At 45.2% G+C, this 123,921-nt stretch overlaps 2 protein-coding genes across 8 annotated transcripts; both read right to left on the reverse strand.

The window, feature by feature from the left end:
- Window positions 1–22,998: 22,998 nt before the first annotated feature.
- KCNJ8 (potassium inwardly rectifying channel subfamily J member 8) lies at window positions 22,999–28,743 on the reverse strand. Of its 2 annotated transcripts, XM_033162932.1 has the most exons (3): window positions 28,266–28,743; window positions 25,036–25,505; window positions 23,034–23,934 (listed from the first exon to the last, which is right to left on the reverse strand). In XM_033162932.1, exons 2-3 carry the CDS (start codon window positions 25,398–25,400, stop codon window positions 23,034–23,036), a joined length of 1,266 nt encoding a protein of 421 aa, XP_033018823.1. In that variant the 5' UTR covers window positions 25,401–25,505; window positions 28,266–28,743. The 2 variants fall into 2 exon arrangements, with proteins under 2 accessions (XP_033018825.1, XP_033018823.1); XM_033162934.1 differs by lacking the exon at window positions 28,266–28,743 and having other exon boundaries at window positions 22,999–23,934; window positions 25,036–25,400.
- A 5,498-nt stretch (window positions 28,744–34,241) lies between these two features.
- Window positions 34,242–118,973, reverse strand: ABCC9 (ATP binding cassette subfamily C member 9). Of its 6 annotated transcripts, none has more exons than XM_033162101.1 (40): window positions 118,785–118,973; window positions 116,017–116,179; window positions 114,986–115,127; window positions 113,054–113,175; window positions 111,891–112,057; window positions 109,108–109,350; window positions 105,261–105,509; window positions 104,488–104,646; window positions 100,657–100,812; window positions 98,189–98,323; window positions 97,085–97,247; window positions 94,791–94,831; window positions 92,139–92,281; window positions 88,218–88,326; window positions 86,360–86,470; window positions 85,365–85,437; window positions 83,909–84,014; window positions 78,797–78,835; window positions 75,826–75,924; window positions 74,876–74,960; window positions 73,087–73,167; window positions 72,368–72,505; window positions 69,581–69,706; window positions 68,422–68,518; window positions 67,168–67,412; window positions 65,513–65,661; window positions 64,977–65,046; window positions 64,673–64,830; window positions 63,633–63,725; window positions 58,552–58,654; window positions 51,495–51,602; window positions 49,093–49,213; window positions 47,916–48,046; window positions 47,271–47,349; window positions 44,214–44,322; window positions 42,906–43,009; window positions 41,672–41,805; window positions 39,891–39,953; window positions 38,150–38,321; window positions 34,457–34,593 (listed from the first exon to the last, which is right to left on the reverse strand). In XM_033162101.1, the coding sequence occupies exons 2-39, from the start codon at window positions 116,159–116,161 to the stop codon at window positions 38,184–38,186; spliced, it is 4,734 nt and encodes a 1,577-aa protein (XP_033017992.1). In that variant the 5' UTR covers window positions 116,162–116,179; window positions 118,785–118,973; the 3' UTR covers window positions 34,457–34,593; window positions 38,150–38,183. The 6 variants fall into 6 exon arrangements, with proteins under 6 accessions (XP_033017995.1, XP_033017991.1, XP_033017992.1 ...); XM_033162099.1 differs by having other exon boundaries at window positions 67,168–67,415; XM_033162104.1 differs by lacking the exon at window positions 38,150–38,321 and having other exon boundaries at window positions 34,242–34,593.
- Between the last annotated feature and the right edge of the window lie 4,948 nt (window positions 118,974–123,921).

Here is a 123,921-nt window from a genome sequence, read left to right on the forward strand (position 1 = left end):
TTTTGAACTGCTAGGTTGGCGGGAGCAGGGACCGAGCAATGGGAGATCACCCCATTGCAGGGATTTGAACCGCCGACCTTCTGATCGGCAAGCCCTAGGCTCTGTGGTTTAACCCACAGTGCTACCTACATCCCGATGTAACAGTACGTCGAGATAAAAGCTGGCATTCATTATCATGTGTAATTGTGGCATTAAGGAAGGTGAGATCTGGTCTTCTGGAGAGATGTACCTAGGCTCCTTTGTGCCCTTGGCAAGGGGCTGTATTGGTGACCCCCCCCCCCCATCACGGATATAGCTGGAATACTGCCATTGGAAATAATGTCCTGGCAGAAGTGACTAAAAAGGTCAGGGGGAATCCAGAATGTATGGCAATCCATTCATTTTTGGATGCGATTATGCAAAAAAAAAAATATCTCAAAAACATTTTTGTCTGGATTTCTACTTTTTGAAATATGGCAACCCTACTCTCCCCCCCCCCTGGCTAGAATGGCTGAGCCAGAATGGAGAAGTGCCCTTGGTCTTGGGGGGGGCAATCTAACCACCCCCTTGGTACTCCATTGCTGAGACTCAATGGGAAAACTTATCATTCCCCTCAACATCTAGTCAGTAGTCTCTGGCTAGGAGATTACCAATGCATGGACCACTGTAGCAAGTCTATCCTTGTCCAGGAACGTCCTAGCAGAAATGGCAGTGGGAAAGCCCATTTTTAAAACACCCAGAACTATAAATGTCCAATAAACAAAGTCCTTTGGCCTGAGCAATAACTCTGCCACATTCAATCATTTCTCCTAGCACTGCAGCATTCCCATCAAGTTTATTATAATGGGAGCATTCTTTGTGTTGTGATGTCACAACTTATGGGAGCACATCTATAAATGGTCACCATGATTTCATGCCTCGAGTCCAGTGGTTCAGAATTTTCTCCTGAGATGAGTGGGAGGTTTTGAAAAGCCCAAGTCAGAACAGTTTATGGAGGCATGAGGTGTGTCAGTCTTTAATGCATTTAAGTCCGCCGTTAGGAGCAAAGGAACCCAACCAGCAGAAAATAGATGGCAAACTATCCAAAAATAAGGTGGCCGAGTCATAACCCTAACCCATCTCCTGCCCTGCTCCTCCACATGCAACCAGTGTGGTGTAGTGGTTAAGAGCGGTAGACTCGTAATCTGGTGAACCGGGTTCGCGTCTCCGCTCCTCCACATGCAGCTGCTGGGTGACCTTGGGCTTGGGCTAGTCAAACTTCTCTGAAGTCTCTCAGCCCCACTCACCTCACAAAGTGTTTGGAAGGGAAAACGAGGTTGTTAGCTGCTTTGAGGCTCCTTCGGGGAATGATAAAGCGGGATATCAAATCCAAATTCCTCCTCCTCCTCCTCCTCCTCCTCCTCCTCCTCCTCCTCCTCCTCCTCCTCCTCCTCTTCTTCTTCTTCTTCTTCTTCTTCTTCTTCTTCTTCTTCTTCTTCGTGGGTTGGTTTGTCCCCCCTTCCCTCCCACAGAGCTGGCTCCGGGTTTGGGGCAGCCCTATAGCAAAATCCCTCCTGGTACTCCCTCTCCCATATCAACCCTCCTGAGCAGGGGTGCCAACTTGAATAAAATATTGGGGGGGGGGGCAGGAAACTCCCACCCCACATAATCGATCACAAGACATGGCACATACCATTTGAATTGCAATTCCCATAAACATTTTTTTTTGGGGGGGGGAGCCCTTCAGATATTTTATTGGGGAGAGATGAAGGGACCTCGGTCCCTAGCAGTTGGCTCCTATGCTCCCCAGTGTGGGTGAGCCTGGGAAAGCTTACATGGTGTCAGAAGTGGGCTGCTAACCGTATGAACCAATCAGGTCTCCGTCCTGATAAGCACAAGGACACACCTTCACAATGACCAATGAAATTGGTCATTGACCAATGAAATTGGTCACTGTATTCCGCTCTGGTCAGACCTCACCTGGAATACTGTGTCCAGTTCTGGGCACCACAGTTCAAGAAGGATACTGACAAGCTGGAACATGTCCAGAGGAGGGCAACCAAAATGGTCAAAGGCCTGGAAACAATGCCTTATGAGCAACGGCTTAGGGAGCTGGGTATGTTTAGCCTGGAGAAGAGAAGGTTAAGGGGTGATATGATAGCCATGTTCAAATATATAAAAGGATGTCATATAGAGGAGGGTGAAAGGTTGTTTTCTGCTGCTCCAGAGAAGCGGACACGGGGCAATGGATTCAAACTACAAGAAAGAAGATTCCACCTAAACATGAGGAAGAACTTCCTGACAGTAAGAGCTGTCCGACAGTGGAATTTGCTAGCAAGGAGTGTGGTGGAATCTCCTTTTTTGGAGGTCTTTAAGCGGAGGCTTGACAGCCATCTGTCAGGAATGCTTTGATGGTGTTTCCTGCTTGGCAGGGGGTTGGACTGGATGGCCCTTGTGGTCTCTTCCAACTCTATGATTCTATGAAATACAAGGAACCCTAAAAACATTTGCTTGGAAGGATTTCCCATAGTTTTTTGGAATTTCCTTCCAAGTGAGGCTCAGTTCGGCCCTGCATACTGCTGAATAGCTCCTCTTGGAGCAAAACTCAAGGAGATGCTGCTCTCAGATAGCAGACATTGAGAATAATATTTATTTATTTATACATACATACATACATACATACATACATACATACACACATACATACCCCACCCGTCTGGCTGGGTTACCCTAGTCACTCTGGGTGGTTTCCAACACACACAATAATAATAATAAAACATCAAACATTAATAGTAACAATCTGATCCAATATAAAAAGTCACAGTAACTTTAAAATAAACAACTTATATCAAATACAGTGGTACGGTACCTTGGTTTACGAACTTAATCCATTCCAGAAGTCTGTTCTTAAACCAAAGCTGTTCTTAAACCGAGGCGTGCTTTCCCTAATGAGGCCTCCTGCCGCCGGTGCCCTTCCACCGTTCAGCTTCCATTCATAGACACGAGGTAAAGTTCGCAAACCAGGACACTACTTCTAGTTTTGTGGAGTTCATATACCAAATAGTTTGTAAACAAGGCTGTTCTTAAACTGAGGTACCACTGTAAAGCGATATTCAATAATCCATTGCAATCCAATAGTAAACAGTAAATTTAAACATCAGCACATAATAATTAAACAGTTTACACTTATCAACTACAATAAAGAATCACTAATCTGTAATCAGTAAAAATAACAGCAAATTACAATGCATAAGGTAAAGGTAAAGGGACCCCTGACCATTAGGTCCAGTCGTGTCCGACTCTGGAGTTGCGGTGCTCATCTCGCTCTATAGGCTGAGGGAGCCGGCGTACAGCTTCCAGGTCATGTGGCCAGCATGACTAAGCCGCTTCTGGCGGACCAGAGCAGCGCATGGAAACGGCGTTTACCTTCCCGCCAGAGCGGTACCTACTTATTTAACTTGCATTTTGACATGCTTTTGAACTGCTAGGTTGGCAGGAGCAGGGACCGAGCAACGGGAGCTCACCCCGTCACGGGGATTCGAACCGCCGACCTTGTGATCAGCAAGCCCTAGGCTCTGTGGTTTCAAATACCACAAAACATACAAAGCCATGTAAAAGGATCAAATTGAGAAACAATATCCCTGGACTCCTCTCTTCCCAGCTGCTGCTGCTGCTGCTGTTCTCAAAGTCATGGTCTGGGAAATACTCCTGGGGCTGGAGGCTGGGGTGAAGCAGGTGGAAAAGCCATTGCCTGCAAAAAGTCTCTCTCCCATGAACCTTGTTCCTGGCATGAATTAAAGCTTTGCCTGGTCAATTTCTGGCTGTTGTACTGCCATTATGATGATGATGATGATGATGATGATGATGATTATCATTATCATTATCATTATCATTATCATTATCATTATCATTATTATTCATTTTGGGACCTGCTTAATTTTACATAAATGGGACGTTAAGGTAAATTTAATTTTAAATATGTTGTTGTAATAGATTGGGGAATAACAATGAAAGCTTAGAAATACAGTGAATGTGGAGGATAGTTAAAAATGATGAATTAGATTTATAAATTGGAAAAGTATTTTGTAAGAAATATTGGTAAATGTAAGAAAGAGAGGAAATAAGATTGGGTTTAATTGGTAATAACTGTAAATTTGGTTTTTGTATGGAGTCAACGGGTGGGAGCCGGGGAAGTCCACAAGGCTATGATGATACGTACATTGTAAGTGATTAAATTGGCAAAGTATAAGTGTTTACCCCAGTGAGAGGGGGGTCTATTGGGTATGCTCCTCTTGGTGAGAGAAAGGGGGGTTAGAAAAATTCAATCATGTGTTGTAATTTGATTGTAATTTGGTTATAATTGGAAAAAGCCTAATAAATATTATTATTATTTTTTAAAAAAATTTTTTTACATAAATGAAATTTTCATGAGGGCATGTATAAAAATAAGCAAATGTATAGTGTTCTCGAAGCGACTACCATGAGTTTGGCCAAATTGTGGGAGGCAGTGAAAGATAGGCGTGCCTGGCGTGCTCTGGTCCATGGGGTCACGAAGAGTCGGACACGACTGAACGACTGAACAACAACAACAAATATTGAAATGGAGCAAGCTCATTTTAAGACTGGGAAAATTAGAAACCAAGAGACACAAAAAAAATGGCAGTTTCATCTGTTCCCTCCTCTCAGGAGGCAAATTTCAGTGGAGGAAAGTTAGTTTCCAGGTTAGGGTGGGTGTCTTCCTCACCTTCTTCACAGGATCTGTAGAGAAATAGGTCCTGGTTGAAAGGGAAAGGGACAAGGCCAGATTTGGGGGAGGTGGGGGAGGAAACCCACCAAGATTTAAATTATCGTCATCATCAGATGGGAATTTGATTCTTTCCCAATATCTCCTAATCCCTTTCCATAGTCTTTCATTTCCACATTCTTCACATGCACGTCCTTTTAATGAACTGCATAATATTATGACAGATGTCCCGAAGCTCCGAGTAGCAAATTAACAACGTGTCTTGGTTTTCCCAGAAGTCCTTCGCAACTTCATGAAGAATCTGTTTTGTGATAGCTTTGTCCTTCCTGGGAAACAAGGACCCTGGGAAACTAGAGGAAATGGGATTTGTTCCCAGGCGGAAGATAATAAAAAAGGACGCGGCCCTTCTTAGGCTCCGTGATAATGAGGTCTGCGGTCACAGTGGAGGTTGAGGCTGTCTCCACAGGGGCTGAAGGATGCTCTTGAGGTTACCATTGTTGGTCTGAGGGGGATAGCTTCCGCCTCAGATTGCTTCCGCCTCTGCTTATGAACAAAGTGGGTCCCACTTTACAGAGGTCACACAGCTGTTTCAAGGACTCCTCAGTTTACAGGGCTGCCCATTCTAAGTCCTGTGTAAAGGAAATGACCCCTACAAAGGAAGATCAGAATTACTGCTAGGGATGGAGGAATCTATCAATTCCAGCTTAGTTTCTCATTTTTTCTTAAGTTCATTTCACATTTTTGGACTGGAAAAATGTACATTTCAAAATTTGGAGATGTGCACATTTCGTCAGGTGTTTTCCGGTTCACATATCGTTTTGGACACTGTGAGTCAGGTAAAGGTAAAGGGACCCCTGACCATTAGGTCCAGTTGTGTCCGACTCTGGGGTTGTGGTGCTCATCTTGCGTTAATGGCCGAGGGAGCCGGCACACAGCTTCCGGGTCATGTGGCCAGCATGACTGAGCCGCTTCTGGAGAACCAGAGCAGTGCACGGAAACGCTGTTTACCTTCCCGCCGGAGTGGTACCTATTTATCTACTTGCACTTTGACGTGCTTTCGAACTGCTAGGTGGGCAGGAGCTGGGAACGAGCAACGGGAGCTCACCCTGTTGCTGGGATTCGAACCGCTGACCTTCTGATCAGCAAACCCTAGGCTCTGTGGTTTCACCTTTAAATGTGAACGGAATTGAATTTGTGCCCCCATTCCTATGGCTGGAATATATTTGGCACCTGACTTGAAATCTGAAATGACACGGCTGAAAAAGGAAGCCATTATCGTATACCCTCCAACACATAGTATTTATTTTCTGCCTTGAAACTAGAATATAATATCTCCCCCACCCTCTCTTGTTTAATTTTTTTTGTTTTGTAAAAAAAAAACCCTGTTTGAAATCCTTCAACATAAATGCCCCTCAGAGATGTTCACTTATCCCAATCTATTAATCTCATGATTTTTCATAGCATGTGACCTCTCTCCCACACACAGCAGCAGCATGTAGCATCCCACTTTTATTTATTTTGAAGCAGAGATTTTGTGGCTGTTGACATCAGTTGTCCAACTTTTATAATATGAAACATCTGCCAGTCCATCTCACACTGTTGCCTGTAGGTCATGGGAAAGCTTTCTTTATCTTCCTCAACGAAGGTTGTCCCACTGTACAGTCTAGCCCAGATGACCGGGGCCAACCCTTGGTATTGTCCGGCTGTGAGTGCTTCCCACCACGTCTCTGAGGAGATAAGATTTAGCCTTCAATCCTCAAGACATTTGCTCCAGAGCAATCCCACCGAGCTGTCGTCAAAGGGAGTTGGCGACCTGCCCTCTTCTGTGATGGGTGAGAACCTTTCTACCGCAGCCGTACGTCGTTTGATTTATACGCAGACAAAATCCCCCAGAGTACCAGGTCAATGACTCTGAGAAGTGAAATGCTTCAGAGTGCTTAGGAATAATAATAAAAAAGACTAATTGGCTCTCCTCAATTTGCTTCCTTGTTTTCTCTTCAACAGTACTTCCCACCAGTTTTCCTGAGACAGACATTAAGCTAACCGGCCTATGATTAACGGAATCCCCCCGGATCCTCTTTTGAAAATTGGTGCTACATTGACTATTTTCCAGTGCTCAGGTATGGAGGCTGACCTGTGGGACAAGCAACAGATTGTGCCCAGTTATAAAAACCACAGTAAAACATCGAACATTAAAAACTTCCCTATAGAAGGCTGCCTTCAGATGTCTTCTAAAAGTCAGATAGTTGCTTATCTCCTTAACATCTGACGGGAGGGCGTTCCACAGGACGGGCGCCAGTACAAGAAGACCCTCTGCCCCGTTCCCTGTAACCTCACTTCTTGCAGTGAGGGAACCACAAGAAGGTCCTCGGTGCTGGATCTCAACATTATACAATAATCTTATAATTATACAATAAATAATAACTGGGAGTGTATTGCAGATCTCCATGTCTCTACTCTTTTCTATGCACCTACGTGGGCAAATGAGTTGGAGAGCTCCAATATCTTATTTGTGAGGGACTTCAAGTTGTGTTTTCTATGAAGTCCCATTGCATGTAACAGAACTTTTGCACCATTGTTCTGGAACAGAAGCACTTTGTGTTCTCTGTGTTCCCAAGTTCTTAGCTTCGTAGCACACTAGGGCTAAAAAAAAATATTATCCCCTTTTATGTTGGTTTGGCAGCTCTGGGACAATGGGGGCAGTGACCCTGCAGAGATCCTGCTGCAAATATAATGGAGTCTTTGACCTGCCGCAACCCCAGACCATTATACCACTGGCTAGATGTATTGATGGATCAGGATTCCTGCACTTCTAAGAACGTTCATGACCTACAGAGATCGACAACCACAAATGGTTAAGTAACTCCATGCGCTTTCCCTGCACATGATGGGTATTTTGTTCTCGTATGGTAAAAGGAAAGAAGTACACTGGTCCTTCGTGTTGCCATGTTCTAAAATGTCAGCCTTCGGTTCTCTAAATGCTGAGCCTGGGTGGTATTACGCAATTTAACTGTACGTTCTCAGTTTGGATTTCTTGGCTCTGCATCCCCAGTGATGTGAAAAGAAGGTAAGACCGTGTTCTCTATCTCTCAGGGACCTTCCAAATTATCAGTGACACCCAACTGAAGCCTACACAGATGGAGTAGGACATCTATTATGCCTCAGAATCATTGCACACCCTTTAGTAACTGCTCATTACCAGAAGAGAGAATGAGAGCTTTTTAAAACTTGAAGTTTCTATATATTTTTTTTATTCATCTTTGAAATAAAGACCCTGGGGAAGAAAGCCACATTTACGTGATTAGAGAAATGTGGCTTTTTGTGTTAATTCTAGGTGAGTAATTTCCTTAATTTCAGAACTACAGGGTACTTTTCCTCAAAAGAGAGGGGGAGCGTGGAATATCACCAGCTGGCATTGTTACTCTGCTGCTCAACTGGCTGCCCAGTCGGTTGGTCAGTTAACTGGTCAGCTACACTGCTGCTCAGCCAGTCCGCTGCTCACTTGGTCAGTTGCTCCACCCCTCTCTCACTTGCTCTGCAATTCACTTGGCCAGTCAGCCACTTCGTGACTCGGACCTCAGTTTGTCAGTCACTCTGCTGCTCATTCAGCCATCCAGTTGGTCACTCCACTGCCTGGCCAGTCTGATGCTCACTGGGTCAGTCATTCCGCCATTTGCTACACCGCTTGGTTGGTAGTACTTGGTCACTTGGTCATTCGCTCTGTCGTTCTGTCAGCTCATTGCTCACTGGGTGAGTAGCTTTGTTGCTTGGTCAGGCCACTGTTCATTCTCTCAGTTGTCCCACTGCTCAGCAGGTCGGTCTCTCAGTTGGATCACCAGTTGGCCTCTCCTGGTTGGTTGGCGGCCACTCAGTCACTCCCTGCCACTCAGTTGGTAACTGGGCCACTCTCCCTCACTTAGTTACTTCTTCTCACTAAGTAACCGACTCTCCTCAAAAAGCCACTAAAGATGTCTGGTAGTCCTTCAAGAATGGAACGTGCCACAACACAGGCTATGTCACTGTTAGTTTAACAACCGCACCCCAATAGCTTAGTTTTCATGGTCCTTAATCCGTTAAACCTATTGTGTGTTACTTATGTACCTATTTTACAGGTGTTTAATCACCTTTTAAAGCCATCCACGTTGGCAGCCACCATTACATCTTGTGGGAGCAGATTCTGTAGTTTAATTACTATACATGGTGTGAATAAGTACTTTCTTAGATCTCTCCTGAATCTTCTAACAGTCAGTTTCAACAGGACAACCATATGTATGGGGTTGTTTTTTTGAGGGAGGGGGAGATATTTCCAAAGCTCAACAACTTTGTCTTGATTTTCAATTTTGGGAATTATGGCAACCCTAGCTTCAATGGCTTCTAGTATTATGAGAGAAAACTTCTCTCCATCTGCTTTCCCCACACCATGTATAATTCTACACACCTCTATAATATCTCCTCTCACTCATATTTTCTCTAAAGTAAAAATCCCCAAATGTTGCAACCACTCACACACTCCTCTGTCCTCTATCTGTGGCCTTGGAGCCTAATATTTTCCACCCCTGGTCTACACCAAGGCAGAGCAAATCAGCTTATTCTGTTGATTTAATGATATACACACTGCTTAGTGAATTTGAAGGAATTTACTGCTGAAAATGGAGTAGGAAAGTATTTCCTAACATATACAATCACGATGCACTGGAAAAATGAGAACTTCAGTGCAGTCCCTGCTGTTGCCTTACAGATGAGCATGACTTGATTAAATATTCCTTACCCTCCGAGGATGGAAACAGGAGGAGAATGGTTTACCATAACTTACTGAATTTGAGCGGCTGCTATGAGTCTCTCTTTAGACCCTCATTTAGAAACAGTTGTCTGCGACTGAGAAGGACCAGTATTTCATACTATTTATTGAATCATCTCTTGGAAAAGAAACTCTAAATCTAAGAGATGACCACCCAAGCGTGCTGCTGAAAACTGGGCGAGCTAAGCAAGTTTCGGATGCCTTTGTAGTTCTGCTGGTTTTGGCAAAGCTCTTTGAAGTGGAAATGCTGTATCTGTTAAGTGGGGTCAAATCCACTGGACTCAACAGCACACACATAGGATCGCTCTGCACATAGGAGCACTAATTTTCTGAAAAGAGCGGTTTGCTGGATAGCGCATTGCCTGATGTAGATGTGTTGTACAGGGTGCATGGGGAGTTAGGGGAGGGGTAGAACCTATGGCAGGGGACACATCGTGCTCCTTCTGGGGTAGTTTTCCACCTTTGGTCCCCACCCTGCACTCATCTCTCACCTGTGGCTACAAGAAGAAGAAGAGTTTGGATTTAATATCCTGCTTTATCACTACCTGAAGGAGTCTCAAAGCGGCTAACACTCTCTTTTTCCTTCATCCCCCACAACAAACACTCTGTGAGGTGAGTGGGGCTGAGAGACTTCAAAGAAGTGTGACTAGCCCAAGGTCACCCAGCAGCTGCATGTGGAGGAGCGGAGACGCGAACCCAGTTCACCAGATTACGAGTCCACCGCTCTTAACCACTACACCACACTGGGTAGCTAAACTGTGGCATCCCAGATGTTGCTGGAGACTACAACTCTTATAATTCCTGACCATTGGCCATGTATAGTCTAACAGCATCTGAAAGACACCATGTTGACTTACCCCTCTCCAGTATTTCACTCTTCTACAGCCATACCTGGAGCTGCTGGGGATTGGGCCCAACATGCAACATCAAGGCAATTCCAATTCTAAATAGAACCACAATGTTCTTATGCAGACGTGATGCAGTTGAGGCCCATTCAGCCTCTGTTCTCGACCCATTACTAATCTCATTAGCGTTGTCGATTCCGCCATCACAAAGTACCTGAAATTATTCAATTCAACGAGGCGCCCTATTTGTAACTATGCAGATTCCTAATCACCACAATACATCATTTTGGTTATATTCAGAGGCTGGACTGTTTTGAGGCTCAGCTGGAAGTACAAGAAAATTGTACATCTATTCTGATTGTTAGCTGCTGTATTTTCTTTCCAAAGTGCTTTTCAGCTGTTAAAAACACTGGCTGCTCTCAAGGGGGAACTACAGGTTTTCTGAAGAAGAACAAGGAAGTATTGTCTCTTGAATCCACTTTTCTGTATGCTGTTTTGTCATGGGCCACGAGCAGTTTTACTGTAAGTTTGCCGCTCTTGAGATGCTTGTTCTAAAGTAGTTCCATAGTTAAAGTTATTTGAGGACTGAATCTTCACAGCTGTTTGCCAGCTATAAAGAAACTGGCCCCTCCAAACGGAGCAGTTTCCCCACCCCCATGTGCATTCTGAATAGGGATGGGAGAATCTGACTATATCTATCTACTATCTATATAGATATATAGAGAGAGATATATAGAGAGAGATAGATATTCTTCATGAAAATTCATCAGCACTTTAGTGCGAATTTCCTGAATTTCACTTTTGTATGCAACGTTGCAAAACAATTTCCCCTACTACAATTCACTTTTTATTTCTACAGATGCATGCATTTATATGCATACTCTACCTTAGCGTATGCATTTAGCTAGATATTACCTGGCTGGAGAACCGAACTGCAAAATTTGGAGAAATGCGAATTTCTAAGCTTGGCTGAGTTTTAGTTCACGTCCTGTTTCGGAAAGTGCAGATTTGGTAGGTTTGCCTTTCAGTGTGAACTGAATTTCTCCTCCATTCTGAATTCTGCAACAAACCATGGACTCGGCAGTAGTGCATTAGTGGTGGGTTTATACTGGACTGTCAACACACCGTTCCTCTTTGTTGGCTTTGCAATGCTTCCCCAATGTTACCCTGTCTGGAGAGGCTCTCTTGAACTATATCACAGCAAAAATGGGATAACAACAACCCTGGATCTCTCATGGTATAAAAAGTCACAGGATATCAGCAGGAGATTATGGGATATGCACTGATTGGATGCAGGTGCAAGCAGTATTGAAAGGGGATTGAGTACAACTGCTCAGATACCATCATGAGCACAAATCATCATAAATGCACAATAAACACAACATCTGGAGTGGGCCAAAATTTAGCTGCTTTGAAGCTGTTTTTAGGACTCGCATAAAGAAAGAGCAAGCAAAGATGTCCGAAACTACTTGAGATTTGTTATATTTGGCCAAGGGACCAGGCATGCAGAGTGTCACGAGTTTTATGGGCTTGTTTTAATGCAACTGCCCCATTCACATTATGTTCCATTTTAAGCAATGCTGTCTTTTGTCCTATGATACTCCTAACTATGATACTCATCTCTTCCTTTTGATGTATGCCATAGTTCGTAGACAAGCCTCATGGCTGGTCAATGATTAACATTGCCCTAGATGAAAACAAAGGACAACATCACCCTAGTTTTCAGGACCCCCAGAATGGGGAAGGGTGATAAACTCAAGAGTCAATTGCTATGATGAAGAAAAAGCAGAAATACTGGAGCCAACATAGTAGATTTTAGTTTATGCAAGCTTATTCCTCCGTTTCTATGTGTTATGCAATAGTTACAGGGCTGACCCTATTATTAGGTAGAATGAGGCAGCTGCTTCAGGCAGCAAATGCTGTTGGGGTGGCACATGATCTTCCCTGGGCCTCCTAACATGCCCTCATGCACCAGTGTTGAAATAAGATTCAGCTGCCAGTTTGGTAAGCTTTTGTACATGGGAGGGAGGCCACTATCTGGCCAATTGCCTCAAGTAGCAAAATGTCTCGGGACAGCCCTGAGTAAGCAGATCCTGCAAGTTGGAATCATAGAATAATGGAATCTAGTCCAACACTCTGCAATGCAGGGATCTCAGCTAAGGCTTCCATGACATGTGGTAATGTGGAGACTGTATCACATGTACTCCTGTCTTGCCCCTTATATAAAGTGAAAGATACTCGGAGTCGAGTGTGAATTTCATGCTCTTTATTCAGCTCATAGTAGTGAGGAATGTAGTTCCCCCAAAACGTTTGCTTTATATACACTATTTACACAATGGGCCCCACGTGATTGGCTAATTCCGGGATACTCCTGTATGCCAATCAGAGTGTGGATTCACTTCCACCTGGAGCTGGATTGGGTGGCTCCTGCGGACCAATCAGACTGCTGCAATCTCAATCCTATTGTTCTGGGACCAATCAGGCTGCTGCAATCTCAATCCTATTGTTCTGGGACCAGTCAGACTGCTGCAATCTCAATCCTATTGTTCTGGGACCAGTCAGACTGCTGCAATCTCAATCCTATTGTTCTAGGACCAATCAGCCTGCTGCAGTTTGGATCCTATTCAACTCAGTACATAACACCCCTCCCCTCTAAGTTCCAGTCCTGCCTGGGAGGTTGCATCCATAGTCCTCAAGGTACGCTGGTCGCCTACGTGTGCGTTGCGGCCTGGGCTGTTCCCTGGTCAGGGGTTCTGGTTCTGGCTCGTGTTCCGAGGCTGCTGGTTGTGATGGGGCTGTTTGGTCTGGCGCAACCAGCTCGCTCTGTCGTGGCTCTGGTTCCGGTGCCCTTTCGGCCTCGCGTGTCCTCTCAGTATTTACTGATTCTGCCTCCCCTGCCGGCCCCTCCTGCTCTACGGGTCTCAATGCCCCACTGTTCCCTTGGGACTCCTCTGACCTGTCCTCCTCCTGGTTTTCTCCTGGGAATCGTCGCCGTAGCTGGTCGCAGTGGCGGCGCCAGCATTGCCCCCCCTCTGTTAGCACCTCGTATGACACAGGGCCCGTCACCCTGGTGACTGTGGCGGGTACCCATGCTGGGCCTGCCCCAAAATTCTTTGCGTACACTGGATCCTGGGCCACAAAGTTCCGGGGGTTCCTGCCTTCACCCACCACTACCTCATCCTGAGCTCTGTCAGGGTGGAGGCGGTCCAGTCTGATTGCAAGGCGCCGGCCCATTAGTAGTTCAGCGGGGCTCCGGCCAGTCGTTGAGCTGGGGGTGCTGTGCTGTGCTAGAAGGAATGTGGCAAGGCGGTACTCCCAGTCCCCTTGCGTCATGCGGCGTAGGGTGTCCTTGGTGGTCCGCACCATGCGCTCTGCTTGGCCATTGGTGGCAGGGTGGAATGGTGCTGAGCGGATGTGGCGGATGGCATTCTGCGTTGTGAAGGTCAGGAATTCTTCTGACGTAAATGCGGTTCCGTTGTCTGAGACGAGAGTGTCAGGGAGTCCATGGGTTGCAAACAGCCTGCGTAGTACCTTGATGGCTGCGGACGTAGAAGTGGATGGTACCAGTGCGACTTCCAGCCATTTGGTGTAGGAGTCCACCACTATGAAGAATGTTTTCCCCTGGAAGGGGCCCGCGAAGTCCATGTGCAGGCGTGACCATGGTGCTCGGGCGGACTCCCAGGACTGCACTGGGGACCTTGGGGGATCTGGGCGGGATTCTTGGCAGGCCTGGCAGTGTTTGACCCAGGTCTCTATCTCTCCGTCAATCCCTGGCCACCATACATAACTCCTGGCGAGGGCCTTCATTCTCACTACCCCTGGGTGTGTCTCGTGAAGGGCTGCAAGGACCCTTTTGCAAAGGGGCTCAGGAACGACGACCCTGCTTCCCCATAACAGGCACCCCTTGTGGGCCGACAGTTCATGTTTACGGGTTGTGTAGCCAGCAAATTCTGGCCCGGGGCTGCTGCTGGGCCATCCCCTCCACACCCAGTCCAGGACCCGGGAGATGACCCTATCTTTCTTGGAATGGTGTGCAACTTCTTGTGCCTGAATAGGGCGGTCGGGAAGCAGCTCCAGGCTCATAACCTCTTGTGCGGGTGCTGGGTCGGGGCCTGTTTCTGGTAGTGGTAGCCTGCTGAGGGCGTCTGCGTGGCCCATCGCTTTCCCAGGGCGGTGAATCAGTATATACTGGTAGCCGGCAAGGAAAATTGACCACCTGAGGACACGAGGAGACAGCACTTGGGGGGTCTGCTTTTCGGGGGCAAACAAACCAAGCAACGGCTTGTGATCAGTCACCACGGTAAAGGGCCGCCCGTACAAGAAATCATTGAATTTTTTTACGCCCTTCACGATTGCCAGACCTTCCTTGTCGATTTGCGAGTAGTTCCGCTCGGCTGCGGTGAGTGTCTGGGAAAAGTATGCCACTGGCACCTCTCTTCCATCTGGGAGTTGGTGTCCAAGGACAGCGCCAATGCCGTAGGGTGAGGCGTCGCATGCTAGCACCACCGGCAGCCTCTCGTCGAAGTGTGCCAAGACCGAGTTTGAGACGAGCAAGTCCTTGACTGCCTGGAATGCGGCCTCCTGGCGCTGGCCCCACACCCAAGGGGCCCGCTTGTCCAGGAGTCTGTGTAGGGGCTCTGCTACTGCTGCCTTATGGGGAAGGAAGGCATGGTAAAAGTTCAATAGCCCCAAGAAGGCCTGAAGTTCAGTCTTGCCCTTGGGCGCTGGGGCATCACAAATGGCCCGTACCTTGTCCCCAGTCGGGTGGACCCCTTCTGCATCCACCATAAATCCCAGGAAGTCCACCTGAGGTACTCCTAGTAGACACTTTTCCCGCTTCACCTTGAGACCCGCCGTCTGGAAACGGTGCAGAACGGTGCGAAGGCGGTCCTCAAACTCCTCTGCCGTGGGGCCGGCAATCAACACATCATCGAAGAAGGGGGTGACGCCAGGAATCCCTTTAAGCAGCGAGTCCATTAGATTCTGGAATATGCCTGGTGCCACGCTGACACCGAATTGCAGCCGCTTTACCTTGAACGCTCCCCTGTGCGTCACAATCGTCTGTGCCTCTGCTGTGGCTTCATCTACTGGCAGCTGTTGATAGGCTTAGGCCAAGTCCAGCTTGCCAAAAAATTTTGACCCAGCCAGGGTGGCGAGGACATGGCTGACCACTGGCACTGGGTATGCATGGGCCATGAGGGCCTTGTTTATGGTACATTTGTAGTCTGCGCAGATGCGGACTGAACCATTAGGCTTGACGGGTGTGACGATCGGGGTTTCCCAGGTGGCATTAGGCACAGGCTCCAGCACTCCTTGCTCCACGAGCCGGTCCAATTCCTCGTCTATACGGGGTTTCAGGGCGAACGGGACCCGGCGGGCCTTGAGCCTGACAGGTCGTACTGTGGGGTCCAGCTGTAGGGCAACAGGGGGGCCCGTATACTGTCCCAATTTCCCATCGAAAACCGCCGGAAACTCCTTGCATATGGCGTCCACATCCATTTGTAAGCTAGTGCGGTTCACCCCGGTGACGGCTAGCCCCAGTGGTCCAAACCATGCCAATCCCAGTAAGCTAACATAGGAGCCCTTGACCACGAGCAAGTCCAGTTGCCGCGTCCGCCCTCGATATTGCACCCTGAAGGTCCCCACCCCCATTGTGGGGACCTTACGTTTCTGGAAGTCCCGGAGGGTGAATGGGGCCGGCCTGAGTTTGGGACCCCCACTAGGGCACAGTTTCCTTAAAGTCCGTGCCGAGATTATGGATAGGGTTGAACCTGTGTCCAGCTCCATGCGGCACGGGGCCCCCTCTATCTGTACCTCTACATAAATTTTCTCTATGTTGGGGTGGGGCAACTGGTATACCTGGTAGTCCGTGGTCTCCGTCGAGTTGCCTTGGTGCGTTGGGCCCCGGGACCTGGGGCTCTTGGGGCGGTCATCTGATGCCTGGCGTCGGGTGGGCCGAGCCCGACACACCCGGGCGATGTGGCCTGATTTTCTGCACTTCCTGCATTCGGCATTGCGGAAACGGCAGGTCCTCCTCTCGTGATTCTCCCTGCAGCTTGCGCAGTTCCCTCCTTCTGGTCGAGGCAGCTGTGGTGTGCGCACGGCTTGAGTGCGCTGCTGTACTCTGTGCACCTCCTCCCTGTCTGATCCTGAATCGTCGATGAGGTCCTCCTGGTGGACCCTTGGTTGGGACGGCACGCTCGGCCGTGCCTCTTGCATCGACCTCTCGGCGGCTTCTGTTGCCAGGGCCTCCTCCAGAACGACCTGGAACGTTAGGTCCTTCTTGGCATAGAGGCGTCGTTGCAGCTTCTCGTCCCTCAGGCCACCGACGAGGCGGTCACGCAGCATGTTCTCCAACTCTGAGAAGTTGCAGAACCGAGCGGCTTGGCGGAGGGAGGTCACAAACCCCGTTATGGTTTCCCCAGGGGCTTGCCGCTTTGCATAGAAGGCATTTCGACGAGCCACCACCGAGGGCTGTGGCGAGAAGTGCCCCTTCAGCCGTTCCACTATTGTTTTGTAAGGAACGGTAGCGACATCATCAGGCGCAAGGAGAGCCCGGGCTATTTCGAATGTCTCCTCTCCGCAGACGCTGAAGAATATCGCCCTCTTCTTGGCATCGTTGGTGACCCCTTTAGCTTCTAGAAGAAAGGTGAAACGGGTGGCATATCCTTCCCAGTCTCCTGATGCTGGGTTGAACGGCGAGAAGCTGCTGTCTGTTGCCATCTTGAGTTCCTTGGGACCCGGAGCTGAAGCCTGGATACACGGTGCGAGGCAGCTGTGCGGCAGGTGGCGTTGCTGCGGTGCTGTGTGTGGCAGTCAGCTCAGCGGGATCCCATCCTCGTCGCCAGTGAAAGATACTCGGAGTCGAGTGTGAATTTCATGCTCTTTATTCAGCTCATAGTAGTGAGGAATGTAGTTCCCCCAAAACGTTTGCTTTATATACACTATTTACACAATGGGCCCCACGTGATTGGCTAATTCCGGGATACTCCTGTATGCCAATCAGAGTGTGGATTCACTTCCACCTGGAGCTGGATTGGGTGGCTCCTGCGGACCAATCAGACTGCTGCAATCTCAATCCTATTGTTCTGGGACCAATCAGGCTGCTGCAATCTCAATCCTATTGTTCTGGGACCAGTCAGACTGCTGCAATCTCAATCCTATTGTTCTGAGACCAGTCAGACTGCTGCAATCTCAATCCTATTGTTCTAGGACCAATCAGCCTGCTGCAGTTTGGATCCTATTCAACTCAGTACATAACATAAAGACTTGAGGGAAGAGATTGTCATGCCGCTTACACTCGCCATTCCAGGCCGCTCGTCCAAGGACATAATGTTTTTCCTCCTGGCAGACCAGAAAACCCAGACAATGGAGAAGGTAGCCAGATTTGTTGAGAGGGCCATGAAATTGAGGGCTGCCAGCTGAATGATAACAGCGCCCCCTCATAATTAAGATCTCATTTATTCTTGTTTTAATTGTGCCGAATCCCGATTCAGCTCATTTTATTGGTTTATATAGGATTTTTTTTATCAGTATCTGTAATATGTGTCTTTTTGATGCAATGGCCTGTAGGCTATGCAAATAAAGCTTGTTGTTGTTCCATTACAGATGACCATCCAACCTCTGCTTAAAAACTTCTAAGGGGAGTCCACAAAATCCCGAGGGAGACTGTTCCACTGTCAAACATTTCTTGTGTGGTTTGCTGGTTGCAATCCACATCGGAAGAGGACAGCCTGGGGTTACAATATTTCAAAAAGTGAAAATCCAGACACAATAGTTGTTGAGCTTTTTTTTTTTTTTTTTTGCAAAATCTTTTAATCCCTGCTATGTCCAGGAAATTCCAGGAGAATGGCAACCTTAGGACAGCCAACGTTCAGGCAATGGGATGTAAGTATCCAATCCAGATATGGAGGGCCAGATACGGAAGCCTGGAGAGCCATATTGAAACCCCGTTCCTGTAATTTCTCCCCTCCACTTTATCCCAATCTAAAGGAAATTCCATCTCCAGGCAATGAGGTTTGTTACTGCATTGTTTTTATATCTCTATGGCTCCAACAGCGTTTGCCATCCAACTGGCAGTGAGAAGGAAGGATAAATAGTGTTGTGCTCCGGGACACCAAGATCCGAGGGACAGCGGGAGTCAGTGCTGCTGGTGTGATTTACAGTCCCCAGAATGTGAGTAAATGAATTAGGCCTCAAGAATCCAGTGTGCACAGCAGAACAGACAGAGAGCAACATCTAAAGAGCCTTTGTCGTTCGTGTATATCTGTAGGGAAACAGGGGCAGCAACAAATATTGCCACTGCACACCCTTCTAATAAAAGCACTCCTGTTCAGGGTTCCAGCCAGCCTGGCCCGTCTTCAAGATACTCCATTCCATCCCTCCTCAAAAAGAAATTTCCCCCCTCCCTAACTGACAAACATTCTGTGGTTACTGAGTATGCTCAGTCCTCATGGGGCTGTTTTGAGGTTGCGGTCCCCCCCCCTTAGATTTTATTTTTAAAAGGTTTCAGATTTCTGCTTCCATATACCTTAGGGTTCCCATAAGCTTGCAGACCCTTCTCTCTTTATCCTAAGAGACCCTCTGCTTGGACTCCATTTTCTTCAGCAACCAGTCACCTGTCTTCACAATGGGAGGGTGTAGCAAGCTCCTTCAGCGACTGGCTATAAATAAATAAGCTAAAAATAAGCTAAGGGAGCCTAAATAAGCTAAGGGAGATCAATCAGTTATTCTGTTTCTTTCAAAACTGGCAAGGCTTTCCTTGGCATGTTTTGGAAAAACAAAGCAAGAACAAAATGCTGATGCAGAGCCACCGCCAGCTCTGCTGAGGAGTCAGAGGAATCATAGAGTTGTAGAGTTGGAAGGGACCCTTTGGGTCATCTAGTCCAACCCCCTGCAATTCAGGAGTCTCAGCTCACAAACCCCTGACAGATGGCCATCCAACCTCTCCAAGGAAGAAACGAGACCAATGGAGAAATGAACAGGGATGCAGGGCCTGCCCATTGGCAGAGCTGAGAAACAACAGCTTTAGGCTCCTCCAATTCTCAACGTTTTCTTCCCCAGCTGGTCATCGGAGGAGCTTAGAACCAATAACTTATATCTTGTATACTTCCTCCTCCCTCCCAACCCATTTTCCTTTTGTGATGTGTCTTCTGTTTGCTTGGTTTTTGAAAGTTTGCCTTGCTTATGGTGTCTAATGGCCTGTAAGCAACACAGGGAGCTTATGTTTTTTTAGCTTAAGGAAGCCATAGGTCAGCAGTAGAGCATCTGCTTTGCAAGCAGAAGGTGCTAGGTTCAATCCTCAGGGAGGACTGGGAATGTCAGTGTAGACAATACTGAGCTAGACTAATGGACTAATGGTCTGATTCAGTAGAAGGCAGCTTCATATGTTCCTATGATAGCTAGATCTATCCATGCACCCCAAATCTCTGAGTAGTGAGAGACTTCAGTGGTTCCAGATCTTACCTGGGGTTCGGTTTCCTTGGAATGAAGGTCAACGGAGACTGTGGTGTCTTTAGGATATATGGTTTTATTTACACATACAGGTGAAACTCGAAAAATTAGAATATCGTGGAAAGGTTCATTTCTTTCAGTAATTCAACTTAAAAGGTGAAACTAACATATGAGATAGACTCATGACATGCAAAGCAAGATATGTCAAGCCTTTATTTGTTATAATTGTGATGATTATGGCGTACAGCTGATGAGAACCCCAAATTAACAATCTCAGCTTTGGGGTTTTCATCAGCTGTACGCCATAATCATCACAATTATAACAAACAAAGGCTTGACGTATCTCGCTTTGCAGGTCATGAGTCTATCTCATATATTAAACTCCAGTAGCTAATGAAAACAATTGCTTACATAAATGAACTTTTGCACGATATTCTAATTTTTTGAGTTTCACCTGTACATACAACCTGAGCCTAGCATGGAGGGGCTCACAGCATTGACCTTTCAACAGACCTTTCCCTCCCTGTTAGGTTTCCAGGGGATCTCAAAGACGTAGCTTTGGGTCCAGCACAGAGCAAGACTGTCCTCTGTGTATCCAGCTTCCAGCATCAGCCAAAACTCTCTCTTTCACACACACACACACACACACACACACACACACACACACACACACACAACTCTGCTTGGCCTATTGTTCCCCATCCTAAGTTGATATTGCATCTAGCCAGATGAAGCCAGGTGGGGAAAATGCCTACACCACTTTCCTGTAGATCACCATAAACTTAGCTGTCGCTGTGGCAACACAACATCTTTAAGATGCTGATGAGAGCACTTAGCTGGCCAGCTAACGTGATTTCCTGATAAGGAGAAATGTCTGACTGGCTCAACAGCTTATTGTACTCGACTCTAAAACTCACTGGGTACAGAATCACCTGAATGGAAGGGGACCCCCATCCCCCAAATGTCATCCGAGTTGGACACCACCCCCATAACAATGGAATTTTGAAAAATCTGTGTTTGAACCAGGCCTAGCGAAATGATGCTGGGATCCTGATACATACATGTTGTTGTTGTTCAGTCGTGTCCGACTCTTTGTGACCCCATGGACCAGAGCACGCCAGACACCCCTATCCTCCACTGCCTCCCACAGTTTGGCCAAACTCATGCTAGTTGCTTCGAGAACACTGTCCAACCATCTCATCCTCTGTTGTCCCCTTCTCCTTGTGCCCTCCATCTTTCCCAACATCAGGGTCTTTTCCAGGGAGTCTTCTCTTCTCATGAGGTGGCCAAAGTACTGGAGCCTCAACTTCAGGATCTGTCCTTCTAGTGAGTACTCAGGGCTGATTTCTTTAAGGATGGATAAGTTTGATCTTCTTGCAGTCCACGGGACTCTCAAGTGTCTCCTCCAGCACCATAATTCAAAAGCATCAATTCTTCGGCGATCAGCCTTCTTTATGGTCCAGCTCTCACTTCCATACATTACTACTGGGAAGACCATAGCTTTAACTATACGGACCTTTGTCCGCAAGATGATGTCTCTGCTTTTTAAGATGCTGTCTAGGTTTGTCATTGCTTTCCTCCCAAGAGGAAGGCGTCTTTTAATTTCGTGACTGCTGTCACCATCTGCAGAGATCATGGAGCCCAAGATGTATACATACATTCTTTTTATTCGACCGTCAGTCAGAAAGAATACATTTGTACAGAATTAAAGAACCTCTGAAGGAACTTTGAAGGGAAAAAAGGGAAAAAAGAAGAAAAAGAAAAGAAGAAGACATAATCCACAATGGAATGGAGCTAAACAGATAGCTGGGGTCCTGGTATTGTTATGATTCAAGGCTATCTCTTGTCACCAGTTGGCTCAATCACAGTTCCAGATCTCACTGATCCAAAGTGAGCATCTAGCTTCCCAGCTGACATGGATGGGTGTAGGCAGGGTTTCAGGACATAAAACCTAAACAGAATTACACATCACAACAAAGAAATTGGGGGAAAACTTTATTTAAAAAGGTATTTTTGAAGTGGACAACTAGTAGATCTACATATGCTGAGGTTCTTAATATAGTTTTCTGATGTGCATTATTATTATTATTATTATTATTTTAATTGATTTGAATGACAATAACCATGGTATTTGTTGGTAAACATGCCCTACACAGAATCTTACTGTACAGTGAGGTAAATTTTACCTCACTTATCTTTCCACCCACTTCTGATCACTTCAGGGGCATGGTAATATTTAAGTTCCTTCTACCTAAGTCCTATTGATTTGAGCATGAATCTAAGGCTGGGTCCAACTCCCTGGTTTGAGAAATACTCTAGGTTGCTTACAGCAATGCCAGAACTTTGAACTTTGCCTGGAGCAAGCTCCCCTCTTTGATGGTCTTCAAGGACCAGGAGGGCATGAAGTGGGAGGAGCAAAGGAAGACATGCTGCCGCAGTCTCAGATTGTTTGGGGGGAAATGGACCTTTAGTCTCTGCAACTGCCTCATAGGGGCAAGGCTTACTGAAGAGGAGTTGCGGTGCTCATTAGGCCTGGCACTCCTGAACAGATCCTGTTTCTTCTAATAAAGAGTTAACTTCACTTACTCTGTGTGATTTATTGCTGGCTCCCTCCTGACACTGGCCTAGTTTCGTCTCTGAGGTGCTTAAAAAAACCTGAAGGGATTCATCGTATTTTTGTATGGAACCATCTTGTCCAACCAGGTGCCCTCCAGATGTTGCTGGACTACAACTCCCATCATCCCTGCCCATCGACCATGCTGACTGAGGCTGATGGGTGCTGAAGTCATGCAATATCTGAAGGACACTGGGCTGAGGAAGGCTAGTCTAGAGGAAAGTTTGATCGTGTCAGCCCCCACCTCCGGTCTAAAATGGTACACACACTGGAAGATGGGCCAGGCTCTTGTAGACCATGTCAGTGACAACTACACTACAATTGCAGTGTTTCTCTCTATTTCAGGGGTGAGGGTCTTGTGGCCCTCCAAATGTTGTGGGGCTCTGGGCTCCCACCAGACCCTGCAAGCATGGCCAAAAGTTAGGAATGATGGGAACTGTAGTCCAACATCATCTGGAGGGCAACACGTCCCCTACCCCTGCTCCGTTTGGTTCGACCTGGTGCTTGCACATAATAAATAGCTCCCAGCTCCATTATCTTTTTACACCAATTTAACACAAATGTCTTAAGAGGTCTTTTTTTATTATTTACAGAATAGTGTGTGGGATTACTTGAGACCTGTCATGTCTCCAGCATGTTCTGGTTTCCTTCCGGTGTCATGAACTGGACTTTGGGCACCACAAAGGATGAATTATTCCTCCTCATGGAGTTGTTCCTCCTTATGGAGTTATTCCTCCGCATGGAATTACGTTTCCTCAGCGAGTTCTGGTGTGACAGCTCGCTCTTCTGGAGTGTCTGGATGAGGATGGAAGGCTTCTCGTCCAGCTCCTTGGCACTGCAACGTGGCGCCGCGACTTTGCTCGTGTTGCCAAACTTGGAGTAGTCGACAGCGTAGGCCCCTTCTTCTTCCGCTACGATGGGCACAAAGCGGTGGCCCCAGAGGATCTCTTCGGATATGTAGGATGTTCTTGCTTGGGTGGTGATTCCAGTGGTTTCCACCACACCTTCAAGTATGACAATGATCTCTAGGTCTTGGTTGGCCAAGTCATTGGCGGAGATATCATAGAGAGGACTCCGCTTGTCAATGATGTGGCAAATAATCAAAGGGGCCACTAGGAAAATATTGTTGCTCTCAATGGGATTGTCTACCGGGACGTCTAGCTGGTGGATCGGGATGACTTCTCCTTCAGGGGTGGTGGTCTTCTTGACCACCTGGATCCGCACCGAGGCACTGATGATCATGCTTTTCCTCAGGTCCCCAACCCGAAACATGAAGCAGAGCTTGCCATTGCGTACGGCAATGACCGCGTTCCGGCTGAAGATCAAGGTCTCAGCTCGCCGGTGTGCCTGTGCCGTCTTCATGAAGATGCAACCCAACATGACCGCGTTGATGATCAAGCCCACAATGTTCTGGAGCATCAGTACGATGATCGCTATGGCACATTCTTCGGTCATCATCCTCCCTCCAAAGCCAATGGTCACCTGGACCTCAATAGAGAAGAGGAAAGCGGAGGTGAAAGACCTAAGGGAAAGAAGAGGGGGGGGGACAATGCACACCATTATCAAATATTGTATGATGGGCGACTTGCGTTATCCATTACTGAAACTTATGTGCCGTCAGGAGCGAGCCAGCAGTAAATCACACCATGCAAGATGGAGTTAACTCTTCATTAGCAAAATCATGATCTGCACAGGAGTGTCGGGCCTAATGAGCAGAGCAACTCATCTCTGGCAGGTCTTGCACCCATGAAGCAGTTGCTGAGACTGAAGGTCCCCACCTCCCCATAGCTAACTAAGTCCCCTCCTCTACAGGGCTTTCCCCAAGCAATCAGAGACTATGCCTGCCTGTCACCTATCTCTCCTTGGCTCTTTTCATGCCTCTTCTGGTTCTGGGAGACCAGTGGGGAGGAGAGCTTTTAGAGAAAAAGCGAGTAAGAGGCAACATGATAGAATATTTTTGTAAAATTATCCATGGCATGGAGAAAGTGGATGGATGCAATCATCAACTGGGGCTCTTCTTCAAGTGCCCTCTCCATGGGAAGTCCAGAGGGTAGCAACACGAGAGCAGGCCTTTTCTGTGGTGGCTCCTCAATTGTGGAATGCTCTCCCCAGGGAGACTCACCTGACGCCAACACTGGATATGGTTAGGTGCCAGGCAAAAACATTCAGCTAGGTCTTTGGATGATAATGATCTATGGTCTTGTAAATCGGTGTGCGTGTGTGGTGTTGTTGTTGTTAAAATTTGTATACTGCCCCTCATCCATAGATCTCAGGGTGGTTCACAACATTTTAAATGTACAGTTGTACCTCGGAAGTTGAACACTTGGCAAGACGTACGTTTTGGCTCCTAAACGCCACAAACCCAGAAGTGATTGTTCCATTTTGTGAACGTTCTTTGGAACCCGAATGTCCGTTGCGGTTTCTGATTGGTTCGTGAACATTTTGGAAGTCAAATGGACTTCTGGAAGGGATTCCGTTTGACTTCTGAGGTACAACTGTATTTAATTTTTCTTGTGTATTTCCCCCTTGGTTTTTAGTAAATGTATGGCTTTCCTTTTGCTTTCCGTAAAGTTGCTTTGAGTTGCTTGCGGCAAGAAATTTAATCAATCGTTGTCGCTATTACCTGACGCAAGTGACGCAGGGCTTCCAAATATCAACATCCTCACTGGTTGTGCACGGCTTGTCCATGTCCCCGTGAGCAAAGGCCACCAGCCACCACATCATGGCGAAGAAGAGCCAGCTGCACAGGAAGGACATGGTGAAGATGACCAGTGTATGGCGCCACTTGAGGTCCACCAGGGTGGTGAAGATGTCCTGCAGAAAGCGCCCTTGCTCACGGATGTTCTTGTGAGCCAAGTTGCAAGCCCCGTTCTTGGCGATGAAGCGGGCTTTCTGGGTCCGGTCCCTGATGCGCGGCTTGCCCAGGTTCTCGGCCGCAATCCGTGCGAGGACATACTCTTCGGGGATGATGCTCTTCCTGGCCAACATCTCCCCGTCACCATAGTCCACCGATCAACTGAAAATGGGCAGAAGTGGAGAGGATGGAAGAACCCTGTAAAGATCTCTCGTGTATTCCGTTTTCTCTATCAGATCCTGGAGAAAGAAAAGAGCGTGCATAAGTCACCCCACCCAGGCCCGTCTTAAGCACATCATGCGCCATTGCGCAACAATCCCTCCAGCGCCCCCTGTGCCCCGGGGGAGCAGCAGGCACCAGTGAGGCAGAGGAGGCCCCTTGGGAGCCGGTCCCAACACCGCTGCTCCCTCCGCTCCCTCAGAAGACAGCAGCTCAGTAGGCGGCGGCTGAGGGGATTCCTCAGAGTCGAGGAGCGGCTCCTCGTCCAACGCAGCCCGCACTGCTGCTGCCGCCAAGCACTTCTGGGAGCCTCCCAGCCAGATGCCGGTTCCTCCATTCCGCTGTGCAGGGGGGAGGGCCGCTTCGGGGCTCCCTGCGTGCAACAGGAGGCGAAAGCGGCCGGCTCGCTGCCCGCCCAGAAGGAGGAGGAGGAGCCGTGCTACCTGCGTGCCCACAGAGGGGAGGCAGGCCGAGGAAAGAGGTGCACACCCATCAGGGAGAGGGAGAGGAGGTGGCGGTGGTGGTGGCGGAGCCATGGGGCATAGTGGCTCGTTGCACCCTGCCAACCATCTGGTGGCATGCGGGGGAGGCCACCAGCAAAGCCACACAGCTCCCCCACTCGCTGGGGCGCCCCTGAGAGCCTGGCGCAATGCACCAGTAACCCCCGTGGGAAGGACGCCTCTAAACCCACCCCACTTTTTTGCTCCATTCCTGCCAATGATTATATGCCTAGCTAGGAAAGGAATTTGGGGGAGATTTGCCAGGAGGGTGGGAATTCTCATCTGAGGATCAACGGTTTCTGTACAAGTTAGGAGATCTTTTGCACTCTCGTGCACACCTATCCAAGAATTATGGATTGCAGCTTCAAAGCATTCGTTTTCATGATTCCATTGGACTTCCTTTTTTAAAAATGCAATACTGTAATTTTTATTAGTTTTGAATTAAAATAACCCCGTAAAAGCCTCATTGCCACAATACCAAATTATAATACAATTAATAATGCCAATTGTTCAGATGCCAAATTATATTATTTTGTAGGACCCCCCCCCATGCTAGAATTTATGATATGATAATTTACTTTAACTCTGTGATTCCGTTAGACTTGCATTCCTTGATAATGAAATCGTCTCCCCCACCCCACCCCCTGCAAAAAGAAATAGTTTGTCAATCTGAAGGGCTGTCACATGGAAAATGGAACAAGCCACTTTCCTTCTGCTCCAGAGGGTAGGACCCAAACTGGTGTATTCAAATTACAAGGAAGGTGATCCTGGCTAAACATTAAAAAGCACTTTCTGCCGGTAAGAGCTGTTCAACATGGAACAGATGGCAGGTAGTGGACTCTCCTTCCTTGGAGGTTTTAAAGGAGAGGTTGGAGGGCCATCTGCCATGGATGCTTGAGTTGAGATTCCTGCATTGCGGGGGGTTGGACTAGATGAGTCTTGGGGGTCCCTCCCAACTCTACAACTCTATGATTCTATGGATGAGTCCCCCAAAGAATATGTGCCCTAGAAAAGCAAAACTCCACACATCCTCCAACTAAACTTATATAAACATCACCCGAATACTTTCTTGGGCAACGTGAAAGGTTAAATGCACTGTTTAAACTCTTCTCCCCATTATACCTGCATGTTTCTAGCAAATGGAATACTGTATATGAATGCATTTGGGGGGTCTTCCCAACAAAGGCTGAGAAACGCTAGGGGATAAGCCAAGCCTTAGCAGCTGCATCAGTTTCACGATACCAGAAAGAGAAAGCATCTTTATCTGGGAACCTGGTGTTTATTTACAATGCAGGAAGCAAGTTTTTGAGCCACACAGGGCTCTTCCTTTATGCATGACACTCAGAAACACAGAAGTTTCTAATTAAGAAATGGCTGGGAAAGGGCAAATATTCAGTATCCCAGGAAAGTGATATCCCATTACCCTGTGGTACGCAAAACAAACAAACAATATCTAGCTTTGTTGAAGAGCCCTGTTTCACTTAAAAGCTTGCTTCTAGCATTTAAAATGCTTGTCCTCCAAATAAAATGCTAGTCCTCCAAATAAAATGCTAGTTCTCCAAAGCACATTTGCAATGTGCTTCATGCTAGGAGAAAAGTTGTACAACAAACCAAGGGCACAGAATGAGCAGCGCTGAACTAATTTTTAAGTCAAAGTAGACCTATTGAAATAAATGGACCAAACTTAGGCATGTTTGTGCATTTCATTGGATGCACTCCTGAGTAAAACTTAGTTGATTGCTGCCTCTTGACTAGTAAATCATGAAATACCTGTAAGTGTTAACATAATATTCAATGGAAATGTCTGCTACGAATAATACTATGAAGCCTGGGAAACGGAAAATAAAAACGAAAGACTATGTTTTTCCTGCAGGACACTTTTTAATCTGAGCAGGGGCAAGCAAGGGCTCTCCTTCCCTCAGTATGGTCCCTGAGCCATGTTAATAAGAGTGCCTCTGAGCATGTCTGAAATCTCTTTTTGTAACCTGTATATTTTTTATGGCCAACCCTGCCTTAGACAAGGGAGAAAAGGATTTCAGGGCAGAGATGTGACTCCCTAAAAGCACAGAGCATCTCTCACTTTCGAAATCTGGCACCAGAACTGTTACTTTGAGAGGAGGGGATATCAGCTTGTTTTAAGTCCCGGGGTGTGGGGATGCCAAGTGAAAACGTCAAGCCACAACAGCTGCAGACACCTGAACTATCTTTTGTTACCATTAACGGAAGGGGACACCGACTAAGGGAGCTCAGACAGACCCAAGAAGGAAAGTGGAAACTTACGGAGGTTCTGCAGCGGCAGAACAGATACAGCCTGGGCGTTCAGCCTGGCCAAATCCTTTGAGCTTCCATGGCAGCTGAATCCCCAGGAGGCAAAAGGCAGTGGCGAAGCTGGCAGGGTTTAAGACGCAGGTATTGCTGGTCTTCCTCGCTCTCTGCTCCCCTCTGGGATTCTTCAGCCGCCTGGCCTGCAGACTGGATGTGATGGTCAGAGAGTTGGCAGAGCCATTCTTTGGTCTGCCTTGGCCCGGGAAATGTTCTTCAGCGGAGAGGAAGAGGGAGGGGCGGAGGAGAGAGAGAGAGAGAGTGGAGGGGATAGAGGAGCTCCGAGTTCAGGGAAGGCTGGCTGAGGCTGTGTATGGCGCTAGGTAGGAGAGAGGAATCTTGACATCAACAGTAGCAGCGACCAGAGCCCTCCCTCTCCTCATCTTCCTCCTCCCTCGACATACAAATCGTTGCAAAGTTTTCAGCATTTCCCCTGACTTTGGGGACGGGACGGAGAGAGCAGGGAGAGGGATGCTGGCCCCAGTCCAAGCACCACTGACGCAGAGAGCGAGAGAGGGAGAATTAGATTCTCTTTTAACCTCTGGCCTGAATAGGGCTCAGTGACATGCTACAGCAAAGAAACTCCGTCTTCGGAGTCTCCATCCCGGCCAGTTGATTCTGTGGTTGGCTGTTTTCCATAAGAAACAGGGGACTGAAATATGTGACCTTTCTGACCTTACAGGGGTCGAGCCTCTCTTGGGAGGCCCAGCAGGCAATATAGTGCTCTCCCTAAGCTGTTGTGCCATGTGATTTAAGAGGAGCGATCTGGGATTCCATGCAATGTCACAGAGGATACTGCAGAAGCCATCCCAATTTCTGATTTGATCTTGGAATGTCCTACATGCACGGAATAGAGATTTCTGATTCAATAATAATAATAATAATAATAATAATAGTAACAATTTTATTATGTATACCCTGTCCATCGGACTGGGTTGCCTCAGCCACTCTGGGCAGCTTCCAATATATATGAAAACTTAATATGGACATACCCAGACCCTGAGATCATCTTCTGAGGCCTTCCTTCATGTGCCTCCTCCTCAAGAGGCCTAGAGGGTGGTAACATGAGAACGGGGCCTTCTATGCAGTGGCTCCCTGTCTGTGAGATGCTCTCCCCAGGGATGTTCACCTGGCGCCTTCATTATACACCTTTGGGCGCCATGCAAAAAAGTTCCTTTTAAACCAGGCCTTTGGTCGGTTTGATTGACACCTCATGCACTTTTAAAATGTGGGGTGGGGTGGGGGGAGTTATTGTTGTTGTTTTGATTGTGTATTTTGTGGTTTTATATTTTGATTTTATTCTGCAAACCATCCTGAGACCTGCGGGTATAGTGTGGTATATAAATTCAATAAATAAAATACATTAAACATTTTAAAAAAAAACATTCCTCAGGTGTCTTCTAAAGGCTGCATAGTTATTTATCCCCTTGGCTCAGTGGCGGGGTGGCGGGGTCACAGAACTCTACACTCCAATGATGAAAGGGACATCCTAAGGAAAAGCGGGACATTCTGGGATCAAATCAGAAACCGGGACGGCTTCTGTAAATCCAAGACTGTCCCTGGAAAATAGGGACACTTGGAGGGTCTGTCCCAGTACTGGACATGGAATTTGAGAAGACACTCTCCTGCTCCCATTTTCTCCTCTGTAGCCCCCATGCCGCCACCGCCACCAATTCTTCCTCCATACATCCCCAGTGGGTTCCCACGAGGCAAGACACAGTGATAACAGCAAGAGCATTTCATGAACTACCTAACTAGCAAACAGGGGCAAAGCAACTGCTTATATACATTCCTGAAAGTCCGGGCCACTCCCACTCCCAACGTGATTGGCTGCCTCAACTCCCAAGCTGCGAATCATGACTCAGAGTTCAAGGGCCAATGGCAGAGGCCCAAATCCTGAAATGTTCTGTGATTGGACATCACGTATCAAATCAGGACACAGGAGCTCAGAATCCTTAGTCCGGACTCAAGATCAGGCAAACACTGACCACTGAATACATAACACCATGCTCCACGGAGATTGCATCTGCTGCCTGAGGCCACTGCCTCATCAAGCCTCATGGGTGGGCCAGCCCTGCAGCCATGGAAGGTTTTGCTAGACCTTGGTTGGGCCTGTGTCCTCCTCTGGAAAACTTAGCCACTCCCTTGACTTCAACGAGGCTTGCTTGTAACTGAGTTTCCCTGGATTGTGCCCAGCTAAGCTTGTCTTCTAAATCATGCAGTGGTTGCCCAAAGGTCAAGGCCCAAAATGGTGTGCATTATTTGCATTTGAAGTGCAACCTGTTGCTGTTTGAACGCCAGCGAATCGTTTCCTCTAAACCTCTGGTCTTCTCATAAAAAGGTCTCCTTGACGTAAATCTCTCTCACACACATACCCTGAGAAATATGCCGTGGAAACTGCAGAAATCATGCAGGCCAAAACCCATTTCAAAACAAAACAAAGCTAATCAGGGCACAGCAGAAGGAGGCCGTGAAGTTTTCCCACTGGTTTGAGCCGGCAGAGTGTATAATTCTGGCACTCAACATCTTCTGTTTAATGGAAACTTGAATTCTTGGAAATCCGATTCCACTCCCCCCACCCACCCCAGCCAACTATTAGGGTTCATAATCAGAAGGATAAACAATGAGGCTGCTTTATAAAACGAAGTTTAGAAAAGTACACGTGACTTTAACTGTCAACCCGAAGCCAATGAGATGCTCCACTGAGACAGTGATCAGATAGGCAGTGTGCTGTGGTTTAGACTTAAGAGTAAGATTGGGGAGACCCAGGTCGCTTCCAGGTGCCCAGTTTATTGAGCATTCATCCCTAATTTGATTCCTGCATCGCAGGGCGTTGGACTAGATGACCCTCGTGGTCCCTTCCAACCCTACAATTCTATGATTCTACAACTCATCTGGGCAGCCATGTCCCACATGGGGCTGCCAATAGCTTGCAACTGAACTTAGCTCCTTTAACACGCAATTGACTTGGACTGAGATATGAGTCTCATGCTTGCTCTTTGTTTGCAAGAGTCAAAGTCCTCTTATCTCACAAGAAACGATAATCTTAATAGACTCCACTCTGGAGAACGACATAGAGAATGCTAGATCTTGGCCAAGGCACTCAGTAACTTGCAGAATTAATTGTGGCAGCCTCTTGGACAGAATGTGGAGGACTTGCTTTCAGGGCAAGTTCTGTGCCGATAATAAACTGGTTTCCCCACCCCAAAAGAAACTCAACAGGCAAGAAGAAATTTAAAAAAACAAAAAGAGTATTATGTATGTACGGAATAACAGCAGCAAGAGTCTTAATAGCTAGAAATTGGAAGAATATAATTTTACCGACCATATCAGATTGCCAAATTTTAATGTTAGAATATTTGCAATTAGCTAAGACAACCGGAAGAATAAGAGGACAAATGATTCAAACAGTGTGGGAAGAATGGAGGATATTTAAAGAATATTTAGTGAGTAATGGTATAAACGGAATCCTAGTGGCAGATGTAGATTGAACCTTCATATAAACAAAAAGAGATAAGAAGAAAAATTTGAGCAACAAATGGAAATGTATAACTGTACATTATATTAATATAATAATATAAAATGCAGTGAGGATAATTGGAAGCTGTTCGAGTATGTGTGTGAGTCTGTGGATAGTAATTAAGTTTGTAAACATTCCTACTAAAGGATGTAAATTGTTTGTGATGAATATGTATGTGGTGTATATGTATATGTTTTTGTGATTTTAACCAATAAAGAATTATATACAAAAAAAGAAACTCAACAATGGTTCATCTTTCCTAGGAGGTAGCTTGTTCCATGCAAGATTATTGCTTTTACCCATAGCCTTTTTCTAGTTCCTAGGCATTTTCTTTTTAGGGGTGTGTGTGTAATTTCCATTCAGTATTTAAATGCATACCTACTTAATTCATGCTTTGCCAAATAACATTTGAACTGAAATGCAGCCTTCAGAATTTGCATTCCTCCAATGCTGTTCTCCAGCCAACTGATATGTTAAAAAACGCATATACCATGGTTATGTGTGCATATGAATGCAAATATCCACAACAAGGGCATACAAAAATGCCTTACTCAACTGCTTCAACTGGTGAATTTGGCACTGCTACAGATGCCACAAAATACCCCTTCTGCATTTGTAAAAACATTGGAACTCCCTGCCTATTGAGATCAAGCAGGTACCTTCACCTTACTCTTTTTGGCACCTGCTAAAAACAGTCTTGTCTAGGCAAGCCTACCCAGAGGCTTAGAAATGCTGGTGTCAATTTTAATCTGCTTTTGTTGTTTTAACCTCTTGTGTTTTAATGCATTGCAAACGTTTCCTGGTTCTATGGTTTTATCTTTTTGCAAACTTCTTTGAGGTTTTCTTTTGTAATCAGGCAGTATATGAATTTTACGAAACAAATAAAGTTAGGAGAAATATGCTTTGCCAAAATTTGCCAAAATATATGGGGGAAATTGCATACAATCATCAGGAGGTGCTGGGCAGTGAACCTCCAGAGGTACATGTTTGCAGGGATAGCCAACACAGTGTCTTCCATAGCCGAGCTACATCTCTGACCTTTAGCCATGCTGACTCAGGCTGATGGGGTTTGGAGTCCAACAGCATGCAGAGACAATGGACTCCTCCATCCCTGCTTTAGGTAGTAAGGGGTTCATAGGTACTGGAATAATTTCATCTACACAGAGACTAGCTGCTGTAAAGACTTCCTGTTCAGGTTGGGACTTTGCCTGAAGGAAAACAGACTTCACTGCAAAAGAGACAGCACATATTTCATTGTTTTATATATATATATATATATATATATATATATATATTGTCAAAACAAAATCGAAAATTCTTTCTAGGAGGTCTCTAAGGTGCTACTAGAAAGAATATATATTAGAATCATAGAGTTGGAAGAGGCCACAAGGGCCATCCAGTCCAACCCCCTGCCAAGCAGGAAACACCATCAAAGCATTCCTGACAGATGGCTGTCAAGCCTCTGCTTAAAGACCTCCAAAGAAGGAGACTCCACCACACTCCTTGGTAGCAAATTCTACTGCCGAACAGCTCTCACTGTCAGAAAGTTCTTCCTAATGTTTAGGTGGAATCTTCTTTCTTGTAGTGGCAATGAAATCCCAGTATACCTGAAGGAGCATCTCCACCACCATCATTCAGCCCAGACATTGAGGTTCAGCTCTGAGGGCCTTCTGGCGGTTCCCTCCCATCAGATGTCAAGGAAATAAACTATCTGACTTTTAGAAGACATCTGAAGGCAGTCCTGTTTAGGGAAGTTTTTAATGTTTATCGTGTTTTTAACATTATGTCAGGAGCCGCCCAGAGTGGCTGGGGAAACCCCGCCAAATGGGTGGGGTATAAGTAATAAATTATTATTATTATTAATTATCATCATCGTCATCATCATCATCACACATGACTATCTGCACCCAGGATCTGCCATTTCCTAGATGGGAAAGGCCTCTTTGTATGGATTTTGATCCCACTCAAAATTCTGGAGTAGTGTCAACTTGGATGCGGTATAAGTAATAAATTATTATTATTATTATTATTATTATTATTATTATTATTATCCATTTAAAAGAGTTGGGTTTGTTAGTACAGATCCTAAGCACATGGCTATACTGAAACATACTTCTGAGGAAGCATGCATGAAATCAGATGACAGATCCCTTCCCTTTGCTTTCAATAGAAGTTAGCAGTAATTGTGTTTATCTGGATTTTACCTATTCCTTCTCTCATCCCCAAGAGGAAAATGATTGGGACCGTTCTCCATCTGCAAAGTCCACCCAGGAATTCAGCTGCCATTCCCAGTGCTGTAAATCCTTTCGCGCACCAAAAAAGGGGAACATTTCGACTCGGAGTACTCCAAGAAATTGCCAACTCTCTCTATGCCAAGGGATCGAATTGCTAAGGAAATACAAGGGAGGATTGCCTAGCGTTTTGTGAAGAAGAATTTATTGCACTGAAGTCAGCGTACATAACAGGTTTCGGTTTTATAAAAATTAGACAGATGCAAAAATCCTTGGCAAAGTCTGCAGTGATGCTACGGTGTATAGAAAATATACATATATGTTCCCCCCCCCCATTCGTTGAAAAGTCAGGCATTAGAAAAAGCCAATGGCATGCATTCCCCCCCCCCCAGCCCTTTCACATGTCGGCGCGAACAAAGGATGCGAAGATGCCATCTTCCTGAGCCAGCAGATTCTCGGGTGTGTCGTATTCCAAGATGACCCCTCGCTTCATCACAATGACCAGGTCTGCAGTCAGGATGGTGTGGACCCGGTGCTACAATTAAAAGACATATCTAAATTATTTCATTTCCCTACCAGGCATCATCTAGATCCGAGTTCGTGCAGTTATTGGACCAGCAGCGTTATTTGCAAGCAGCACGGTGGAGGACCCCACTCGCTGCTCCCCATGCACAGCTAAAACGCACTGGGGCTAGGCCACATATTAAAGATTTAAGAGTGTGCGTAACCAACGGACCAGCAGCAGCCACAATGAGCGTTCCCCACATCAAATGGGGTGCGCATGTTGCGAGGTCGCGAGGAGACCCATTGGATCACGGCGGCAGCTCCTGGCAGTTGGTTGGCTTCACCTTCCCCAGGTTGGGATACCTGTGGACTCCACCTATTCTAGCAGCCGCCCAATCCCAGCTGGGGAGGTGTTGCCAGGGGGATTGGCCAGGTAGGAGGAGGGATTATACAGTACACACAATAGAGCATGAGTCATACCTGGGAAGCGGCCGTTGGATTCAGAGCTTCCCCGCCCTCCACTCCCTCAACTGACATTTGCTTTGCAGGTCTAACCACCTTTTTTCCACAGCCACACAGGCACGCAGGCGCTGCTATGATAAGGTCGCTGTTAAAGGGCCTGAAAGGTTTTGCCTTTCCCGTAGCAATTCGTCACAACTTTGGCGGTTGCAGGCCTTGGGCGGAATCCTTTAGTCATTTACTGGATTGGGGGGGGCGTGGGGCGGTGACTCCCGCCCCCATTGTGGTGGCGATAACAGGGTTCCCGTTAAAGGGGTCTCAGGGGGAGGCATTGACCAAACGCCCAGGGTCATCACTGCCCTCCCCTTCCAGCGGCAGCGAACATAGGGGGGTGGGCTATCTGCTTGAACATATGTTCTCCAGACTAGCCCACTTCCCAATCATGCTGGATAACCCTGAAGTTACCCAGAACCCCGGCTGGGGGGCTGGGAAGGATAAACGCCCAATGCCTGAGCCAAGGTTTTCCTACATCTGAATATTAATAAAGTTGTGGCCAATTTAATCCCATACAACGTTGCCATGAGTCGTTATTTCCCTCAGGGGCTGCCCCGGGGTACGGGGGACTTCGCCTGACCGTGCAACAGCAAAAGATGAGCTGGGGTTTGAAGAGAGGGCTTGCTGCAGACCGAGTCAGAAATTACTGTATTTTTCCGTGTATAAGACTATGAAGCACTGCAAGATAGGTGAGAATAAATGTGTATATGTAAGATGGTTGAAGGTATGAATGTAATGTAATGTAATGTAATGTAATGTATGTATGCTATTATGTGATGTGTGTATGCAATTATGTTGGTTAATGTTTGATGATGGTTGTTTTGCTATGATTTTAAAGAATAAAGAGATACTTAAAAAAAAAGACTATGCTTTTTTGCTTAAAAAAAACCCCCAAAAGGCAAAAATTGGGTGTCATATTATACACCAGGCGGGTGAGCGATTGGTGGAAATGACCACCCCCCAAAAAGCTAAACAACTTAATTTCTTAATTTTGAGTTAAAAAAGATAGGGGTCTTCTTATACATGGGGTGTCTTTTACATGGGAAAATACAAGGGGGGTGGTGGTTAAAGAAAGATGTACACCTAAGGCAACCTATTTCCATATATGACCAGTGGCATCATTCCAAGGGAATGAGTAAAGAGCACATTGTGATTCTCTGGGGATATATAGCTGACAGGTGCAGGGAAATTCCCGACACGTTGACACTGCCTTGTGGAATGCAGGATCCCATCTCCGAGTCCCAAAGGAGAATGCTGGAATACCCTGTAGTGGGAACTGCTACAAAATTGGAAGGGAACACGGGGGTCACCTAGTCTAACCTCCTGCAATGCAGGGAGGGATCTTCCACCCAACATGGGGCTCAAACCCACAACTCTGAGATTGAGAGTCTCATGGTCTACCAACTGAGACATGTCAGTTGCAGAGCAGAGTGTTCCTCTTCAGGGTTCAAGCCAGCCAGCCAACCAACCCTGTTTTGGGATACTCCATTCCAATCCCCCCCCCCTTGTTTTCCACCCCTTCTCTTTGCCATAGATACTTCACAGTCTCTGCTCAGTCGTCTTTGGACTGTTTTGTTTGGGCTTTTCTTCCCGCCCCCTTAAGAGTCTTTCCTCTGAAGTTCCTTTTTAAAATTTCTTTAAATCTTGGGGTTCCCCCAAGCTTGTTGATACACCCCTCCCTGCACCACGATGATCCACTTCTTTTGTTATGTAAGAACCCACACTTGGATGATGAGCTATCTGTTCACACATATAATTAAATAGATAGGTGGCTTTTCTTTAAAAAAAAAATACCCACAAAACACCCACAACCTACCTCAAAGGTATCTAAAATTTGTATGCTACGAATTCAAAATAAAAATAACAAAAAGGCACAAAGCGCTGTTAAAATAAACTGTAATAGACCTAGTTGTAGTACAGCCATTATTCCTCACATGCTCAAAGGAAAAGGACTCTCTTGGCTTGCTTGCTAAAGAATGAAAAAAAGTGAGAAAAGCGAATTGTCTTTGGAGAGCAATTACATAATACATAATACAGTGGTACCTCGACTTACGAATTACTCGACATACGAATTTTTCAACTTACGAATGAATTTTTCGACATCCGAAGGACATCCGTTGGCGGTTTTAGATGGGGTTTACTCGACTTACGAATTTTAGATGCGGTTTACTCGACTTACGAATTTTTCTGAATTTTTCGTTTCCAATGCATTCCTATGAGGAAATCGCTTTTTTCGACTTACGAATTTTTCGACCTACAAATGTGCATTCGGAATGGATTAAATTCGTAAGTCGAGGTACCACTGTAAAAGGTTCTTCTGCTGTGCATGGGTGCCAGACTGGCATTCATAAATGTTGGCAGAAGGGCCTCATTATCTGATCTCAAATTTCAGAATGGTTGCGTAGGTTCTCTGTTGTTCGCTTGTGTTTCTTTGGCAGTGAGAGAGAGGTCGGGATTGGCATAGGGCGTGACTGTTCATTTGTGGTTGGCTGTGGTGATCTTTGGTTTCCTGTGTGAGTGGGGTTGTTGGGTGTTTACGCTGACACCAAACCCTACATATATTAAGGAAAATAGAAACAGTCACCCCACCTCACCCATCCCTCCCAACCCACCCACCTCTTTCCCCCCTTCTCTCCCTAATGTCTCAATAACCAAAACTGTCTTGTAAAAACGTTACATGGAAAAAATACGAGAGAGACATTGCACACACTTATGTAAATCAAGAAAATCTTCAATTAAAAAAAGTAAAAATTTCAGAATAGTGGTGGGGTTAACTTCATGTGGGAGGAAGTGATGTTTCCTAAGTGGGCAGCCCTCACACTATTTAGGGCTTGGTTGTAGCAGCTGTTCAAGAAAATATGCCTGCATCTCTTTTTTGTTGTTGTTTTGGAAGAGTGAGGCAGGCCTCCACGTTTAATACAGGAATAAATTCTGCCCTACTGTAAAAATATTTGGATCTCAAGTGTCAGAATGCCCCAGGCCACATCTGCCCCGCCCCCCGCCAACACTACCATGATTGACTGTTCAGAGACTGAATGAAGAACAGGACCATACAGGACTGAGTGAATTAATACCGAAAATCTTTCAGGAATCCTTGGTCAAGGGTCTCTATTTGTTTGTCTTCACCAAAGTGGTGAAAAGGCCTTCCTCTCTGAGGAGCAGATTGGCTGCCGTGTCACACTCGACGAGATCGCCTTCAGAAAAGACTAAGACGAGGTCTGCATCTAGGATTTGAGAGACTCGGTGCTGGAAGGAAGGAAAGGAAAAGAAAGGAAAGGAAAGGAAGGGGGAAATAACAGAAAGAGAATGCCATGCAAAGAACAAGAAAGCTTAGAATAAATACAAACAGAGGAGATCTTTATTGAGAGGAGAGGAGGATGTAAAGTAAATATGCCAGAACTGAAATCAGCATGGGGATCTATATAAGAACCCACTAAAGCAGTACCTATTCACTCCCACAATTACATCTTTCCATTTACTGGATGGGTATTATTGCCCCGAATATACGCCATAATGCCTCATTTATCAGGTTGTTCCAAATTCAGTGACAAAGAGAAGCCAGAATTCCCCATGAACACCTCCCTTGTTCTCTTATAATGGCAATGGCGCCCACCCAAGAGGGGCTGGGACTGAGTTCTGGTGCGTTCCAGCTGAAGAAAAAAGCCATGTCACAGGTAATTCAAAGTCTTGGTGCTCACCTTTAAAGCCCTAAATGGCCTTGGCCCAGTATACCTGAAGGAGTGTCTCCAACCCCCATCATTCTGCCCGGACACTGAGGTCCAGCTTTGAGGGCCTTCTGGAGGTTCCCTCCCTGAGAGAAGCGAAGTTACAGGGAACCAGGCAGAGGGTCTTCTTGGTAGTGGCGCCCACCCTGTGGAACGCCCTCCCATCAGATGTCAAAGAAATAAGCAACTATCTGACGTTTAGAAGACATCTGAAGGCAGCCCAGTTTAGGGAAGTTTTTAATGGCTGATGTTTTAATGTGTTTTCAATCTCTTGTTGGCAGCCGCCCAGAGTGGCTAGGGAAATTCCCCAGACAGATGGGCAAGGTATAAGTAATAAATTATTAATTATTAATTATTATCATCATCATCATCATCATCACACATGACTATCTGCACCCAGGATCTGTTGCTTCCTAGATGGGAAAGGCCTCCTTGTATGTATTTTGATCCCACTCAAAATTCTGGAGTAGTGTCAACTTGGGATTTTATCTAATACTGGCAATGTTTGAATGTAACACAAAACCATGGTTAAGCACTACACGCATGAACTGGAAAAAGGCCCCCAAAGGGCTTGGGCTCATATGCTTCTCCCTTCCCCTCCTCCTACATGGTTTGGTGAAGGATTCTCAGTGCTTTTCATTTCACATCGTAGTATCCTGTCTTGTCTTTATGTATGAAGCAGAAGTCATGGGGTTTACAACAAACCTTGGTTAGTGAAACAGGCCAGCTTCATAAACCATGGCTTGAAGTCAGCTTGCTTTTTTTTTAATGACCAGAGTTTGTTTTAAACCACTATCTCTTGTTTGGACATAGACACAAGCTAGGATTTTGAGAAAGTACACAAAAGTCTTCAGAAAAGGTGGAGGAGGACTTCTGCAGGGTTTAGTTGTGCTTTCTGAGAAGCCTGGCTTGTCTTTACTGTACATATGAAACAGAGATTGAGGAGGGGTGGGAGAGGTGAATGCAGGCCCATGGTGAGCTTCTTTTTGCTTCTGTATATGGTGTTTCAGGACATTGTTTCCAGCAGACAAAGTTTATCATCTGCTGGAGAAATGCGGAAAGGAGGTCCACTGCGGAACGGCATACTTACAGCTATCGTCACGACTGTGCGATCAGCGAAGGCAGTCATCACAACCTTCTGCAAAATGTTCTCCTAGCAAATGAGAGATGAAACCATCACTTAATGACCACAGGAGTGGAGCTCTGCACAGTAAGCTTTTCGCACGAATGGATTTTGACTACACCTACAGAAGCTCCTGGGTCTGGGTCTTGCATGGCTTGTGGTTAAATATTGAGTAAACCTAAACAGTAAAATTCACCCAGTCACCCATACATTTGCATCACAATCGAGCACCCATGTGGGTCACTCACTGCCTGTATAAATGTGGCCTGGATTGGATGTTGGCAGTGCTTTTTTTCTGGGGGTACGCAGGGGTATGCATGCCCCCTAAACATTTTGTCCATTTACTGTACAGTGGTACCTCCGGTTGCCCACAGGATCCATTCCAGAGCTCCAGTTGGATCCCGAGGTGTGCATATCCAGAGGTGCTGGTTCTGTGCATGCGCGCAGTGCGGTATAGCACTTCTGCACATGCGCATGGTGCGGTATAGTGCTTCTGCGCATGTGTGTGTGGCGAAACCTGGAAAAATACTTCTGGGTTTGCCGTGCACATATCCCGAAGGATATGTAACCGGACGTGAACGTAAGTAGAGATACCACTGTATTTATTTTTCCCAATCTGAACTATAAAGTGGTGGTTTTTCTGAGTCAAAATGAGAGTACCCCTAAACATTTTTTTTAGGAAAAAAAGCACTGGATGTTGGAATCAAAGGTGTGTTGACAAAGATAAAGTCTCCATAACAGTCCCACTTAGAAAAAAAATGCTTAGGAATCACCGATCCTATTGAAACAGTGGCGTGTAAGGAACCCAGTGAGACAATGAAACAATATCTTTTCCCTCCCCACATTTCCTAAAGCAACCGTGTCCAATATCTCCCGTTCAGGGGCTGGACTTTCCCTGACCAAGCTTTTTGGGGGATAAACACTCTAATTGGGTTATGAGGTCATCAGGGCAAAGCACCACTTATGACCTGGAAAGCATTCTGTACAAAGTGATGGTAAGACCTCCACTGTAATGGTTCAGCACCTGACTTGAGCAGATTGGTCTGAGTTTCACATATTAATGTAATGTTCCATGATCTCCCACAACGGGAACAGGGAGGAACAAAAATGTGTCAGTTGTTTGTGGTTTGGGGTAGTGCTGGGCTGGGGTGGGGAACGTAAGGCGTGGGGATCAAATATAGCCCTGCAAGCTTCTCTGCCTGGACCACAGAATGGTCCCCAGGCATGGTCCTCCTCTTCAGCCACACCCTCTTTCCCCAGGTCACACCCCTGGTGTGGCACCCGACTTGAGTGTTTTTGCCTGGCTGCAATGTGTCCTTGAACACTGATCATGAAGATAGAGTGTGAATGTGAAACTAGCCTGGTGTGTGAAGGTACAATGTACATTTGCTTCTCTGCCCACGTTTCCCTCTGGCCTTGTCCACCTCTGGCATGTGGCCCTCAGAAGCTACTTCAGAAAAGAATGTGGTCCTCAAGGTGAAAAGGGCTCCCCACCCCTGATGTAAACCGAAGAAGAAAGTCCTCTGAATGGGTGGAACTAGGTGAACAGGGTCGTCTTCTTCAGTCTTGGCTGAAGATAAAAACAAACAAACAAAAGCATTCCTTGCTCTTCCTACTTTCGTCTAGTGTCACCCACAACTGGCATGTTGGCTGCAGATGTCTGTCGAGAAAGCGATGCAGACCATGGCCTGAAATCGGTTCCACTTTTCTTAAGGAAAATGCAAACAGGAGGGCAGTGGTTTACTCACTGTGGCCATATCGATGGATGCTGTGGCTTCGTCCATGATCAGGATGCTGCTCTTGCGCACAAAGGCTCTAGCCAAGCAGAAGAGCTGCCGCTGGCCTACGCTGAAGTTCTCTCCTCCTTCAGTCACTATTGCATCTGGATGGGAGCATGAGGAGGCAATAATTAGAATTTCTACACCTGTCTCCAGCTGCTATTTATCACCAGGCAAGCCTCTTGCCAGCAGGCTATGGGATTCCACAGGGAGCAGTAAGGAGGAGTTTTGGAGCAATGTGCCATTGGTACATCAATGACATGAAACTCTGTCTCTCCATAATATCTGCCCTAAAGCACCAGGAACACAGCCCTGGGTCCCATTTTGGGCTCACAGCTGTCCATGGAGGCACAGGTTAGTTCTGCACTCAGGACGGCTGTCTACCAGCTCCATCTGGTATGCAGGCTGAGACCCTACCTGCCCACAGACTGTCTCGCCAGAGTGGTGTATGCTCTGGTTATCTTCCGCTTGGACGACTACAATGAGCTCTACATGGGGCAGATTTTTTAAAGTGGTACACCCGCAAAAAGTAACGTGTGAATAGGACAACCAAAAGACTGCAGGCATACGGATCATGCAGAGGGGCAGGATTGGGTGCAGCTCCTTATCAAGTACACACCTGACCACAAACCCAGAGTTGTTGCCAACATAACTTGTGGAACAGCTCTCTGAAACATCAAGCAGCCAGGTGATTCCACTGCAGGCTGGACTCTTGTTTTTAATTGCATGTGTTGATAGGGGCAAACTAGTAGAAGACTGATCGCCGAAGAATTGATGCTTTTGAATTATGGTGCTGGAGGAGACTCTTGAGAGTCCCATGGACTGCAAAAAGATCAAACTTATTCATCCTTAAAGAAATCAGCCCTGAGTGCTCACTGGAAGGACAGATCCTGAAGTTGAGGCTCCAGTACTTTGGCCACCTCATGAGAAGGGAAGACTCCCTGGAAAAGACCCTGATGCTGGGAAAGATGGAGGGCACAAGGAGAAGGGGATGACAGAGAGTGAGATGTTTGGACAGTGTTCTCGAAGCGACTAGCATGAGTTTGGCCAAACTGCGGGAGGCTGCGGAGGATAGGGGTGCCTGGCGTGCTGTGGTCCATGGGGTCACGAAGAGTCGGACACGACTGAACGACTGAACAACAACAACAACAACAACAACAACAACAACAACAAACAGTATTGCATCTGCCCCCAATATACACACCTAGACCTCCTGGCAATGACTTGACCATGTTCTTCAACTGGGCAATCTCCAGAGCTTCCCAAAGCGTATCATCCGTACATTTGCACTCTGGATCCAAATTAAAGCTAAAGAAAGGGAGATGTAGAAATGCTCAGTTTGTTTCCGGATGCTTTGTGCACCCTCATCAAATGCAGTACATTGCCTAGTTAAATCCTGACTGGACTGCTCATCCGTTCAGTGAGCACATGCTTACATTGTTACATTTCTGTCCTGTTGTTATTCCATCATAGATCTGGATGTGTGATAATGTGGTTCCAGACCCAGACCTGCTTAGCTTCAGCAAAGTGGTGGCCTCATGTGACCTCAGACCATATACTAGTTTCCTTTTTATTTGAATCTCCTCATTCACAAGGAACATTCTTCCCAGAGCAAGAGAATTAGCAGAGCGGGAGAGAAAGCAGGGAAGGACACAAGCAAACCTGAAGCCCAACGTAAACATATCCGAAGCCATCAAACATTTCCTGTGGGGTAGCAGTGGGGGGCTAGCCTCTCTTCCTCCTGCCCTGTGCCAGTCTGAGAACATATATCAATGTGGCGAGTATGACACAAGATCATTCCTATTCTCCAACAAAACAAACATATTTTTTGCCCAAAGAACCAAATTCTAACCCCCTCCCAAATAATTTGTATTTGGCACGGATTTTGTTCATTATACATTCATTGCTGCTGTTGTAGTTTTCTTTTTAATAATTTTTTTATTAAAGATTTTCTTAGTTTACAAAAGTACGTGCATTGCCTCTTTTTTCAGGTTGTGAGAACCTGACTTTGGGACGTCCTCTCCCATCTCCATCAACAGCATTTAGGCAGGCATAAATATCTCCAAGACCACCACAACGAATGTTCCATCAGTCTGTTACAGTCTCTGAGGAAAGTGAGTCACAACAGGAGACTCAGAATCTTAGGCGAGTGCATATGGGGAACACTTCCTGATTTAAGGACCACAGTTCCCGTTAATAGGACTGGCCTGAAATAGATGGATAACCTTTGCTTTCTCACTGAGCATCGCCAGGTAGGGGAACTTTTGGGTATTAGGTATCCTGATTCAGGGCATGAGTGGTATGTTCCAAGCAATTCTGAGCTGGTTTGCACCTGTGCTTTGCACATGCCTGTTTGGTGGTCAAATCCACAAGTGAAAGTGGCGAAGACTTAGATGAGTCCCAAATATTGCGCCAACATTCTCTGAAATCCCCACTATGCAGAATTCTGGGCGCACAGCAACACCGCAGCTCACCAGCCAAGGGAGCTGCAAAAGGAGGAGTTTGTGCTTACCGAATGGAACCGCTGAATAATATGGGATCCTGCAGGATTATTGATAGCCTCGAGCGCAACATATCCAGGGGCATCTTTGAAATGTCGATCCCATCGATAACAATCTTGCCTGTTTGGAACATCAGAAAACACAACAGGTGAGGTGCTCAGTGATGTAAATAAAGCCTACAGAAAAACAGAAGGGCACCTGGAAACAACCCAAAATGTCTGTTGGGTCATAGGGCACTGCTTTGGGGGCAGAGGTCTAGGGTCCTACTCAGAGGAATGAGAAGGGGGGGGGCAATGCAGCAGGCTTGGTGTTTTGTTTTGAAGCAATATTTGTTGTTCAGTCATTCAGTCATGTCCGACTCTTCGTGACCCCATGGACCAGAGCACGCTAGGCACCCCTATCCTCCACGGCCTCCCGCAGCTTGGGCAAACTCATGCCAGTCGCTTCAAGAACACTGTCCAACCATCTTGTCCTCTGTCGTCCCCTTCTCCTTGTGCCCTTGAAGCAATATACTTGACCACTAAAGTTATCTTGGGCTAGTCACTACACCTGCATGGCCTCATCTTCTGTTCTGTCTCAGACTACACAGTAGCCTTCCCCGAAATCAGTGCTTTCCAGACATTTTGGACTACAACTCACATCACCCCCAACTGTTTGGCATGCTGGTTGGGGCTCATGGGATTTGGAGTCCAAAGCATTTGGAGAGACACCAAGCTAGGAAAGGGTCAGCTCTAGAGTGAGGGGGTGTTGCTAGCTGGGTTTTACCTAGGCTGAGTTTAGAACACAGATCTTTCCTGATGCCGCTGCTTCATAGATTTATCACTCTCCAGTTCAAACACAATGTTTATTCTCATCTGGCACTCCCAGCTGCACATCCCGGGGACTGCATACACTTTCATCTCCAATCCTTTTGTCCTTTCTGATGTAAGTGCAATAGTTTGAACCCCAAGCCCAAATGACAGGTGTATAAAAGCAGTTGAAATACAAAGCAGCAACTGATTAATTAACCAGTAATAGGGGCACGTAATAGGAGGAGGCAGCAAACATGTTGGCTGGGAATGTGCTGAATACCGCAAGGCACTGAAGTAGCCAAAATGTATTTCGCTGCTTGCACTTGAAAGAGTGTGCTTTCTAGAGTCATAATATCATGACTCATGAGCCTGCAATACAAGGTCTTTTCCGATCAACTAGCTTGCTTCTTAAATCTTCGGCTAAGCTCTACTAGACCAAACACAGCTACCCATCAGCCCTAAACGGGGGCTGGCCCTAAGGAAGAGCAGCAAAATGTGTGGGTCACCTCTGGATCCAGATTCTTGGTCAGCCTATAGAGGCACCTACCCTTTACTGATCCGACCCAGCCTGACGTAGAATTATTGACTAACCCCTGCTCCTTTGCTCACCCCCCTCTTTCTTCCATTCTCTTTTGTTCTTCCCATAAAGGAAATATTTTGATTCCGCGGCGCATGATTAACGACGCTACTGAAGGGATAATTTACGACGTGTTGGACACGGGGGCAGAGAAAAAGCAGCACCTAATGTAACTGTCACTATGGGAGGCTGATTTAACTCAGCCATGAAATAGGATATGGCCCTTTTGCGTTTTGGCTCTTCCTTTTGGATGACTGGCTGCGTAAGCCTGCAGCTGCAAGAAGAGGAGAGAATAGCTCTGAACAAATGCTTAGTGGCAGTAAAGGAGAGGCGTTAAAACAGGCTAGGTTAGGGATGGGGTACCTGAGCTCCTCCGGGTGTTGCTAGATTGCAACTTCCTTCATCCCTAACTATTGGTCATGCTGGCTGGGGCTGATGGGAGTTAAGAATCCAACAACATCTAGAGCATAGCTGTTGACCCTACCTGCTGTTCCCTACTGCTATATACATAGCTGTCAACCCTCCCTGCTGTTTCCCAATGCTACAATGAGGGAATTTCCCACAAAATAAGAGAAAGGTTGACAGCTATGGTCTAGAGTCCCGTTCCCCCTCCCCTTTTGCAGGTTCCCTGCCCTTGGAATAGGCAGGGAGCAATACTGGATTCCCATCCAGGTGATATTTCCTAAGGCAGGAAAATGGTTTATCAAGCCCCTCGTGGGACACTATTAGGGGAGCAGGGAGGAAATCCAGTTTGGTTCACATTTTAATGTGATTCTGTCTAATTCACACTTCCCAGAACGGTGCACAAAGTGAAACCCGTCAAAAAATCCACACTTCCTCAAATTTTGTGGTACGGTTCTCCAACAAAAGAAAACATGTAGGCAAGCACACCTGTTAGGTGGAACTGCACATATGAGTGAAAAGAGCATTCAAAAATGTGTTGTATCAGACAAAATTGCTTGAAAAAATATGACTGGCAGCCATCGAAGTGGCGTTCAGAGTAGACCAACTGTAATCAATAGAATTAAGACAGTTAATGCTACTGGTCTGTGTTTGCCTGTGTTTGTCTGGACTAAGGATTCTGAGCTGAGCCCCTGTGTTCTGATTCAATACATGAAATCCAATCACAGAACATTTCATGATTGGGCCTCTGAAATGTAGTGCACTTTGACCATAAAACTAAGGAACGACAGCTGATGAAGAATAAACGAAACAGGGCCTTGTCCTGGAGTTAAAAATCATTGCAACTGGAATTTGTTTCATACTTTAAACAACAAAAATAGAGGAAACCATTGTTTATTTTCGTCCTGGCCTGAGTCCTTGCAACCTTTCTAATTGATTATACAGATAGCACACACCTGAAGTGCTTTTGCCATCAACAACATCACTACCAAAACTGGCGTCGGCATAGATTTCAAGACCTCCAGAATTTTGGCTAGTAAGCCTTAACCTGTAATGCATAGTGTATCAACAGAAATGTGGGAAATTGGAACTGAGGATTGGGGTAAAAAATGAGAACTTGAAAGAAGCTGAGCTATTTGTCCATCCCTAACTATGGTCCACTGCAGGGGATTGGACTAGATGAACCTCAGGGTCCCTTCCAACTCTACAGTTTTTTGGCTCTATGGCTGCTTAGTTGCATTTGGTTTGGTAATTCACAGGTGGCACAAACCTATACTAAGAAGTGACCAGGTACTCACCATCAAATATGTCTACCATTCTGAAGAAAGCCAAGGACAATGATGATTTTCCACTGCCAGTGCGACCACAAATCCCAACCTGAAAGAGAGGGTTCGTTGTGGCTTAAAAAGTCCACGATGTTTTTTCTTTAACTACCAAAGATGGACAAAAAAAAAAATCCTTCCAGTAGCACCTTAGAGACCAACTAAGTTTGTTCTTGGTATGAGCTGAAGAAGTGTGCATGCACATGAACGCTCATACCATAAACTAACTTAGTTTGTCTCTAAGGTGCTACTGGAAGGATTTTTTTATTTTTATTTTTTGTTTTGACTATGGCAGACCAACATGGCTACCTACCTATTACCAGAGATGGAGAAACACTTCATGCAAATTGAATGAATTATGAACCACACTTGGCCAGTATACAGCAATAGGCCAAGTTAAGTATATTCAAGAAAGGAATTGGTTGGTTGGATTTAGTTCCTTGAGTTAGCTACCAGTAGGGTTTGGGGCCTTTATATCACATCTGTGACAATGGTCATCCTTCATTAACGTTATGGTAAGAAAGAGAGTAAAATTATTTAAGTCTGAATACTGTAAATTGCCCTGAGATCCTTGGGTGAAAGCTGGTATAAAAATTTAATAAATGTATAAATTTATGAAACCTTCTGGCCTGGTTTGATGTAAGCTTTGACGTGCTTGAGAACAGGCTTCAGGTTGTTTTCATATCGGACGCACAGATTTTCAATCTTGATTTCCCCTTCTTGCGGCCAGTCTTTGGGGACCTGAGAAATATCTGGAAAATGAATGAAGTCGTTGACCGTCAGTGCTTGGAAGCCTTATCTATGTGATCAGTTAGCATGCAAGCGCAATATTGTTTTGCTCTCTGGCTTGTATGCATGTACAAGATAAAGACATTCATCTAAATGAAAGATGAGCAAAATATGCAACCAAAGAGCCTCCAGCTGGATTAGAGGCTCTTGACTCAGTTATGTTTCATCTTAAGATAGAACGGCAGTGTTAAGACTGTATACGTTAGGTGATATCCAAGAAAACCAACTAAAATCAATAGACTTCATTTTGCTAGGTCTACCATGATGCTGATTTAGAATCATAGAACTGTAGAGATTAAAGCCCCCCCCCCAGGTCCTCTGGTCCAACCCCTGCAAAGCAGGAATCTCAACTAAAGCATCCATGACAGATGGCCATCCAACCTCTGCTTCAAAACTTCCATGGAAGTAGAGTCCACAACCTCCCTGGGGAGACCATTCCACTGACAAACAGCTCTTACTGTCAGAAAGTTCTGATGTTTAGACGGAATCTCCTTTCTTGTAACTTGAAGCCATTAGTCTGGGTCCTACCCACTGGGGCAGGAGAAAACAAGCTTGTTCCCTCTTCCATGTGACAGCTTTTGAGATATCTGAAGATGGCTCTAATATCTCCTCTCAATCTCCTCTTTTCCAGTCTAAACATACCCAGCTCCCTCAACCATTCCACATAAAGCTTGATTTCCAGACCCTGGGTCATCTTGGTTGCCCTCCTCTGCACACGTTCCAGCTTGTCAATATCCTTAGTTGGGTATCACTTATTTATGGGTAAATCAAGGAATGGGACCACACCGACTGCTCCACCTTCTGAGCATAACCTTTGAAAGAGCCTACAAATGTAGGAAAGAACTGGAAAAGTGCTGGCAATCAACTCAGGTTCCTGATTGCACAAACAGAGCCAGTTCACATAGTTTTTACAGATGTGTGTTCTTTCAGAAGTTATAGTGAATGTATCTATGGGGCAGATGTGGGGTCAGCAGGCATGAATAACAGGACTGTAAGCATTTTGACATACCCATGGTGCCTTCGTAGTTCTCTGACTCCATGTTGAGAAAACTGTTCACTTTCTTTACTGCACCCATTTGCACTTCTAAGTCGGCCAGGTTTCTCACCACCCAGTTCAAATAATTGGTGATCTGAAACAATACAATAGGATAATGGGACCTGGGGTGGGGGGGGGGGTGGGGGGATGAAGATGGTGGCATCTCTTTGTAGCCGTTTCAGGGGATGGAAACAGGCCGCTGGTTGTACAATGTGACGGAATGAGGCTTCATTCATCCACGCATCATTTTCGAAAGTCAGAACAGTACTGACGGAGTCGTCATTTTAAAATGGTAGCCGGATAAGCAGAACCAATGAAACTGCTGGACTTGTGTAGGTTTATATCATTGGGTTTACTCTGACTATTGTTACTAGTTAAATTTGTGTACTGCAGTTCCTCCTAAAGGAGTCCGGGCTAGCAAAGGAGTCCAAATGCTTAAACAATACAATTCAAAACAAAAATTGAAAACCTGTTAAAAGCATGTAAAAACAATTAAAAACCGTGTATTTTATTCTGTGAACCATCCTGAGATCTTGTGGTGTACGTAGCACCCTGCGTACAGTGGCTTGAATCAGGTGTCACCAATGGCCATTCACTGTTGGCGTATTTAAACTGAGTAAATGCGCAACAAAAGGCATTCTGAGGAGACTGCAAAGTATAATTAGGAGTTGTTTTAATTAAAGAAAAATAACAGAAGTTACATTAACTACAAGAACGTTACAGAAACATGACCCCTCCAGTGACCCTCCACCCAGGGTACTGAAAGAGGTATGCAGACCTCCTTATATCCTGTATCCGATTGCTGATATGCCTTAAATCAATACAAACTTAACATCACCTGCTGTACTGCCCCACAGCTGCAAAACTAGGTCATTTCATTTCCTTCTTTCTTTTAAAGAGACACACATTTCTGTGGAACAGTAATGAACCTTAAACTGTAACCACTGAACATTCACAAGCTGTCTGAGCACCATTCTCCAGCATCAAGTTGAACAGAGTCTGCTGCTGCTCCTGGTTCTTGTCACTGCTTGCACACCTAGGTAGGTGTGCAAGGCTATGACAAGAAGCAGGGGCTTGGGGTGGAAGGTTCGCAAGCTATGAAGGACTTGCTCACAAATTTATTGACAGCTGCACGAATTATTATAGCTTGGAAGTGGAAGGGGCAAGCAGGAGATAAAATGGAAGAAGGTATAAAGAGGCGTGGGATGTCACTATTAATGTTAAATTAGCATGTGCCATTAAGGGAATATGCAGGAGAAATGATTTTAAGGAGAAGGTGTTTATAGAGTTTGTACTGTTAAAACGGAGAGGGGTCAAAACATCGCAAGAGGTGTTGAAATTTTGGGAGGTTGGATAGTTACAATGGAATGGTCTCGGTGGTGGCGTGCACATTTTTATTTTTTATTTATTTATGATTATTACTTCATCAAAATAAAAAATAAAATTTGGAGAAGGAGGAGAAGGAGAGGAAGAAGAAGGGGCTACAGGCTTGGGATGGGAGGGGCTGCTCAGGCAGTTTTCAGAAGAGATGGAAGTTATCCCTTCCTCCTCCAACTTTTCCACTCCCTTCCCTCCTATTTCTTCCCTCTGCTGAAATTTAGACTGCAAATTCCTCAGGCTGTGGAGGGACCTGCTTTCCCTTTGCTGTAAGGCATTGCAGGGGGTTGGACTAGAGGACCCTTGGGGTCCCTTCCAACTCTACAATTCTGTGTACAGCAAGGATGAGTGACTGTGCTCCTATGAAAGAGAGGCAAATTTCATTAGTTGATTTTTACCTAAGTATCCAGCCTGCCTTTCAAGCTGAGCTGTCCCGTAAAGGCTCCTTACAACAATTCAGGGGGAAAAAATAGAGATTTTTAGAAAGTGAAATGAGGTTTTGCTTTTGTTTTTGTTTTGCTTTTTAAAAGGACAGTAAAGTGGATCCCCTGTCAAAAGCTGGATTTGGGAAGGCTGAAATCCTTGTGTGCACTTTCGCCTTCCTTTCTTTGGGAGCACTCAGGGCCTGGGAATCTCAGTGACTTTGTTATGGTTATTTCCAATTGGCTCGTAAAGCCAGAAGCTGATCCAAGTCATTCCAAACTCCCTCGGCCCTGGCTTGAGTCCATAACTTGCAAGATTGTTTCTGTCAATATTGAGAGAGTTGGGAAGTGAAGCATGTACGGGTTTTATTTTTTATTCTTTTAACGGTGGCTGTGAACCCAGCGGATTGGTTTTCGAGTGTGCAAGGCACCGGCAGATTCTGCTGTGCAGAGTGCACCAAAACAAGCGGGATCTGTGCAAGATGGCACTACTGGCTCCTGCAAGCTTCTCATTCAGTTTGATGCAGCTTGCATCAAAATGAACTGCGCCCAAGTGCTGTAAACCTCTGTACGTACCGTTAGTGCATAGAGGAGACCCAAGCCCACAAGGCCAGACTTTGGACCATCATATGGAGAAATGGAAGCCACAGCTGCAGTGAGAACAATGAAAGCGCCCAGATAATCCTGCAGAGAGAAAAACAAAACACAAAAGGCGAGGGACAGATTTATGCTACAGTTCAGTTAAATTAAAGTTCACTGAATTAGTTCAAAAATCTCTAACAACACCTGAAAGCAGGCCCCATTGATTTGGGATATAACATACAACTAGAAATGTGGGGGAAACTGTGGAATCACCACATAAAATTTACGGCTTGTACAAGTCTGAAGGAGAACATAATGAAAATGATGTGCTGTTGGTACTTAACACCGGTGAAAATAGCCAAAATGTACAGGAAAGGCAGCAAAAAATGTTGGAAATGCGATCAAAAAGATGGTGATTTCTATCACATGTGGTGGCTGTGTGATAAAGTTAAAGCTTATTGGGAGGTAATATATAATGAGTTAAAGAGGATACTGCAATACACATTCCCAAAAAAACCAGAGGCGTTCTTACTTGGCTTGGTTGGTGAGGAGATTAAAGGGAAAGATCAGAGATTCTTTTTATACGCCACCACAGCGGCCAGAATTTTATTGGCTCAGAATTGGAAATTGAAAAGTATACCAACGGTAGAGGATTGGAGAACAAAATTAATGGAATATTCGGAACTAGCGAGATTGACTGCAAGGATAAGAGACCAGAGAGATCAACAGGTTCAAGCTGATTGGAGTAAATTTTTGAAATATTTAGAAGTCTATAATTATGTAAATCACTAACAGGTGTGACAGAATACTTGCAACCTAGTAGAAAGTATGACCAAAGATGGAGGCATTGTAATAGGGAAAATAAAACCTGAGATTTAAGGGAAAAGCGGACAAATGATGTAAATTGAGAAAACTAAAGTAGAGAAGGAAGGAAGTCAAAACTCGGCGGAGTTCTTGTACTACTGTAAAAATTGTATTTGACAGATGTGTGTTAAGTTTTGTTTACTTTTGGAAAATAAAAACATATTTGCAAAAAGAAAAAAGAAAGCAGGCCCCATAATTGCTGGGTGAACTGTACGTATATCAAGATCATTTAGGGGGTAGAACTTTGAACAACTTTCAGTTCATCTTCAAATTAATTCTCTTCTATGTGGGTTGTGGGTTGTTGTTGTTTTTTTAACACTTTAGACTTAGGCTTTTCAGTTTCATTGGTGGGAAAAACAAATGCTTCCTTAGACATCTTAAGTATGTTTTATACTTCAGCCCAGCGGCTTGTAGCATTTGAATAGCTGACCAATAAATAAATAAATAAATAGCTGATTTGGATGAAATTGAATTGAACTGTGAACTGAATGCAAACCCAACTAGTTCATTTTGTAAAAGAAAAGAACGTGAACTGCAACCAGCTCCTTTTTGGGCACGTTGAACTGGAACAAGAACTAGTTCTTTTAAAAAAATAATTAAAAAAAGAACTTTCCAAGCTCTAAGTGGATCCAGTACATCAATTCCACATTTCTTTGCTTAACATTCACCCTGCCTTACAAAGGACTAGTTAGTGTCCACGTGCAAAAAGAGACAGGGCAACTCCACCTTTACTGATTGTACAGCAGAAGGGATTTCAGCAGGGGGAGCAGGAGTGCGACTGAGGTTTTCAGCGACCGCTGTGCCTTTAAGTGGAGAGGTAGCAAGTGTGGTGCCGCCAGATGTTGCAGGAATACAGCTCCTAGCATTCTGTGGATGCCTGGGCAAAGAATGTGTGTGTTTAGTGTGTGTGTGTGTGTGTGTGTGTGTGTGTGTGTGTGTGTGTGTGCAGGGCCGGCACGTCCATTACGGCGAACTAGGCAATTGCCTAGGGCGCCAAAATGGAGGGGGCGGTGGCCAGGCTTGGGCGGGGGGCGGGACAGGTGAGCAGCAGCTTCTCCGCTACAGTGGAGAAACTGCTGCTTGCCTCTCCACCACCCCCCACCTCCCGCTAAAGCAGGCTTTGGCGGGGGGCGGGCGAGCAGCAGCTTCTCCGCTGTAGCGGAGAGGCGCTGCTTGCTCCCTACACCACCCCCGGCTCCTGCTAAAGCAGGCTTTGGTGGGGGGCGGGGGGCAGGGGGCACCAGAAGGTGGTCTCGCCTAGGGCGCAAGAAACCCTAGCACCGGTCCTGTGTGTGTGTGTGTGTGTGTGTGTGTGTGTGTTACAACCCTCTGGTGGAATCTGTAAGGGATGGGTACAGGACTGATGACCTCCAGATTTGTTGGACTATAACTCTCATCACCCCTGATCAGTGGCCATGCTGGCTGGGGTTGATAGGAGTTGGAGTCCAGCATCTGCAGGAGACGGGGGGTGGGTTCCAAATCTCTTTTCCTGTGCTGTGTTGGTGGGCTGATCTAAATCACCCATAGAAGATGCCACTAGTAACAGAGGAGAAATTCATGGACACAAAAAAACCTGCCGTTTCTCTCCCCTCCCCTCCATGGTTCATAGTGGCAGCGGCAGTGGAGAGGGTTAAGTCAGGAGATGGGCACAATGAGGAAAAGCTAGTACAGGCCTTCGTCCAAATCCTCAGTCCCTTGTGGCTGCTTTTACAAGAAGAAAGTTATGGCTTTTGCTGTTCCAATCACAGAACTCCAATTTAACATATAACAGGGGTCACCAGCATTTCTGAGCTCATGGGAACGTTTGGAATTCTGAGGGCATCCCATCCAATCTTTAGTTGTTATTTTCCCCTGGGTAACTCTCCCCACCCCATCCCCGGCAACATACAGAGAGAAAGCACACATACAGATAATCCTTACTACACAACACACACACGCCATCACAAATTCACAAGGGGTTCTGGTTAAAAGTCAGATCCAGCAGAACTAAAAGGGATCCTCTTTCAACTTGCATGTTTTACACAGTGTCTTCCCCCCCCCCATGGAAAGCACCTGATAGGTGACTTTTTCTTAAGATTTAGTGTCAGGAATATAACATAGTCCTGGACACCGCAGGTTTTCTTGAAGCTTCTGGCTGTAGAGCATTAACTGGACAGCACAACGCAGGAACTCAGCAACTCACTTGGATAACTATATACAGTATTTATTGAAGCAACTAGTTACTATGTACAGACTTTACAAATAAAAGAAACAAAACATAAAACCTCTCCTCTCTGTCTCTCTCTCTCAACCTTCAGTACACCACTAACAACCAAAAACCAGCTCTCACACAGAGCTCATTCTTTAGGAACTCATTGACCAATCACAGGTCGTTGCTAAGGGTCTGGAGAGAGAGCAGATCTTGGCTTTCTGCCAACTGGTAATTGCTACAGAGGTGATAAGCTGACTTTCTGCACGTAGGCACTTTGAAATCTCTAACACTTTTATTTTTCAGTCAGTGGAAGCAATACGTCAGCGGTTTTCAACCAGTGTGCTGTGCCTTGAATGATGGTCACGGGTGCGGCAGGTAACACTGGTCTCCATCCCTCCTTCCTTCCCTCCCTCCTCTGATGCCCTCTCACGTCTCTGCCTCCCAAAGTCTTGAGCAGCTGTTTGCTGCTGCAGCAGCCCTGGCTACAAGCTCCAGAGGCAAAGGGTGCCTCTAGAGCTGGCCAGGGGGTGCTGGTTGCCAGGACCTGAGGCGGCCTTGGAGTAAGCAAGCCAATAGGTGAGGGAGCCCGGAGGACTCCCAAGCATAGGGGAGAGGAGAGGCGGCTGAAGGAACACTCCACAAGGGGAGGGTGTTCGAAAAATGGTGAGGGGCTGCTGGCTCTGCAGGCAAGGGGTGACATAACTGGGCTCCTGAGCCCCACAGGGGTGCCGCAGAAAGAATGTAGTTGGTCAAGGGAGCTGTGGATGCAAAAAGGTCAAACACCTCTGCAATATGTGATCTGTGATTTGACGGTAGTGGTAAACCTGTGAGGAAATTATGCAATTTCATAAGCATCCTTTTTACTGGATCTGACCCGTGACATAGAGATGAAAGAAGAAGCGAGGAAGAGCGCCAGTCCTCTAACTTCTACCTTCAGCTCTATGACCTTTTAGGGGTGGGGAGGAGGTAGCCACCCTCAACACAGGTGCCACATTTGCAAACAGGGGTGTATAGTTTGGTCCTCAGCAGTCCTGTGCCGTTCAATGGCTCTACTCCAGGCATAGGCAAACTCGGCCCTCCAGATGTTTTGGGACTACAACTCCCATCATCCCTAGCTAACAGGACCAGTGGTCAGGGATGATGGGAATTGTAGCCCCAAAACATCTGGAGGGCTGAGTTTGCCCATGCCTGCTCTAACATAATACTCCAGCCTGCAGCAGGTCTTGAACTGGTGACCGAAGGAACTCAGGAGGGCTTTCAGCCTGTGTGCTACCATCCATCCATCTCTGGTCAGATTTGGGAAACCAGCAAAGAAGCCTCTTAAAATCAATAGTTCAGGTGATATTCCTCAACTCAAAGCTCCTGGCTTCCTTTATGGCCTTGTATGTACATCCAGAGGCAGCATAGTTTGGGGGGGTCACCTCACCAGGTGAGCTGGGAGGACACACTCTCATTCTCCTCTGGATAGCTGGATTGGGGGGGGCTGGTGAACAAAGCCGCTTGGCTACCCAGGGCGGAAAACCCAGGGGCACCCCCTGGGGCGGGGGTCAGCAACCTGCGGCTCCGGAGCCGCATGCGGCTCTCTGACAGGTCTCCCGCGGCTCCGGCATGCCCCCTTTCAATGTCCTTTCAATAATAATTGGTTATCGGCAAAAAAGGGCCAAAAAAACCATGAATAATCCGTATCGACGTTGAACAGCTGGGCGGTCTTTCTCAGCCCTCTCGGGGTTCCCGAGGACAGACCCAAGATTGATGTCCACCTTGACCACTCCCAGAGAGAGGAAGCGACTTCTTCACACCAATAAGTGTGTGGGGAGGGCTGAGCTTTTACCACCTCGGCGTGCTGATTGGCAGGACAGATTGCCCGCCTTGGCGCATAGGCTCGGAGCCGGGGCCTTACCGCCGAGGTAGCCACTGAGGATGAAGGCGGGAGGCGGGCACGGGTGAGCGATGCTTCGTCCGGCCAATGAGCCGCCGGGATGCCTGTTCCTGTTTGAGGGGAACATGCCAATGAGGGTGGCGTTAGGGCGGGGAGAAGAAGGAGCTGGGCTTTGCGAGTTATCGAGAGAGAGAGAGAGAAAGAGAAAAGAGTCGGGATAATAAAGGCGGCGGGAGGTGGCGGCCCCTGTTCTGAGCGGCCCCTGTCCTGAGCGGCCCCTGTCGGGCGGAATCCTTTTCAAAGCGGCCGCGCGGAGGGCGGAGCAGGCGGGCCTGGCGTCGCCGTGACGGGAGGGCGGTGATGGTCGCCGACAGGATGAAGTAGAGCTGCTTTGGGGCGGCGGCGGCGAAAACGTCCGGGCTGCTTCTGAAACCTCAGCCAACCGGTGCTTCACCAGCGCTCGCTGCGGGCGGTGTACATGCTCAAGACGGCCCCAAGGGCGGCTCGGGGGCCCGGAGCCCCGAGGCCGGTGCGCTGCAGTGCCTGGCGTGATTTCCCCCCCAAAAAAAACCTGTTTTTTGCTTTTTGGCTTTTTGCCTTGCTCTCCCACCCCCCTCTCTTTTTCTTCCTCCCCTCCTTTTTTAATCCAAGGGGAGAAATCCCATTTTTAAAACAAACGAAAAACAAACAAACACCCCCCACAGCTGCTGCAGCCACTCTATTTGAATTTTTATTATTACCCTTTTCTACCTCTATCCCCCATTTTTCTTTTCTCTTCCCCTTTTGTTTTTGTTTTCAAAAAAAAGGAAAAAGAAGAAAAAGATTTTCCCCCTTTATTTTTATTTTTTAAACTACTACATATTTTTAATAGATATTCACCCCACCCCACCCCCAATTTATATTTTTCCACCCCATTTTTCCATTCCCACCCCCCTTTTTCTTTCTTTATTAGTTTGCTTGCCAACCTATCTTAGAGAGGGAAGCCCTCTCTCCCACCCACCACACCCCCCAAAAAACAACTTTGAGCTGAACCCCAAAAAACGGGGGTAATCACTGCTGAAAGTAGATCACAGTTTCTTGGGAGTTGGCCACCCCTGGTATAAGACATGTAACTAGAACAAAAATTTAAAAAAACCAAGCAAATAATTGTAATAACTACTGTAATAAAGCACTGCTATAATTATATATAATTTCCCTAAAATTTTGGTTTCATTCGCCTTTCTGTGCTGAAATGTCACAACCTGAACGACCATGGCTTGCCCCCCCCCTAGTTTTGATCCTGGGTACGGCCCTGAGTCAATGCAAAAAAGTAATAACTTATTCTTGTTGTTTTTACTAATTATACTTTGCATTGGCTCCTATACGTTATTTATTATTATTGCATTAAGGTAAGAAACAATATATGCAGCGTTATATTTGTTTTAAATGTCGCAATGGTTTTGCGGCTCCCAGTTGTTGTTTTTCCCTTTGGAAACGGGTCCAAGTGGCTCTTTGTGTCTTAAAGGTTGCAGACCCCTGCCCTGGGGTCAGGGTGTCGCTCCGTAGTGCACATGCACAGTGCCACTCCGTAGAGTGCATGTGCAAACCCCCGCGAGCAAGCTGAGGAGCGAGTCTATGGAGCGACGCCCCTCCCTGGGCCACCCCTCGCCTCCACCCCAGCCAGAAAAAGGAAAGCGTGCACCAAGCAGGTTTGCAAGCAAGCCGTCAGTGTGCGCTTTTTACCGGGTGGCGGGGCTCGGCTTGGGCATCGCGGGGGGGGCACCCAGTGTCACCCCCCTCCAGGGTGGCACCCAGGGTGGACCGCCCCCAACGCACCCACCTTGCTCCGCCTCTGATGGGGTGGGAGTATAATCCAGCCCAGCCCAACCCAACTCAGATTCTCTTCTGAATGACAATCACCCCCCAGCAGCAGCAAATGAAGAAGTCTCTTGGCTTCGCAAAGGAAAAAACAGAAATAACAATGAGCTATTTTAAGGACTGGCAAGTATGAAAGTGTGGGTGTTTTGTAGCCAGATGTATTCCAGTTATAATTCTTTGCCCAGCATTTCACATCAAACAAAAGTTAACTGCCGGGTTCTAAGGTTTCAAAACCGTGGCAGGGATGAAGGCGTACGTACCGTCCTGACCTCCAACCATCTGTTGGCAGCCGACAGGAACAAGTATGCGATGTTGTTTGTGTCCGTCAGTTCCAGCATTCGCTGTTTAAATCTGGGTTCGTGCCTGCGAAAGACAAAGGGATTCTTACGTTAGCAGCTTGCAACCCCGATGATACAACGCACAGAGCACAGATTGCAGAATCTCGGGAAGTGGAACCTCAACATTCAGATCAGCTAAATCTGAGTAAGACCTGTGCCAAGTTGCTGCGTGCTTTTTGACGATCAGGAACCAGAATAATTGACCCACTCCTTTTCTCACATTCACCCCCTTTTCTCGGGTTGCCATATTTCTAGAAGTAAAATTCAGGACGCAAAAGTTGTTGAGTTTATTTTAGGGGAAACAATGTTTTGCTGATTTCCCGAAATTCCCTCTAGACACTATTTTTGCCGGTTTAATCCCAAACATATGGCAACCCTACTTTTTCGCTTTTCCCTTCTGTGTTCTCCTCTACATTTCCCTCCCTCTGCCCAACTTCATCTAAATGTTCAACTTGATCCAAATCATAGAGCTAAAAGGAAAAGTGGGATAGAGTGTCATTTTTCTAACTTCCCCCTTTAGCTCTATGCACATACAAGACTGCTTCCTATGCGCTATGCATTAACTCAGTAGTTTGCAAACTTTTTTATTTTGGGATAAAAATTTGCTCATGCCACCCCAGTTTTTTTTCTTGATAAGAAATACATCAGAAAACAAAAAGAGACAACTCTTAGCAGTGCTTGATTTGTAACATGGAACACAACTACTTTATAATATGACCGTGGGACATCCGGGAAGTATAAAACAAAGCAGCTACATAAGAACACGAATCATTCCCAAAATATGATTGTCCTTGAATCTTCCCACCACACTTGCCATTCTCTCCTTTGAGAACCACATGCTTTGAGAACCACTGCACTAACTGGAATCAGTCAAGTAAACGTGCGGAAGAACCTTTGCCTGGTGCCTAATCCAGAAGCACAGGCATCATTGATCTCTTAGGGGAGGGTTGTTAAGAGGCAAGGAGCCACCACACAATAGGCCCAAGGCCCAACTTTTCCCAGTTGCCCAGAGCAGGTACCCTGTTAAAGATCAAAGTCAGGGATGGGGAACCTGTGAACTTTCAGGTGTTATTGGTACATCTAGAAGTCAGGGAAGATGGGATTTGCAGACCAGCCTTGTATGGAGGCCAGTCATTCTGTCCTTGCTTTAAGGAAACATACTGTTCAGTTGCTATAGCATGAGACTCTTAATCTCATGGTCGTGGGTTCGAGCCTCATGTTGGACAAAATATTCCTGCATTGCCGGGGGTTGGAATAGATGGTTCTCATGGTGGCTTCCAACTCTACAATTCTACTATTCAGGTTCACACACGAGAACAGCCCTTCAGAAAGAAGTGCATCAGCTTGTCCTCTCTGTCCTACCTGGCAGGTACTGATAATATGAAATCCCATGAGTGGGAGGAGAAGAATCCAGAAAACACCCCTCCATTTACACATCCTCCCTTGTCCTTATCCCGTCCAACTTACTGGCTATCTGACAAAGACCAGTAACAAAATGCCATTATCCCAGAAGATGGGAGGAGATTGGGTTTTATGCTTTGGTCAACATTTAGTAAGTGATGCTGTAAAGCCAACGGCATGCTTTTGATGCTCTTTTTCGGCTCTGTGTGCTGGCTGGCCATCTTTTAACTCGACCCAGGTGTTTACATAACTACCAAGTCTGTCTCCCTCCCTCCCTCCCAAAAACTAGCTCAGAGACATTTCATCATGATGCATACATTTCTCCATTAGGAGGAAGGAAAGAAACCCAGTATTGCTTCAGCTCGGAGTGCAGCACGCTGCTACAGTGATGTTTAGAAGAAATTGTAAATATTGGCAGGAGGCTGACTGCATTGTATAAACGTTACTGCTGTACTTCTGCTCTGGTAAAAACAGATGAAATGCTCTTCGCTGGTTTATTATAAATTGCAAGAATGCAGCGCTTGTGGTGCATTTTTGTTTAATTTCGTTTTGCTTTTTTGCAAACATGGGAGCCAAGAACTGTTTTACCGAAAGAAAAGCCTGATTAACAATAGCAATTGATCCAGTTTAGGATCCAGTGGAACTCAGAAAGGGGAAGCTGTGCTCTGTTTGAGTAAGCCTTGATTGGTGCCAAGGTGGGTTACAAAAATGCCGCTATGAAAATGTTATGTATTGAAGTTCTCACCCTAGGCCACTAGGGGTGTGTGTATATAGTTCATTCTGCTGCAGTTTTCACTCAGGTCCGCATATGCAAAAGAGGGATTGTAAAGTGACGTTCAGGGATTGGTTAACTGCAGAAAGTTGTTACTGTTGCTTTGTAGCTGAGTTCTATATAAGCAGGCTGCTGAGGCCTTCAGCTCAGTTCTGTTCCAGCCTGAGAATAAACAAGAGCTGTCGTCTGCTGTGTCCACCCACGACTTAACAGAAAATAAGCACAAATTACATTTGCACAATGCAACAAAAAAACAAAACAAAAGCACCCAATGACAAAATAAGAAAACTGGAGCACAGAAAAGCCATGCAGAATATAGGAATACTCCACAAAAGGCCTGGTAATGTGATACATCTTGAGTAACTGATGAACGACATACATTTTGACATGAAGCCTATCCAACACATCGTAAAATCCCCGGATGCACAGCACTGAAATGATTTGAATGATTGCCAGTAGATACTGGCTTAATATGGCAAAGCCGTACTCGGTCTTAGAAAGCTTTCATCTGCATGTTATCCCTGGGGTATCTGAATAAGGGATTGGCCATCTGGCCATTGTAGAAACAGAGCTCCAGATCTCAAGAAGTTGTAAGATACAGCAACATATGTACCTGGAAGCACTTATTTTGCTTTTCCTGCCAGGGTGATTATTGAATTGACGAACCTGCCATGGTCTCCATTATTAATAAGAGTGTAATTCCTAGATGCTGTCGGACTACAACTTCCATCATTCCTAGCCAGCTTGGCCAGTGGTCAGAGATTATGGGAGTTGTGGTCCAAGAAAAGCTGGGCACCCAAGGTTGAGAAAGGCTGGTATAAGGCATCTAAGTTGTTGTTTTGGATAGGGGGGAAAGGGAGAGGGACTTATGTGACTCGAGGGACTCGAGAGTATGCAGCACCGGCACCTATTTTCCACAAGAAAAGCATTGCTCATAACTCATATGAGTAATGTGTGTCTGTACAAGTTCACACTTTACAGCGCTTTTTTCTGGGGGGACGCAGGGGTACACATACCCCTAAACATTTTTTGAATCTAAGTTTGGCCTCATTGAGGGGCAGTATTTCAATATGAATAGGGAAATTAGTGTACCCCTATAAAAAAAATTTTAAGGAAAAAAGCACTGGCTAGGTGTATACTTTAAAACCAGGGTGGGGAAACTCAAGGCCAGACACAGCCCTCCACGTCTCTCTTTCTGGCCCCCCGGACTCTCCAGGTGATACCTCCTTCTTAGCAGGGGTGCTGACTTGGACCCCACACTGTGCGTGCCCAACATCGTTGCGGCGGTGTAATGACGTCGTGATGTGGCATGATATACAGAAGGAAATGTGGCCCCCAGGCTGGAAATGCGGCCCCCAGGCTAGAAAACGTTCCCCAGCACTGTACAGATTGAATCATGTGATGTGCAAACAAATGTTGGCAAGTCTGCAAAGCTTTGTAGGGCTGGAAAGTGGGTAAGAAAGTAATTGCCCAGTTATTAAAATTTCTATGCCCCGCTTCTTCTGAGGATCACAGTGCAGTTCACAAAAATGAAGATTCAAAAATACAAAGAGTAAGAAAGAAAGATCTTGCCGAATCTGTTTCAGCAGTGGGATGAAAGAGCTGTACATCTACAACGAAAGCAGCAATGTCACTATAAGCGAACTACTTTCTCTCTCTCTCTCTCTCTGAAAAGCTATTGTCTGTCTCCCGCTTTGGAGAGCTTCTCTTTGGCAGCCACAACCCCCTTCCCCTCCCCCCCCACACACAATGGAAACTCTGACACACTCAATCTGCATCTTTTCATCTGCCTCCAGCTCCTTCTTCTGCACATTCTTCGACTTTTTATCCTGTTCAGATGACGAACGAAAAGGTCACCCAAATCCCAGTCTAGTTGGCCTGTACAACGTTGCGGTTAAGTAGTCCAGGGAGCTCATGACTGCTTGAGGGGTACATAATGAACTCAGAACAAAGGGAGGCAACTATCAGGCTTATCTTGGGGGGGGGGACTTTGGTTCTGGGTTGGAAGAAAATTGGTTAGCTGCTGGAAGAAAGCATGGGTGGAATGGAATGGTCTTAGGAAATTAAGGTGAGACAGACCCAAGACAGAGGGTTGTTGTTGTTTTTTTAAGTTTGCAGTTCAAGATCTAGCTTCCACACACCGTCTAAAAATATTGGTCAGGATGTGAAGAATTCCATAGCTAAGGATGTAGAAGAAATTTGGTTTGATCTGCATTTTAATGCAAGCCTCCTTAATTCACATTTCCCAAAAACCAAAACACAGCTCCTTAATTCACATTTCCCAAAACCAAAGCACAGCTTGGGGGGGGGGGAAGTGGCGGAGCTTCATGCTCCGGCACTGGGGGGCGGAGAGCAGATGGAGGCAGGGCTGCCATGTGTCCCAGGGGTGTGGTGTGTGTCCTGGGGGCATGCCCTGGGGGCGTGGCATGGTGCCCAGCGTGTGGGGGGGGGAGGCAACCGCGATGGCACTCCACCAGGATTGCACTGCCGGGGGCGGTGCTCTCCCCCCGCACTCCTCTTCCTCCGCCAGTGACCAGGGGAAGCCAACATGCTGCCCTCCAGAAATGACAAGGCTATGAATCCCATCGTTCCTGGCCACTGAGCATCCTGGCTGAGGCTGATGGGAGTTGTAGTCCAGTGGCACCTGCAGGCTGCCATGTTGGCTGCATTAAGTAGACAGGGTGTTCTGCTCTGGCTTCTGTCTGTGCTGCCTACGGATTGCCTTCATCTCTCACTTGGCAGGAGCCTGGCCTGCAAACAGCCAGTTGGCAGCTGAACCAATCAAGCTTCCCAGGGTCCCTACTATAAAGGGAAGTCCTTGTTTACAAACCTGAATGCTCTGATGGTAGTGAGGCCTTCCGCCGTCTCTGAAAAGTGGCAGAGGAGAGGCAGCTGGGTGCTGTCATCAAGTTCCTGAAGGTCCCTGCCACCAGTCAAAAGAAGGTGTGTAAATAGCGAGGAACAGATTGTGGAAATTGAAACGGAAAACACAAAATGAAAGAGCAGCAGCAAAGGGCAAACAACCTCACTCTTTATAAAGCAGGAAGCCTGTTTCAACCTGAGGGCCACAATTTGTCCTGGGCAACCTCCCAGGGGGGCACAAACCAAGGGTGCATATGCCCCAAAATGGGTGTGGCCAGACACATGCCACTCCCCATTCAGGAAAGAGAGATGCTTCCATTCAAGGACACCTGCCAGCCAGGTGAAGTCACTAGAGGGGCACATAGAGCAGGGTCAGTGAATTATGTGGCTGGAAAGGGGGTGTGGTGGGCTGGAAAGGATCCTGACGGTTGGGTAGAAAGGTCAGAAGAAGAAGAAGAAGAAGAAGAAGAAGAAGAAGAAGAAGAAGAAAAAGAGGAGGAGGAGGAGGAGGAGGAGGTGTTTCCTGCTTGGCAGGGGGTTGGACTGGATGGCCCTTGTGGTCTCTTCCAACTCTATGATTCTATGATTCTAGGAGGAGGAGGAGTTTGGATTTGATATCCCGCTTTATCACTACCCGAAGGAGTCTCAAAGCGGCTAACATTCTCCTTTCCCTTCTTCCCCCACAACAAACACTCTGTGAAGTGAGTGGGGCTGAGAGACTTCAAAGAAGTGTGACTAGCCCAAGGTCACCCAGCAGCTGCATGTGGAGGAGCGGAGATGCGAATCCAGTTCCCCAGATTACGAGTCTACTGCTCTTAACCACTACACCACACTGGCTCTCAGAGGGCCACATTCAGTCCTTGGTCCTGTGGTTTTCCACCCTTGATTTAAAATTTGCTTTTGCTTATTTGGTGACAACTAGAAGCATCGGAATTATAATGGAAAACATCAATTGCTATGGACTTAGACTATATTTGGGGTGGTTGTTTGTTTTTGTTTAAAACCTACTTGGATGCAACTCTGAAGTATTTCTGGATGAAATAGAAGGCTATCCCCAGGGGCACGAGAGCGACCACGAACCACGGTGTGGCATAAGAAATTATTCCGATGGCAGACAGGCAGAGCAACGTGGACCGTGAGAGGGACTCCAGAGTCGGGGGAATGTGCTGCACCAAAGATAATTTGCAAGCATTAGATTAGGCAAACCAACATCCTCTTCCTCGCCACTAAAGGTTCGTTTATTCACATATTTTGGCCTGTGGGGGTGGGAGAATAAAGGCTCTGGGCCACCTGATAAGATCAATGAGCTTACCTGATCAATGATATTTGTGTCGGCAGAAAAGCGGTTGAGAATCAGCCCCAAGGGTGTTGTGTCAAAGAATCTATCATATGACAAAAATATATAGGAGGAGGAGGAGGAGGGGAGGAAAAGAAGAAATCAGTGCTTATATTCTTCTGCTTCCTGAATTATACCCACATAAAGTACTAGGCGATCCAAGCTGGACTCTCTGGCAACAGAACTCAAGGCACCTTGACCCAAATAGCATCATGGCAGCTTTGAGGCTGAGGGTGCTTAGGGCCTGATCTCCACTGAGCTGCAGCGCCACCTACTTAATGGCGAGAGTAAGTATTGCAGTTCATCGGCCCAGCCAGACCAGGTGACTTGAGGAGCCAATAGGAGCCTGCCTGGCTCTATATAATTACTGCTCCAGACGCAGTTCTTCAGTCTGAGCAAACACCTTTTTGTGAGGAGTTGCTGAAAAGCCTCACCTCTTTGGCAACTTGATCACAAGCCCTATCTTATCTGCCTATGGGTCCTAAAGGTGACTCGTTTCATTTTCACTGCACCTGATTGGTCCAAGGATGATCTTGTTGAGGAGATCGTGGTGAAGGTTCTTAGCTGCTGTCAGGCCCATCCATTCAACGGTCAAAGACGTGACCAGGCAAAGAACAATCCCTGCGCCACTAAGGATGCTGAACACAGCCACGTAGCAAGTCTATTAAAACAAGGGCAGGAAGAAGACAGGTTTCTCATCCTGAGAAGTAGAGTATGCAATTTGGTATGCATTGAAAGCAGAATCTATCAAATCTATCAAATGCACACTTTCCAAAACAATATGTCAACTGAAAGGGAGCTGTCTTTTGAAATTCACAATGGTCCGAATTTTTCGACGTAGTACACCAACCAAACACAGTTTGCAAGAAAAGCATCAATTAGGGGGAAATTGCTTGCCAAAAAATGTGGACATTATTCAAAACTGCATATAAACATGTTTTATTATTAAAATAATACAATAACATTATACAGTGGTATAATTAAGAACTTAATTCGTTCTGGAGGTCCGTTGTTAACCTGAAACTGTTCTTAACCTGAGGTACTACTGTAGCTAATGGGGCCTCCCACTGCTGCCATGCTGCCGCTGTGCAATTTCTGTTCTCATCCTGAAGCAAAGTTCTTAACCCGAGGTATTATTTCAGCAGAGTCTGTAACCTGAAGCGCCTGTAACCTGAAGCATCTGTAACCCGAGTTACCACTGTAATTATAAATTTGCACTAAAATCCTCATGAATTTTCGGGTAGGCTTGTTTAAAAATAATAATGTGCAAATTGCTGCAAAATACAGAGACATGAAGTTAAGAATGGAGAAATGAGAAGCTAAGAGAATCAACACCGACATAGCCTTCCGCCGCTACTGGGAAACAACTTAATTTTCCTTTTATTTTGAAACACGCTCAAAGACATGCTTAATTTTGCAGTGTAGTCCAGCTGGTGGGTCATAGTTCCAAAGACTTCTGTTTTAGGACTCTGTGCACTTCCTATTCAAATTAATTGAATGTTTTTATAGCACTTTGGGGGAAAGAACGAAGTTTTCTGGTCTCCTGTGTGTGCCTGTGGGAATGCTGCTGAGATACAAAACTAGATCACAATAATCCTGCTGAAATTACCTTAGAAGGAATGTCTCTAAGCAGTGGGGTAATAGAAAGGCACAAAGCAGGACTGGTATACCAGTCCAGCAGTGAGCCCCAAGGGTGTCATTTTGCTCCAGGGATGGGGAACCTTAGTCCTAGGGGCTGAATGTAGCACTGTGTTTTTCTGTCTCGCCCTCAGGACCCTCCATAGGCTGTAACCTCTCTTCAGACACAATCCTTCTCCACAAAATGCTTTGTGCATCCATGTCTAACCTTGCCCCCTTTCTAAAATGCATTTATTGGTGTGTGTTTTTCTTTTTGTAAATCTACCAAAGGAGAAAATAAGGAGTGAGAAATGTCTCTATTTTCATCTCAGGAATTTTGGAGGGTATGCCTCCTTCCCAAATCTGGGAAAGCACTAACTACACTCGGGAGAGAAAAATGGGGGACTCTTGGACCCTGTCGGAGCGCTCCTGTCTCCTTCCCAAAGCCTGGTGCCTCCTTACCCAGCCCTCAGGCCATGCATTGGACCACCCTGCACGTTGTTGCTGTTTATCAACCACAAACCGCTTTAACCTCTGCATGTGGGCCTACCTTTCTGGCTGGCTCCTCTGTGGAACACAATGCCTTGCCGTTGTTAGTCATCGATGTCCACTGTGCCAGCCAGTAATCAATTGCAACGATGACCGAGTGCTTCAGCAGTTTTGAGAAGATCATCAGGGAGAGTAAGAGAAACCCTCCCGAGGTGAGGTACTGCCAGCAGGTTTTCCAGGGCATCTTTGTCCTAAGTCTCATGACGGTTGACATGTTATCATCGTCTTCCTCCTCCTCCTCTTCCTCTGCTAGGTCACAAATTTAACTTAGTCAGTTCATCTGGCATTATGCATCTCAGCTGCAAGCACATTGTATGAGAACAGGCCTGATTCACACCTCCTGGACTAAATACATGGATGATATTGTGACTGCTCTTCAGATTTTGCACTTCCCTGAATTTTAGGATATAGGCTTTGACTGGAAAAAGTACCCAAAATGTGTAACAAATAAATAAATTACACATTTTAGGGTAGAATACGTTTAGAAACATAGAAACTGAGGTGAAATAAGTATTTAAATATGTATTTTGTGAACAAATGCATAATTAAATACATATTTTCATGGAGTTATATGTGTGTGTGTGTGTAAAAATAACAGATTTATATTAATCGTATTGTTTATTGCTGTTATTCCAACCATCCCAGCATCAACCAAAATATATCTTTACATTAAAATATACCAGAAATAGTAATGTACAAAAGGTTAAAAGAAGAAGTGAATATTAGAATACATAAGGTTAACTGGACTAATACAATTAAATCATCCAACTAAAATTTTGCAGTTCACTCAATTCAAGATTTCTCAGCTTTTGGGCAGCCAAAAATCTCACATATCTGTCAAAAATGTGCCAGAATCAGACAACGAATATGTGGTTTTTCACTTGATCATGACCATCAGGTATCTTACTTAACAAATTCAGAATGAACTTTGCCCTTGGTTCAGAATGCAAAGAGCAGTATAAAAATATTTTACTGCTCAAGCACCATATATACAGAGAAGCTATACTACTGATATATTGCTATAACGTCCCTCTAAATATATTGAAGGCACAGTCTGGAATCGCAAAGCCAGAAATGCTTTTCTAAACAAACTAACTATTAAATTATGTAGATAATTCTCAACTCCATGTGTTAATTTAAGGAAACGCAAATGTGGAGAGAGAAATTATTAATTGAATTCATTCACTGAATTCTCCTCTCTCTCTCTCTCTCTTTAAGCAAAGGAACAATCAATAAATACAGGGTATATCATTACCTTCATCTTCATCTTCCAGCTGAGCTTTCGATTCTCTTGGGTACATAGCTCTTCGGAGAGTCTTCCTTTCTAGGGTGGTCTGGTCAGCTTCCATATCCTACGATCAAGGTTTCAAAAATGAAACTTTTGCAAGGACTACTTAGGTGAGGCATGGGAAACTTCAGGTTCGGGAGCTAAATGCAGTTTCCCAGGCCTTTCTAACCACACTGGACTAGGCTCATTGCCCCTGCTACTGCATGTTCTCTCTTCCTTTTTTAAAAGTATTTTTTATTAAATATTTTCTTGACAAAAATCTACCGACAGCATACAAATCAATATGGCTAACCTGATCAAAAACACTCACCCACCCCACTCACACAGGAAACCAAAGACCACCGCAGCCAACCGCAAATGAACAATCACACCCTACGCCAACCCCGACCTCTCTCGCCGCCAAAGGAGCACAAGCGAACAACAGAGAACCTGCACAAACAACGCTGACACCAAACCCTGCATGTTCTCTTTTAAGTGCTTTTGGCTGGTTGGAATGTGCCCTTGAAATGTGATAACGCTTCTTGTTTGCCTGCATGGAGGTTGGAGAGAACCATAGAACCGAAGGGTTGGAAGGGACTCCAATGGTCATTTAGTCATATCTCCTTACTTGGAGGCTGGATCTGCTGCCGCTGTGGATCTGCCACCTGAGGTGGACATCTCACCTTGCCTTTTAGGTGGGCCAACCCTGGCCAGAACAAAAGAGAACAGAATGGACAGTGGTGAAGGGTAGTTGTTCCCCAACAAATGGAGTGAATAAATAAGAATTCTATGAAGGAACAAGGAATGTTGTGTATTCTGACTAGCTGGTGTGCAGCTTGCAGCTAACTGGTGCTAAGTGCATCTTAGATTGGATATCTGTAGGCTCCAATCTGCCCAGATCCTTTGTGAAATGAGGTAGCCAAGAATGGACAAAACACATCAACCAATCATCTGTTCACGAATTCCTGAAGTGACATTCTGGGTAGAAATGTTTTCATGTGTGAAGCAAGCATGAATTCCATGTTTGGGTGGCAAAAGAGGAAATGAGTCCTGCTCCCCTTAAGGAGACACCACCTGATATGTCAAGATGGTGTGCCAAATATGGATCAACGTCTTGCCTTGAATGGAGCTCTGCTGTTTGCCTTACCTTTTCCAGTTCCTGGTCTTGGCGATTCATCAGCGTTTTCCAGTGTTCGTAGAGTTCGACATCTTTAGTTTGGATGTCCTTCAGGGTCCCTTCTCTAAGCACGGTGCCATCCTTCATGGCAATGATCTGAGGAGAAAGAGAAAAGGGGCAAGGGCCATAGCTCAGTTGGCAAAGCAAATTCTTTACATGCAGATGGTCACGGGTTCAAACTCTGGCTTCTCCAGGTAGGTCTGGGAGAGAGTCCTGGCTGAAACCCTGGAGAGCCACTGCCGGCCAGTGTAGACACTACTGAGCTAGTCTGACTCATTATAAGGCAGCTTTCTAGGTTCCTAATGATGTGCTGCTTTGGAAATTCAACAACACAAGAGATGGGTGAGTGTGCAAATTTTACTTTCTCTCAATTTCCCATTTCCCTAATCTTAAAATGACCACATTTCTGCATTAATTTGAGGTTTTTTTTTAAAGCCTTATGAAAAACTGCCTGCACATTGGTGTGCATTTCTCCTAATAGACACACATTATATGCAAATTTCTCTAATATGCATATTTTGCAAGTCATGTCCCCTAATGTAATGCTCTTTTTTTTTTTTTTGCATGAATACATGCATTTTTATCCATTCTTTCCTTTCATTTCCCTATTTTGGGTGAGGGTGGGGGTGGAGAACTGCACTGCAAAATTTGGAGATGCATGAATATCGAGGGATGCCTGCCTTTCAGTTTGTATATTGTTTCGGGAAAGGTGAATTAGGCAAGGGCATATTTTAACTGCACTTCTTCCCCACCTCTCAGCAACATATAGAATTTGGTCCTTCAGCAAGTTTCCAATTAGACCCATTCAGAGCCTTAGCACAAAACCAGATGTACAGAAAACAGCATTTAGAAAACAAATTGTGTGTTGCATTGCGTGCTTCCCGCCCCATCTGGACTGCACTATCAGTGCTGACCTTGATGACCCAGCAATTGCTCTATGATTCCAGACTACCAGGAGATTAGCATGGTCTGCTCATGGGTTACGTGCGGGGACTGGATGTGCTAAATCAGCACACTAGAGCCCTGAGATGACATGGCCTGAAACCAGCATCAATTCTCTTCAACGGATGGTCTTCTTAACCAGTTATCTGAGCAGGGGGATCTCTCCAACCCCGAAAACTTTAAGTGAAGCCAGTGTGGTTCATTGGTGACAAGCGTCAGACTAGGACCTAAGTAACCAGAGTTCGAACAGACACTCGGTAATGAAGCTTACTGGGCGACCTTGGACCAGCCATTGCCTCTCAGCCAAACCTACCTCACAGGGGTATTGTGGGATTATGAGAGATGGGGGAGAACCACACATGAGCTCCTTGAAGGAAAAAGTGGGGTATAACTGCAATAAACCAATAAGGATGAATTCCAAGCATCAGACATGCATTCATAAGAGCATGAGAAGAACCTGCTGGATCAGGCAAGTGGCCCATTTAGTCCAGCATCATGCTTTCACAGTGGGCACAGGGATCATGTGCTGTTTGCTAGCTTTACAGGGGACTTCTTCTTTCTTCTTTGGCGATCACTAAATAAGATTGTCTTCCATGAACACGGTCTAAACAGTGAATCCGTAAGTGACTGTGGAGGCCAATTCTGGATCCACACGTCCTTCCACAGTGGTGACATAGGTTTCCGGGCGGGAGTTGATCACAGTGTGGGTTTGCCAAATGTGCCTTCGTCTCCTTTTCGCCCTGAGTTCATGCTTCTTGAAAGTCCACAACAACTTTGGTAAAGACTGTTCTCCAATTAGAGTGCTCGCACACCAGTGTTTCCCAGTTATCAGTGCTTATACTACATTTTTTTAGATTTGCCTTGAGAGAGTCTTTAAATCTCTTTTGTTTCCCACCAGCATTGCGCTTTCCATTTTTAAGTTCGGAATGGAGTAGTTGCTCAGGAAGACGATAATCAGGCATCTGCATAACATGACCAGTCCAACAAAGTTGATGTTGAAGAATTGTTGCTTCGACACTGGTGATCTTTGCTTCTTCCAGCACACTGGCATTAGTTCGCCTGTCTTCCTAAGTGATGTGTAAAATATTTTGGAGACACCATTGATGGAATCTTTCAAGGAGTTGCAGATGACGTTTGTGAGACACCATTGATGGAATCTTTCAAGGAGTTGCAGATGACGTTTGTAAGTGGTCCATGTTTCACAAGCATACAGTAAGGTTGGTAGTGCAATAGCTTTCTAAACAAGCATTTTGGTTTCTCTGCGAATGTCCTGGTCCTCAAACACTCTGCACTTCAATCGGGAGAAAGCTGCACTCGAAGAGCTCAGGCAACGTTGGATTTCGGCATCAATGTTGGCCCTTGTGGGTAGATAACTGCCCAGGTAGGAGAAGTGATCAAAATTTTCCAGGTAAATGGGTGATGTCAGTCTTGATGGGAACTCCAGTGCATACTCAAACTATGGAACTCTCTCCCCTGGGAGGCAGTGATGACCACCCACGTGGGTGGATTTAAAAGAGGATTAGACAAATTCACAGAGGAGAGGTCTATCAATGGCTACTAGCCATGATGGCTATCTTCTACCTCCACAGTTGGAGGCAGCAATGCTTCTGAATACCACTCGCTGGAAACCAGGGGAGGAAAGAGGGCTTGTGCTCATGTTCTGCTCCCTGGTTTTCCCCCAAGTTGGCCACTGTGAGAACAAGATGCTGGATTAGATGGGCCATTGGCCTGATTCAGCAGAGCTATTCTTATATTCTTAGGTTGATACGTAAGAAAATTCGGCAATGTTATTTTTAGAAAGTCCACGATGCATACCCAATCCGCGTGTGGCAGGTACTGCAATTTATGAGTCACCAATACAAGGGTCCTCTTGTCATCCTTAAGAAACTTCAGGATACCTTCTTGCATCAGGTGGTCACTCAGGTGAATGTCCAAGGCAGAAAATGGGTCATCCTGGAATTAAATATATGAAAAGAGGGCATTTTGAAACCAGGCTAAAGCGTAATACCTGCAGGTCTTGCTATCCCAACACAATGTGCTCTTGGGGAAATCATTTGTTAGGTGAATGTTCACATACCCAGTCAATGATTTCCATTGATTCCTAGGGGGGAATTTCTACTACGTTCCCGACTGCAGAATTTTGACGCCCAAATGATAGGAAAATATGGGGAAACAATCTGAAACCTTTCAAAAGGCAAACCAGGAAAGGGGGGGAGCTCTCTTATTTGTCTAATCCCTCCCCCCCTCCCTCCCTGGTTTCTGGCAAAATGGCTGCTGTGGACCAACAAAACACAAAAAGTAAGGCTTGTCAAAGGTTGATTTCAAACAAACAAACAAACAAACAAGCAAAACAGTACTGCATGCAGGTCCAGCCATTTGGATATCCGAATATGTGGTGTGTATAGCATGCTTATACACTCCTTGTGAATTTTTGTACAAAAGGCATTTGGATAGCACAACCAAAATTTTAAAAAATTCTAAAAAATAAAAACCAAACAGAATTAAAACTGAAGAAATATGGAAAAAAGCCTTACCAGGAACACAATGTTGGTGTTTTGGTAGAGAGCCCGAGCGACACAGATTCGTTGGCGTTGACCTCCGCTCAAGTTAATTCCCTAATGGGTACGACAGGCCATGCAAAATTATTTCTCTTGAGTAAGTACCAATGGCATCTGATTTGCCAAAGTCTTGAAATAACCAGTTTCTAAAATTAACCCCTCACCCACAAAAACTCCTTCAAATTTATGTATTGATGTGTTATATTAAATATTAGGGTTGTTGATTTCCAAACTTAGATGACAATTAAGATAGAAAGTGCATCTCAGAAATCAAATAGGGAAGAAAGTGTCCCAAAATTATTTACAGGTAGGTAGCCGTGTTGGTCTGCCATAGTATGAGCTTTCGTGTGCATGCACACTTCTTCAGATACCAAGAACAAACTTAGTTGGTCTCCAAGGTGCTACTGGAAGGAATTTTTTTATTTTTTATTTTGTTTTTCCAAAATTATTTGTAAGCTTCAAATGCCCTCTTTTATTAAGGTAGATGACACAATGTTTTTATTATGTGGACCTGAACAAAATAAAGCCAACATCCATACAGGTAAAATCTCATAACGGAAAAATAAATTAAAGTAGATTGTAATACCTAAAAGATATGAAATGTTTAAAACAAGTCTAAAATAAGATTTAAAACTTGATACCTTAAAATATGAAAGTTAAAAGTGAGTTAAAATAATTGACAACAACAGTGCCAGATTATGCTATTATTATTAAAATTATAGATTAATAATGGTAATGCATGAGAACAGCAACCAGACAAGGATAGGTTCAACCTGGGGAGATTTCCTTTCTGTGTTTTTGCAGCCAGAATGATAAATCTAGCCACGGTTACTGTTAATAACTTGTTTGAATCTGTCCAGAGGTAGGCCAGATAGCATTCAGAAGTCCTACCTGGAAATTTTGGTACAGAAATTACAGGCAAAAAGCATATGAGCCAAAGATTCTATATGTAAACTGTTAAGGGGTACCCTCAAATTGTCCAATCCAGCGGAGGGCGAGCAATTAAACCTAGCTTTAGTGAAAACCCAAAACGGTATTTGAGAATAGTTAAATTCTCCAAGTATCTAGCATGGCTTCCTGACATGGGGGCAAAGATAAAACCCAGATAGATTTGGAGGTAGGGAAACCATTCAGGCAAAGAACACAGAATATCAAATATCAACGTCCTTAATCCAGCAAGCAATCGTGGATTTCACCTGACGATTGCCCGGGGTAGGCCAAGGGGTTTATGGAAAAACTTAGAAATTGTAATTTGTTGGTAAGGCTTTTAAGGTTTGCCGGTGAACGTTTCCTCAGGTAAAGACCTCGGACAGGGCCGGTCCTATCATTTGGCAAAGTGAGGCAGCAAAATATGTGTGTCCTGTAAAGGCAGCACATTGCTGGTTACTTAATATATTATTGTAATCGATTTTACTGCCAAGGATTAGGAAAAGCATGTGTGGGACTTCCTCCTGCCTCGGGTGCCAAAATAACTTGGCTGGCCTCAGGTAATAATGCACTTGGGCTTGAGCCCAGGGGAGAAGGGTGCCATTTGCTGATCTGCCTCAGGCAGCAACATTTCTTGGGCCAGCTTTTGCCCTGGTAAGACAAAGAAATCATGCCTCAATAACTGACAGTGGGGTGCTTCTGGATTGCTGGGTGCTGTGGGCACTGAGGCTGCTCCTGCTGAAAACCAGCTTGTGCTGATGTCATTACTAACAACAGCTGCGATCACGGATCCACTTGGACAGAGAGCATAACCACAAGTTCCTCATGCTTCGTTTACCCTTTCTCCGATTTCGGTCTGATCTCCAAATGGCAATAGATCGATGTCAGGCTGCAGAGAACACGCATCTGTGACGGCTTTGTACCTGTTGAAGAAACAGAAGAAACTTGATGCGCACAAAGGGATCTCTGGGCAGGGCCAGTGCAAAGACAGGAAGCTGATTTAAACCAAGTTACATCATTGTGTCCATCGAGCTTGATATTGTCTGTGCTGAACTGCAGCAGTTCTTCAGGATTTAAGGCAAGATCTCTCCCAGCTGTACCTGAACCTGCTGGCGACGGAACCTGGGGTCTTCTGCATGCAGAACATTTCCTCTTCCACTGAGCCATGAGTCAATGGGGAAAGTTCATGGTCACAGCCTGACAGACACCAGCAGGAGCAGAGCTAATAACAATTTTTTTCCCATCTTGTTTTTGTGGCTTAGTGCTTGACTGCAGGCTGGACTTAGGTCTGGATTTTACTCCAAGGCAAAGAAGCTTCCAGACTGTCGTCAGGTGATTGACACAGGTGAGTGACTCTGGGGTTTGTGTGCAAATCAGGAGCTGCTCCATTGCCTGGATCCAGTTCCCCACTCTTTGCAATGTAAGTGCAAAGGTTCAAATTGTGGGTTCTCTCTGTAGATGTGTGGTATCAACATCACAATTCGTGAGACAACAGGGAAGACTGGGCTGGAGGTGGGAGGGATACCTTTTTTTGCTCATGTCAGTCATTTCACGCACAGCTTTATTGTGGTCCATTGACCCAAAATACACAGTACAACAATAGTATATAGTCATTTCAGTGGCACTGGGATGGGGAGATTTCCTGATCCATTGCACCCATCCTCCAAATTAGCAGTTGGCATTCTCCAACTAAAAATCCCCATTGGGAATCTTTATGGCTTTTCTCCTCCATCTCCTCTAGCCTTACGTGAGCAAAGAGTGTGGCTGTTAGAAGCCTTATTCTCTTACCTCTGTTTATTAAATGGGCTGCCAAAGGTGATGTTTTCCTCCACTGTAGCATTGAGGAGCCAGGGCTTCTGGGCAGCGTAAGCCACAGAGTATCTGTTCCTGGTGGGAGAGGCGAGTGCATTAGGAGCAGTGGGCAGGCAGAGTTTCTCCCGCACATGGTTTATAGCAAATTGGTAAGAGACAAAGATGCACGCAAGAGAAAAAGCAGCTGTTATAACAAGAGTGAAAGGAGGGGAAGTTGTTTTGTTTTAAGGAGAAGGTTACGTTAAAGGAGCACCCATTCCCTGCCACTGCTTTTTCTTCCCATGATGAACTCCAAGGAAAAATGTTACAGGTGGGTAGCCGTGTTGGTCTGCCATAGTCAAAACAAAATCGAAAATTCTTTCTAGTAGCACCTTAGAGACCAACTGAGTTTGTTCCTGGTATGAGCTTTCGTGTGCATGCACACTTCTTCAGATACGTGCATGCACACGAAAGCTCATACCAGGAACAAACTCAGTTGGTCTCTAAGGTGCTACTAGAAAGGAAAAATGTGTAACACATGTGCTCTATTTGTACTAATCGCCCACTCTGACGCTGGGCTCTCCAATGAACATGCGCCCAATCAAAGTGTTCTTTACAATCAGGGTCCAGCATGACTTCAAATTGGGAGACAACGTGTTGAGATTCCTGCATTGCAGGAGGTTGGAGGAGAGATGACGCTCAGGATCCCTTCCAACTCTGCACTTCTATGATTCTATCAAGTTGAACTCCAGCTGCATAGACATCAGGTTCCGTACAACTGCACATATGTTGGAGCATGCACGGGAGGCTAGTCAAAGACAGAAGCCCTCGGTGGTGCCTTTGCGAACTCCAGTCATTGGTGGCCACTTCTGCATTGGCATTAGCAGATACCTAAGCGTGATAACTGCCGCAAGAAAGCTGAGTGTGCTGGGCTGCAGAAGAGAAATGCAAAACTGAGCCTTGCTCGAATGGCTGGTTGGAACCGTGAACAGGAACACTCCTGTTAGGAGGGAGGATATACTGCAACGTTTTGTTGCAGGTCCCACCTGTAACATTAATGTTCCATCCCTTTTCGATGATAGATCTCAAGGCTCTGTACACTTGATTCCCAGGTGATAAATAAGGTAAAGGTGAATGACCCCTGGGTGGTTAAGCCCAGTCAAAGGTGACTATGGGGTGCAGCGCTCATCTCGCTTTTCAGGCCGAGGGAGCCGGCGTTGGTCCACAGACAGCTTTCCAGGTCATGTGGCCAGCATGACTAAACTGCTTCTGGCGCAACAGAACACCGTGACGGAAGCCAGAGTGCACAAACCGCTGTTTACCTTCCTGCCACAGCAGTATGTATTTATCTACTTGCACTGGTGTGCTTTTGAACTGCTAGGTTGGCAGGAGCTGGGACAGAGCAATGGGAGCTCACCCCGTTGCGGGGATCAGCAAGCCCAAGAAGCTCAGTGGTTTAGACCACAGCGCCACCCACGTCTCTATTCCCAGGTGACCTCCTACTGAGGTATGGATCAGACCCAGACCTCCTCCGCTCCAACAAAACTGCAGCATCAAGTGCTCTCAAACCATGCCCTGCAGCCTACATACAACCTTCCCTTCCAGGTACGTACTGAAAAGGAAGATCAGCATGGTTTGCAAGCTGCCTTTTGGATTAGCTTATCTACCATTATTGACCTCATGGAGCAGAGAGACAGTCAATGTTGTGCCCTCCATATGTTGTTGGACTAAACTGTAGTTGCTGACCAATAGCCTTAGGCAGCATGGCCAACAGTCAGAGGTGATGGGATTTGTAGTCCAGCAACATCTGGAGGGCATCACGTGGACTACCCCTATCATAGAGGAACCCCTGATGGGAGTTTGGAAAACTCCTGGTGCAGCATAGCATTTAATGATGAGCATATAATAGTCTTTAATATTTGGCAGTATTTAACAGCTGGCATGCATTTTAAAAAAAATCTGTCAGGATTTGATAGATAACATGCATTGGTATTAGTATATGCCAGCGTTCTAATAAGTTGCATGCAATAGAGATTAGCATTTGACAACTTAGGTGATGTCCTCTCCGATCAAAATCAATACTATCAAATTAAGCCATTGTGTCTACAGCATTTGAATGTGGCAGTTAAAATGCCACATTCAAAGCACAACTACAAATTAAAATCTTTAATTCAAAAATTCTCATTCAAAATATGTATAACAACTATGGGAAATGCATAATTTTTTTTGCAGGCATTTGTTTTTAAAAAAGTGCTGCTACGTTCCATCACAATAGGTTCTCCACAAGCTTCACCTGCAGTTTGATAAAAGAGATATGGGTGCTGTGAAATACTGAGTGTTAGTTAGAAGCATTTGATGTAAACTTAGCAAGTTTCCACATTACAGGAGTTTAGAAGGCACAAAAATGTGTTGGACAATGTTAATTTCCCTTAATTTATCAGGTATCTGATAACACAGTGGTTCCCAATTGCTGCCACAAGAGCTACCGGTAGAAGCTGAAATGAAAATTCATCTTAGTTCATAGTGAATGTCTTTGCAATCCTATGCAGGTCTACTCAGAAGCAAGTCCAGTTGAGTTCAGTGGAACTTACTTTCTGGTCAGTTGATATAGGATTGCTGCCTGATTCACTGAAACTTGGGGATGAAACTAGAAGAATCATGAAAGGTTGTTTATGTGAAGAAGGATAAGGAACAGAGGGCTGCTTTGTTCCTCTATCACGTGAAGTCACTGGTTCATGGAGCGTCTTAACTGTCCAAACTGGGTCTTAAAATTTCTTCCGGCTCATATTTGGACATTTACTTGACCAGGACATTAAACCCACCCACCCAAAAAAGATTGGGAACCACTGCATTGGAGAAGTTTACTAGTTACTATTCTCTAGCAAAGTGTTGTAATTGGGGTAAGGAAACAAGCCGTTGGTTGTAGAAAAAGGAAGGATTCAAAAAGAAGAAGATTCAAGAATAATACCTCCGACTTGCTTCAAAAGAAGACTCACTTTCATATACACTGCAAGTTATGGTAAACAGTATTTTAGTGGTAGTTGGCGAAAAGATAACAGCAACGAGGTGAGCAAATTTCACATACTTGGGATAAATATTTGAAAGCAATAAATCAAACTCCTGGTGCTGAAGAATAGGGGGAAAGACATTTGCACCTGGTACAGATATCAGAACACCACTCAGTTGCAACTGCAACAAGATACTAGAAATTCTGACCAATTTTCCACAGTTTCCATTCTGGAGCCCCCACCAGCAACAAGTACAATTAAATCCAACATGGTACACACTGTGCAAGCATTTACATCCCCGTGTGTGTGTGTGTGTGTGTGTGTGTGTGTGTGTGTATGTGTAAGCTGCCCAGAGTGGCTGTTGTTGTGGTTGTTGTTGTTGTTGTTGTTGTTGTTGCATCTCATGGGATTTGAGATTTTTGACCCTCCATGGGATGTCATAAAAAGTCATCCAGGATCCCATGCACTCAATTCATTTTGAGATCACAAAAAGAGATCTCATTCAAATGAGATCCTAAGGCAGGCTTCCTCAACCTCGGCCCTCCAGAAGTTTTGAGACTACAATTCCCATCATCCCTGACCACTGGTCCTGCTAGCTAGGGATCATGGGAGTTGTAGGCCAAAAACATCTGGAGGGTCGAGGTTGAGGAAGCTTGTCCTAAGGACTCTAACTTTTTGTGGGATCTCCAGGTCTGGGTCAATATCCCTCATCCAGTGGTGGTGAACCTTGGCACTCCAGATGTTTTGGGACTGCAACTCCCATCATCCCTGACCACTGGTCCTGTTAGCCATGGATGATGGGAGTTGTAGTCCCAAAACATCTGGAGTGCCAAGTTTCACCACCACTGAATTAGGCAAACCTTTCGCACTCTTTGAAGATTGCTGACAAAGAGGAGAGGGGGCTCCTTGCAAGGGTTGCAGGAGACAAACACAGGACACTTCTAGACTACTTTTTTGGGGGTGGGATTCAGTCACATGCTGGCAAATTCAGGTCATGCAATTACAACAAACCGGTTTCCTAAAAGCTCAGACTTTTTGCAAAAACGAAAGGGATGGGGAAATGCAACGGAAAGTGTGGGGTGGCATTTGCTTTGTGCAACACCATATATCCTCCCCACAAACAAAGCAGAATGAACGCTCATTAAATCGCCAGCATTGTCTAATCTCCCTGCAAGCAAATTGGGCTGAGTGCTCAATAAACAGGTCATATGGAAGCAGCCTAAATTTCTCTGCAGCCCTGCAATTCCTATAACTCCAAATGCTCTGGTTTCTTTATGAACACAACAAACTTTTGTTACACCCAACTGTGAATTTAGTTTTCTGGCATGCTTACAGGTGAAACTCGAAAAATTAGAATATTGTGGAAAAGTCCATTTATGTAAGCAATTGTTTTCATTAGCTACTGGAGTTTAATATATGAGATAGACTCATGACATGCAAAGCGAGATATGTCAAGCCTTTGTTTGTTATAATTGTGATGATTATGGCGCACAGCTGATGAAAACCCCAAAGTTGAGATTGTTAATTTGGGGTTCTCATCAGCTGTATGCCATAATCATCACAATTATAACAAATAAAGGCTTGACATATCTTGCTTTGCATGTCATGAGTCTATCTCATATATTAGTTTCACCTTTTAAGTTGAATTACTGAAAGAAATGAACCTTTCCACGATATTCTAATTTTTTGAGTTTCACCTGTATTTCAAAGTCCCACATCATAGTTTTGAACACCTGTTGGAAGAGGGAAATCCTTTTCATGTAAGACGTAGTCTCCCTCCCCAATCTCTTATCCTTCCCACCCCACCCCACCCCGACCCCAAATTCCTTAAATGACATGTAAACAGCATATACATGCAAATGACAATGGTGCTAAGTATGGCTTCACAGCTAATATTAATGAAGGTCAATGCTTCACTACAACAAGCAATGGGTTGGGCAGGCTAAATTCACACCTGGTAGATGGAAACACATATAAGAGGGAGAAAGCATCGTTGTTAATTAATTCACTACTGCATGGATATGGACTTAAAAAAAAAACACATCCCAAGAGCATGAGGCAAAGGTTTAGAACAAAGGAAGAAGGAGCATCAGCTGAAGCAAAAGACATATACAATCGTACCTTGGAAGTCGAACGGAATCCATTCTGGAAGTCCGTTCAACTTCCAAAACGTTCGAAAACCAAAGCACGGCTTCTGATTGGTTGCAGGAAGCTCCTGCAGCCAATTGGAAGCCATGGAAGCCCGGTCAGATATTTGGCTTCCAAAAATAGTTCACAAATTGAACACTCACTTCCGGGTTTGCGGCGTTCAGGATCCGAAACATTCGAGAACTAAGCTGTTCAAGAACCAAGGTACAACTTTATATACACGCATTAACTGAGTCCTGCTAACCTTAGGGCCATGTTTCTAGAGTATTAGCTGGTTGAGTAACTTGGCATCCCATGCTCAAATGAAGGAGTGAGTTTTCATCAGAAGGTTGTACAAAGCGGGGAGTTTTCTCTCAGAAAGGCAGAGATTCTTTCTTGCTCGGTTAGCCATTTCCCCATTCAGCAGAACAGGTTCATAAATTTGGGGGTTTTGTGGATGCCACAAGCTCCTGCGGACACAGGGGCACTGAGGTACACACAAAGCTGCCCTCTCTGTTGAGGTGAAGGGAAAAGTCATCTGTACAAGAACACAGGCTGTAAGTCAGAAAGCCACTGGGCGACAGAGTGGGCTCTTGATATTGGCCACACGAACCCTTCCTGATAGGACAGACGTGGTGTGGAAGATGCAGCAGGATATGACCTTCTTGCGTTGCTCAGAAGATGGAGATCATGGAGGAGAACATCTATGGTACAACTTCTATTTGCAACAGGGTTGCTCCCTCTAGAAACTAGGGCAGGGGTATATCTTTCTATTTTCTCACATTAACCTATCAGGAGCAGGCATGGTTGTGATGAGTGGCACCAGAACCCAAAGTGGCCTGCGCCGCCTTGTTTTCTCTCTCTACCACACTTGGTCCTTGAAATATACTCGGAGTCAAGTGTGAATTTCATGCACAGTCCTCTTTCCCTCACTCTCAAAATCCCCTTTCTCTTCTTCCCTGCTGGGGGAGTCGGGGGCAGACTGCTCTTGCCAGAGACTTGCACTGATGTGTTGCGGTTTCCATCAGCCTCGGACAACATGGCCGATGCTCAGGGATGGTGGGGGAAATTGTAGTCTCAAGGCCCGCATGTTCGCAACTCCTGACCCGCCTAGTCTGTGTTTGTCTATTCTGAATGGCAGAGGGTCTCATAGGTCTCAGGCAGAGTCCTAGCCCTGCAGTCTGTGATCTCAATCGAAGATGCCAAGGATAAAACCTTCGTCAAGCAGGGTGTACACTGCACAACATTCAATGGCAAGTTTATTCACTTTCAAGCTCCAAATTCCTGAAGCAACAGCCCCCTGGAAAACCTGCTGCTAATATACAGAAGGATGCTTGGAGGCACTGGGCATACACATATTCTGTCCTCTGGAAATGCATGACTTTATGAATTTAGCTCTGTTGCTGTTCAGTCGTTCAGTCATGTCCGACTCTTCGTGACCCCATGGACCGGAGCACGCCAGGCACCCCTATCCTCCACTGCCTCCCGCAGTTTGGCCAAACTCATGTTGGTAACTTCAAGAACACTGTCCAACCATCTCATCCTCTGCCGTCCCCTTCTCCTTGTGCCCTCCATCTTTCCCAACATCAGGGTCTTTTCCAGGGAGTCTTCTCTTCTCATGAGGTGGCCAAAGTATTGGAGTCTCAGCTTCAGGATCTGTCCTTCCAGTGAGCACTCAGGGCTGATTTCCTTCAGAATGGATAGGTTTGATCTTCTTGCAGTCCATGGGACTCTCAAGAGTCTCCTCCAGCACCATAATTCAAAAGCATCAAATCTTTGGCGATCAGTCTTCTTTGTGGTCCAGCTCACTTCCATACATTACTACTGGGAAAACCATAGCTTTAACTATACGGACCTTGGTCGGCAAGGTGATGTCTCTGCTTTTTAAGATGCTGTCTAGGTTTGTCATTGCTTTCCTCCCAAGAAGCAGGCGTCTTCTAATTTCGTAACTGCTGTCACCATCTGCAGTGATCATGGAGCCCAAGAAAGTAAAATCTCTCACTGCCTCCATTTCTTCCCCTTCTATTTGCCAGGAGGTGATGGGACCAGTGGCCATGATCTTAGTTTTTTTGATGTTGAGCTTCAGACTATATTTTGCACTCTCCTCTTTCACCCTCGTTAAAAGGTTCTTTAATTCCTCCTCACTTAAATAGCTTAGAGCTATTTGTGGGTAAGCATAGAAGTCTACTTTCCGGAGAGTAACAGGAGGTAAAATGCAACCTGTGTCTAAAGCACGCTGAATGGAAAGTATGCAGTACTACAAAATCTTCATTTACTTCTCCAGAGGTTTTTGGTGCTCTTTTCTGTTGTTGTTGTTGTTGTTCAGTCGTTCAGTCGTGTCCGACTCTTCGTGACCCCATGGACCAGAGCACGCCAGGCACGCCTATCCCTCACTGCCTCTCGCAGTTTGGCCAAACTCATGTTAGTAGCTTCGAGAACACTGTCCAACCATCTCATCCTCTGTCGTCCCCTTCTCCTTGTGCCTTATAAGATCAGTGGGAAAACTCAAGCATGCAGAATTGTGTAGTAAGGGAATTATAGTAGGGATTTATTGTTATGTCACAGAACTGAAACCATTAGGGTTGGATTCAGTAATACCTGTAGGGTTTTCCTGAAAACTCCTCTCTGTCAGGCTGTCTGAAATTACCAGCAAAACATAACCACATTTGTTTGTGCCAGGATTGGGGAAACATCAGGGTCCTCAATATAACTGCATGCCCTCTTCACAGAAAAGCTTCTAGACCTCACAATCCCAAAATTAAATGTTTGATATGGTATAGGTAAAAAACAAAAAAGGAACAAAGCAGTTACATTTTTTTTAACAGTTGTGACCTCTAAATCCATCTGTCAACTTTCCCCTCAGGGCTAACTTATAGATAAGTTCATTCATTAACCCTATAAAAGCACCAAAGTGAGGGAAATGGCATGGAAGCACACAAACATACCGGTTCCAATGTACTTTGCCTTCCAGAGCTTGCATCTCACCAAGAATAGCAAGAAGGAGAGAAGATTTGCCACAGCCAACCTGACCCACAATCATTGTCATTTGGCCTGCAAAGCAACAACGGACTAAAATTAGACTCTTTGATCCACCAATAACTGAATGGTCTTAGTTGCTTTGATCATAACACGCATGAATGGTGAACACTTGTATATATGAATTAGATGTTGATAGTATTGATTGGCTGCTGTTTAATAGCTATTACCTTTTTTTAGAATCTGCCGACTCTTTTCTTATCTGTCAGTTATAGAAGAAAGGAAAAGAGAGGAGGAGGAGGAGGAGGAGGAGGTGGAAGATATACCTGTAATCACTGAGTCAAATAGAGACATGATTCTGCAGAATTTTGTCTCATTCATTTCAATTTAACAGATTCAGGAAGGATTTAATGCTAGGTGTTTTTTTCCTTTTTCTAAATGTATTTTTGCTGGTAACCCAGTCAGATGGGAGGGGTATAAGAAATAACAACAACAACAACAACAACAACAACAACAACAACAACAACAACAACAATCTTCTTCTTCTTCTTCAGCGATCACTTGTAGCTGAGTAAGATTGTCTTCCATAAACATGGTTTTAACATTAGTATTAGTATTATAAGTAGGCTACCTAGAAGTAAGCCCCATGGAGTTCAGGGAGACTCCCAATTTAGTATGATTGCAGCTTTATAGTGCAATAAAAATGTATGTCTGTTCTGAAGTAAGTCGCATGGAGTGTGACTTAATCCAAAGTAAGTGTGCACAGGATTGCAGCTGTTTGCACCCATTAGCACTGGTGATTTAAACACGCTTGACATTTTATTAATAGACATTTGTGTTCATCTATAATTTCTATCTGCGTGGTTGCATGTTTGTACGCATACACACTCAATAAACTAGGAGTGAGGAACCCGTTGTTGAACTACAGTTCCCATCATCTCTATCCTTTGCTTGGGGCTGATGGGAGTTGGGATCCAACAACATCTGGAGTTGCCACAGCTTCTGCACCCATCCTAGTCTAAACCATCCTGGGACTATTAGAGAAGCTATGATGAATGAAACTGTTTTGTACTGAGCTGAATCCTAGAACAATAGGATCCAGAATGCAGTAGTCTGATTGGTCCGCAGGAGCCACCCAATCCAGCTCCAGGTGGAAGTGAATCAGCGACCTGATTGGCCTGTAAGAGCAGCCAATCAGGCTCCTGGAAGAAGTGAATCCGCATCCTGATTGGCCTACAGGAGTAGCCCGGAATTAGCCAATCACGTGGGGCCCATTGTGTAAATAATGTATATATATAGCAGACGTTTTGGGGGAAGATTCATTCCTTGCTACTATGAGCTGAATAAAGAGCATGAAATTCACACTTGACTCTGAGTATATTTCAGAAACGATGTTGAAAATGTGAGGTTATTAACTAATCATACCTGTGGGAATTCTGATATCAATATTGGATAATGTGGCTAAGCCACTTCCCCAAGAGAAATATCCGTTGGTTACCTGCAATAAATACCACATATTAGAACCACAAGAACATACAACACTGAGTATGTGTATGTAGGAATCTATATAAAATAATCAACTCTTACAAACTAAACTGACACTCGTGGCTTTGTTCCCCCATAATACTACCCCATGGTTTGTTAAACCATGATTAGCAGGGTGTGCGAAGACAGCCCAGCAGCTTAACTGTGGTTTATTTATTACCAACAAGCCACAGTTTCTTTATTGATGCACAAACCTTAGTTTCTGTCAATTATGTCTTGGTGTTATGTGTGAACTCAGCACCCTGCCTTAACCATGGTTTGACTTTAAAACCCCAGACACTCGCCTTGCTAAAAAGGCACGAGGCAAGTTGGGAGCATTTGTTTGACTGAACTTTGGTGAAACAAGCCATGGTTTGCTTGATCATCTATAGCACAACTTGTGGTTTGTTAACTTTGTTAACCAAACCATGGCTTGGCATTATGTGAAAACCAGGCTAGCCAAAGATTTTTTAAAAACCCAGGAAAATGCCACAAGAGTAAGAATTACAAGGGAAGGAAGTGGGGGGGGGGGGAATCTGTGTATTTCACATTAAACACTGGTTTCTAACCTTTTCAGCCTAACATTTCATAAAGCACATAATTCCAAGGGTACAAAAACAACAAACCCAGTCACAGCTGGAAAAAATACGTTTTATGCCATGCATGTCACCAGGGCATCAAAGAACACAATAATAACCCTGAAATGCAACTCCACCCAGACAAGATATTCAACATCACTTTCCTGGTTAGATGACCCACGCAACAACACAGCATCTGTCTTATCTGACTTTAGCTTACAAGCAATTCATTAATTGATTGATTGATTGATTGAACACCTGGCAGCAGATGCACTTAAAGAATAATTTGTTGGCTGCCCTACTAAAAATACAAGTCACCTTGATAGCGCAGTCATCAATGTCTAAATGACGGGTTGGAATCCTTAGAGAAGACTCATAGCTGTCCAGCTGGTGTCTCAGCGGCTGCTTTCGATTTATGGCTTTGGAGGACTAGGCAGGTCGACAGCAGGGAAGAAGGAAGGAGAGATGTTTTGCAGAAGGTTAACACGGTAAGATAATGCATGAAAGGTATAGAAGTTATACATGGCAGTAAAAGAGGCATTTCCTCCTGCGTACAAAAGGAACGACCCTTCAAAGACAATTCCAGCTGCAACAAATCTCCTCAAAACAAGGAAATGGGCTTCTAAAAAACACTTTCAAGCTATTTTGTGTCGCTGTATACATGGAGATTTAAATCAGCTAATCCCTCTGTTTATTCATGTGTTAAAATGCCTTTCTGTGAAATCAAGAATGTCAATAATTATATGCAATAACCAAGAGGTTATTCAAAGTGTTATCTCAAGTGTTCAAAGACGCATTCCATTGATGCGAAAACATTCAGAGTGTGAGGCAGGGCCCGTGAGATGTGTGGCTTGTTCACAGAAGCGTCCTACTCTTGTGTAGGACCCTGGCAGAGACACATGCCCGGCTGGCATGTTCTCTCCCTCCTGGTCGGTCGTTCAGGAGCTTCAAAAGCTTTCTTCTGCCCGAACATCACAGCGCCTAGTACCAAGAGGTATCAGCACACTTAGGGATCCACAGAGTCTTTGCAGCATGCGTAACAGACCTCAGCAACTCAGCATTGTGGCTAATCTACTTGATTTACATAGAAACACACACAGAGCACTGCAACATGGCTCCCTCTCTCTCTAGCATCAGACAGCAAAGAGAAAGAACAAAGGACAATAGTCCCACTTCACCGAACACAGTAACACAAACATCCTGTCTCCATCACTTCCCACTCTGTAGAATGAAAACACATACCGTCATGTGATAGATAACAATCCCATGACTGCAGACACGGGGAATGAATCTCCAACAGTGGGTTCCTCGCCACTGCTTTAAATGTATACCATTTCACTGTGATCAAATGTACTTCTTATAGCATTTCATTGTGTTGTTTTTAAGCAAAGGTGATGAACTGGGGCACCTTCCGCAAGGCAGCTTCATGTGGGTTCTGTGCCGTTGATGTGCGCAAATCTTTTTTTTTGCAATGTCCACACTATGGCATCCTCTTCAAAATGCCATCCCGTTCCCACCCCTCCCCTGTTTAATTTGAATTTGCAGTTTCTTTGGAAACTCTGATAAGTGAAGAATAACCACAGAAGTAGTCCCAATTAAAAGTATGTGAAAATATGCGGTGGCCTTTTGATAAGGATGAAGTTGTGTGTGCAAAAAGGTGAATGCATGCATAAACAGCATCAAGTCCAAAAAAACCTGTTGCGTGCAAGATTCCCTGGAGTGACCTGTAGGGATGGGAGATGGGGGATTCAATTCAGTTCACATTTTAAAGTGAATCTGCCTAATTCACACTTTCTGAAACAATATGTGACCGAAACACAGCCATCCATCCAAAATTGCACATCTCCGAATTTTGCAATGCAGTCACCCAGCTGAGTAATGTGTACAAAAATGCATATATCAGGGTTAAGTGTGCATAAAAATGCATATACTGGTGAAAACACATGTATTATACTGTGGGCAATTTATTTGCAAAAATGTGTACATTGGGCAAAATTGCATACAAAGATGTGTACCTTCAGGGAAAAGAATTGCACTGGATGCTAATGAATTTTCATGAGGAAATTTTTTTACTATTGCAGACTGATGTGGGAAATGAGAAACTGTAATTAACAGATTCCCTTATCCCCAGTCACTAGTGTGCTTAGTTCAATTTTATAAAGAGAGAGGCACTTACAAGTCCCGTGTGCTTCTTGCAAGACTCGTATGTTAAGGCAGTATCTCCGTTTCTCCAGCTGTCATCTCCAATCTCATCACTTATGAGAAATTCATTCAGTTTTTGCACACTGGGACAAGACATGGAAAAAGACAAATTGTTTCCAGTCATAACAACACACTGAGAAACTACTGGATAACAATTAAAACACACTGAGAAACTACTGAATAACAATTACAACATCTTCATGGCATATGGTGTAATCCACTTGTTCCAACCGCATGTATCTTGGCACTGTGACAGATGCTCTCTGGACAAACAGTTCATCACAGGGCAAGAAGCGCTTGTAGACAGTGCCATTTCCAACTGAGAGTGGCTGTGCTGCAAAGATCCCACGATTATTTTCTCTCCAATGGGAAAAGAACATGCCTACACTCTAAAAGGAGGGATGTTCTAGCCCAGTCATCATCCTAACCGTCTTGGTTCATATGGGGAAGCGTTCAAATGCAACCCCTCGTCACCTGAATTTGCACTTGGGTCCTGCTTGTGAGCTTCCCATGATAGGTATCTGATTGGCCAGAATGCTGGGCTAGAGGGGCATTCTTCTTATCTTAGTTTAAACTGGTACAACCAAGGAAGAATTTTACCTAGCAGTGGACAAACTTTCTTCAGCTCGATGTAGAAGTGGGTCACCCATTACAAATATGCTATATCCGATTATGGATTGTTATTATCTGTTTTCTGGTCTTTGACCGTAATAAAGATATCTGAATATGTTTGAAGAAGTTGGGGGCCTGCGATTATTCTTCAACATCAACTTCATTGGACTGGTCATGTTGTGTGGATGCCTGATTATCGTCTTCCAAAGCAACTACTCTATTCTGAACTTAAAAATGGAAAGTGTACAGTGGTACCTCGGGTTAAGAACTTAATTCGTTCCGGAGGACCTGAAACCGTTCTTAAACTGAGGTACCACTTTAGCTAATGGGGCCTCCCGCTGCCACCACGCCACCACCGCACAATTTCTGTTCTCATCCTGAAGTAAAGTTCTTAACCCGAGGAGTCTGTAACCTAAAACGTCTGTAACCTGAGATACCACTGTAATGCTGGTGGTCAACAAAAGAGGTTTTAAGACTCTCTCAAGGCAAATCTAAAGAAATGTAGTATATACACGAACAACTGGCCTGCGAGTGCTCCAACTGAAGAACAGCCTTTACCAAAGGTGTCATGGGCTTTGAAGACACTCGAACTCAGAACACAAGGGAGAAATGTGCTAAGAGGAAGGCACTCTTGGCAAACCCTCACCGTGATCAACTACTGCCTGGAAACCAATGTCCCCACTGTGGAAGGACATGTGGATCCAGAATTGGCCTCCACAGTCACGGACCCATTGTTAAAACCATGTTTATGGAAGAAAATCTTACTTGGCTACAAGCATTCGCCAAAGAAGAAGAAGAAGATTACATTGGTTTAAAACTACCTTTCTATTTTAATCCAAGTTCCAGGCACTAATCTAGCTCGAACACAGCTTTCCAAACACCCATAAATAATATTTTTAAGGCTCTTGTGAGAAAGCCTGGAACTCCCTCATTTTCTATTCTGAACTGGAGAACTTTGGGGGTGACAAAGCACACCATATATTTGACAAGCTGCCAAGATGTGTATTTTTGAGCCAGGAATTGCAAAACATGGTGACATCGTTGGATTTACTTTGCCCTACCCTGCTTATCTAGGGGGCTTCCAAACCGTTGCTCTTTTGTTGGTGGGATTCAATTGCATACCAGCAAATCCAGGTTGTAAAATTAAATATATATGGCATTGTTGCACAACAAACCCACTTCCAAAAGAATCTGGACTTTCTGCGGGAAGGAAAGTGATGAGAAGATGCACAGGGAAGTGTGGGATAGAAATGTTGCACAACCTGCCTTCAAAATAAATCAGAATAAATGTTCAATAAGCAGCCAACACTGTATAAACCTACCCCTTGCAAACTTGGTGCAAAGAAATCAGGATGAATGCTCAATAAGCAGGTTGATGGAAATGACCCTGGTCTTTCAAATGACCACACTCCTAAGGGAGTTTACACTGACATAAGCTAAGATTCCTTCTTTAGTAGACTGCAATGGTGCATTCAAAATTCAAATGGGATTCATTCACAGAAACCCATAAAAGGTTGTCTACCAGTGCAACACTCCCTAAATGAAGGGGTTTGGCAGACCCAAGTAACCACTTAGTTATCCTGGGAACGGGGAACTTAATTCTACAGGTATATGCTAATTGGATGGGTGATAATGAGGGTAGAGTGGCCCAATCTATATTAACTGGGGTATTGCCTTGGCTGTAAGAGGGGGGGGGGGAAATAAGAGGAGGAGGAGGAGGAGAAAACTTCTTAAAGGTTGAGATTTGTCTTGGCAAAAAAAAATGGGATCTTTAGAGAGCTCAAATGTGCAAAGCAAGACAGACATTCTCTACTGGTGTTGCAGCTGAGCTAAATATAGCATACAGAGAGACGGAACATTTAAACAAATAGAAGGCCGGTTTGGAAGCTGGAAGGAAAGATGGAAGACACCATGTTTAGGGTTAGAAAGCAACTTTCTTCCAGACTTCTCGTTGGACTGACCCCTCTGCTGCCCCCACCTCAGCTTCCTATGCAGTCAATTTCCATTCAATTTAGGGAAAACAAATTGTATGAAAAGATAATTCAGAATCCGCCCAGAGAAAAGGTCAGATCTGTAACTTACATAAATTCTGCACATGTGTTTTTTCTTTATTTTGCTTGCACTAACCACTGCCTCATTGCCTGGGGTAAAGAATTATGCAGGACAAAAGTGGTTAAAATCGTTAACCAAAGAAGGAGAGGGCGGTAGGTCATGAACAGAGCAGGTGCTTTGCTCAATTAGCCACACCCATTAATTTCAGTGGGTCTAACATTGGATACAACATTAACCCAGGTTCACTAATTTTAATGGCTCTGCTCTGAGTAAAAGTTAGTTGTATACAACCCACTACTGCCTCAGATTCAATCTTCAATTAGTGACCAGATTGGGAAAGACCCATCTGAGGCAATGGAGGGCTAGCTGTAGATTAGCAAGTCTAGGGTTGCCATATTCCCCAAAAGTGAAAATCCAGACAAAGTTCATGAGGGGTTTTGTGGGGGGGGGGGGACTTCTCTGCACCAAAATTAAGTTTTTTGAATTTTTAAAAATCCGCCTGGATGCCAATTTCAGAGCCCGATTCCTGGACATATGGCAGCCCTAAGCAAGACACAATGTCTGACTAGGCTGTCCAACAATCTTACTCAATAAAATATTATTTGCTTATTACATTCGTGTAATTCGTGTAATTCCTTCATGGAGCTCAAGGTGGCATACATGGTTTTTTCCCCCTCCCCATTTTATCCTCACAATGAAGCAACTCGAACCCTGAAATCATCATCTAAGGTCCTTCTTCATGTGCATCCTCCATGAGAGATCCAGAGTGTGGCAACAGGAGAACGGGCCTTTGTGGAATGCTCTTCCCAAGAAGGCTCGCCTGGCGCCATCATTACTTATCTTTAGACTATACTCATCTATTATAACCAGGCCTTTGGCCTTTAACTACCTGCAGCCTGTTGGAAGTGGGGCGGTGGTGATGTTTTTAAAGTATTTCTTGTTTCCCCCTTGGCTTTCATGTATCTGTGTAGGGGGGAGGTTGTCTGCCTGCCTGCCTGTTTGGTTGTAAGTCACTTTGGGTTGCCCTGGGCAAGATAAAGTGAGTAACAAATTCAATAAACAACAACAACAACAACAACCCTGTGAGATATGTTAGGCTGAGAGGCAGTGACTGGCCCAAGCTTTGTGGCTGAGTGGGGATTTGAATCATGGACTCCCAGGTCCTAGTCCAACACTCTAGCTGTTTCTCCACACAGTCTCTCGGTGTGTTCCTATGCATTGAAGCACATACCTGATGACAGCCTTGACAGCAAATCGAACGACAGTGGAAAGCAGGAACAGCGGTGTAACCAGGATGTGGAAGAGCGACAACGACGCAAAGGCCTGGGCTGTAGTTGGTGGTTCCTCTTTAACATACGTGTACGTCACAAAGGTCTGTCGTGTCATGAAAAAGAGGAGGTTGGTTATGTTGCTTCGTGCAGAACAAGCGAGGCAAAGAATGCTCAAGACGGGGGGGGGGTTGGAATGCAATGCTCTTTGCATTTTAATTTGCCGTTTTGGAACCAATACGCAAAGCGAAACCAAATTTTATTCCTCAGGAATTCGCACTTCTCTGAATTTTGCACCCCATTTATGCAACCAAAAGTGTATAAAAAACGAGGGTTTCCTCTGAATCCAGTTTGTAAATCTGGATTGGACCCGATCCGGTCTTGACTGATCAGGACCCCTTCCGATCCATCCCAGATATCATTCTTATTGTGAGGCTCTTTGATTTAGTTTATCTATTTATTTTGTGAAATTTATAGACTGTAGAGAAAAAAACAACAACTCAGAAGCGGTTTACGAAAAGGATAAAATAATATTGTCGCTTTAAAAACCGCAACAATAATTTAAGACCTACAGGATGTCAGAACCACAGCAGAGTAGACTGAAACAAACTAAAACTCATGCAAGTTTTCTAAACATCTTGGTAGGCTTTCCAAATAAGAATGTCTTCAGCAGGCTCTGAAAAGAATAAAGTGAAGGCAGCTGCCTGATATCAACAGGCAAGGAGTTCTCAGAGCTATTAAGTGAGTTGCAAGTACCGTGGTTCCCAACATGGGGCACACGCCCCACAGTGGGGCAATTTGAGAATGAGTTATTTACCGTTAATGGCCTTTTAGGATTCCTCCACTTTTTGAATAATAAGAATTACCGTATTTTTCGCTCCATAAGATGCACTTTTTTCCTCCTAGGAAGTAAGGGGAAATATCTGTGCGTCTTATGGAGCGAATGGTGGTCCCTGGAGCTGAATTGCCCAGGGGCCAAAAGAGGATCATGCTTTTTATTTTACAAAGAGAAAAGGGGGTGTTGAAAGGACCCTGCTCAGCAGCTGATCAGCAAGAGATCGGGAGAGAGATAAGAGTCCCCGGCTCCCTTTCAGCCCCGCCCTCCTTTGTTGAATGTGCTGCAGAGGGAGGTTGTTTGTTTCCCCAGCGACATGTGACTGGCTGATTAGATTATCTGTCTGGAAACTGTAAAAAGGGCTCCCTTTCCTTTAGAAGCTGCAGAAATGTGAGTTGAACCCCATAAAAATGGGGCTTTTCCTCTTTGCTTTTCCCCCTTTGCAAAAAAAGCTGCAAAATGTTTAGCTGATCCTCAAAAAAACAGGGCTTTTAGAAGAGGAAAACCAGAAAAAATATTTTTTTTCTTGTTTCCTCTAAAAATGAGGTGCACCCTATGGTCCGGTGCGCCCTATGGAGCGAAAAATACGGCATATGTCACGGGAGGGGGGGGATCAGGATTTTAGAGATGCTTAGGTGGGGCATGGCCAAAAAAAGGTTGGGAACCACTGTGTAAGTATCGTAATCAGGTAAGTAGATGTCCTGTTGCTGCTCCTGGACCACCGATACAAATACAGTAGTACCTTGGATCTCAAATGCCTTGGTTCCCAAATGCCGAAAACCCAGAATTAAGTGTTCCGGTTTTTGAACGTTTTTCAGAAGTCCAACGTCCGATGCGACTGTTGGCTATTGTTTCCAGGGCACCTGCACCAATCAGAAGCCGTGTCTTGGTTTTTGAACATTTCAGAAGTCAAACAGACTTCAGGAACGGATTAAGTTTGGCGCTTTTGTTTTTGCAATTTATTCTGCGTTTTTGTTTTTGAGGCTCTTTTGGTTAATTTGTTTTTGTGACTGTGTGGATCCCAGTTCAGCTACTGATTGATTGATTGATTGATTGAATGTGTGGCTGCAGAAATAGATAAAAGCCCTCCATCCAAACAATGACTACCATCAGTGCAGGTATGAAAACTAATTGAATTTTAATTTTTATCATCTACAATACTGTCTTATTTATTTTATAGTACAGTACATTGATTAATGCTTTCATTTTATGGATCAGTGGTCTCGCTAGATAGTAAAATTTATGTTAAATTGCTGTTTTAGGGGTTGTTTTTAAAAGTCTGGAGCGGATTGATCCGTTTTGCTTTACTTTCTATGGGAAAGCGAGCCTTGGTTTTGGAACGCTTTGGTTTTGGAAGGGACTTCCAGAACGGATTATGTTTGAGAACCAAGGTACCGCTGTAGAAATACAGGTAGGAGGTATGCTTGGCAACACTTAATTCAGCCCTCACACGGCTTGGGAATATTTTTGGGAGGTTTTCCATTTTCTTCCAAGCAATTTCAGAAAAATCCTGTGCTAATCTCAGGACAGTATTGTGTGGTAAGTGATTTGCCACCTCTAGTTAGAATCTTTCTCCATAAGTTGTTGTTGTGGTTGACGATGATGTTTTACATCTGGGAATATTCAAGGGAACATCTGCCCTGCTGTCTGAAATAATACAATCTACTCCACCACCTCAAAAATCTAGCACTTCATTCTTCTGTGTGTCTACAGCTAATTTAAAAGTTTGCTTAATAAACCACCCACCATGCACACACACACCCCAAAAAATAATTCTTACCGCAAGAACAGCTGCAATTGGTATAGCTGCATTCATAAAAACTGTGGAAATGAGCACAACCATAAATTATATACAGCAACATTTATCAATGTCTGAACCATACTACAGATGTTTGCCTTAAGATTATTTCCTGCCCGGACAACTCCTTTTCCTGTCAAACAAAAACATACTCGGAAATATTATGGTTTGTGCATTTTACTGAGCTGGGGAACATATTCCCGAAAGAATTGTAGGGTTGTATGCCACAGTTTAAAACATTGGCTTGGTGGGTAAAAGGGAATTATTTAAATTGCTGAGGTTATGTTAACCTAAATCAAAGGCCATTCAAAAAATAAACAAACTCTACTTTATCAGCTGCCCATAGATGCTGCGTGTGATTGTTAATGTAAACTAACGGATGTCAACAAGCTTAATAAGGAAGGTTAGAGGATTATTTGGAGAGATCTTGTCGTGCTTGTCCCAGGGTATGAGAAAGGCAATGAGAGGTCAGGAAATCATTTTCCCCCAGCCAAGTTTCATAAACTTGCTAGCTTCACAAGGCTTTTTCCCCCATCTTGGAAGACAAAGAAAACGGAGAGATGGCGGAAGCTCATCTTGTGGGAAATGGGACCTGCATGTGATCTCTCTTCCGTCTCTCTGCTAAAGTTGGGAATGGAGAGGTGACTGAATCCTGGGAATGGGCAGAGGGCGAAAGACAACTGCCTCTGCAGGCCCTGGGGATAGCCTTCCCAGTCTTGTAAAACCAGGGTCAAAAGCCACATGCAGGAAGTAAAGTGCAATGGTATGATAATTCAATCATCTGCCTTGGAGCTCCCTAACCAACTAAAATAATAATAACATTTAACTGGTGGACCTAAAACTAGCAATGACCACCAATTACGATGAATGTCAGTCAAAGGGCGCTACTGAAATCATGCCCTGCCTGTTGGCTTCCCACAAACATCTGGGTACAGGACTAGAAGGGTCTTTTTTGATCTCATCGAGTTGGGCTCTTGCAAGTTCACAGGTGACAACAGAGACTCTGGAGGCTTGCAACCTCCAGAGCAGTTTGGTGCAGGTCTGTGTTGAAGGTGGCAGGTGCTGCCCCTAATGGACCATGAGAAGAGCCTGCTTTTTGAAGCCAAAGATCTATCTATTCCAGCATCCTGTTCTTACAGTGGCCAACCAGGTGCATCTGGGTGGTTTGCAAGAAGGTTCTGGGTGTTTACTGCACTCTTCCCACCTGTGATTTTCAGCAACTGGTTTTCAGAGGCATGCGGCCTCCAACACTGGAGGTAAAATATAGCCCTCGTGGCTAGTAACCACTCTTTAAAAGTCAGCTCCATCTGGTATGCAGGCTGAGACCCTGCCTGCTTGCCTGCCTGCCCACTGTCTCGCCAGAGTGGTACATCTTCTGGTTATCTCCCTCTTGGACTACTGCAATGCGCTCTACGTGGGGCTACCTTTGAAGGTGACCCGGAAACCACAACTAATCCAGAATGCGGCAGCTAGACTGGTGACTGGGATTGGCCGCCAAGACTATATAACACCGGTCTTGAAAGACCTACGTTGGCTCCCATTACGTTTCCAAGTACAATTCAAAGTGCTGGTGCTGACCTTTACAGCCCTAAACGGCCTCGGCCCAGTATACCTGAAGGAGGGTCTCCACCTCCATCGTTCAGCCTGGACACTGAGGTCCAGCTCCAAGGGCCTTCTGGCAGTTCCCTCATGGCAAGAAGGGAGGTTACAGGGAACAAGGCAGAGGACCTTCTCAGTAGTGGCACCCGCCCTGTGGAACACCTTCCCATCAGATGTCAAGGAAATAAACAATTATACAACCTTTTGAAGACACCTGAAGGGAAGTTTTTAACATTTAATGGTTTATTATGTTTTTGTATATGCCGGAAGCAGCCCAGAGTGGCTGGGGCAACCCAGTTAGATGAGAGGAGTACAAAAAATAGAACATTGTTGTTGTTGCTGTTGATAGCCATCAATACAGCTTTGTGGGAACAAATTCTATAGTTTAACAAATAACAAAACTGGCAACCTGTTCTACCCACCCAAACAATAAGATATGGCAAGATTTAAGTATGCCATGCTTTGAAATAATAATGATCGTATACCTATTCCTGTATTTATTGCTGCGACTTTTGTATTTTATAGCATATGTGGCATGTGTGTGCTTTTAAAAAAGCATTTATTTTAATTTGTGAGCTGCTGCTTTTGCGTTTGTCTTTGGATAAAAAGGGAGGAGGATCAAACCACAAGACAGTGGCCTTCCAGTCAGCCTGGCAAACTCAAGGATGTATACTTACTGGAGAGAGATGTGTAAAGAGCAAAGGTTTTGAGGCTCGTAAGCTCCTTCACCCTCGTTTCTTCTACACTTCTGCAGAATATGTGCTCCCAGGCGTACAGCTTTAAAAGTTTGATCCCTTTTAGTATTTCATTGGTTTTCTTCAGCCTCTCTGTGGAGTAATCCTTTCCATCGATGGAAAATGGAGGGAGAAAAGGGAAAAAGCTTTAAATCACCCATTTTTAAAAAAATGCAAATGAATAATAATAATAATAATAAAGACTTTAGCAATTTGTGGCAAACTATGGATAGTGCCAAACTGCAAAGTGAGGCCACAGGGTGGAGAGGGGAGAGACTATGAGCCCGCAATGTGTTTCCGATCCTCTAAACCAGGGGTGGCCAACTCCCAAGAGATTGCGATCTACTCACAGAGTTAAAAACTTGCAGTGATCTACCCCCTTTTTAGGGGTTCAGGTCAAAGTTTTTTTTAGGGAGGAGGAAAGCCCCTTTGTGGTGGGTGCGAGGCGATAATGTTGAGCTTCTTTGGGGGGGAGCCAGTGATCTACCACAGACTTCTAGTGATCCACCAGTAGATCACGATCTATCTGTTGGACGTGCCTGCTCTAAACCATGGTTTGAAGATCAGCTGGAAACATCAGGAGCTGTCTTACACTGTCAAGGTGTTTTTAAAAAAAATGTTGTTGCCACATTTTCAAATCAATTCAATAGTTTTTGATGTAAAAATGATGGTAGCCAGTTATATCGCTGTTCCTTTGGTTAATCTGAAACCACTAAGCGGTGAACCCCATCTAAACAGAGGTAATAATAATAATGTTATTCTTTCTACTGCGCACATCTGGCTGGGTTTCCCCAGCCACTCTGTTAATCAACATAGAGCCACAGAGTTGTACAGTTGGAAGGGATCTAGCCCAACCTCCTGCAGTGTAGGAAGTTTTTGCCCAGCCTGGGGCTCAAACTCATGACCTTGAGGTTAAGAGTCTCATGCTCTGCTGAATGAGCCACGTCCAACAGCGTACAGTAGCCAGGCACAGGACTCCAGTGTGCTACCACTCCAGTCGCGTGCTTTAAATAGCTGCCAAGTCTCATGTGTGGGGGAAAAACTTACAAGCGTGCTCTTCTGAGCCTCGGCCAATTTTGTCGCTATGAAATATTGTATTGGAGCCAGCAATACAATGACAGCAGCTCCAACCAAGGCACTCTGGCCAAGCAAGTTGTAGAGCAGGATCACACCCATAATGATCTACAAAAAAAGAGAGAGAGTGGAGGGAGAGAAGGCTTAGGAAACATTGCTGGTTCTCTAGTTCAGTGCACAAACCTGTATGAGATGATCTAAAGGTGGAACAGCCAAATTCAGAATATGCTCGCATAATGCTTAGTTCTAAAGGGTATGGAACAAAGGCTACTAAGTTATGCTAAGTCAGACCATACTGATTTACTGCTTTAAATACTGCTTTAAACAGTCATGGCTTCCCCCCAAAGGATTCTGGGAGCTGAAGTTTGTTAAGGGTGCTGAGAGCTGTTAGGTATTTTTCCCCTCCACCCAGAGCTACGATCTCCCAAATTCCCTGTAAATAGGGATTTATTGTTAGGCCACTCTGGCAACTGCAGTTCTACGAGGGGAATAGAGGCCTCATAACAACTCTCAGCACCCTTCATATAAGACAACTCCAAGAATTATTTGGGGGAAACCATGACAGTTTAAAGTGGTACCATAGTGTTTTGAATGTATGGGGTAAACGTGACTCTAGTATTGTTTACTCTGCCTTGTGGTGGCTATCCGAGATCTCTGGCAGAGGATGTTTTTCCCCACCCTGCTACCTGAAATTACTCAATTCAGGGCAGGGGGGAAACCTGTGGCCCTCCAGCTGTTGTTGGGTTCCTACTCCATCTGCCCCAGCCAGCATGGCCAAAGGATAACTGCAATGCACTCGATGTGGGGCTCCCCTTGCACTTGATCTGGAAACTGCAGCTAATGCAGAATGCTGCAGCACAGTTGCTGACAGAAGCGATGCCCTCTCGGCATATTGTGGGATGTAAAACGCAGGAGCAGTCAAACACAACATTGCTAGAGTGGATACAAAAGGCATCTTAGTCCACCAGATGGAACTTCCTGTTTATTCTGGGCTGGGATGGACTTCCTCTGTGTAACTGGAGATGGGTGTGGTCTCACCTGGGCAGGTTAACACAAAACCACAGGGACCAGACTCCATCTTTCTCTTTTGGACAACGCTCTCAAAGAATCGAGACCGCTAGGGTGCTCTCTAGAAAACACAAAGGAGCTGTTTTCCCTTATGGAACAGTCTCCTGAGTAAATGTAACTTTTACTAAGTTTATGTCTGCCGTCTGGGATCCAATTGTGAACAGATGATTTCTCGTGAGTAAACGCTTTTATACTTTTATACAAGACTGTGTAGTGTCTTATTTTGAGAGGGATTAATGGGGGAAATACCAGGACATTTATTACAGAGGTTTTAACGAACCTGAGCAAGCTATCCGCTGTGTGTGTGTGTTTAAAAAGGGGAATGAGAACTCTGCTAATTTCTGGGACTTGTAAACACAAGTTGGAATACGATATCTTAAACAATATATCCTCTCCTGCATCCCAAAACATTCCCACACATGTAACATCCCAGCTCAGAGATCTACACTGGTTACCAATTTGTCACTGGGATAACTGCAAAGTTTTCTCCCACCCACTAGTATGTTTAACAACTACATAGTAAAACTGCATAAAGTCCTTAACAGCTTGGGACTAGTTTACTTGCAAGATTGCCTTACACCATTTGCAATAAATCATTCCTTTAGCATGGCAGCAGGTACACTTTGGAACTCCCTGCCATTTGACACCAGGCAGATGCCTTTGTTGCACCTGCTTAAAACATTTTTGCCTAGGAAGCCTATCCAGACATGGTGATGCCGATGTCTCTTTAATCTCTTTTCAGTTTTCTGTTGGTTTTAATCATTTTTTAAAAAAAAGAAATGTTTTCAATTACTTGGTTTGAACTGTTCTTATGGATTCAACGTTCCCTGACCGCCAGTGCAAGGACTGTTGTGCTAGCCTAAGGGGCAATAATAACAGTTGTGCAATATGAAATCAAGTGCAGAAGCGGGATGTGCAACCTGTTGCGAGAACCATGCTGGCTCCTGGCACGTTCTCTTGTGCAAACCATTCCACTAGCACAGGTAAGTACACAGCTAAAGGACTTTAACATAGCGCTGCATTTAATTCCTCCCAATATTTCTTGTAAGCAGCACAGGTGTTTTGTTACAATCAAGCAGTATACAAATTTTGCCAGATCCAGCGAAACAAAGAGTCATGGATGATGAGAGTTGTAGACAACCAACATCTGGAGGGCCATAGGAATCCCATCCTCTGCTTTAACTGGAGGTGCCAAGAATTGAACCCAGAAGCACCTCCATCCATCCATATGCTCTAACCCTGAGCTTTGGTCCCTCCCTTAAGGCTCCGTCGTTCTTTAAGATTCAGTAAAGTTGTGGGGGGCGGGGTTTGCAATGAATGAAATGAAATCTTTTGTGTCTTCCAAAACTCAGTCCCTTACTTCGATGCTCTACCTGAACGGGCATAGCCCATAGGTTGGGACACAGGAAAAGGAACCACATCAGTTGATTAGTTTCAATGGCGACCAAGTTATTGATCTGTCCCAGAGTCATCTCTCCCATGGACAGGTTGGATGTGGAAAGTCTCAGGATCTTATTATAGATCATTGCCTGTGGAAAGAAGCAGGGCAAAATGTTGGTGGGTGGTCTACATTCCTTTTCTTTAAATTATTATTATTTGTTTGCATGTTTAATGAAGGAAAAAAGAAGGAAGAGAAAAGCATTAAAGAGCATAAAGTGGGGAAAAAATAGTATATAAATGATACTGAGATGTCAGGGACCGTGCTGAGGTGGGCTGTAATGAGGGAAAATGGTGGGGTCCACCCCTCCCCCTGATCCTGAATCTTCCCAGGAGCAAGAGGAGAACACAGATTTGGAACAGTGGTTTGTAGAGGGACATAGTTCAGAAGGCATAATAATAATAATAATAATAATAATAATAATAATAATAATAATAATTATTATTATTATTATTATTTATACCCCGCCCTTCCCAGCCAAAAACCGGGCTCAGGGCGGCTAACACTAATTAAAATCACAGCAAAAACATAAAAACAATGGATTTAAAATACAGATTAAAATTCAAAATTCAAAATTCAAAATTAAAACTGCAGTCTCATTTCCAAATAGCCCACCAATAAAAGAATGAAGCATAACTATCAAACAGAAACCAACCCAAAGGCCGGGTGGAACAGCTCCGTCTTGCAGGCCCTGCGGAATGATGCCAAATCCCGCAGGGCCCTGGTCTCTTGTGATAGACTGTTCCACCAAGTCGGTGCCAATACCGAGAAAGCCCTGGACCTAGTTGAGGCCAACCTAGCATCTTTTGTTGCTCGGGACCTCCAAAATATTATTATTTGAGGACCTTAGTCCTACACGGGACATACCAGGAGAGGCGGTCCCTTAGGTACAAGAAGCTGGGAAATACTGGATGGGGAACAGCTAGAAGAAACACTAGAAAAGAGAGGGTTAACAGATTCACAGTCTCTGGATAGCATCAACCCCACCTTCTCCAAAGTCTCGAAGAGCTCAGAAAGTGTCAGAACAGAAAGCACAGAGGGTACAAGCTCAGATTACAAGATGCAGGAGTGACGTAGATTAATAGGGACGGGGGGTGTAAGCCTTAATTGGGAGCATCGCCATTTCTAGGAGATGTGTTATTTGTCCTCTCGCTGTGATTATTAAAGATTTGAACTGGTAAGGCATTCCTTTCGTTTGATCTCGTATCTACTGCCACGGTGGGGAGGAAGCCGATTCCCCGAAGCCTGACATGAGACTAACAACAACAACAAAAAGACCATCATCAATTCACAATCTAAATACAATAACTATCAGTATTGTATTTAGTTAAATGTGTAAGTAGAAAGAAGCCCTCCAAATGCCCAGAGAGATATCCACACAAAATTGAAATATGTTCAAATGTAGTAAGGGCTCCCTGCAATACATAGTGGGTATTGCTGTATAAGTCTCTTAGCAACCATAAGGACTCATAAAATCCACTTTTGACATCCTGTCATTAATCCCCATACTACAGGAATAAAAGTACATGATCCCTAGGGATGTGATCTATGAGGAGCTGGCTCGAGGCCCGACGCCTATTGGCAGACCAACTTTACGCTACAAAGATGTCTGCAAACAAGACATGAAGGTTGGCAACATCAACCTCGCCGTGTGGGTATCTCTTGCAGATGACCACAGCGCCTGGAGGCAGTCAGATTGTGTATCCATATCAGTGACCAGAGGAGGAATCAGAGGCAGATTTGGGGAGTGCTGCTGGTTCGGTCACACTAGGCATGGAGCCTTGGGGGCGCTGAAGGAAGCACTGTAACTCTGCTTTAGGATGGAGCAAGAAGAAGAAGAGGAGTTTGGGTTTGATATCCCACTTTATCACTACCCGAAGGAGTCTCAAAGCGGCTAACATTCTCCTTTCCCTTCCCCCACACTCTGTGAGGTGAGTGGGGCTGAGAGACTTCAAAGAAGTGTGACTAGCCCAAGGTCACCCAGCAGCTGCATGTGGAGGAGCGGAGACGCGAACCCAGTTCCCCAGATTACAAGTCTACCACTCTTAACCACTACACCACACTGGCATGAGAGACAGGGGGCGCCGAATTTCGGCATCATTTGCGGGTGGGGAGAAACCTTCCCTCAGCATCAATCTGTAGGGGGCAAATGTCACAAGACAGTCTGGGAGGGGGTTCATTACAGTTTGATGAATTGTGGGTGATTTTTTTGTACCCCTCTTTCTTTCTTTTCAATCCAGAAATTTTTTTAAAAAAAGACTTTCCACTTCTTCAGGCCGAGGTTACTCTCCTCAGAACAGCCTTGCAGCATTTCTGGGCATGGGAACGATGTTGCATTTTGATGCAGTGGCATTCCTACGGCCCAGGAATGTGACAGGGCTCCTCTGAAGAGGAAGTGTGCCAAGGCTTCCCCCCACCCCCACCCCAGCTTATAAAAAGAAAAAGAAATAAAAGACAACTACTCGCAGCCACCTCATGAAAATGTAAGCAAATCTGAAAGTAGTGCAAGTTACACTCTCCCGTTGCCCCTGAAAGTTGACAATCTCCCCCACCCAACCTTTGTGGGGGACAAAATGTTGTGTGAAGGTGGGGGGCGGCGGCTAAGGGATGGGGAGACTTCTGCCTAGGCCAATTTTAAAAGCCTAGTGCCACTTGGTGAGACAGACCTATATAGCTGGCTCCAGCCTCATGATTCAAATCAGGCATCCCCAGCGGGTTTTGGACTACAACTCCCATCACCCCTAGCTAACAGGACCAGTGGTCAAGGATGATGGGAATTGTAGTCCCAAAACATCTGGAGGGCCGAATTTGGGGGTGCCTGATTCAAATATTATTTCTTTAGAATCTCTATCCTGTCATTCCTCCCAAAGGAACCCAAGGTTAAAAAAAAACACCAAAACAGTAAACATAATTTTTTAACCCTACAAACATATGAAAACATATTTTAAAACAGTTAATGATGTCAAGATTACCAGACAATGTTTTTTAGCCCTCAAGTGCCTGAGTGAACAGTAATGATTTACAATTTCTCTGGAATGTTATTAATGAGAGAGCAGATGCATCTTACAGGGGAGGGCATCCTATTAACAAGGAACCACCACCAAGAAGGCCCTGTCATGGGTCAATGCCAACCATTGCCTCCCAGCTGACCTTTAAAGCTCTAAACCGCCTCGGTCCTGTATAGCTGAAGGAGCGTCTCCACCCCCATCGTTCTGCCCGGACACTGAGGTCCAGCGCTGAGGGCCTTCTGGCGATTCCCTCACTACGAGAAGCCAAGTTACAGGGAACCAGGCAGAGGGCCTTCTCGGTAGTGGCACCCGCCCTGTGGAACGCCCTCCCACTAGATGTCAAAGAGAAAAACAACTACCAGATGTTAGAAGACATCTGAAGGCAGCCCTGTTTAGGGAGGCTTTTGATGTTTAATAAATTATTGCATTTTAATGTTCTGTTGGAAGCCAACCAGAGTGGCTGGGGAACCCCAGCCAGATAGGCAGGGTACAAATAAATTATTATTAGGGCAGCACCTAGCAATGGCACTGTGATGGAAGAAGGGTGGGATGAAGCAAGATGTAAACAAGTCTTTTGCCACTACTATCAGGTACAAAGTACACTGGAGAGACTCCTTAATGCCATAATGCCATCCAAACAGCCAAACACTTTTTATCAAATCTGCCCCAATCCTCCTGGTCCAATTAGGCCAAAGTATGAATAATTTGAAGTCTTGACCAAGCCGTTTCACAGCCTGTGGAGTAATGCCTTTATTTACCAGCAAAGCTCCTCGTAGATTGATGCCTGTTTCTATGGTAACGTAGTAGGAGGCCTGGAGAAAAGTCCTCTGCAGGATGAGGGCCAGGAAGAGGAGAACTGCCAGGACATAGGCGGTTTTGAGGAAATTGGTCGAAGTGAGGAACGGATCTGTAGAATTCTACGGAGCAAAAGGAAAGAGATTGTTTCAACTAAGAGATAATATTGTAGCGGTATCCAAACAGCAAGATAATAAAAATAATAATAATTAGGACTGTCACCCAATTAAAGAAGGCCTAAGGCAATTAACCTGGAAAAACTGGATAAACGTGAATGTGAATAAACAATAATTGCTAAGAAAAAAGCACTGTTTCTTTGTTTAAACAAACCACAAATTTTCTCTAAAGTATCAAAAAGAGAAAGTACAGTTAAAAATAAGAAGACTAAAATAATTCTGGAGTCTCTGATAAACAATAGTTTCCTGGTTGAAGAAACACACACACACACACACACACACACACACCCTCCCCCTGTTTCATTCATGATTTGTTAAACCATAGTTTCCTGTGACATATGAATTGGGAAGCTTTTGGTATAAGTGCTTCTTACAAACCAGGCTATCAAATGTCTCGACTTGGTCTGTTTAGAAAGAAAAAGCCTGTTCAAATGATGTTTCCACACACAAACACACACGCCCTTCCCCCATCACCTAAATTTTAGGTCCCGTAAACAGTAACCAGCTGAAGACCAACAAGCCATCTCCCTTTTGAAAAAAACACACTCTAATTTACTTACTCTGACTGGGTAAATAGCTCCAGAGGTTAAGGCAGTGTAGTTTGCAGACGTTGCGTTGGCCATAAGAGCGTCGTCTTCAGTGTCGTTAGAAAAACTCATGACGATGCCGGAAATACAGAGCGGTCCAGCAAATCCCAAGAGGTCAGCTAGGTAACGGAACGTACTGCTCAGAAGGATTGGCCGCCCGAAGGCGCGATACATGGCAAGCCAGATGGAAGGTTTGCAGTTTGGCTTGTCGGCCACTTTTTTCTGGGAAAGAAAATAGGGTGGATGCAAATTTTCAAAATAAATTAAACTTATTTTTTTTCCCCTTGTAAGGATGCTGGTATGTTTCTCTTCTAAAGACAAATCAACTTACACGAAATGATCCGAACAGAAGTATGTTTGTCCTACAATCAATCTCTAAAACTGAATCAATACAGGTGCGTTGAGATAAAGGGGCTTTTCTACATAAACGAAGAACCAGCATAATCGTTTCCCCAAATATGGATATCCACATTCTGTCCGATTTGCACCATTGCTTAGGAAATGCGAAGAAATATCAACGGAAAACCAGATTTAAATCTTCTATTTAAACTTGTTACTTTTCTTGCTGATTTCAGCTCATGAATCAACTTGTTGATTGGAGCTGCTTTCGTTTAAAGCAGGGGCAGGAAAAACCTTTTTTTTTTTGCTGTGAGGGCCGCATTCTCTTCATGGCAATGTTCTGGGGGCCGCGTGCCAGTGGTGGGTGGGGTTAGAGGCAAACGCAATGATACCTTTACGTTTGTACAGTAAGGTAGTGTAGCAGCAGTAAGACGAGTACACGTAAACTCAGTGAAGTTGAGTTTATTTAAAGAATCAAAGAATATAACCAAGCCTCTATTCTGGAGCTCCCTGCTCTCACGACCTCTGGCTACTCTGTTGATGACTCATCTGAAACTTCAGGGAGGTTCCTCTTCCCTTTGAAACCTCGCGAGAACACCATCCTCTTCCGCCTTCTCTGTGACGACAATTTCCCTTTCTCTTGCACCCCACCCCTCCTGCGTTCCTCCAAGCTAAGAGGAGCAGGTAAAGGCTCTGACAAAAAGCTTTCAGAGAGATTCGGACTTGCCCTGGACTGAGTGCTTCCCTCAGTCTTATCTGCTGCTGTTTCCATAACAACCTTCTCTCCTAGCACTTGGCTGCCATCCTAGTCAGACAGCTGCAGCTGCTGGCTATTCGGCTGTAACCTGACAGGTAGCTTCTGTGTGTGCGCGCACTCCATCTTCCATTAAGCAAGCAAGAAGCATTATCAGAGTTGAAGGACATGTTCCGGCCAGGTAAAAGCACTCAGGGCGTGAAGAAGGGCAGTGGGTAAAGCAGGTGAGGTTAGGGGGAGTCCTGAGGGCCAGATGGAGAGGCCTGGGGGGCCATGGAGGAGACTGACAATGAACCATGATGAAAGCAACTCAAAACATACATCCTATGTAGACATCCTTAGGAAAATATTTGGTTATTAATGAATATTTATTCACAAGGTGGACCCGAGGTATCTTGCTGCCTGAGATGAACGACCAGGTGCCCCCACCATTCTTGGTCTGGAAGTTAATTCTTACTTCTACACTGGCAACAGCGTAACCCTTTCACATTTGAGGACAGCTTTGATCTCCAGCATGTCGCTGCCACTGCCCACCCCTCATTTCCTCCGCCTAAGGCAGCTTCCTCAATTTCCCTAAAGGTAGGGCTGGTAGGGGCTTGACACATTCAAAAGGAATGAAGGCCTGGAAAGGGCGAATGTGCAATAAATTTACCTCTGATTTTGCTGCAGGTGAAATTGAAAGGCAACAGGTACAGGTGGACAAAACAATGGCTATAAACATTACCTCGGGTTAAGAACTTAATTCGTTCTGGAGGTCTGTTCTTAACCTGAAGCTGTTCTTAACCTGAAGCACCACTTTAGCTAATGGGGCCTCCCTCTGCCGCCGCACCTCTGCCGGGTGATTTCTGTTCTCATCCTGAAGCAAAGTTCTCAACCTGAGGTACTATTTCTGGGTTAGCGGAGTCTGTAACCTGAAGCGTCTGCAACCTGAAGCGTCTGTAACCCGAGGTACCACTGTACTACTAATAAAAAAAATTAATTTGATTCTTCCAAACTGTCTGTAAATGTTTTTTTCCCCCCTGAGGGGATTCTCGATATTTATATTTTTGCTTTAGGAAAAATGGAGTGGCAACTATCCTTTGGAAACAGGACTCACAGAAATCATTGGAGCTGACGGTCTGTTCAGTAAACTATCCAAAAGCATCCCACATCGAGATTGTGCTGAAGGCAATCACTATTCATTATTCTTGGTTTGACTTTGGATACTTTTAACTTGGTTTACAATTCATGAGAAGATGATAAGACTCCCTGGAAAAGACCCTGATGCTGGGAAAGATGGAGGGCGCAAGGAGAAGGGGGCGACAGAGGACGAGATGGTTGGACACAGTGCTCTCGAAGCTACCAACATGACTCTGACCAAACTGCAGAAGGTAGTGGAAGACAGGAGAGCCTGGCGTGCTCTGGTCCATGGGGTCACGAAGACTCGGACATGAATAAATGACTAAACAACAACAACAAACTTGGCTTATTGTTCATTTGATCCCCCTCCCCCACCCCACCCTCACACCCTGTGATCTGCCTTGAAACTCTTCTTGTGTTAAAAGTGACACATTTGTTGTTGTTCAGTCGTTCAGTCGTGTCCGACTCTTCGTGACCCCATGGACCAGAGCACGCCAGGCACGCCTATCCTTCACTGCCTCTCGCAGTTTGGCCAAACTCATGTTAGTAGCTTCGAGAACACTGTCCAACCATCTCATCCTCTGTCGTCCCCTTCTCCTTTCCCAACATCAGGGTCTTTTCTAGGGAGTCTTCTCTTCTCATGAGGTGGCCAAAGTACTGGAGCCTCAACTTCAGGATCTGTCCTTCTAGTGAGCATTCAGGGCTCATTTCTTTGAGAATGGATAGGTTTGATCTTCTTGCAGTCCATGGGACTCTCAAGAGTCTCCTCCAGCACCATAATTCAAAGTGACACATAACTTTAGAAAATAGCCAACTAAATAAAAATAGAATTATTACCGCTGCTATTATAATAACAGATCTTTGGTAGGTTGCTTTGATATAGGACCATGAACCTGAGGCTGACAGAGCTATTTTCACCACAAAATTGTGTCTGAGATAATTCAACAGCCTCATGTTCAGCGTCTTTCACTGAAGCACGATAAAAAGCTTTGGGGGAGAACAGACTCCTACATTCTCCAAAGGGATGGAATGCACCAAAGACCAGCTCTGTCCCATTTCATACAGGAACGGTTTGGCTTAATCCTTCTCTCCTCAGAAACCTTATAAACCGGCTAAGCATGAGTAACAGCCAGCAAGATCGCTGCAATTTAAGTCTATGGTACCAGTGTAAACGATGGCAAAAGTTAGCAGCTGCCTCAGTCCTCCAGATGTAGAACAACTTCCGGAACTTTCCTAAAAATTTGCCTGCAGTTCCTTTTTCAAAGCAGGAGTGGCGAGGAAAAGCATGCAATCTACCCCCCCCCCCCAAGCTTAGGCATTTTGGGGGCACCGTGGCCCCCCCCAAAACAGGGTATCCCGATTTTATCAGGACAGTTGAGGAGTATGCAATGGCCATCTGACCTCTGTTCAAAAATCTCCGGTGAAGGATCCAATGAAGATGAATGAACTTTAAAAGTGGGTTAGACAAATTACTGGAAGGTAAGATTGCATCAATGGCTAACAGCCACCATGGCTGTGTTCGACCTCAACCACCGGAGGCATTATAAGAATCAAAAGCAGAGCGAGTGGCTGCCCACAATCAGGTTCTGCTCCCGCTCAGGAAGTTACCTTTTGCTCCTCATATGCATCTTTCAAGCAGACATAGTTTGTAAGGGCTCGCATGGCGATCGGCAGTTTCCCAATCGCCTTCAGGTCAATGGGCTTCCTGTGAGCTGTTATGATAAGCGTGTTCATCCACCAGTAGGTTGCTTTGGAGAGCAAGTTGACGAAGGGCTGTAGGAACCTCACGCCCAGATCCTGAAGGTCTTCAGGAGGCTTCACTTTCTGAGGGTTCGTGAAAAACACATATTTCTGGGGATAAAAACAACAAAGAACACGTTGAGTGGCAGGTGATTTTTTTTTTAATGTGTGGTCCCCCCCCCAATTTCTTTTATTTATATATTAAGTTATAAATAAACCTGTAATTTTATTTGCCCTGTATTTTTATCTTGTGAACTGCCCTGAGATCTTCGGATGAAGGGCAGTATGTATATAAATTTAATAAACTATAATAGTGCCTTTCCTTTCCTTCAAGGAGTTCAAAGTGGGAGACCTGCTTCTCTCCCCCCCCCACCCCAGTTCATTTCTTTTTTTATAGGAATTTATTGGTATTTTAACAAAAAAAAACTACAAAAAATACATACAGCTACAAAATACAAAACAAACATAATAAACAAAAACCTAACTAAAAAGACAAAAACAAAACCTCACAATCAAACATTTATTTAACTATTCTAATCTTATTTATAATCTTACTTGGGGGACTTCCTCACGCCCTCTCTTCTGCGTTCATTTCAAATATACTGTAGTAACTTTGTAACCCCTTTAACTCTACTTTTACAATTAATCTTAATCCTTATCTATCATCTTATATCTATCACCTTATTCTTAACAGAAATACAAAAAATAAAAATGAACCCCAGTTCATTTCATCCCCACAGCAAACCGGGTGGGGTAGGTTGAGCTCAGGGATGGCGACTAACCCTAATTCACCTAAATTATTTTTATATATATATATATGGCTGGTTAACATTATATGTCCCTTTAAATGTGTTTGTGGGAGGTGGGGCTATGGACTTGTTTTGTCTTGGGCCTTCTTTTTATTACATATTTTATATTTTTATTTTGTGTTTTTTATGCTGTGAACCTCCCTAATATGAAGAGCAGTAAACAAATTTAGTAAGTAAAATAAATAATGATGAAATAGTAAGCTTCTTGGCCGAGCAGAGAGTTGAACCTGAATTTTCCCAGTCCAGATCCAGCACCCTTAACAACTGCACCACAACTGGGTTCCTGCGTCCTTTTTAACAGCCTGTCATTTGTTACGCGACTACTTCCTTTAAAAATTAGTTGCTCTTCCAAATGGTTCTTCTCTCAAAGATACGAGCACAAGCACGGCCTAGCTGGAGCAGAGATCTGGGACTTCTACCAGGAATGCGGAATCTGTGTCCCACCAAATGTTGTCGGACTCCAGCACCCATCATCCCTGACCGTTGGCCATGCTGGCTGGGCCTGATGGGAGTTGGGTGTCCAAAAACATCCAGAAAGGGGGAAGCTCTAATTGCCCTCCAGGTGTTTTTGGACCACAATGCCATGTTCTCCATCCGGGTCACAGGTTCCCTGCCATCTGTGAATAACTGCCCACTCCAAAACTAAGGAATGAGGGTGACAGATTTTCGTAAGGAAAGAGATTAGTTTTCGTTTCCTTCTACTTCAGTAGTGAGGGTTTCCTTTCTTTCCTGGATTTCCACGCTGGGACCACCATGAAACAGAAATGCTTCAACAGGTGTTTGCAACAGGTAAAGTGTCCTACAAGGTGCGAAAGATGCAGGTGTGGGATGTGATCCATGAGAGGCAGTCAAGTACAACATTCCTTGAAATGCTAGAGAAGACATGCAAGGGAATGTTTAGTCCAGCCAGTCGAAACTTCCTGTTCCTCCTGGCTGGAGCATCCTTCCTTTTGCATGTGATAGAAGGTGGGCGTGACCTAACCTGTCCAGGTAACAAAAGGACAAGTCATGCAGCAACCTCTCTCTCTTTTTGACTTCCTTCTTCGTTTGACCAGTTTTCAGCTAGGACTCCTCTGCTAGCTCTCAGCTAGAAGAAGCACTGGGATTATTCCCCCATATGGGGTAGATCCACATGTACATATTTGTAACTAAGCCTGCCTTCAGGAATCCAACTGTGAACTGATGTGAGTAAACTTCTTTTATTGACTTTGAATAAGATTATGGTGTCTTTATTCTTTTAAGAGGGATTCAAGGGAACTGACCAGGAACATCTGAGACAGACTGAATTGTATAATAGTGAGAATCTTGCACGAGCCTGCAACCAGCTATCTGCTGTGCATGTAAAAAGGGGGATGTAACTCTGCTAAGTAAAGGAACTTGCTAGCGTAAATTAGGAAGGATATTATTAAACAATATATCCCCTCCTGCCACCCTGAACATTTCCACAGCAGAGACCTGCAGAGGGGCTACACAAGAAGAAGTTCCTATAGTGCCGGGTTTCCCAAACTTGGGTCTCCAGCTGGTTTTGGACTACAAGTCCCATCATCCTTAGCTAGCAATCAGCTGGAAACCTAAGTTTGGGAAACGCTGCAATAGTGCGTGGGAAGTGGGGGGGTTGATATACACCCTAATTCAAAACCACTGCGTGATGCACCTTTTTATGTGTTTTTTTCAAAGGGTCTGTAAGTCAGCATTTCAAAATACAAACACCCCAAGAGCTGGAAGATGATGGGAGTGATTGACTTCAGCAAGGGCTAAACTCCTCCACTCCACTGGCCAGTGGCTGGTGGATAACACGGCAAAGTTATATAAAGTCTGGAATCTATGCCAAGCGGAACGCACCCTGACACGTATGACGTTGATCTCCACTGCCATCAATAAGCCATAGAGCACAACCATCAGTCCGGTGATGCAGAAACGCAGCTGCTGAAAACTGAACCCATCTTGGCAATATCTGACCAGCTTGATAGTTTTGGTGACAAAGGCCATGACCCAGTACAGAAACAGAGCTGTGTGACATAAAGGAAGAAATAACACTTAGTTATACATAGGTATCGTTAATCTCTAATCTATCAATCAATCTGCCCAGAGTCTGCTGAGGATATAACCAGTTTTAAAACAGAGGTTATGGAAACAGTGCGTTGTTTCCAATGTTCTTCCTCATCTTTGGCGATCACTCATAGCTGAGTAAGATTGTCTTCCATAAACACGGTTTTAACAATGAGTCCGTAAGTGACTGTGGAGGCCAATTCTGGATCCACACGTCCTTCCACAGTGGGGACACTGGTTTCCAGGCGGGAGTTGATAATGGTGTGGATTTGCCAACCGTGCCTTCCTCTTAGTATGTTTCTCCCTTGCGTCCTGAGTTCGAGTGTCTTCAAAGCTTGCCCATGATACCTTTGGTAAAGGCTGTTCTCCACAACTGGAGCGCTCGCAGGCCAGTGTTTCCCAGTTGTCAGTGTTTATACTACATTTTTTTAGATTTGCCATGAGAGAGTCTTTGAACCTCTTTCGTTGACCACCAGCATTACACTTTCCATTTTAGCCATACTCAAAAGTAGGCCCACCAATCTTAATGGACATGGCTAACTTAAGTGCATCAATTTTGATGGGTCTACTCTGAGTCGGAGATAATCCACTAGAGACAAGTGAACAAGGCTGGCATATAATGGGCATCTAAAGTGCATCAATGTAGGGGGTGACCGAGATCGCTATCCTAAATCTGCAAGCCCTTTTCTCAATGCACTGGTGTCTTCTGCTCTGTAGAATGTACACAGCCTCTCTAGCTGTTGTGGCTCTGCCATGCATTCCCATGGAGGGAAAACACGTGTGTGTCTCATTTTATTCCTCACAGTACAAATATTTATATAGGCTTCAGCAGCACATCCAGCATGACTTACTTAGGTTGCACCAGTTTGCTCGAAAAGCTCACTGAACAGAGAATGCGTGTTTGTTTGTTTGTTTGTTTGTTTGTTTGTTTGTTTGTTTTAAAATCAACCGCTTACCCAGAAGTAGTTTTGGGAAATTCGAGGTCTCAATATTGTGGTAATAAACGATAGATGTTGTCGCTGCTACAAATCCCATTATAGCAGGGAGGAAGAGATGCAGGTGGCGAGACTTCAACTGTCTGCAAGGGAACAAGGGTGATGTCAAAAATGTGACTGGATTGCCAAGTATCGAGTTCAAGCAGATAAATTATAAAGCTCAGAAGCCCCTGTTCAGATCTCACCCCTGCAAAAGATTCACTAGCCAACCTTGGGCACTAAGTCTACACCGCAGGGCTGGCTCTGGATGTTGTTTTGTAAAGAGCTTTGGAGGCGGGTTGTTGTTGTTTTTACGATCACGTGGTTATATAAATCTAATGACATAAATAAAACAAATCCCAACAGGTTCAGGCAGCATGGTCAATGGTCAGGGGATATAGGAGTTGTGGTTCAACAACTTCTGGAAGCCACCAGGTTGGGGAAGCTTGGAGTAGGATATTGCTAAAAAACACACGGGAAGATGGTAGAAAGCGAGGATATTAGGATAATATGAGCCTTAAGCCAATGGGCCACCTAGACCAGCATCCTGTGGCCAGCCAGATGTCTGTAGGAAACCTGCAAGCAGGATGTGAGCTCAACAGCATTCCCCCTACTCCTGTGGTCTCCAGCAACTGGAATTCAGAAACACTTAATGCCTTTGACCGTGTAAGCAGGGCTAGCAGCCATGGCTAGCAACCACTGATAGGATAAAGCTATAAGTCCAAGGACAATTGTGGGGGACCTCCAGACCGTCCCTGTTTCGGAGTGGGATTCCATCACATACCAGCAACTTCAAGTTGAGCAATGAATGCTGATAGGGAGCTGTTGCGCAACAAACCGCCTTTCCCAGAAGACCAGACTTTTTTGCAACAAGGAAAGTGATGGGAATGCATCGGAAAATACGAGATAGCACTTTGCTTTGACGCAGCGTTGCCCAGAAAACAGACCAGTGTGAACAAATATTTGACGTTGTCTCAACTCCCTGCAAACAAAGCAGGGCGGATGCTTGCCTAGAAACTCCCACTGTTTCAAGAGGGAGACGGACAACAGCAAGGAAAGTGAAATATTCCACCTGCTGTTGGCATTTTTGTCTCAGTGTCTGTTGCTTCTGGGAAAAGTCAAATGGAACGGCAGTGCCTTTTCCCTTTAGGAAGCAAAGAAGAAAGAGGTTTGCTATCCCTTGGAAGATGCTTGACTCTCGCTATGAGCTTGGTGTTACACAGGTAGCGAGAGGTTTTTTTCTCCCACTCCGTAAGAACTTAAGAGCCTGCTGGATCAGGCCAATGGCACACCTTAGACCAGCATCCTGTTCTGACAGTGGCCAACTAGATGCCAGTGGGAAACCCACAAGCAGGGGCAGAGGAAGGGGGTGCAGTGGGGGCGGGATGGCCCTGAGTGTCACCACTGAGAGGGGTGACAAAATGCCGGGCGGCACTCACCGCAGGGCCTGCAGCGCACCTGAGCCACACGTCTCTCCTGGGAGTGACATGGTGGCTTGGGTGCCCGCAGGCTCCGCGCTGCCCCAAACGATCCACCTGTTGTTGCCTCCCCCTCAGCTGTAGGGCGGCTGAGTGGGAGGAGGTAGGCAGACTCCTCGGAGGTCCCATGGAGCGTCCTGACCCGGCTCGCCTCACCCCTGGGTGCAGGGCACGTGCACCACCCCAGGCGCCCAATCGGCTTGCTCCGCCGTTGCCCGCAAGCAGGAGTCGAGCACAATAGCACTTCCCCCTTGTGTGGCATCCAACACAACTGTGGAGGTGGAACATAGCCATGAAGCCGAGTAGCCATCAATCAATAGTTCTCTCCTCCATGAATCTGCCTAAACCTCTTTTAAAGGCATCTCGGTTGGTGGCCATCACTGCCTCCTGCGGGAATGAGTTCCAAAGTTGAGCTATGTGCTGCCCAAGCACTTACGCATCTGAAACGATGCCCTCTCCTATTTCACACACGTGCACAAACAGGAGGGTGAACGTCAGGATCCATCGCAGGTTGTGTCCAGGGAAGTGAAGCCACGTGTTGTGGTGGATCTGAACTTTTGAGCTTTGACTTCCCCAACCTGAAACAGACAAACATACTGTTATGTACTGAGTTGAATAGGATCCAAACTGCAGCAGTCTGATTGGTCCTAGAACAGTAGGATTGAGATTGCAGCAGTCTGATAGGTCCCAGAACAATAGGATTGAGATTGCAGCAGTCTGATTGGTCTGCAGGAGCCACCCAATCCAGCTCCAGGTGAAAGTGAATCCGCACTCCGATTGGCATACAGGAGTATCCCGGAATTAGCCAATCACGTGGGGCCCATTGTGTAAATAGTGTATATAAAGCAAACGTTTTGGGGGGAACTGCATTCCTCACTACTATGAGCTGAATAAAGAGCATGAAGTTCACACTTGACTCCGAGTATATTTCACATACGCATCAAAAGATGTTCCTTGGGGCTCCTAAAACCCTTGGACCCTTTTGGAAGCAAATGACAATAAAAGCATCATGAAGGAACTTCAGACAGATTGGCTTAGTTGTATTGATTACTTCGCACTGGCACATTGATCTCGGAAGGTAGGGTTTTTTTAATGGTAATTCCACTACATCTCTTTACAGAAGCTTCTCTGTCTTTTCTTGAATTTCGCAGACTGATACAACCATAGAATGGTAGAGTTCAAAGGTGTCCCAAGTCATCAAGACTGCTTTTCAGTACCCACCCATGTATATGTATATAGCAGGCTTCCTCAACCTGGCCCTCCAGATGTTTTGAGACTACAATTCCCATCATCCCTGACCACTGGTCTTGCTAGCTAGGGATCATGGGAGTTGTAGACCAAAAACATCTGGAGGGCCAAGTTTGAGGAAGCCTGGTATATAGCTACGCAAAAACATTTCAGACAGGAATGTTCCAAACAACAATGCACATAACTAGCAGGTCATAAGCTCCCAGCCGTATTACTTACCAATGAACAATATAGGAAAGGTGATAAATAAGAGGAAAACATGAGGTACCAAATTGAGGGCATCCAGAAAGCAGACGTTCTTTAAGAAGCCGGCGCTGATGTTATAGGCAGAAGGGTTGTCGTTGCCACAAAATGCGACTTTCATTGCTTCCACTCAGTTGTGCTGACGAGAGGGAAACAAACCAAATGTTTGTGACAACATCAGAGGAAACATTTTGGGGGGTGTTTATTTATTTGTTTGTTAGCCCAAACACAAACCCGTCCTCGGCAAACCCGTCAGATCTTTTAAGAATTACAGGACTAGAGGAGCCTCTACGAAGAACAGCACGAGGCCTACAGGGCAAAGGACCAAAACTTGAGCCATATCCGCACCGAACATTTAAAGCACTATTGTGCCACTTTAACGGCCATGACTTCCCCCAAAGAATCCTGGGAGCTGTAGTTTGCTAAGGATGCTGAGAGGAGTTCGGACACCCTTATTCCCCTCACAAGACCGCAATGCTCCAAGGGGCTCAGACTGGCAAACACAGTCCAGGTATCTTCATAACAAGGCTGTAAGGTAGGATAGACTGAGAAAAAGAGGTGGTTGTTGTTGTTGTTGTTGTTGTTGTTGTTGTTGTTGTTGTTGTTGTTGTTGTAATTTATATACCACCCTATACTCGGAGGTCTCAGGGCGGTTCACATAATTATTTAGCGACCTCTGAGGCTGGTACATCATCCTCTGATACCAAATCCAACATGCTGCCTGCCGCCAGCAAAGACAGATTAGTAGGTAGCAAATGCTGAGCAGTAAATTATATGCTAACATGTGCACAAAATAAAGGCATATATTGTGTACATAATGCATATATAAAAGATTTCAGCCCTGTGCTGTACTATATTTCTACAGCATAATGTCATATTAATACATACTTTAAAAAAAAAAAACATTATATGCATTCTTGAATGTATCTGCTTATGTGCTGGCGACTTTAGGAAACCTGGAATATGTGCAGTGTTGTCTATAATATGAACAGGGATGGGAGCCTATGGCAATTTCAGTTTCTCACTTTTCCAATCTTAAATTCAGTTCTCCACATCCATTTGCTATTGTTTGTTTGTTTGTTTGTTTGTTTGTTTGTTTGTTTTAAAGAGTCGTCGTGAAAATTTGTCAGCATTTTAGTGAGAATCGCTCCTAATAAACACATTTTTGTATAAAAATTTGTCCAAGAAGACATTTTTGAATGCTTTTTCCACAAATGCCTGCATTATTTTTATGCACACTTCATCCTTGTATTCATGCTTCTTGACTGGAGAAATGCATTGCAAAATTTGGGGAAGTGTGGATTTTGAAATATGTCTGTGTTCCGGTACAAATATTGTTCCAGAAAATGCAGATTTAGGTAGGTTCACCTTTAAACGCAAACTGAATCAAATTTCACCCAGATCTCTAGCTCCAACTCACATCCACCACAGACTCTATGGCCGGAATTCTTTATCTGGGAAGTGCAAATTGTTAACGGTGAGATGTTATTTAATCAGAACTCCCAACAAATCACCATGAGTTGCTTGGGCTGATTTGAAGAAAGCCAGACAGTATTAAGAAAATATCAACCCATGCTGACTTGGGAGTTCTGATTAAATAACATCTCACAGTTAACAATTTGCACTTCCCAGTTAACGAATTATGTATGTGTTAACTGCTGGTGGCTACTTATTTAAAAAACAAAAAACCTTACAAGGATTGTTTAGATTTAGATAATATCCCAGATACTAATAACACAAACTATTCTTAACTGCTTCCCTCTCTACCCTAAACAGTATTAACCATTTATACTTAATGTGCACGTCCAAAATTGTATGGAACCTATAACACTGGGTAGTATGCAATGCCAGTCTTACTCAGAGTAGACCCATTGAAGTTACTGGATATGAATAACTGAGGTTCATTAATTTCAGTGGCTTTACTGTGAGTCAGATTTAGTTGAAATTGTCCCCCCCCCCTCTTTCTCCAGAGTTTGGATTATGCGCCACAGACCTAAATCACCCCGGACATGATCCTGCCAAAATTAACCCCTCTTCTCTCTAGCTGATTTTGGTGAGAGAAGTTAAACATGTGCTGAATTCATTCTGATTGACATCAACAACAAAAATCCAAGGCTGCAATCCTACACACACATCCTGAAGAGGAAAGCAATCCTATACCCACTCACAGCAAGCCCCATTGAACTCGATAGGACGTAAATGGATCTTATTTCAAGGTGAAAATATTTCGGAATATGCTGTAAATACGCTGAACATCTTTAGCTGCATTGTGAGGTAAGTGTGCTAAGAAAAAGTACAGGCTTATTGTCATAGTTGCGTATAAAGGGGTTAAATCGACACTACAAAGCAACATGTGTGACTATATATCACCAACTTTAAAAATACTCTTCCTCCCCTTCGTTTTTTTACAAAAAGTTTAATGGCACTTGTACAATCTCAGGTTTCATTATTCTAGGATTCTATGTGCTGTATTGCCTGCCATCAGGTTTTGTGCATTGTAACCAGTTTCAGAAAAAGGAAATCTCCCACCCACCCAGTCTAAGAGAGCAAAAGTGATCTCTAGGTATGAACCGGTAAATAAAATGTTAAAACAGGCTGCCAGTGTCAAACTCTAGAGAAGCAGAGAAGGAGTTTGGGGCTGGGGAGAGGAGAGAGGACTCTGTTCCAAGGAAGAGCAGGGAGAAGTTTAGGAGCGGACAGCATTTCCAAAATCGCAGATCAAACCCAGTTGTAGAATTACTTACCTTCCCAAACAAACACACGCACACTTCGCACAGAATGCCAAGGCACACTTCTCCAGGTGGGACCGGGATCACGCAGGCGGAGGAGATCTGCTCCGCTGGAGGAAGCGGACTCAAGCAAGACCCAGAGCGGCTTATTTTTAGGCTGGTGATGGGGAGGTCAGCTGCTGCCTCCTATCGGGTTTCCAAAAGGAACAGATTCTTATTGCGTCTTTCTCACACAGGCACTGTGCCGGGAAGGAAACTAGGGAGAGACGAGCGAGTTTAAAAGAATCACACTTTATATGGGTTTTTAATCATACAAATTCCTCCTTTCTCTGCACTGAAGGGTACCCAAGGGAGAGGGATGGAAGAACCTGCCAATTTTGGTTTCTCTCTGCTACTCATTTTAAGTTCAGTTCCCCACATTTCTTCCATCGTTTTGTGATCGTTTTATATGTTAATGATTATATACACACACACATATGTATATATATATATATTTCTTGCACATCTCTCCTTATAGACACATCTTTGCATGCAATTCTCCGCAATATACACATTTTTGCAAAGCGATTTCCCCTTCTACCATGCATTTATACATCCTGTTTTCCCCAGTGCGTGCATCTTTATGCACACTTTACCCTAGTGTGTGCATTCTTGTACGCATTACTTGGCCAGTGAAACGCATTACAAAATTCAGGAAAGTGTGGGTTTTTAATGTAAAGCTGCTTTTCAGTTCACATGCTGTTTCAGAATGCGCGGATTTTGTAGGTTCACCTACAGGTGCAAACTGAATCGGATTTCTCCCCCAGCTGTACCAAAAGCGGCTAAATCCTATTAATTAGGACTCTTTCAGAACTTCATTTCCAAGGGTGACGTGCCAGTTCCCCCCTTTGGTAAGGCATCTTGTCCCTTTCAAATCTTCTTGACTGGAAAGCCCCAAAATGCTGCTGTTGCTGTTATTAAACAATATTTAAATAATAAACGATAATATTTATATAGCAGGGAAACAGGGAAGCAAACCAACAACAACAAAAACCCCACCTGGTGATAGCAGTTTTAAGCAATGGCACAACTGTGGAGTGTAATTCTGCAGGAGAATAGACAAGCCCCACCCCTTATATCAGGCACAGGCAAACATGGCCCTCCAGATGTTTTTGGACTACAATTCCCATCATCCCTGACTACTGGGTCCTGTTAGCTAGGGATCATGGGAGTTGTAGTTCCAAAACATCTGGAGGGCTGAGTTTGCCTATGCCTGCCTTATAGCAGGGGTGATGAGCACTTTCTTTAGACTCATGGGCCGCGTTCCCTTCCGGGCCACCTTTCAGGGGCCACTTGTCAGTGGTGGGTGGAGCCAGAAGGAAAAGGGGGTGGAGCGTCTCATGTAAATTTTACCTTTGTACAGCAGGCTAGTTTCTGTGCCTATTTACATACCCCCCCCCCCTCTTTGTCCACCATCCAGGCAAGCGAGAGGCATTATCGGAATTCAAGGACACATTCCAGCCAGGGAAAACACTCAAGGAGGGCGCATGGCAGGGCCAGAGTGTCATTTGAACTGGTTGGATCCAAAGGTGGGAGGCATCAGATGGCATTGCCACAGATTGAACCCAATGACTTTTTTGCATATAAAGTCGTCTGCTGTGGTTATTTCATAGTGAGCATGTCTTTATCCATTCCCCTTTTCATGTTATGAAATATACACGTGACACCTCGCATTTTAATCATTTCTGACATCCTCTTCTATTTTCAACAATAACCATTATTGCAACTGCATATTTTTACACTGAACTGGTGTGTCATTGTTTCGGGAATATAATTAAATCTATGTATTAAAAAATTAGTCTATTTTGGCCAAAAGGAATGGTTTTTCCCCCCTTGCACCTCATCCCTGCTTATGTATGCCACTAAGTAGCTGTAAGTCGGTGCTACACTGGAGAAACCCCATAATTTTTTGCACCTTGTGAAAACGGTGCTGCAATTGCTTAGCTACTGTGCTGTTTTCTGGACTGCTCCCTAACTTTATTCTTCGCACAGCTCGCGTAACGGAGCTTGAAGGAACTAGGAGACCCCTTTTCTCAGAGCGCCTCTAGCACATGGGAAATGCGATGGGCATCAGAGTGCCTGGTGGCTGCTGCTGTGCAATTGTCGTGAGCTCTCCGCAAATGCACGCTGCATTGCCTGAAACATTTTGTGTGTGACGTTCATGCAACAGCAAACCTTCCAAGTTGGGAATTTGCAATCCCATCTCTCTCTTCCCCAACCCCTCCTCCGCCTTGCACTTTCCTCCCTGCCATCCCCATTCACCTATTGAAAGGGGCTTACCGGGATCTATTGCGGCAATCCGAGGAACCCGAGTGGACACAGAGATGGCTCTCCGGGGATGCCATCTTTCAAGACTGCAGCAAGAGGTTTACGGAGCAAGACACGCTACCTTCTGCCGCCGGCTCAGAGGATGCAGACGGGGAGAGCAGAGAACAACCAAAGCCGTCATATAAGCGCTTGCGAAGACAATGCCGTTCCCATTAATAAAGCAAGCTTTATGCTTCAGCCATCTGACCCTGTCCAGGGGTGAGATGAGGGCACTCTCCTTCTCTGGCTTAAAAATAAAGCAAAATAAAACGCTTTCTATGGAGCTGGAGCAGATTAGGAAACATCTGCATAGCTGGATTTCTATAGGTACACTAGACACGCCATGGGTTTCCTGGTTTGCACGCACATCTAAATGGATTGTGTGCATATGTGTTTATTCTTTAAGAGTCTTCAATGCAAATAGCATTCGTTTTTATTTGTATAGTGCCCGGCATACAGATATGTTGCAAGATGCTTCACAATAGGAAAATTACAGGCAAATAAGACCACACAATTAAAGTGCTCTCGGAAAAGACACATACAGGTATGTGATTAAAGGCGATCTCAAATGAGGTTCAACCCACCAATATCCCTTCAGTTGGAAATCTATGAAATGCAGCCCAAACGTCATTTGCTGCAAAATGGCGATCTGCTCAAATTCCATTGAAAGAGGATGGCTTCACAGGGTGTTGTGAAAATGGCAAAACATCGAGATCTAGTGAAAACTAGGAGATGGTGGGAATAGCAATCCAAAGAAACACGATTTCCCTTTGTCGGTCATAAAGAACAAAAGTTTAATTTGGAATTACCTGACAACTTTTCCACCCCCACCAATGAGAAAACATTAATGTTATCAATGTTTAAATATTTATCTGTTTAAAGCGATTTGTTTCAGATTCAGTATGAACTTATGTGCATCGAAGTGGTGGAGCATAGTGTGTGTATATTGCGGCGCTCATCTCGCTCTATAGGCCGAGGGAGTTGCGTTTGTCCGCAGACAGCTTCCGGGTCATGTGGCCAGCATGACTAAGCCGCTTCTAGCAAACCAGAGCAGCGCACAGAAACGCTGTTTACCTTCCCGCTGGAGCAGGAGCATGAGCTATTTGCCCCAGGATCCTCTGCAACATTGCAAGGGGTCATGAGGTCCAGCCACTTTGCTAAGATTTGCTGGCTCTCCAGAGCCCCTCGGAGAGGAGGCCGAAAGATAGATAGGGAGTCTACTGGGTTTTGGCAACTGAATGGTGCAGGAGAAAGCGCCTATTTGGTCAGGGGGCTCATGGCTCAGGAATGGACTCTGAAACCCATAGACCCTAAAAGAATCATTGTGGCAGTCCTTCACTGTAGCTCACTTAGACAGAGATGCAGAGCCAGTTTTTGCTTCCAGTTTGCTCCCTTTTTGCCTCCCTGAGGAGAAAGTGAAAGCTGCCTATGGAGTCAATGGTGAAATTCATGATTTAACACAGCTTTAAGTGGAGGACATCAGCCTGATTCTCTTTCCAGCCCACCCCACCCCACCCCAGGGTATCCTGAGAGATGCAACCCTTGGGGCACAAGAGGAGGTTCTTTTAAACATCAGGCACAGACTTCACATGGACCTTGTAGATGGGGAGCAACCCAACACAGGGTGCACCAAGACCTCCCTAATGGCTGAATTCAAAGACCAACATTTTGTGAGACCAACACCCTTAAGGAACTGATGGCAAGAAGCCCCTCAGGCCTTGAGATTCCAGAGAGAAAGAGAGAGGAATGTAGGAAGCTGCCTTCCATCTTGGCAGCTCTCCAGGGTTTCAGGCAGAGGCCATTCCCATCCTTACCCGGAGTTGTCAAGGATTGAACCTGGGACGGTAACAGAGATGCAGTGCTACTGAACTGCTATGCTCCTTCTCTGTAAGAGAGAGAAGCAAGCTCCCCCCTGCCCACTTGTGGACAGGCTGCACACTGCAGGACTTGAAAATTTACTGCAGGAATGACAACTCTGAGAGGATAAGAGCCCAGGGAGGTTGTTAGGATAAAAGGTGAAGGCATCACACCAGCTGCGTTGCAGTGAGACACAGTGGATTAAAGGCACTTCCTCTCTTGCTTTAGACTGGGGCAGTGATGGGGGACATGTGGCCATCCGGACGTTGATGGACCACAGCTCCCATCATCCTTGACCGCTGACCATGCTTGCTAGAGCTGATGGAAGCTGGAGTCCAACAGCATCAGGAAGGCACTGGTTCCGCATCCCCGGACTAAGATAAACCCTGCTGCAGGCCTGTATTAGGTGCTTTGCCAAGGACCACCTCTTGTGTTTGTTACATTTGTAACCCTCCTTTTGTCCAGAGAGCTCGAGATGTTGCACATAAGTTCTCCTCCCCATTAGGGCTGGGTGATAACAGCTTTTCAACATCGTGGTATATCACCAGCTGAATATCGCGGTCTGCCGATATACCGCAATGTTGAGAAAACAAGCCGCATTGGCCTCAGCCTGCGACACGCCGGATGAAATTGCTGCAGCTCACTAAGGGAGCAGAGGCGGTTTCTCCCCAGTGCCTAGTGGGCTGGGACAAAGCAGCTTGTTTGTATGGCTCAGCTGTGGCACAGGGGGGTTCCCCATCCCCTGCAGCCATCCCTGGTGCTCCCCCCTCATGGTTGAGTGGCGGGGGGGGGGGAGAGCATCAGGGCTCCTTTGCCAGGCAGAGGGCCTTCTCAGTAGTGGCGCTTGCCTTGTGGAACGCCCTCCGATCAGATGACAAGGAAATAAACAACTATCTGGCTTTTAGGAGACATCTGAAGGCAGCCCTGTATCAGGAAGTTTTTAATGTTT

The sequence above is a fragment of the Lacerta agilis genome, chromosome 10, assembly GCF_009819535.1.
Source record: "Lacerta agilis isolate rLacAgi1 chromosome 10, rLacAgi1.pri, whole genome shotgun sequence".
Lineage (NCBI taxonomy): Eukaryota > Metazoa > Chordata > Lepidosauria > Squamata > Lacertidae > Lacerta > Lacerta agilis.

Bases quoted from the DNA above. Each gene is read 5' to 3' on its own strand.
- ABCC9 (XM_033162100.1), bottom strand. From the start codon at position 116,161: ATGAAAGTCGCATTTTGTGGCAACGACAACCCTTCTGCCTATAACATC. The intron at 98,324-100,656 runs GTAGAGCATCGA...CTTTTTTTGTAG, and splicing joins TATGGGCTATGCCCGTTCAG to ATCATTATGGGTGTGATCCT. The intron at 49,214-51,494 runs GTACGTACAGAG...GTATTGTTTCAG, and splicing joins GTCTCCTCTATGCACTAACG to ATCACCAATTATTTGAACTG.
- KCNJ8 (XM_033162934.1), bottom strand. From the start codon at position 25,400: ATGTTGGCCAGGAAGAGCATCATCCCCGAAGAGTATGTCCTCGCACGG. The intron at 23,935-25,035 runs GTAATAGCGACA...TCTTTCCCTTAG, and splicing joins CCCTGCGTCACTTGCGTCAG to GTCTTTCACCTCCGCTTTCC.